We start from the raw sequence: 144179 nt of genomic DNA on the forward strand, positions 1-144179 counted from the left end.
ATTATTTACACAATAGGCCCCACCTGATTGGCTAATTCCGGGATTCACCTGTAGGCCAATCTGGTTGCGGATTCACTTCCACCTGGAGCTGGATTGAGTGGCTCCTGAGGACCAATCAGACTGCTGCATTCTGAATCCTATTGTTCTAGGACCAATCAGACCGCTGCCTTTTGGATCCTATTCAACTCAGTACTGTACATAACACCTAAGGTCGTTTTCTATGCTAGCCTATGTACATTTACCAGGGAGGGGAGGCCCTACCACCCTACAGCCTTCCCCACCAGCTCCGCTCTGCGATTCCCCCCTGTTGCCCAATGTGCCCTGTCCCCCCTCCCGTTACTGAGAATAGGACTGGGGGGGGGGGGAGAACCAGTGTGATTGGTCAGACAGTATACCCCTCCTTTCCCTCCTTTTCTTTTAGTGTAAGTGGGATGGAACTTTGCTATGCTCACTTTCCTTAGGCTTGGGAGCTTTGGAGATATTTTTTAGAACTACGGTATTTATTTATATGTGCTTAGTGATCATTTGCTACCTGCATACAGTATTTGTCACCTTAGCTACCCAAAGCAGCACCCCTATACTCTGCCTCTTTCATTTCTGTGTAACAAACCCATACAGTGGTACCTCTGGTTACGTACTTAATTCGTTCCAGGGGTCCATTCGTAACCTAAAACTGTTCTTAACCTGAAGACCACTTTAGCTAACGGGGCCTCCTGCTGCTGCTGCGCCGCCGCCGTGCGATTTCTGTTCTCGTCCTGAAGCAAAGTTCTTAACCCGATTTACTATTTCTGGGTTAGCAGAGTCTGTAACCTGAAGCATATGTAACCCGAGGTACCACTGTATTTTTTTTTACTTCCCAGTGTGCAACATTCTTTGTTAAGCATAAAAGTTAAATGTATCCATGCATTGTTATCAGAAGCACATCCTGATTTCATGCAGTCGGTTCCATTCCCCTCAGTAGTGTACATTAGGTACATTGGTGGACATGGGCAGGGGGGAGCGTTCAGTGAACCTTTACACAATATATGTACAAAACAGGTCTTGTGTTTGGAGAATTCAGAACTAACCAGAAAATCAGTGTGACCCTGTTTCATGAACACTACACAGCAAACCAACCAACAGTGGTGTTTATTTAAAGAGCAATGCATTGGAAATGAGAAAGAAAATGTGGAATGCTGTGCTGGAAAAACTCTTACCATCTGAAAGAGCTACCTGCCTGCCATTTATAACTTGGCTTTGGCTGCGTGCTAGCAGTAGAATCACAAATGTGCCAGTAGCATAATTTTCACATTGATTTGAAGAGCGTTTACAAAAGGCAGCACATTCTACTAATTTTCATTCTTTATAAGATACGGATGTCTTATAAAATGTTCAATATTTACAAGGCATGTTTCTTCAGATCTACACATGTCAAAAACTAGATTTTATTTTTAAAAATTCATAGCAGACACTTCAATGAGTTTAAGTACATCAGCTCCATTCTGGGCCGGTCCTGTAAATAGTGTCTGTTGATGAACCAAATTTGGATTTTATTGGCTGAATTGTATATAATTCTTTTAACATCCTAGAAACAGTTCATGCATTAGTTATTGTACTCAGACAGGGGCAGCCAAATACAATGCAGAAATGTGCATTTTAAGTTTCTAGCCCCTTTACTATGCCAGATTTCTGTCCGCAGCAACAGCTTACTATTTCACCTTTTTGTACTCTGAAAGTTCATTTTTCCTAATGGAAGAATTCTGTGGATGAATCTGCGCCAACCGTCACTTGATGCATTGGGCTTCCAGTTTCCCACAAAAGTTGGTGGTTTCATTCACAGAATACATATTTTTTTAAAGTGATGGGGACAGTCTCCCACTGAGCAAACAAACATTTCAAAAGCATCACAGCTATTCCCTTGTTACCAGGCAACACACTATGCAACAATTTCTATTGCTTTTCTTTCTTGTCCGCTGCAGTTTATTAGAATTGCCCTTGTTCCAGAATTCTGGCCCACTGGTGCCAATACATTTTCTACAATTTTTAGCAGATTGCCATTGGCTTGAATAGCCTCTTTTGTCTTTTACACAACACCTTTCAAGGTCAGTTTCCAATGTAATGCATGCATGGAATTGCTTTTGGATTAATCCGTGTGTGTACACTGCACACATGTTTAAAAAAGCATTTAGTTGGCTGTGTTATTCGGGCAACTTATTCATTGACGAGCCTGTGAACTCAATTATTTTAGAAACCTAACCTTGAACTACCATGATAATCTTTGCACGAATTGCATGAATGATGCATTCTAATGATATGTTTGTGAATGTAACCATGCAAATAACACCAAACGTCATGGATAGGGAAAAATGTAACCTAGGAACTGTGCTATCTTTTATGATACCTAAAGACATTCAGATGTAGAATGACAGTTATTTGGGATATCTTTAAAAACCACATGTTCTTATTTCTTGCACTGTTTCAGCCAGAATTGAAAGCGCATAATTTCATAATTTAATTCCCGCTCCCTTATATATGACATTTCTGTGCCACCCCATAACATAAAGACTGGATTAAAGTAAATGACAAAAACCCCAAACATGGGAGATTTCAAGGGGTCAAAAAATAAATAAATGGATGTACCATGCTATATTAGAAGCAAAAAAACATTTTTTGATGAATTGGAAGAGCTGAAAAGATTCCATTGAGCATATGGATTGATAATATGGACAGATTAACTATATACGAATTAAATGCATGCCGACACAACAATGGATAAATATGAAGAAATCTGGAACGAATATTTAACCAATAAGGTGGATAGTGGTGAGAAGTAGGGGGAGGAGAGAGAGAAGTGGGAAAATATTGTTAAAAAAGGTGTAGTTGTAGGTATATCAGTGTATTCAAATCTGAATTGTAAAATTGTGTTGTTATTGTTATTATGGTTTTTGTTGTATGTGTCTTTTGCGGTTGATGTTTGTATTGAAAAAATGATTAAACAATTTTAAAAAACACACACATAAAAACACTATTAATAAAATCTAAATCTCACCAACATCTCCCTGTTGGTGACCCACTTCATGTGTCAGAGGCACCCAGTATAGGGCCTCTGTAGCAGATGCTGAGGTATGGGGAAGGTCCCTATGGGTTACTTAAAATTGGTGGTTGATGCCGCTTCTGTATTTTCACCACCAATTCTGTAAATTGGTGGTGAAAAGCCGCTTCTGTATTTCTACCTAAACTGCACCATTTTCTGTTCACCCATTTCCTCCTATAAACTTTTTGGTGTGGAATTAAGGACATGACAAACTGCAGCTATACTTTATCACTGCTAAGAGCTGTTTTATTCTCGCCGTTTCAGTTTGAAATGCCAGGCATTAAAGAACACAGACACTAATTAGCAGCGTTAACTAGAAGAGTCAATAAGTTGAGAATCTGACTTTAGTCATCCAGGCCATAAGTTCTGAATCTTTACTTCCTCTGCCAGGTGACACCAGCCTAATGTGACATATGCAAATGCCCCTTTGCGATAATTAACGATCAAGAAGATGCATATTCCCAAAGTATGGCTATATGCGTTAAATGGCAGGCTAAAATAACAAAAGTAATGGCTCAAATTAGTTTAAAAAAGGAAGAAGTTTTATGATAATGTAAAACAGATTTATAGCCCCCTTCTTTTAGCCATGTATATGCAGAACGGGAAATAATCCCCACTGACTCTAATGGAATTTATTTCCAAATTCGGGGGTGGGGATTGTGAAGCCCAAAATTCATGAAACTTGTTACATGCTTTGAGACATTCTGTAACACTGGCTTTGGAAAATCTCCAGAGTGAATTCCATAGTTTGTGAGGCAGGTGCTGAGAATGCTTCTGTATGCGTGCCCTGTCTGCTTGAACCTGGAACGCAGATGGTCTAATTGCCAGGAGACTCTTGGTTGAAGATTCAGATGGGACCAAGAGTTCCCAGTGGTTCAGTGCGGCATGTGGGCAGCTGACAAGCTGAAGCTCTCGTGGTGCAGCTGTGAAGTCATCTAAGTAGCAAAAGCATTACATGGACAGACCCTAGGGGTGGCTTAGAGCTAGGGCAGGTTAAGAGCTATTAAAAAAATAGGGGAGGGGATTACTCTGCGAAAAGGATCTTATACGAGGAAACTCCAACTTTGAAGAAGATGGTAATGGGCTTTCAGGTCTCTGAACCTTTTGCTGAACCTCTGCCAAGTGAAGAGCTGGAACTAGGCATGAGTTCTGGGTGGACCCTGGGATATTTTTTCAGTATTGAATCAAGGGCATTAAAAAAAGGGGGGGTGTTATAATTTCCAGAGATTTTGGTTGGCAGTCATCTGCCTCAGGAGACAATTGGAGGAGTGTGCCTTCAGGAGTGATGTCAAAACACCAGGGAGTTGCAGCACCTGTTGTGGCTGTAGAGACTGATATGCGAGAGACATGTTTTGCAGCAGCTTGGGCAGATGATGACATACATTTGTGCTGATACAGGTGTACCATGACATTTCTTCTTTCTGCACTCTTCTCAGCGGTCACTCCTCCGGCCACTGCTGTGGATACACAACCTGATTGTCCCCAATCAGAGGTACATGTGTAAAGAAGGATAGATTTGCATAGGGTGGAGTGATCTCAGGCCTGGGGACAAATGTAGCTCTGGGGGCCGCTCTGTCTGGCTCTTGGAATTATGCCCAGACCACCCTCTCTTCCATTGTTTTTAAAAGTAAATTTTATTAAGAGTTTTCAACATAAAATACACTAAAAGCCAAACTAATCTAAAGAGGATAAATAGGAAAGAAGCAAGAATAAGCAAGAGAAAAAAATAGAGAAGAGAAGAAGAAAAATAAATAAATACCAGGCCCACTATCACAATTATATTTTGTTATTCCACATGCAGAAGAGTGAACCTTCCCAAGTCTCATTTGGGAGCTTCCCCCTCTTCCTCCAGCCTTCCGCTCTGGGAGATCCTCTCTACCCTGCCCCTCACACAGGGCCTTTCTTTTTTCTGTCTATCATCTTCCTGAGTGTATCTCCATCAATCCAAGATAGGAAACTTCAAAAATCAAAGCATAGATATAGTTAGCCTTAACAGAGAGAGAATCAAAGATAATAGAAAAACAAGCTAAGAAGAGACATAAAGTCAAAGAAAAAGAGGGTCTTCTGATTCTCTGTCAGCTGATTATGTATGTGGCAATTATTAAAATATTCAAAGCATGCATTCCGGGATAGCATCTCGCTGTCTTAATATCCAGCCTTTTCTCAGTCTGCTAGGTGTTGTTTTCCCAGTCTTCAATCCCAGGCATCCCACCCCCTCTTCCAAGGCCACACCCATCACTGGCTCTTATTTTCACCCAAGTATTTTTGCCAGGTTGGAGCATGTCTTTGAACTTTGGTTTTTAAGTGTAGGGCAGTTGTGAATGCAAGGTGAAAGTTGATAGTTTGCTAAGTGAAGAGTTTTCATCCCTTGGCTGAGCTGGGCTTTCTTTTTATAGCAATCAGCAGCACTGTAGTTTCAGACTTATCTACTATAGCTTGGGATAAAAACTTGCTTTATGATTTTGTAAGGAAGGTTAAACTACCTTCAATCCATTAGACTCCATATCCTGTGGCATTCTCTGGCACAACTGACCTTGTTGTATCTGAAAAAGTATTTTCAGCTTCCAGGTTTAGTGGTGATTGAAAAGTTCAGTGAACATAAAAGAAATAAGGGTCTACAGACAATGAAATAATGTGTGCTTTACCGAGTTTAGGGCTACCTGCACTACCAGGCAGTCTGACGTTCTGGGATATCAATATATAGCAAGCCTATTATGAGCTAGAAGAAAACTGTGAGTCAGTTCCCATGGCAGCACCCACAGCTGTAAAGTTGCTATAGACAGTGACACTGTTATGAGCCTAATGTTCGCAACAGCTGGATTTCCTCCTCCTCCTATTCATGAATAAGAAACAAATGACAACAACGGGAGGCCAGCTGTCTCCCACTACTTACCCCTGATTAATGAATAGGATGGTAGAGACAAAAATAGACCACGATGTAAGATGCATGCTTCCTGGAGGCTAAACTAAGCCCTTGTTCTTCCAAACAGCAGCCAAAATGGTAAACCTGTTTCCAGCCAGTGCCACTTTAGACTGCAGGTGAGAATTCACCTGGCTGAATTTTCCTTGACACACAAAAATAACATATATATAAATACCTGTGTATAGAAAACTAGATGTCAAGAAAAAAGGAAGGCCCTTAGCTCAGCGCTGGTGTATGTGCTTAAACCAGGACACTTGAAAGCACAATCCTATATATTCATAAGTAAACCCAACTAAGTACAATGGGGTTTAATCTTGGGGAAGTGTATCTAGGTTGGATTTCAGCCTTGGTGGTTTCTAGAAGTAGAAAGAGCCAGTTTTCAACATTCCCATATGACACAGGTAGGAAACTTGTGGCCCTTGAGAAGCTGCTGGACTACACCTCCCATCAGCTCCAGTAAGGGGGCAATGACAAACCTAGACAGCATCTTAAAAAGCAGAGACATCACCTTGCCAACAAAGGTCTGTATAGTTAAAGCTATGGTTTTCGCAGTAGTGATGTATGGAAGTGAGAGCTGGACCATAAAGAAGGCTGATCGCCAAAGAATTGATGCTTTTGAATTATGGTGCTGGAGGAGACTCTTGAGAGTCCCATGGACTGCAAGAAGGTCAAACCGATCCATTCTTAAGGAAACCAGCCCTGAGTGCTCACTGGAAGGACATATCCTGAAGCTGAGGCTCCAATACTTTGGCCACCTCATGAGAAAAGAAGACTCCCTGGAAAAGACCCTGATGTTGGGAAAGATGGAGGGCACAAGGAGAAGGGGACGACAGAGGACGAGATGGTTGGACAGTGTTCTCGAAGCTACAAACATGAGTCTGATCAAACTGTGCGAGGCAGTGGAAGACAGGAGTGCCTGCCGTGCTCTGGTCCATGGGGTCACGAAAAGCCGGACACGACTAAACGACTAAACAACAATACTCTGTTAGGGATTAGTTGCATTTATTCATTTTATTTATTTACTGCCCTTCATCAAAAGATCTCAGGACGGTTCATAGAATAAATGAGGCTGGTCAGACTTTATACCAGAGTCAGGGAAGTTGTGGCCCTGTAGGAAATTGTTGGACCACAAATCCTGTCATCCTGACTAGGGCTAATGGGAGGAACAACTGAATAGCTTGAGGTTCCCCACTTTTACTTTAATCCAACAGGCTTCAACTGTGGTAACGTATTCCACTGTTGTGCCTGCTATGCAATGAAACAATTTCAGCACACTTGTGAAAGCAACCAGAGCACACATCTACCGGCTAAAGCACTTGCCTTGATGACAGCAAACATCTTCTGCTGTTTTAGATGGGTGTGCTTGTGTGTCAAGGAAAATGCCCTATAATTCCCATAGCTGTATTTGTGGCGATGAGGAAGAAGAAGAAGTAACAGGGAGTTTGGCTCTTTTAAAAATGCCATTGCCCTGCAACTGAAGAGTCTCTTGGTAAATGTTTCCATCTTCTCAATAGTCATGAAACATTGAATGGATTTGCAGGAAACAGATTCCCTTTTTGCTAATGCTGGTAACTGGATGATACACCAAAAGCTATAGGAAAACAGCACCAATTGTATTTTAAAAGTGATGTGATGGATGGTTCCACTATGACAAGAGAAGCCATCAAAGTTGAAGGCTGTATTTTGAGCAATGGACAGACTTCTAGTTCAATGGTTAACTCTAACATTTAGTAGTAAATGTTACATTTTGCTATTTTGTTATAGCTTCTGGTCAAGCAAATAAATCATATATCTACACACTTGTATGATATTAGGAGCAGGAACTGAAGCGACAATTGCAACGTGATACTTCTTAATGATGTTTATATTGACACAAATGTCAAGCTTAATCATAGGTTATTATTTCAATTCTACTGAGCGCAAAGCAGTTATATGGGAGGCTGAAAATGGCTTCAGAGCTCTAATTGTTCACATAGAGTTTTGAAGAAGTTGAGTAATGCAATATTCTCCCATCAGAATATAATTTGTAAGGACTGATTTTTCTAGAGAAAATGTTCAGTATTTCATGAAAGTCAGTTCCTTCTCAAGACTTTATCAATTAAACAACTACAGGAAGGAAGCATCCAACTTTAGTCACCATTCCTAAATGGTTTCACAAGGCAAAATGATAGAAAATTATCCACATCATGGTCTAGTTTAGCCATCTTATATCATTTTTAAAAATCTGTCTATAACTGGAGTACAGTAGTATTAAAGCAAACCAATTTCTGTACTTCTGTTTACATGCTGTACATTCAGGAATCTGGTGCCAAATTTGATTCAGAGTCTTTTATCTTTAAAGAAATGCAATTTCTGTTTCTAACCCCAAATTTCTATCCATTATGATGGGGGAGGGACCACATGCAGGTAGCACCTTCTGCAAGTTCAAGATCCAACTGGGTTTTGCGAGCAATTCCAATGGAAAGCATGCATGATAAAACCCCAATATGCTGCACATGCCTTGTTCATAGCAGCTAATTCCTATTACCCTGCTCCTGGTTGCATCCTGACTCACAAACCTCCTTTTTTGCTATCCTCTGCCATCTCAGTTCCTAGAAAAAAATATGTTACTTTATGCACATCTCCATCACTTAATTATAATATCCACCCTACAGAGATCTGTTCTAGGCAGTTGGATCATGGTGAGGTAGATCAGGTTATGAAATAATATGAAAGATCATGTCTCTATTAAAATTCGCCTGTAAATTGTGTTATGCTACACCTTCCCCAGCGGTATGCATTGGGAATCTATAGAATGCCTTGAAACACCAGCTGTTGTTCATGGCTGCAACACACACCCCAGAGCCTGACAGCCGATTTAGTTTGCAGTGACAGCCTCACCATGAGTGACAAAGTGCTGCATCCCCTTGTTCATACCACAGAAGCAATTGCTTTCTCATTATGTTCTCACTCAGAAAGTTAAACTTATTAAGATGGCAAATACCATTGGTGCTGCTTTTGTCATAGGTGCCAGTTTTTATATTTGGGGGGGCAGCTTAATATACTTAGGGCTATGTTTTCTCTCTCCTGCCTGGTGGCAAAAGAGAAACACACAAATCTAGCTAACTAGCTTTCCAATTTTCTGTATATGAAAGTTGTGAAGAAACCAATGCCAGGATACATTTGCTATGTGCCTGGAAATGTAAAAATGCAAGTTGGCTCCTGATGTCTATCCTATTATCCATCCATCCATCCATCCATCCATCCATCCATCCATCCATCCAATGTATCAGTTGCCCAACAATAATTGTTCTCAGGGTGATTCACAAAGAAGAATACAGTTTAAAACCACAAAAATTCACACCCATCAAATTCTATATAGCAACACTAACACTAAAAAGAATAATTTTAAATCCAAGAAGTCTAAAGAGCATGACTAGTAGAAATTAATACAAAGCCTAACAAAGGGATAGGGAATCCATGGAACTCCAGATATTGTTGGATTTCCATCATCTCCGACTGCGGATGATGCAGTCCAAAAACATCTGAAGGACCACAGGTTCCTCACCCCTGGTATAGCATGTTCCACAGGGTTGAAACACAGCATAATAGCAGAAAATAGAAGCAATGGCCCATGAAAGTAAAATACAGTGGTATCTCTGGTTACGTACTTAATTCGTTCTGGAGGTCTGTTCTTAACCTGAAGCACCACTTTAGCTAATGGGGCCTCCTGCTGCTGCCGCGCCGCTGGAGCACAATTTCTGTTCTCATCCTGAAGCAAAGTTCTTAACCCGAGGTACTATTTCTGGGTTAGTGGAGTCTGTAACCTGAAGTGTATGTAACTCGAGGTACCACTGTAAACTCTTTGCCTGGTGCCAAAAGGACATTAATGTGGGTTCCTGTTGAGCTGCTCTGAGGAGGACATTCCATAACTGAGGAACCACTGCTCAGAAAGTCCTTTCTCTGTGTCCAGCTACTGCATCTCAACTTGCAAAGGCATTAGGAGAAGGACCTCCATTGATGGTCTCTGGGCTCTAGTAGGTATATATGGGAAGAGATAATCCTTCTGATGGATTTTAAATGCTACTTTTATTATTATACTAATAGACATTCTGCATGGGGTCTGGTCATGCAAAACCTTGCAGTCCAACATTCAACCCATATTAATGCTTGAGGTGGAATGCAAAACTGCACCTTCTGCTTGTGGTAAACAGGTCTCTTTTTTTGGGGTGTGGGGGGGAGACATTTTGCCACTCAGTGAAACCCAATAGGCAAAAGAACAATGCTAAGTGCAGCTATCCTTCTGCGTACTTCTTTTCACATTGCATAATTACTCCATGGAATTCATTTCCACCAGATGTGGTGATGGCCACTAGAGCACATATTTTTTTAAAGGAAATTAGACAAATCCAGTGATTATTTGCCATGATGGATATGTGGGTTCAGAGTAAGTATCCAATTAAATACCAGCTGCTGGGAGGAAGCCATGAGGAAAGAATATTATCTTCAAGTTCTACTTGTGTACTATCCAGAGGAACCTGGTTGGCCACCGATGGGAGGCAGGATCCTAGACTAGATAGACTTTTAATTTTATCCATAAAGGTTCTTCTCAGTCAAGTGGCAAGATGCACCAGCCTTTCAAGCTTTGCATTTCCCCAAAGATCATGAAAATGCATTGTGTAATTGTGTGATACACACACCTTGCATACTCTAAGGGCTTGTTCCACACAAATGCAAGTTAATCAATGCCAATACTGACAATGCCATATGTGCACAAATATGAATCTCTCTCTGTCCCATTGTGTCACATCAGGCCAAGCTTTTTAATGCAGTGAATTCAGACATTCAGCTGTCAATCCATGTGTACATTAATCAAGTCTAATTTGTGTATCTTTGAATCATCCACGTTTCTGAAATCTGATACTAGTTGCTAAAAGAAGCAAGTTCTGGCATCTACATATTTTCACTGGTTGTTCAGACATGAGATTCATTCTTGAGTCCATTCACCTGACTAGTAAATTTGACATCTCAATGTAATTTCAGAGGCTGTCACCAGTGTGGTTATTATAGGCAAGATTCTGAACATTATTACTGATGCCATTATATTATTACTGGTATTAATATGAAATTGCTTATTCATATTAACAATTATTTTGGATACAGGGATCGCCACAATGGAGAATTATGCAAACAGCTGTCCAAGGTCCTGAAATACATCTCACTATATTGCTTGTCAATTTGATTTACCTATATTGGATTTCTTTCATAATGCTCATGGAATTAATGAACTGGAAGGAGAAGCTGAAACACTGAGTTAGTAGCTACCTCCTCCATTTACTAAGCTGCTCTGAAATTTGTAGGCGGTCTGGATGAACTTTTTAAGGAAAGAACGTGAAGGGATTCACAGGCCAAGGAACAAGTTTTGCACTTCCGAAAAACGTTATCTCTTGATTCTCCAGGGACAGCTAACATCTGTAGAACATCTACAGATCAGGTTCTTGTGTTTAGATCATTACTGGAGCAATTTCACGGTAAATAACTGAAACGTTACACCAGCGTAGGGCATACACCTTAGCGCGCATGCGCGCGCACGCGCGCGCGCACACACACACACACACAGTATCATATAATACTACTGTAAATAATATTTATTAGTAATAATGCAATATGATGACCTTCAAAGTTGAATATTGCAAAGAATGTGTCTTTTAGGCTGCCAGTTTGATTTAGTTCTTGCCACTGTGGTTAGGATGACCATTAGGCCTCAGTCTTGGGATGCTCAGTTAGAAGCAGAGGACAGCACTGCAGGCCCAAGACACTCTGCTGCCCAAGGCAAAGGATAACACATTCAATGTACAGGTCAACTGGACTGGCACCTGGATTTTAATACCTACAATAGCATAGTGTCCTCCATGACACCTGGGGGTCGTAGGGTACTTATGTGTATGCAAGGCAGGCATAAGAACATGAGAAAAGCCTGCTGGATCAAGACAATGGTTTATCTAGTCCAGCATGATGTTCTCATAGGCCACACATTTAAAGCACATGACTTCCTCCAAAGAATCCTGGGAACTGTTGTGGTTGGCACCCATCACAGAGCCTGCTGTGGCTGCAGAGACTGGTAACTGGTAACTGCTGTCTCCCACATTGTTCTTGCTGTGTTAGTGACCTCTCCAGGGTGCAAGCTTGGTTAGTATGTATGGAGGTCCTAGGCCTCCCAGACAAAAATATACCCACTTGGCCTCACTGATGTGGTCTAAAGCAGAGCAATATATTTTGGCGCCAGCTTGGTTGCAGGAGTTGCCAGAAGGCTCTGTACCCTGTTGCTTACCCCTTACAAAGCTACCATTCCTGACACCCTTAATGAATTACAGTTCTACCTTATCCCCAAGTAGTTCTGAAGGTACCATGTGGAGAGGGGATGCTACGCCAACCTGTTAAAGTCCTTAATGTAGCTCTGCCCTTTAAGTATTCACAGTAAAGTCAGCAGTCTGACAACCATAAGAAAAAACCCACATTGAAACCTACCATCAATTAATCAACACAACACCAATTGGTGCTTTCAGTCTAATTTGAGCCTCCTCCATCAAACACAGCAATGACAGGTACAAAGCGGAACATGAATTATTGCTTGGTGGAATATTTTTATATTTCAGAAGTAACACCACCACACAATTAAAGCGGGTGGTAATTATAGTTTAAAGGTGTAGAAATAATTCAGCAAGATTTGCCGATAGCATTTATCAGCTGCATTGCACTTTTCTGACCCTGGGTAGCTTCAAGATGCAAAGGGAATACTACTGGCTTGTCATGAGCTGCTTAAGCCATTGGGAGGATGTCAAGACAACTTTTTTTGGCACTCATGACATAATGCTCTGTTCATAAATAATGAATTGTGAGTAGTCCCATTAATATGGGAGACGAAACTCTTGGCACTTAGAAAATTAGCCTTGAAAACACTGTAGACACCACTGCAGCCACGGCAGCACTGAAGTATTTTTTTAATTCCAGTATAAAACAAAGGTCTGGACAACTCATAAGATTAGCAATGACCTAATGTGATGATATGAATAACAATATTCATGACATTTATTTTATTTATTTATAAGACTTCTTACCTTCCCATCAGTATAAGGTCCCAGGGATATACAATTATAAAAATGGATAAAACCATTCCAAATGGAACAGAAGAGTGACAACCATTACAGTTTAGAGTGTGAGATCTGGTCATTCACATCAGGTTAAATTTAAATATGTAACAAATAATGTGTTTTTTCTTATATTTGCAGCTTTAAAAAAGAAAGGGATCAGATTTAATTGATTACAATGCCAAAAATTACCTATCACTGCAACCTTATACTAGAATAATGTGTTGATTCTATAGTGTTATTGATTTATAATTTATTACATGAGACTAGTTTTGGCAGACAGAGGTGGAACTGAAAGGGACACTGGTAAACCTGAAAGGAGCTCCCAGGAGTAGAACCAAAAGAGACCAAGGATGGCCACACTCAATTCTAGGAAGAACACAAGATTACATTTTCTTTTAAGGATGTAATCAAAGCGTCACTGGGGTGATATCCATTGCTAGGCATACTCAGAGCAGAACCACTGAATTAACCATGATTTTAAAGAACTATAGTAATACTGCTGGCATTCATCTGTCTCGGGAGACAATGGAGGAGTGCGCCTTTGGAGCTGACGTCAAGCTGTTGCAGCACCTGCTGTGGCTGTAGAGACCAATGTGGGAGAGACATGTTTTGTTGCAACTGTGGGCAGATGAAGGCATTCAGATGTGCTGATGCAGATGCACCATGGTGTTTCTTCTCTCTGCGCTCCTGCAGGCGGTCATTTCTCCTCTGGTCACTGCTATAGGATACACAACTTGACCATCTGTCTCCAAACACTGTGATCATCTGCAAGGGATTCCTACATAGCAGGGTTGATGTTGCCAGCCTTTGTGTCACATTTGCAGAAATCTTTGTAATGCAGAGTTGGTCTGCCAATTTGGCCTGGTGCTGGAAGTCTGCTCCCCATAGAGAACGTCCTTGAGGATCCTGCCATCTTCCATTCTGTGCACATGACCAAGCCAGAATAGATGTCACTGAGACAGGAGTGCAAGCATGCTGGGAATGTGGGCTTGGGATAGCGTGTATAACTTTTAACTACATGAAATACGTCACCACGGATTACAAATTTACAATGCAGCAATAAAAACATCAATGTTAATTACCGGCAATGTGTGATTTCATTAGGTGTCTTTGTAGCACTTCTTGTAATCTTATCCAAATCTGCATCTGAATGATGTTTTCTTCTGCTGAGGTCAGTGGCTGGATCTGAAAGTCTGAGAAACGGGAGCTGGAATTGGCAGGAATATAGAGAGCTGCTTCACACCAAGTTAAATTATTTGTCCATCTAGCCTATCAAAGTCTACCTTGACTGCCAGACTCCTGTCTCAAAACATGACAGCAGTGACTTTTACTGGAAGGTAAGGGAAAGGTCTTTATTCAGGCTGATAGCAGTACAGTGGTACCTCAGGTTAAGAACTTAATTCGTTCCAGAGGTCCGTTCTTAACCTGAAACTGTTCTTAACCTGAGGTACCACTTTAGCTAATGGGGCCTCCTGCCGCTGCTGCCCCACCGCAGTGCGATTTCTGTTCACATCCTGAAGCAAAGTTCTTAACCCGAGGTACTATTTCTGGGTTAGAGGAGTCTGTAACCTGAAGCATCTGTAACCTGAAGCGACTGTAACCTGAAGCGTCTGTAACCCGAGGTACCACTGTACAGGCTCAGCAGCAGGCAAGAAGTCCAGAGGTCCAGATTCCAAAGCAAGGCAAGAAGTTCATAACTGAACGGATGCTACAAAGATGTCCCAACAGCTGACATGTCCCTCCTGCCAAGCCTTTAAAGATGAGCCAAGGGGAGCACACTCATGGGACTCTCTCGCCCTATGAGTCTGCTGTGCACATGTCCATGTGCTCCATCTGGATGGTGCATCTAATCCCACCTATGAAGGCGCCATCTAGTTCTTGGCAACAAGACTATGTCCTGCCCCTTTGTCTCCAGCTCCTCTGCCATCTGTTCCACCTGTTCAGCTGGTCAAAGTCCTCCTGCCTCCCTGATGAGGCTCAGTGCTCTGCCAGAGGGGCAGAGGAGGAAGCTGACAGCTTTGTTTCTCCCTGACATCTAGAATCACAAGGGGAGGACCTCTCTCCTCCATCCCCGGGGGCCAGTCTTCCAGCCCCACATCTGCCCCTTTTTCTTTCTCCTCTTCCTGATCTACCCGAGGCTGCCAAACCTGACAGAGCTGAGAGGCCCACAACACTGACTGGAAGAGGCTGTCTAGGGAACTGGGTAGAGTGTATTTCACCCACACCTCCTACTCAGTAATTTTAGATGGTATTGCCAGGGACTGGACATTGGACCTTTGCCATGCAAAGCATATACTCTCTACCATTGAGTTAATCTGTCTGCAGGAAAAAGGCATTGCTCTGTTGACCAGGCAGCAACATAAAGTCAGGGTTCCAGGGCTTGTCAATCCAGAAGTTTTATACTGTCCAATTGCAGTGGCTGGTGTCGCACCTCCCCTGTCCCATTCCACCAATAAATAGAAGTCTGAGAACACACCATCCAGGCCAGTGCATTAGGCTAGGGCCTCTCCATCTGGCCTGCATTACACCTCCCTTTGGGTTTTCAGGTTGTAAAAAACCTCCTGTTGCAACCAATAGGTGGTTTTATTCAAGAGTTAACTGTGGCATGGGCTGTCACAGCTGGAGAGAGGTTCATCCCACCGCCCTTATGTGCTGTGACCCTCCCCCATGCCACACAATTTGGTTTGAAAACAGCCTTCTGTTGGTGCAGTGCAACAGTGCATTGTAACTATAGTGCAAGGGGGTGGCATTTTCAGGGGGAATCACAGCTGGGGGAGGAAGCATTAATCCCCCCTTCTCTGTGCACTATGACCCCAAAGTGGAAAACATCCATGTGTTGCAATTAAATCCTTCTGTTGAAGGCTGTTTTCAAGCCTAATGGACAAAAGTGGGAGAAATCTTTGCTAAGAGTGAAGCTGGCCAGTGGGGGAGGGAGAAAACGGTGGCCCCGCCTACTCTTCTTTTGGTCCCGCCCACCACTGATATGCAACACCCCCCCCCCCCAAGATGGTAGGCCAAGAAAGAATGCAATCCTCAGGCTGGAAGAAGCTTCCACAATTCCCAGGTGTAAACAGTACTGAGCGAGATTGGCCACTAGTCTGGCTTCATATATAAGGCAGCTCGCTATGATTCTCTTTGGTCCCCCCAAGGTCTATAGGTCTGATGTACTTTGTTGTTAGTGCTGCAACTAAAGCAATGTGCTTAAAGCTGCTGGGACTTGTTTTCAGTGAAACCAAGGCTGTGTACACATGATTGGCTTAAAATGCAGTGAGGCCATTGTTATTTCTCAATTCGTTTCATAGCTGGTTTGGTGGGAAACACCAAAACATCAGGATATATTCCCGTGATTGTATTTTGTTTTAACTGTTTTTACTTCTGAATTTAAAATTGCTGTAACTGGGACCTGCTGGTGGTGGGTGGCTAATACAGTGGTACCTCAGGTTAAGTACTTAATTCGTTCCGGAGGCCTGTACTTAACCTGAAACTGTTCTTAACCTGAAGCACCACTTTAGCTAATGGGGCCTCCTGCTGCCGCCGCGCCGCCAGAGCACGATTTCTGTTCTTATCCTGAAGCAAAGTTCTTAACCTGAAGCACTATTTCTGGGTTAGCAGTCTGTAACCTGAAGCGTATGTAACCTGAAGCGTATGTAACCCGAGGTACCACTGCAATAATAATAATAATAATAGTAATAATAATAATAATAATAATAATAATAATAATAATAATAATAATAATAATAATAATAGAATATTCAGGCCAAGACAGCTCTACTTCTTAAGCAGCCATGTTGTCAGGAAGGAGAGGGTTTTCTTTTCCAGAAAGACCAGTAAGGCACTTTCTACAAGCATTGGGTGGGTGGGGGTGTCAAAGGTGATTTTACAAGAACTCTTTCTAGGCCTCACTGATATCTGGAGAAGGTCCGGGTTTGGAATGTACCTCCCTCAATGTGGGTTTAGGAAAAGATAACCTTGAACAATCTAAGCTCCCCCCCGATTACAATCAGTGTTATTGTTAACATGACTGTAAGGCACAGCCTAATCTCATTCTGTTTTCCATTCAGGGTTGCTGAACTTGTGTCACTTGGAATCCCAAAGCCTCTTCAGACTTCAATGGGATTTTCTTCCATTCAGAGGAAATCAAGTCTTTGTCCTGGTCCCATAGCAGCAACAATCACGTTAAATCCAAGTCTGACAGAACAAGCTCATTATCATTCCTGCCATGTCTGTGTGCCGCCTGGCAACTCCTTTCCCTACTATATCGACAGCAACTGAGCTCCACGGGGGTGTCAAAATTAGGGAGAAAGATGGAATGCAAACTGACAAAACTTCATGCAAACTTGTTATATGCTTCTTGCCACAACTTAACTGTCATTCATGGAAACGCTCTTCCTTGCACATACCAAAATGATGCCAAATTAAATGGCACCACCATTATTTCCCCCTCTTCCTCTTCCAATAGCAATGTACAAACTTTGGGATGATTCCAAAGGCTCCTGGACAAGATGTACTGGCAGTTTTTTTAAGGAACACTTTGGAGAAAACGTAATGGAATGTTTCCAACGATGTTCTGCTCATGCAAGAGACTTTTGCTTGTACAGTGGGACTCTCTCCCTCCTGCACTCTGATGTCCTATTGCAGATGTAGAATTCTGTGCAGTGCATAACTCAGTGATTCCCCCAATATTATACATTTTCTGGACTGCTCATAGGCCAAAGTCTTCTGAGTGGCTTATAGCATCAAATCAAATCCAAAACAAGTCAATAAAACAAACTGAAAGCTTTTGCAGATGACTTGGTATTAACATTACAGGAGCCAGCCTCTAGTACTAAAAGAGCGTTAGAATTAATTTCTGACTTTGGTCGGGTGGCGGGATTCAAGCTGAATAAACAAAAAACTAAAGTTTTAGCAAAAAACTTGACAACTACTGAAATAGAGGAGTTCAGAAAAGAAACAGAACTAAATGTGGTCAAAAAAGTAAAGTACCTAGGGGTCCATTTGACCTCCAAAAATTTGAATTTATTTAAGGACAACTATGAGAAATGTTGGTCAGAGATCAAAAGAGATCTGGAAATATGGTCAAGATTAAAACTTTCCTTGCTGGGCAGAATAGCTGCTATAAAGATGAATGTATTGCCGAAAATGCTATTTTTGTTTCAGGCCCTCCAGATCGTGGATAAGGTGGAATGTTTTGGAAAATGGCAGAGGGATTTATCTAAATTTGTCTGGCAGGGCAAAAAGCCCCGAATAAAGTTTAAAATACTAACAGATGCGAAAGAAAGAGGGGGGTTTGCCCTGCCGGACTTGAGGTTATATTATGAAGCTGCAGCCCTCTGCTGGTTGAAGGATTGGATTTTATTGGAGAACACCGATGTCCTTGACCTGGAGGGATTTGATAATGCTTTTGGGTGGCATGCATATTTGTGGTATGACAAGGTTAAAGTTCATAAATTGTTCAAAAACCATATTGTCAGAAGGGCAATTTTCATGGTCTGGTCAAAATATAAAGACTTATTGGAGAGTAAAACTCCGAGGTGGCTCTCACCGATGGAGGCCAAAGCACGTAAAAGACTCAATATGGAGGCCCACTGGCCTAAATATTGGGAAATAATTGAAAAAATTGGAGATAAATGGAGGTTACAGAGTATGGAAAAGTTAAAAAACAAGGTGCGAGATTGGTTGCATTATGCTCAAATCCAGGAAGTTTTTAAAGCAGACAAAAAAGTGGGTTTTCAGGAGGAAAAATCGAAACTAGAAACAGAGTTGCTTGAGCCAAAATCTAAGCTAATTTCGAGAATGTATAACTTGCTGCTTAAATGGAACACACAGGATGAGATTGTCAAATCCTCTATGATAAAGTGGGCACAGGACTTGGGGCATAACATTATGTTTGAAGACTGGGAAAGGTTATGGAACACCGGAATGAAATTCACGGCATGTACTGCCTTGAAGGAAAACATTATGAAAATGATATACCGGTGGTACATGACCCCAGTCAAGCTTGCAAAGATATATCACCTGTCCGATAATAAATGTTGGAAATGTAAGGAAGAGGAAGGGACATTTTTACACCTCTGGTGGACCTGCCCGAAAGTGAAGGCCTTCTGGGAAATGATACATAATGAACTAAAAAAGGTGCTGAGATTCACCTTACCTAAGAAACCGGAGGCCTTCCTTCTGGGCATGGTAGACCAGAGGATGGTCAAGAAAGATAGAACTTTCTTTATGTACGCTACTACAGCAGCGAGGATTGTTGGCAAAGCACTGGAAGACACAAAATCTACCCACATTGGAAGAATGGCAGACGCAGCTGATGGACTATATGGAGTTGGCTGAAATGACTGGCAGAATTCGAGACTCGGGAGAAGAAGAAACGGAGGAAGTTTGGGAAAATTTTAAGGACTATTTGAAAAAGCATTATAAGTTGTATGAATGTTAAAAAGTGCTCCTTTCTAGGAAGGTATAGCTTCAGTATCGGCAAATTTCTGAATTGATAAATAAGACACTATAAGACAGAAGTGAGATAATGAAATATTTTTATTGTGTGGAAATTAAAAATTAATGCAATTGTACTGAAATGTTTACATCAGATAACACGATAAAATGGAAGATATATTGTTATGTATAAAATAAGTTAACAAATTGCTGAGGTTTTGGTTACACAGGGAATGCAGTGCTTGGGAGATGGGGGGAGTCCATTGGATCTATGGAAGTATGTATTTGAAAGTGGAAATTTGTTTATTAAAAACCTAATAAGGAACACTTTGGAGAAAACGTAATGGAATGTTTCCAACGATGTTCTGCTCATGCAAGAGACTTTTGCTTGTACAGTGGGACTCTCTCCCTCCTGCACTCTGATGTCCTATTGCAGATGTAGAATTCTGTGCAGTGCATAACTCAGTGATTCCCCCAATATTATACATTTTCTGGACTGCTCATAGGCCAAAGTCTTCTGAGTGGCTTATAGCATCAAATCAAATCCAAAACAAGTCAATAAAACAATCTTGACAGAAATGTCATGAAAAACACAGCATAAAACATTGTCAGAACAGCACAAAAAGAGACCAGTATGAAATGCTGTTGCTCAACTATTAAAACACCAACAATAATGTGAGCGACAGTTCATGGCAAACATAGTAAATCATGGTTTATATGGACTGAGCAGTGGCATGCTTGAAAGCGATTTGGGCTCATGATGAACAATTCAATCAATTTGCCACTGACATGGTACAACCTGAGCATCAAAAGCACTGCTGTCCTGCATAGCTCCTTATGCAGTGTGTTTTGAGAAGGAGCCCATTTTAATGACCACCTTCTGGACTTATTTCAGTGTGTGTAATCATCTTTTTCATCATCTACTGCATAAATTGAATGGACTGGGTGTGGTGATCTGGCCCTTAAGGCAGGTATGTGGCAAAACAGCATTCCAGATACTTTGATCGCTCAAGTGACTTGGGCCTATGGGTGGTTCAAACCCCCACCCCCCATGAACCAACCTTGACCCAGTGTTCATCATCTGAGAAGAGGCGCCTGCTTGCAAGGGCTGACGTCCTGACTTCACATGCGAGACATAAGGACACAAGGAGGAGCCAGGGGTGGAACCAAACGTGGGGGCCATACAGTTCAAAGGCTGGTGACGCCTCCTCTGCCTCCTCTTGTGCTGCCACAAGTGGAAGGCTGCTCCAACCCTCCTTCTCCTCCATGGCAGAAGGAGGAGGAGGAGCCAGCCAATGGAAGGATGGCACACTCAGCTCTGCACTTAGGCTCTTTGGTTTTGGGACATTGGGGAAGCAGCCCCTACCCCCAAAATATAGGGGCCACCAAAAGGGCTCAACCCTCAGGAGCTGGCATCCCTGCATCTGAGACTCTACTCTGTGTGTTTCCACCAAGGGTGGTGACAGGAGACCTGACCTTCTCAGTGGTGGCTCCCCGTTTGTGGAATGGTCCCTGCAGGGAGGCACATCTGGCGCCATCACTATCTGTTTTTAGGCACCTGGCAAAAACCCCCATTTTTATTCACCCACGCTTTTGGACCTTAATTTTCTGCTTGTTTTTTTGGGCTGTATCTGCTCTTTTATATAAAATATTAGTGGGTATTTGTACACTTGTTCTGTAAGTTGCTTAGAACAAAAGCATCTAAACAATGACAATGTGCATATTCACTATGCGAAAGGAAAAAATAAACCTCATATACAAAGTCTAAAAGCAACACCCAAATCACTAACTGGGCAAAGCAGCCACATTGCTAATTCCAAGTCTCAACAGAGTTGAAGATTGTCTCGTTTTTCTGTCTGGGTGAGTGTAATCAAGTGTGCAAGGCTGCTGTGATTCCGCCGTCTCCAGAACCAGCCGATCCTCCCTGGGGGGGTCCTCTGGTGCCAACCTGTCTTTGACCAGAAGTCAACCCCAGAATGGGAGGAACAGGGCAGAACTAGCAAACAACAGCTGTAGCAATGCAAGCTGTGTGCGTGTGTATGAACAGCAAAGAATCCAGTGCTCCGAAGTGGAGGGAAATTTCCTTTCAGCATAAAGAAAAATCTGATGAAGAAATTTCCCCCTTAAAAATATTTATAATAGAAGGACATTTATCAGAAAAAAGGTGAACTGGTACCTGCCTACTTTCAAAGGAGCTTTTTTAATTATCCATTCATATGTTACAAAATTTCCATACTTCTTTTCAGTTGCAGAAAGGAATACCAAATTGTCATTCTTTGTCTTCCTCCATGAACACAGTCGCTTCAAAACATAGTAAAAGCTACCATCTTCTAGTCCAGGAATGGAAAAACTTTGGCCCTTCAGATGGTGTTGAACCCCAACTCCCGTCAGCCCCAGTCAGCTGATGCCAAAGGTCAAGGGTCAAGGGAGTTGTAGTCCAACAAAATCCGGAAGGCCGCAAATTCCCCATTTCCAGATCTAGTCACAATGAATGCCTTGCTTGGATAGTATTTACCTCACATTGGACTTGTGCTAGCAAACCATGGGCAAGTGTGTTGGCTAATTTTCTGTTTATCTTCGATGAGTCTTGCACCGGCCATTTCGTGGTTTTGAATGCAGAAAACATGTTCGAATGGCCTTAATATAACTGTGCATGGCTTTTGCTTCAGAAAGGAACGTTCTTCTTATGCCATGTGGAGGGGAAATAATCAAACACAGAAGGTCTGTAACCACAGAGGTTGCAATTCTATGCACATTTCCCATTAAATATAGAGGCGGTGGCTGCCCATTGGCACTGACAGGATGGAAGGAAGGGTGGAACTACCAGCAGTGCAGAGCTGGATTTAGGGCAGTGTGGGCAATTCCCCCACAGAGAGCATTGAGCCGAGGGGGCGCAAAATTGATAAGGTCTATAACTGAGAAGATTCATTTGAGAACGCCAGATTTTGGCCTGACACAGGGTGCCATATTACAAAAGATGACCAAATTCGGTCCTGGTAGGTGGAGCCTGAGCCAATGACAGACAGAGCCACCACTGACTTATTGTAAGAAAGAAGGCAGGTGAGCAGGGGCTGGTTGAGGGGCAGTGCTCCTCCTCAGTGGCGGAACTAGCCGCTCAGGCACCTGGAAAGGCCACATGCAATGCACCCAGGGTGTTTGAGATCAGCGTAGCATTGATCTGACCGCGGTGCGCGCGATCGGTGCAGCCTCGATCCACCCAGGGGGTGCACGATTGGCGCAGTGTCAATCTGCCCGGAAGGTGCGCAATTGGCGCGGCCTCAGTCCACCCAGGGGGTGCTTGATCGGTGCAGTGTAGATCCACCCAGGGTGTGTGCAACATCAATCTGCTGGGGGAGGGTGCATGGCGCCACAGCGTCAATTTGCCCGGGGGGGGGATTTTGTCACCCCCTCCCTCAGGGATGACACCCGGGGGGGGGCCGCACTCACCACGCTCCACCTCTGCTCCTCCTTTCACCCTAATGGACCCTAATGCACCCCTGTCAGTGACAAACAAGTTGCACCTCCTAAGAAGGAAGCTGCCTGATTGTCGGGAGCCAGAGTCAGGGACGGGTCAGAAATAAAACACCCGGGGTCAGTGCAGTTAACTCTTTATTAAAAGGAACCGAACAGCACAGGCCTAGTGATCACAGCAACTCTTCCCAGTAGGTCTTACCCCAATGCAGCAGTGGCAAGGACTAAAGTTCCTCAATTTCCCACCTGCAGCAGCCTAAAGCTCCATCCTCTTGTCTCTGTTGCTCCATTTTCTTCATTTCTCTGTGTGTCTGGGACACCAGGAAAAAGGGTAGTTGGTCGCAGCAGCAGGTGGACTCTGTCTCCTGGCCCCCCTCCTCTCCTGCCTCCGAGTCTGGACTGCCCTCTGCCACAGCCTCTTCCCGCTCACTAAACCCTGTTGCCTCTTCAGCTTCCCAATCTTCCTCCCCCAACTTTGCTTCCTCTGAACTCTCACTGTAGCCCCACCACCAACCCCCTAGCTCTGAGCCTTCTTCCCCTGGGGGTTCCCTTGGGGGGTTCCCCAATTGGCACCTCCAACCACTCCTCTGCACCCAGCCAGACCATGACATTGATGATGCTCAAACTGCTCCATCTAACTCAGTATTGTCTCTACCCCAACGGCTCCCCAACGTTTCCCTCCACGGACCGCTAGAAAATTGCTGTGGGTTTTGGCTGACCGCTTAATGATATTTCTGCCTGCTGTAGCAATGGTAATGCACTGTGCTAGATGTTGTAGGCTTTTTAATGGAACTCTATGGGATTCAAGTTGTAACGCGATAAAATGCCATCAGAGAAATAAAAAAGCAATAAAAAGACAATTAAAAACAATATGCATATTTATAACGTTGGCATCCACGGAGCTGAAACTCCTGGGTCCCTCGACTCCAATCCAGGAACCTAAGCTTCACAGACCCTTCAAGTTTCCTTATTTTCCAGGGACAACCCGGGATTTACAGAAACCGTCCTGGTTTCTGATTTGATCCTGAAATCTCCCGCCTTCCCTTAGGACGTCTTTATTGTCATCAGAGAATTGTTGGAGGGTATGTGACCACGGCTCTACAGAGTTTCAGGGTGGGAGTCCTTCCAAGGCCTGCTTGGAGACTGAACCCGGCGACGTTTCGCACGCACAGCTGCTTCGCCAGCGCTCAGCGTTGGACTCGCCTTTTTGCGCCAACGGGGGAAGTCCTTGGCGCGATCCAAAAGCACCCGCCTCGCCGGCTCCCTCGTGGTGCCTGGCAAAACTTCTCCCGCCAGTTCGCTCTCCCTCCCCCCGCCCCAATGTTGCCTCTTTTCCTTTTGCAGGGGCTCCCTCTGCAGCTCTTGTTGGCTCGCCCCCACCCCAGCCATGTGCTCCTGCCGCCTCCGCCGCTCCTACTACCCAGCCAAGCGCGCATCCGCTGCAAAACTCCACCTAACAACACTGCATTGCAATCTCCTCCTCCAGGCGAGGAAGGGAGCCAGTAAGTAGCCAGCCCCCACCCGCGCCCCCACCCCACCCGGAGCTCCACCCCCGCCCCCTTTCCCTACCACGTATAGCCGATTCCCCCCTCTCTCCCCCACCCCTCCCTCGGAGCACACACACCCCTCTTCCAAGGCAAGGAGCCCCCACTGAAGTTTGAGATCAGCTGTTCGAGGAGAGTCTGCGCTTCCTTCTCCGTCTAGCTTGCGCCTCCTGCCGCCGCCGCCGCCGCTTGCGGTTGCTGCATTCAGATGGGATGATCTCCCCCACCCTCCCACCAGCCATGCGGCTGCAGCTCCCACCAGCCAGCAGTGGGTGACTTTCCCCCCCTCCTCTCTCCATCGTCTGCTCTCTCCTGGTGTCTTCTCTCTCTCCCCCCCCCCCCGCTGCCACGCGCACATCTCGAGCTGGGCTCGCCCCTCGGTGGCTGCTGAGTTTGGTGGCGGTGCAAAAACGGTGATGGGTCGCTTGAACGCCTTCTCCAAACGCATTCGCAGGGCGGAAGCAGCGGCAGTGGCTGTCTGGCTCTCAGGCGAGGCTTGACTGGCTGGCGAGATTCCCTGGCAGCCTGAGATCTGCATCTGGCTGGACGATGCATTCACGTGTGCGCCGGCCCAGCGTGTAATGCTGCAGTGGGCACGCTCAGCAGCGCCCAAAGGAGCATCTGCAAAAAAAAAAGAGGGACGGGTGAGAAGACCAGCCAACTGCTGCTGGAGCGCGTATAAAACCAGCCAGCGCCTTGGATCTGACTTCCTCCTTTCTCCAGCAGGCGATTTCGACTCCCTCTCAAATTGTACCAAAGCTCATTCCACGGCTGCTCCCTTTGCCACTTGCTCTCCAGTGCAAAGCCCACTCTGCCTTGTTTTCACGTGTAGCTTATCTTTGCCTGGCAACCACTAGTTCTCTCTCCCTCCTTACACACACACTCCCAGCGGCGCAGACTCCCCCTGATCTGAAATTAATTTGTTTGTTTGGTTGCAGCACCGAGCCAGCTAAAGGTTAGGATTTCATTTAGCTTTTTCCCCATCCTGGTGCAAAGGAAGCGATGAAATTTCCAATTGAGACTCCAAGGAAACAGGTGAACTGGGATCCACAAGGTTGGTGTTGCTTTCTCACTCGTTTTTTGTTTGTGTTTTAAATTATCTTCGTTGCCCGTCTTCCTAACTGGGATTGTTATTCCTCCTACCTAATGAATGGGAGAAAGGAGACGGCTTTGGCTGTGATTTGGACCGGAGGCTTTGTTATTGACCCTCCTCTCCCTGCTGACTCCCGTCTTGGAAGATGGTCAACATTGCTATGATCTTTCTGGAGTGCAGAGTGGGAGGGAGAGAAACTTGTCCAACTGAAAAACAAAACAAAACCCAAGAGCCAGAAAAGCAAACGTGATGTTGCCTCTTGCTCCCCCACTCTCCAATTATCACCCTCCCCCCTGTACACTATTTTAGTCTTCTGGATGAAAACTTGTCTTGGTTGGATAAGGTCCTGGAGATCCTTATATTTTGTTTGCGAGATTCCTTTGTTGCTTCTGGGGATCATTGTCTCCCGTAAAAGGGGCGGTGGAGGCTGAGAGTGAGCATCCGCTGTCCACTTTGGTGCCCTCAATGTCAAATGTCTCTTAGCAGCTTGGTGGGTGGGATAAAAAGTGAATGCGGTAAGACTCCTATTGGGATTGCAGTCATAAAGGCATGGTAAATAACAAAGCTTGACAAGACCTTCAGCTGTTGGGTCGTCACCCTGTTAACAACTGAGTTAGCACTTCTGCCTTGGTGGGTGGGTGGATTAACTCTGTGTTTAAGTGGAGGCTGTGTTGTGAGAAGACTGTTTGGGTGGGTGATGGTATAGCACACAAGGCTCGCGTACGTGTCACTGCTGTGGCTTTCTGTACAACAGTCGGAGTTGTTTAGAGCACAGGGGTACACACAAATGCTTGTCTCCAGCAATCTGTAGCATGTATTGATTGTGAAATAAATGCCCAGTAGCATCCTTTTGGTTTATTTTTCTTCTTGGGAGTGTGGTACATATTTATCTGGGTGTAAGGATCCGTTTAGGTTTTGGAACCAGTTGAAAATGCATGTCCATAAACTTGAATAGAAATATTCTAACAGTTCAGTGTTGGTGATGCATGTCAGATTTATATGTTTTCCAAAGGACTTGGTTCAGCTCCTTCCTTTCCCTGCTCACCTCATTCTTTGTGCTCTAAAATGTGCATGTACTGGGGAGAAATATCCAATTCAGTGCTGACTTCATGCATGGCTATGTCTTTAATAGCATGACAACTGAATTATGGAAATATCCCAGACACTTGGATTTCACCAAGGATACGTGCAGAAGAAGTGTGCTTGCCTCTACCTTTCAGAGAATGATTTATTGCCATCATGAAAATGATGACGATTCTGAAATCTTTATTGTGTGACAGCTGGGAGAATGGCTGTCATGCGATTAAATTTTTTTTTATTAAAAAGTTTGATGTTTCTCCAGTCTAAAAATAAATAAATTGGGCATTGCATGATTACTGTGGTGAGAATGGGCAGTGGTGCTTATGCATGTGGCCAGAGCCAGATATTTAATCAGCTGTGAAGGGCGTGATTCTTCGTTCCCAACAGGTGGCTGGCTCCAGTTCACCAATTGTCCTGAGATGTTCAAATCTTCAAGTGACAGCCAGCCAGTTAGTTCAAATGCTGGGATTTGTTTCTCCTGGGTGATGTGCTACTGTGCTGACATCACATATTAGTCATAAAGTAACCCCAAGTAGAAGGATAGATTAAACTTCAGCTATGTTGCAGACACTAGGGCTAGAACAACTTTGGCTGTACTTTTAATATCATGGGATCCACTTTTCTATATGTTTGCCCAAGAGTGCTGTTGTGAGATTGAAAGGTCTGCTGCCACCTGAGCCAGTCCTGTGCCTTGGGTCCTTACCACCTGTTTGTCACCCTCAGTCTCACCCATGGTGACCACAATGTGCCTGAAGTGAATTTGTAGGGCATTAGAGCGGTGGTTCTGTGACCTGGAACCGTGCATGGTGTGAAAGGAGATGATGGTGTCATTTTGCTGATGCTAAGCAGGTCTGAGTATGGTCAGTAGCTGGATGGGAGACTGCCTGGGAGACATGTTTGCCACCTCAGATTACACAATGGGAGAAAAGGTGGGCTATAAATATTAAGGTTGTTATTTTCATTATTAGCAAATGAATAATAATAGTAACAACAACAACAACAACAACTTATGGTCATATAGTAATAATATGGTATTGTATTCATATATCTCAGTACTCTTGAGAGTCAGCATGGTATAGAGCTTAGAGTGCTGAATTAAGACTGGGGAGACACAGATTCAAATTTCCACTTGAATATGAATGGGTGATTGGGGGCCAGGCACCTACCTCACAGTGTTATTGTGAGGATAAAATGGGGGGCACCATTTAGATTTCTTTAAGCTCAATGAAGGAAAGGCAGAATATAATTGTAATTAGTAAATAAATATAATAACTACATTATCTTGAATTATACCCTCTGTTTTCTCCACTAGGAATCCCTCTAGTTGGAAACATGGGCCAATTCAGACTGAAAGTTCCAAGCTGCCACTGGTAACCTATCCTTCAGCAGGGAGCACCCCTTCTCCCCAGATTGTGAGCATAGCAGGATCTGGGAATATGAGATCTATTGAGCACATGGTCCTTTCTAGATGTCATTATTGGACGATTTGCTGTCAGAAGGTTATGGTGGCTTGATTTCAATGTGCAGTTTCCCTCTCATAGCAAACACATTCTTTGCAAATGCTCCTGGCTTGCATTAAAACAGTGCAGATGACCTGTCTCTCCATTACACATTTGCCTTGGGTGCATCAAAGATAATTCAATGTACAAATGGTTGGATCCAGAGTTCCCATGAGAAGAACTCTGCTCATGAGATGCTCTCAAAGGAGGAAGGGTGTGAGTGAGGAGGCAGTTTTTGGCAGTTCCTTCTTCCATTTATAGCCATCTCTGCCCACTAAAAAAACTGCTGGAGTGAGGCAGTGAGTGACCTTCTGGAACAGAGTGTGACAGGCAAAGGTGAATTGGAGAAAATTGTTGCTGTCCACTTCAGTGCTGGCCTCTCTTGAGGCAAGGTGAGGCGACCTCAGGCAGCAGATTCCACTAGGGCAGTAGATCTCAATGTTGATCTCCCCTTGTTTCTGATGAAGAGCTTCCCTGATCCCTTCTTTGGTGCAGACAGGAGCACCATTTTGGGGTCAGCCTCAGGTGCCAAAATGTCTTCAGCCAGCCCTGCTCTCCTTCCTCCAGAAGTGGAAGGCTGCTAGATATCAGTCCCTTCTGTGAACAGAAGGAAAATCCTGGATTTCACTCAAAGAATTAATAAAATAAACAAATGAAACCAATAGGAAACTTTCAACACACAACTACATTGGTTTATCCTTTTTTTTTTAAGGTGGGGGGAATGCCTGAATTACTGAATGACTTATTCACAATGTATTTTAATGCCTTATATTGAGGTAGGGGTCATATAATATAGTTTCCTTAATACCATTGAAAGGAACTGGTATTCTGGACCTGTGATGGGCAGTATCATCCACCTATCAGTCTGTTGTTTTTTTAAAAAAATGTGAACTGCTTTGAGAACCATTATTATTATTATTATTATTATTATTATTATTATTATTATTAATTTAATTTATATACTGCCCGATACCTGGAAATCTCAGGACTGTTCACAGAACATTATGGCTGAAAAGCGGTATAGAAATATGGTAAATGAGTACATTATATGACAAAATGTAGGGGATGGTGTCACTTGGTACCGTAACCTTGCACAATTACTAAGATAGACACTTAGAATTTCAAACTTCATGATCACTTATATGTGAGAGATTGGATGAGTATTTGGAAGAATAGAATACTGTAACCCTGACCCTGAATCCAATCTAAGAGGTCTGGCAGATTGCTTATTTGTTTGTTTATGTGCATTTTAGTGTTCATGGCTATAAACTGTGGAGTAATAATCATTATCTGAAGAATGGGGGGTGGGCAATGATAAACATAATAGCCAACTGTTAAGTGATTTCACGTCTGACATGGATTGCATGCATTGCAAGGTAACTACAGTGCTAAAAACAACTTCAAAAGTCTGCCAGTTCTCTGGATTTCTACCTACATTACTTTTCTGAGTGTATGTGTTGTGAAATGTCTCTTAAGATGTGTGCGTTGTGATTGGCAAGTGACTAAATGTGTGCCTGACTCCCGGGGTGAGTTCCGATCACCCTAGCTTTTAATGTGATGAATGATGTTTGCTTGAAGTTTTTAATCCACAAATATATCCAATATTTCAAACTCTTACACTTGGTAGCTGTCATTGAGACAATAACTCCTATTTGTTCGAATTATCACTCTGCAAAGTAGTTGTTGACAGATTGAATCTATACCTGGGGGGGAACTCAACCATTCTCATGGAAGGACCTAGGACTGTTCCAAACACAGCTTTGTTTCCCGCTTTCTTCGCACAAGTGTGAACAATGTACAGTGGTACCTCGGGTTACATATGCTTCAGGTTACATACGCTTCAAGTTACACACTCCACTAAGCCAGAAATAATGCTTCAGGTTAAGAACTTTGCTTCAGGATAAGAACAGAAATCGTGCTCTGGCGGCGCGGCGACAGCAGGAGGCCCCATTAGCTAAAGTGGTGCTTCAGGTTAAGAACTGTTTCAGGTTAAGTACGGACCTCCGGAACGAATTAAGTACTTAACCCAAGGTACCACTGTACTATGTAGGTTTGGAACTTGTGAAACTTAGAAATGGCAAGTTCTGTTGTGCTCCCTGTTGAACACACATGCTCTGAGTGATAAGTGAAATGGCCCCGAGAGCACCATGTATAAGACAAGCGTTGATAGTAATTGCAGAGCTGCTCAATTCACTTGAATGGAATCAGCAGGAGCGTAAGACGATGAAGTGTTGTTGTTGTTTAGTCGTTTAGTCGTGTCCGACTCTTCGTGACCCCATGGACCAGAGAACGCCAGGCACCTCTGTCCTCCACTGCCTCCCGCAGTTTGGTCAAAGACGATGAAGTAATGAGGAAAAACTAGATAGATTGGCAGAGATGCTGGAGAATCATTAGCAAACTTTGTGGGACTAATTTTACGGTGCTTATCCGTGGCTCAGTGTTTTGAACTTCTGTAGTGTTATAGTTGTGTAGCCTGAGAGAGAGCGCAAGCTCTCCACAGTTGCCACGGTAACACTAGTCATTTGGGCCTGTCTTTGTTGGGGAGAATGTGCGCAAGCTCTTCAGCCTTAAAAGAGAACTTTGTGAGATCTGAACACCTCTAGAGTTTCTCACCAACTGAGCTTGGATCTTTATGATGTATTGCCTTTTCCTTTTGACAGGCTTTTTGAGATACAAGATATAGACAGCCTTAAATGGAACCTGACACATCTCCACAGAGGACTATAGCTTATGAGAAACTACACACCCACCCACCGACCCTTAAATTTCTTTAGCTGGGGCAGAAATTCTCAGATTCTCAAAAAAAACCCCCAACCCCTCCAAAAACACAAAACCACCCATTGAAACTACTGTGTGAAGAATTTGAGGAGAATTTTTGGCCTAAGAAAGAAGAGAGGGCAGTGAGGCAGCAGAGATACCATAAATGACCAAGCATACAAAAACAAAACAGGATTCCAGTGAATTGTGGAGACCTGCCATATTCACCCAAAACACTTTCCCCGTTATGTGTAATTGTGTGTAGGAAATCTGACCCTGCCTGCCACCAGCATGTGGCCCCTGGAAAGTTGCCCAGAAGGAAATGTGGCCCTTAGCCTGGACAAGATTTATCACTTCTGAACCACATCAGTGCCAAGTGCTGTATGTAGAAGATGGAACAACTCCGCCCCCCCCCCCCCCAGCTTGCCTACCTAGGTTTGTAATTTTAGGAGGCATGTAATTTTAGCATACAATTTTAACGTGATTTCAGTAAGTATAATAACTTTTAAATGACTGGTTTTGTTCTATATTTTAACTATTTTAATGTAATTTGTTTTTAATATTCGCTTTTATTGGTGCTTTGGTGCTTTTAAGGAAAATCTTAGATTGTCTTTTGTCAACTGTTTAGAGGTCTTTCATTTGAGAAAGTGGTATATTCTGGCAGGTGTTAAAAACTGATTTTATAGTTATAACTCTTTTTCAGTCTTATCGTATTAATTCTCCTGTACGCTGCTTAGAGCTGACTGTGATTAAGTGGAATGCAAATTGTTGACCTAAGATAAATAAATAATATATACATTTTGTTAAATAAAAGAATACATAAATAAATAAGCCTTGGCGGGGGTTTACAATCAAGCATAGTTTGGTTTTTTTAATTAAAAAATTTGTAAATGTCAGTTAAAACAAAGAAAAAATAGCCAGAGCTTGATTATAAGAAGTGTGGGTGAGAGAGAGAGAGAGAGAAAGAGAGAGAGAGAGAGAGAGAGAGAGAGAGAGAGAGAGAGAGAGAGACTGACTCACGGGTGATATTGAGGCTAGTTGACAGGGAAGGACTCTTGGGAACTGTTGGTGGTTAAACTGTGTTAATCCTGGGCTGCAGTTTAAATGATAAATATCACACTTTATACTGTTGCCACATATGGATGAGAGAGGTCTACTCATTGATTTATGGATAGTCCCTGAATAGTCTCATTTCCATGCATTGCCACCAATAAGCACTTTTGTGTCTCTTCTACAGAAGGAGGGGAGAGTGAGAAATCACATGCCATTGGACACGCCTTGATTTACTATGAATTAGAAGATACTCTCAAATATACTTATTTCCCTGTAGAGATGTACAAGATGTGCTAAGGCAACACTGCTTCATGATGCTCGCAGTCATAATTTAGCCTAATATTGTTGTTGATTTATTTTTACAGCAGCTACATATAACTAAGCCTTGTCCAAGCCTTTATTCAAACCACATTGGTCTCATTGCGATCAATAGCCAGTCAGCCGGTAGTTCCTCTGTATTGCAACCACCAATTCAGGTTGTCACAATTGAGCCACTAAATTGGCAGTTTGTTACAGGCAATGTTGGGGTCCACACATTCACCTGGAAGCCCGAAAAGATGCTCAGGTCACTGGCATTATCAGAGGGACTAATGAAAAAATCATGGTTAGCTGCTTCCACTTTAACTTCCTCCAAGATTCATGGTGACCACTCTATAGTTTGGGGAGCTCATAATACAACGACACCTTCCTTGCCATGAGATGTCCTTTCTTGTCAGAGATATCTACCCTTCAGCAAATCAGTCCTTGAGAAATAGTGTCATCTACAAATTGGATGAGCACCCCCCTTAATCCCTTCATCCAAGTCTTTTATGAAGACATTGAGCAATAATGGGTCCAGGACAGAACCCTGTGGCACCCCACATACCACTTTTTTTCCAGGATAATACTTCACAGGAAGTCATTCATTAATGAAATAAATGATAAAAGAGTAATGATAGTAGCAGAAAGCTGGGACTTTGGTGGAGCCCTTTGACAAAGTCCATGTATTGCTCACTGTCCTTTAGTAGAGCAGCAACAGAGTGATTGAAATCTATATTAGTGGAAAAGGATCGGGAACTGATTCCATGATTTTCCGTACTTCACAGTCATAGGGCTAGACGTGACCCCTCACCTTCTTTTTCTACATTTCCTGCTGAAAGCATGGAGCTGTCCCTCAAAAATGGGTTGGGTGAATCTTATAAAGATGCTTTGTTGTGGTGAAGCAACAATTAGCACTACTATAGCAACACAACCCCACAGGACCTGCTTGCTGTTTCACGCAACAGGTATAAAACAATGAGATTTGCTGCAGCCGCAGAGTTCATATCCCCGAAGAACTGACTCAGCCCTTCTCTTTCCTAGGAAGACAAATAGGAAGCTATGCAGTTTGCTATAAGGAGATCGCTGGAACAAGACCTTAAAAAAAGTGGGTATGCTTTATTTTCCTGTGTGCTCCTTGAAGAGTAATGTGAGGAAGGAAATTTAATTATATTCCCCATTGGGAGGGGGTTTAAATCTGTGCCTTAAAGAGAGCATACAAGACGGATTCAGTTGCACCATAAATGCGCGGAACATGAAAACGTTTTTTTTTAAAAAGAAAGCTTTAGAGGTCATGTAATTGATGTTTGGGTCAGCAGGAAGCTGCAGGTGTTACACTTTGGAGTTATTTGACAAGCTTTCACCATCCTTTTCACGGTGGATGTAAGAATGGCTGCCATCAATTGTCTTTATATCGAAGGCACCTTCTGAAATGCCCTTGGGGTGAAAAAACAAATTAACCTTGTGAATGATTTTATTCTGATTGCAGTGACTGGACCCCCCCCCCAATAATAATAATATGCGGAGTGGGGCGCAGCATAAACAAGAAGCTGCTCAAAGGGCACTGCCCATGAAATCCAAGCCACATATAAACTGCTCTGTGTGGGTTGATGTGTACTCATGATATGGCAGATTCATTGTGTTGCTGCAAAACATGTTCTCTGTAGGTGAGATCAGTATGTGCCTCCTTTGTTTAGAAGTCAAGATGCTGTGGCTTGTTGTGTCTGATGGGGTTCTGAATGGGCAAAAACCAAGAGGGCAGGACTGATATTTGGGGGGGGGGGGAGTGGCGGGGGAGGGCAGGGTGTGGTGATAGGTTTGCACAAAAAGGTAGAATGAAAAATCTTAACCATTACTCCACTGTATCCAGTTTATGATAAATAAAATTGGCATTAGGTTAGTTTTATGGATCCAATATGTTTGAAGGGAGAACCACTTGCCTAAGTGGAAAGGCACAAAAGAGGAGTCTTGAGAGATGCTGGACTCTACTTGTTTGTAACTCAATAACTTCTTGACCATTGGGCTATCGCAATGAAATGTGGTGCTTAAGTTCAGGATTCAATCCTTCGTTTCAAGCTAGAACACCGGCTAGAACACCTGTTTTCAGAGGGTTGGAAATATGCAACACAACATAATGTAGTATGTCTCTTGAGCGCTGAGATATTTTAGTATGTTTATGGCATGATTCTCAGTTTTAAAGTTCAAATTTACAGGAAGCACTAGCTACTTCAAGTGATTTGTAAATAGGTCTTTTTGCCCAGACTTTCCCTGGCCCATAAAATTGAACCCTGTTATTACTTAATTTCAGCTATTGTATGTTTTTATAATTCTTAACTGTGTTTCATAATGTATCTCGGTTTTTATGATACAGCTTTAATGTTTTTAGGTTGTCTTTTGTATAGCGCTTGGTGATTTTTAAAAAATATTTAGAAATACTTTTAAACAAACATACATCTCGGGATGCAAAGTACATTGAAGCGTGTTATTTAAACAAAGCTGCTTGAATATTGTGCTTACCTAAAACAGTAGAGGAACACATGGAATTGGACTCAAGAAATGTGTTTTGATTATTCCCTGTAATGGATGTGCAGAAGTCCTGGTAAGACATTCATTCTGTATGTTTCTGCACCTATTGCTAAAGCCTCTTCTTTTTTTTTTTTTTGCTGATCCTTTTTTTTTTGGCCACTTATCTATGACCAAACATTTCAAAATATGGTTACTATGTAGAGTATGATGTGTGGAGCACTTGCATGAGGAAGAAACGAAGGAGAATTCTAAGCCCACAATTCAATAAGTTTCATCAAGTTTCAGAAGGCTTGAAGCATTCATAAGGCAATGTGTGTAATCATGGTTTTTAGAGGACAGGAATGTGACCTTTTTGTGACAAACGGGGACCCTGAGACCCCCATTATTGATTTAAGATAGCAGAGTCTGATATCTGAATGATTTCAAAGTTATTACTATTCACAGCTGCTGGCAGAAACAGGGAAGGGAAACTTTCACAGGTGGCAAACATTACTGACTGTACTTAACTAAATTGGAAAAAGGCACATCAGGGTTGCAGGGTCTTGTGGAAATGTACTGATACACTGGTGTATTAAGCTGGAACAAGAAAGTGGGGGAAAGGAACTAGTGGACAGTGAAACTAGCAGAGCAAGTGTTTGAGGCACTCTGCGCATGCTTGCGATCTAAATAGACACTGGACACAGGCAGAAAGGTAAGGTAAATGTCATGGGTTTTAGATGGAACATCTGGTGACTATTTCAACAATCAGAAAAGGGAAATGTCATCATTTTGAAGCTCTTCATGAACATGTAACCAGGGTGAGCTCATGGCAGTAAGGACTCTGGGGTGTTTCTTCTAAACTAGAGTGGCGCTAGGGAAGGAGTTGTCGTCGCGGCACTCCTTGGTGTGTGGAGTACCGCAGGGCGCGGTCCTTTCCCCGATGCTTTTCAATATCTTTATGTGCCTCCTTGCCCAGATTGTCTGGAGTTTGGGGCTGGGTTGTCATCAATATGCTGATGACACCCAGCTTTATCTGTTGGTGGATGGCCGGCCTGACTCGGCCCTGAACACACTGACCAGATGCTTGGAAGCTGTAGCTGGATGGCTGTGTGGGAGCTGGTTGAAGTTAAAATCTTTGAAGACAGAGGTCCTCTGGCTGGGTCGGGACGACATGGGGTTGGGGGGCCAACTCCCATCTCTTGCGGGGGCTCAATTAGTGCCAGCGCCTTCTGTCAAGAGTTTGGGTATAACCTTTGATGCCTCCCTTTCTATGGAGGTGCAGGTTGCAGCCACAGCAAAGGTACCATTTTTCCATCTCCGCTGTATTAAGCAGTTGGTCCCTTACCTTTCTCGCCCTGATCTGGCCACAGTGATCCATGTGATGGTCACTTCCAGGCTTGATTATCGTAACTCGCTCTACGTGGGACTGCCCTTGAAGCTGACCCAGAAACTCCAGCAGGTGCAGAATGCCACGGCGAGGCTCCTTACAGGGCCCTTGCTGCGGGATCACATTCATTCAGTGCTTTACCAGCTGCACTGGCTCCCAGTGGAGTACAGGGTCAGGCTTAAGGTGCTGGTTTTGACCTTTAAAGCCCTATGCCGCCTAGGACCCTCATACCTATGGGACCGCCTCTCCTGGTATGCCCCGCGGAGGACCTTAAGGTCCATAAATAACAACACTTTGGAGGTCCCAAGCCTCAAAGAGGTTAGATTGGTTTCAACTAGGACCAGGGCCTTTTCAGCACTGGCCCCAATGTGATGGAACACTCTGTCACAAGATACCAGGGCCCTGTGGGATTTGACATCTTTCCACAGGGCCTGCAAGATGAAGCTGTTCTGCCTGGCCTTCGGATTAGACTCACTGTGACCCCTTATATGGGATTTGGTATATAAATTTTCCCTTGGCTTTTTTGCTGGCCCAGCAATGTAGGACCAGCATGGATAGCTGACTCAGGTGAATATCTGATATTTCCTCCCTTTATGGTCTTGATTTATGGGCTACTACTAATATGAGGCTGCATTTTAAGCTGTATTTTGAGCCATATTTTAATTAACTGTTGTTTTTTTCTATTACATTTTATTGTAATTTATATTTTGTGTTAGCCGCCCTGAGCCCGCCCCTGGCTGGGGAGGGCAGGATATAAATAAATTATTACTATTATTATTATTATTATTATTATTATTATTAAATAGTTGCGTGACTTTATCCTGTTAAGTGCACATAGATATGCTTGAATAATATAACTATTTTTTTAAAAAAACCCATAGCCTCATTTGCTGTGTTTGTACTATAAGTTCAGTCATATGAACTGGCATTACTTCATTCAGACAGTCATGGACCAGTTGGTGTTTTCACTTATTTCCAACCAGTGTCAGATGTTGCCAAAGCTAGTTCATTGCCTGTTGCCTTAGATGGCTCACATGATGATTATTCACACTGAACGTGAATCTGCAAATAGTAGAGGCTGTTTGAACTGCATAGTCTCCAAATATTCACCCAGAGGCTTTAAAACTTTAGATGGTGTAATATATATATATATATATATATATATATATATATATATATATATATGTGTGTGTGTGTGTGTGTGTGTATATATATATATATATATATATATATATATATATATATATATGTAAAGGGACCCCTGACCATTAGGTCCAGTCGTGACCGACTCTGGGATTGCGGCACTCATCTCGCTTTATTGGCCGAGGGAGCCTGTATACAGCTGGTCATATGGCCAGCATGAAGAAGCCGCTTCTGGCGAACCAGAGCAGTGCATGGAAACGCCGTTTACCTTCCCGCTGGAGAAGTACCTATTTATCTACTTGCACTTTGGCGTGCTTTCAAACTCCTAGGTTGGCAGGAGCAGGGACCAAGCAATGGGAACTCACCCTGTTGCGGGGATTTGAACCGCCAACCTTCTGATTGGCAAGTCCTAGGCTCTGTGGTTTAGCCCACAGCGCCACCCGCGTCCCATGAAGAGCTCTTCAAGGCAGTTAGACAAATTCACAGAAGATAAGATATGATGGCAGCATGACAGTGAAGGCTAGTTGCCTGAGACCAACAATAGGAGAGGGCAACTGTATTCGTGTCCTATACTTGGGTTTCCCATACTAGGCATGTGATTGGCTTGAAACTGGTTGCTGGGTTTGATAGACTGTTGATTTGATCCAGTGAGGCTGCCCTCATGGTCTTAAGAAAGATATAATGAAGGAAGGCAACAAATGAGAAGATTTGGAAGGAGCTAAGTATAAAGACAAGCAGACAGAAATCTATATTGCTCATCAGCCTTGTCTAAACACTGTTTGGCAGCTTGCAGGTGTTGATTGGACCACAGACAGGATTAGGTTCCAAACTACAGGTTGAGTTAAAGGAACTGATTGCAGACATTTAATGTGTGTGTGATTTTTCTTGGAATCAGGGCAGAGTTGGGAGTCTTGTTCAGGATCCAGAGTCCTGATTCATGATCAGCCTCCGTCCCAACCAGGCAGCAATTGCTATTTATTTATTTATTTATTGAATTTATTTTCCATCCCTTTCTCTCAAGGTGGTTCTCCTGTCACTCCTCATTTAATCCCTACAACAAACCTGTTGTTAGGTTAGGCTGGGAGCTGCTGGCCCACTGAGCTTCATCCAACACCCTTTTAAATGTGTTTGTGGGAGCAGGTGGAGGAGAGTGGGGTTATTGGTTTTTTTCTGTTATTGTTTTTATTATGTATTTTGCGTTCTTTATCTTGTGTTTTTTTATGCTGTAAATTGCCCTGAGATCAATGGATGAAGGGTGGTATACAAATTAATTAATTAAATATAATGATGAAGATGGTGATGGCCTCCCAGGTCCTAGTCTAAAACTCTAATCACTACTGCACACAGGATCTAACTTAAAACTATAGTTAAATGTGACAGTGCACTTAACATGATGTGCCATTTGGCCCTTAGCTATGCATGGAATGAGGTGTGGTGCAAGAGAAATCAGAGGCACAATAACTTCATGTAATGACAGCAGATATCATTTCCTGAAGGTTAAAAGGAAATCTCCCCCAATTCCCTCTAAAATGTTTTAGGTCTTCACAGAGTGCTCTCCAGGGTGTCGTAGTTCTTTTCAAGACTTGCAGAACTTGTCCAATCAGGAAAGAGGTGCAGCGTAAGGGAAGGGAGAAAGGACAGCTGCTCATGCCTGTGATGTTTATCTCAGCCCTGAGATTTTGCGTGGGAATTTGTTCAGTGCTGAAAAGCTTGCCTTGGCACTCCTTCCTGTAGTTTCAGTGCTCTCATTACTGCAGAGCACTTGTGAAACTCCCACCCCTGAGCAATCTGACCTTGGTTGCAGTAGGGGCAAGTGAAAGTTCGTACTGTCTTTCATAGCTCAGTGTTGCATTTTTGCCTGTGTCGGATTCATGGAAGATGCTTGATGTGACAGGTAGGCTGCTGTAGCATCCAAGCTGGTCCTTATCAACTGGGTCAGCCTTCCCTAAACTGATGCCCTTCAGATTTTGTTGGACTGCAACTCTATTCAGCACCAGCCAGACTAGCCTGTATTAATGATAATCAATTGAAAGGACTATTAACAATTTGATGGCATTTAAACATACAATTGGCTCTTACCCCATCGTATCAAACATGCTTTTTAATGCCCAATTTCCCACTTGTGAACCAGTCATACAATTGGCTGTGAAGAGTGGTCTCCCTGCTTTATTTCATTGTCTGGACGACTGTTTTCTACAAAAGCAGCGAACACAACATCTACCAAATTAGAGGCTTTTAAAATTTACTCTTTATACTAAATTCCAAACTAATTAGGAGTTGCTTCGGCCTAAGAGCTATTAATTACTTGGATTCCAATTATAGGTTGATGGAATAGAACAATGTTGATTTTTCAAAGACTATCAGGAATGATATTATTAGACTCTAGCTGGTAATATCTGACAATTGCCACTTCAGAATTGCTTTAATGTGACAGTTTCAGGGTGGTTAGGGTTTTTGGTTGTTTTGGGGGGGGGAAAAGATCTTCTAGGATGACAACCAAGCTTCATTCCTCATGGTATGTGGCATCATAAGATCTCCTGAGCACCATATATAACAAGAATGAAGCATCAAGGTTATAATAAAAGCTCTGTGGGATCTGACTAAAGCCCAGCATCCAGACTACACCTCTCCCTAGGCCACAGCCCTGTCCCCAAGCCTCACCCCTCACTGATCCTTCTCTGTATCCTCCTCAAGTGCTTTTGCATGACTGGAATGTATCCCCATATTCTGATAATGCTTCCTTGCATGCTTGGACAGAGGTTAGAGAGAGTCGGGTGGCTGTGAGCTGTGTAGAAACCCTGGACTTCCTGTGGCTCAGATGTATCCTACTGGCCAAATGCAGTGTGTTAGCCCCGTCCAAGAGCTGTTGCAGAGCAAGCAGGAGTCTCCAAGGAAGTCTCGCCTGAGAGCAGAACTCGCATACAAAGTCAGACAGTCCAGAGGCCAGGGAATCCAGATGATCACAGAGCCAATGGTCTGGATGGAGAGCAGGAAGCAGCAAGGTTGGGCCAGGGACCACAGGCGTTGTTTCTAGCATCTGACTGCTGCTGAGAGCTCTGTTGAAGAAGGCCAGAGCCAGCTGGTTCTCACCAGTGCCTTCTCCTCTGCGCAGGCTGATCAGTTGCAGGTGGAGTCACCCCACTTCCCCCTTCAGGCTGCTGTTAAGCAGGTGAAGCTTGGCCCATGGCATGCAGTACAGTGGTACCTCGGGTTACATACGCTTCAGGTTACATACGCTTCAGGTTACAGACTCCGCTAACCCAGAAATAGTGCTTCAGGTTAAGAACTTTGCTTCAGGTTGAGAACAGAAATCGTGTTCCGGCAGCACGGCAACAGCGGGAGACCCCATTAGCTAAAGTGGTGCTTCAGGTTAAGAACAGTTTCAGGTTAAGTATGGACCTCCAGTACGAATTAAGTACTTAACCTGAGGTACCACTGTACTCCATCTACTTTTGCCTTGGACTCCACGCACCACTGAGATGCAGCCTTCGGAAGGCTGCTTACAAGGGAACATGGCCCTTGGGCTGAAAAAGGTTTCCCAGACCTTAAAGGTCAACACCAGGACTTTGAGTTGTGGTACTCTGAGCAGAGCAGGCACCCAACAAGCTGAAGGCAGGGGCTGCTTTTGAAGTTGCATCAAAGTGAAAAGCAATTCCAGTGTCGCCTCAAAGAAGCAAAATTTCTCCCTGTTGCTGGTCAACAGCATTTGATGTCAACCATAGTTTATGCCTTTATTCTGGCCTGCTTGCCTCTGCTTCCGCTCCACCCCCCCTCCCCAAATTCATCGACACCACCAGCAGCGTTTGCCGCAGCTTGCTGAAATGTTGCTGAAGTCAGCAACTCTGTGCACTGCATTAGAGAATCCACTTTAGGGAAACGGATGCAGCTGTTCCCTTAGCAGTTTCTCTTACAACCTCTCTTCAGTGTTCTGCAACTGCTATAATGGCAATTCTGCCATGGTGGAAGATAAAGGCCCCCCTCCCCACCCCATAGCTCAGTCTGCAATGCAGTTACGCCAAAGGCAGGAAATTGTTCCCGGGATTTGTTCTGTCATCAGCTGTCAAGGTTCAGTCTGATAAGTATGAAATAATGATTAAAAAAGAGGAAAGCGCACCTTTGATTCTGTATCAAGCACCTTTATCTCACCGATAAATAACCACAAGGAACTTCCAGAAATCTGGAACGTGGGGGAATGGCTTCTAGGTAAGAGAGCATGACTAGAACATTAGCATCTATCTTGTAAAGAGCTGGCTGTTAAGCCCTTGCCAAAACACTTAAGGGCTGTGTTGATTTAGTGATGAAGACTGCAATCCTAACCCCACTTACCTTGGGGTAAGCCTGATGGAAATCAGTAGCACTTCTGAGTAGCCATAGTCAGTAAGTAACAGTAAGAGCTGTTCAACAGTGGAACAATCTCCCTTGGAAGGTTGTGGATTCTCCTTCCTAGGGTGTTTTGAAGCAGAGGTTGGCTGGATGGCCATCTGTCATGGATACTTTAGTTTAGATTCCTGCATTACAGGGGGTTGGGCTAGAGGATCCTTGGGCTCACTATGGATCAGGGTTGTGCAGGAAGGCAATACGGTAGCAGTCTTTTTGTTTTCTGTTGGAGTGTGCCATTGCTCACTTTCTTAATCTCCACAGTTCATTTGAATAAATTTCTATTCCTGGACCTTTGGCGGACGCCTCTTCTGGTTTGGCAAGCCATTCTTTCTTTTCTTCTTAGAACAGCAAGGTCCTATTCAGATGCTCTAAAATACTCTACTTGCTTCTTGGGTTCACCATGCTAGCAGGCACTGTTGCCCCAGTGTCAATTTACAGGAAAACAGTGAGCAATAAATATGCCACTGGGCTCGTATGAATTTCCCCTGGGAGGTAGCATCTGTTGGCATGGATGGGCATTACTGTTCTGGCATTGGCTTCCTCTTTATGACTGAGTCTGTCAGGGAGGCCCTGCATAGAATAGCCTCCACCAACCTGGTGCTCTCCAGGGATTTTGGACTACAACTCCCATCAGCCCCAGTTTTTGTGGTCCAAAAACAAAACAAAACTGGAGGGCACCAGGTTAGCAAAGGCTGGCACAGAGCACAACTTGGGCCAGAAGACAGCAAACCATAGGCTATGGTCAAGCCTGTAGTTTCTTCAATGGGTATTCACAAAAGTCATACTGCTTTGTTCCAGTGTGCATAAGATACATCAGGCACCCAAACTCGGCCCTCCAGATGTTTTGGGACTACAACTCCCACCATCCCTAGCTAACAGGACGAGTGGTCAGGGATGATGGGAATTGTAGTCCCAAAACATCTGGAGGGCCAAGTTTGGGGATGCCTGAGATACATTGATCACAACCCCTAAATTTAGGCTCCTTGTGAGAAATTCTTGACTCTGGAGAAGTCAATTCGTGACTCTGGAGAAATTCTTGACTCTGGAGCGTCTCCACCCCATCATTCTGCCCGGACACTGAGGTCCAGTGCCAAGGGACTTCTGGTGGTTCCCTCACCGCAAGAAGCCAAGTTACAGGGAACCAGGCAGAGGGCCTTCTCGGTAGTAGCACCCACTCTGTGGAACGCCCTCCCACCAGTTGTCAAAGAGAAAAACAACTACCATACTTTTAGGAGACATCTTTAGGCAGCCCTGTTTAGGGAAGCTTTTAATGTTTAATAGACTATTGTATTTTAATATTCTGTTGGAAGCCGCCCAGAGTGGCTGGGGTAACCCAGCCAGATGGGCGGGGTATAAATTATTATTATTACCACTATTATTACTATTATTATTATTAAAGTTGAAAGGTGTGTGTGTGTGTGTGTGATGGGGGGAACAGAGGGGAACCCACTCTTTTGAGTAATTAATTGCCTTTTTTAAAAACTGTCAGATCTGAGCCATAGGCAGCTGTGAGGTTAGAGCCAGGAGTTGAGAGCATGGAGTTCAGTGGGGCAGAGCCTGAAAACAAGCTAAGAGCTACCCCTCATCAACAATGATGCTCCAACTTGATCCCTTTATATTCACCACACATGGCAGCTATGCACAGAGGCAGGAGCTCCTGTTTTTTTTACCCTGGCAGTCCCAGCTGTTGACTAAGGGCAAGGGTAGCCAACTCCTATCCGCCCTGACCACTGACCATGGTGGCCGGGACTCCTGGCACTTGTGGTCCTACAATATCTGGAAAGCATTGTGTTGGCTACTGCTGACTAAGCAGGGGAGCAATTCACATGGCTATTCTGCTCCTATTCTTTCTTTCCCCCGGAGAGATTATGCTAGGTTAATGAGGAACAATTCTGCTGAATCCTGTTTCACAACTGCAGATCACGCCTATGGAAGCCGCTGTTGAAGTGGCGTACGGCAGGTTCAATTTGTCAACATAAAGCAAATTGAGCAAGAAAAGAAAAGAAATGTGCATTGCCCTGCATGTTGTCATTCCATGCCCTGTGAATTGAAGAGCAAGTAGCTAGCCCTAACTGACTGACAGTAAAGATTTCTATAGATTAGTACCTTTCGGTGTTTATTAATGTAGCCAACCACCTTTTTCTTCTCTATCAACAACTGAGCATTTCAAAGAAAAGAATTCCTGGATATATTTTGCATGCCTCATCTGGTGAGTAGGATGAAAGCAGCAGGCAGAGTGTGGGTTACCACAGCTCTGCACTGATGCATAATTGTAGACTCATAACAAAGGAAATTTGGAAGAGGTTAGGTCTTGTTAGGAGCTGCTCCTATGGAAGGTTAAAACTGGAGTTCACGTCACCTTCAGATTAAATTAGGTACCTAAAAGGATGGCAGAAATTGAATTAGAGCTGGACTGACATTTGGGCCATCTGGTCCTCTTCCAATTGTATGACACCTCTCACCCGTTCCCCTCAGATAATACGTAACGGATACATTTTTAGTGCCCAATTTTCATAATATAGCTGTTAACTTGTCAGAGGTATATCATCTTAATATGTAAACATTTATATTCCTATGAAATCACCACAGCCCACAGATAATGGAAAGATAGCTTGCAAGGTTGCTGATGTCTGCTGCTCAGAAGTCCCACTGTATTTAGTGGGGCATACTACAAGTGTGCAAAGCCTTCCAACGCTATAATTCTATTATTGTATGACTATCTTTGAACTTATTTTGCTGCTGAAGATATTAAATGCAGCTTTTATTATTCAACATTACAGTAAATGATCTCCCCCTTCCTTGGATGAAGTAGTAAGGTGTTATTCAGCTTACATGCACCCCCTACTTATTTGAATGATAGAATGAAGTGAAGACTTATTCTTTTGGTACAGCCCTAGAGCCCCTTTCTACAAATGTTGCTGCTTGTAACTCTTGAAGAGGACTGTGGTGTAAACCAGGGATGGGGAACCTTTGACTCTCCAGATGTTGCTGGAATACAGCTCTCCTCTTTCAGGACCATTAGCCAATCTGCCTGGGGCTGATGGGAGCTGGAGTCCCGCAATGTCTGGAGGATGACAAGTTCTCGATTCCTGGTGTAAAGTGATTTCTGCATGTGGGCATGGAAGTTGCAGTTGTGCCACTAGCTTATACTACTAGAATTCGGGATTTTGAAATAATATTTATTATGTATCCAGCCAACACATACCACCAGTGAAAGGAATTATGCTAGCACAGCTTAACTTTCCTTCACTCTCCTCCCCCTGCGCCTTCCCCAAATCTGCTCTGGCATGTTGGGAGAACCTCTTGTACAGATTTAGGGGGCATGTGCAGGGAGGAGAGGAGGAGAAACTTCCTTTGCAAATGTTTAAATGCGTGTGCTGACAGGACACATTAGTTGGTCACTACCCAACATAAGGACGCGGGTGGCGCTGTGGGTTAAACCACAGAGCCTAGGACTTGCCAATTGGAAGGTTGGCGGTTCGAATCCCCATGACGGGGTGAGCTCCCGTTGCTTGGTCCCTGCTCCTGCCAACCTAGCAGTTTGAAAGCACGTCAAAGTGCAAGTAGATAAATAGGTACCGCTCCGGCGGGAAGGTAAATGGCATTTCCGTGTGCTGCTCTGGTTCGCCAGAAGCGGCTTAGTCAGCATGGCCACATGATCCAGAAGCTGTACACCAGCTCCCTTGGCCAATAAAGCGAGATGAGCGCTGCAGCCCCAGAGTCGGCCACGACTGGACCTAATGGTCAGGGGTCCCTTTACCTTTACCTTTACCCAACATCTTATCCTTATATGAAGTTTCCAAATGTTGCTAATCCACAGATCCAGAACTGCTTATCTTCCATAATGGTGTAGCTTTCAGATGCTCTCTGACCATTCACTGACTCCAGCATTTAGTGGTCTTTAATTGATGCAGACATTGCAGTTTCTGTGGTAGTGTCTTTAGTACCATCTTGTATGCGTGTGTGAAGTACATTTTTAAATGTGATTGCTTTTATGACTGCATTATTTTACCTTCTTTATTATTCATCGCCTTGGGTGACTTTGTGCTGAGAATCCATTCGTAAATATTAAAACTAGAATGAGCTAGACGTATAAAGAAGCAAATGCTGACATTTAAGGCTGCTTGTTAATGGTTCCTTAATGTTTCTATACCGTGCCCTCTCCAAACAAACAGGAACATACCTTTCCCAAATGGCACCATCTCGCGGGGGAAAGGGCTGTGTCACAACACTGGCAAGTCCCCTCTGAGGCACAAGGATCTGCCAATTTAATGTGCATGTTGCATAAACTGAGATTTGTCATTGCTTTTAATGAGAGAGATTAAAACCTCTTTCGTGACAAGTTAACAAACAGGCACAAGAAAACGTGTCGTGCTAGGGAAAGCAGACTCTGAAGATGCCTCTTGAAGAAGTCAGGCTCTAGACAGAATGGAGTATCAGTGTGTGAAACCAGTCCAGATCCAATGATCCAATGATCCCCAGGCACGCACCTCTGGATGGTGGAAATGTCACATGCCAGCCTGGCGCCCAGGCATCTTCACCTGGTCGCAAGTGGTTGAAAGCCAGGTTTATTTCAGAGTTTGAATGTAAGGTTGGAAGCAGGCATACTATTTGTGGTAGCCCTTTTCAGATGTTTTGATGCAGGGATGAGGAATTGGCTTCGGCTGGTGGATGTAGGAAGGGCCATTGTAGCCCATCCGCTTGGCATGCATGCAGGTTCAATCTCTAGTATCTCTAGCAGTGTTTGAAATTAGCCAGGTGCATTTTGCACCTGGCTTTCAACCACTTGCGACCAGGTGAAGATGCCTGGGCGCCAGGCTGGCACGTGACATCGCCACCATCCAGAGGTGTGAGCCTGGGGATCATTGGATCTGGACTGGTTTCACACACTGATACTCCATTCTGTAGAATTCTATCAGTTATATTTTATCTGTACAATCAGAATGCAGTCACCGTTAAGAAAAAGAGGTCAGAATAGGCCAATATATATATATGTGGACTGTCCCTGGATCAAGTGACTCTTCTTCTTTAAGTTCTCAAAGCTCTTAACCTAGCTCAGGGTTGTCATCTGAACTAGCCAGATGTTTAACTAAGAATCAATCACAGTCAGTCCATCGTTTGAAAAATAAGGCATTAGAGCCGTCTTGCCCCAAATTGACAACTAGACATTCCATTTTGGCGACTGTAACCTTCGTTTAAGGAGCCAGTTGGCACCTAACTTATATAACTGAGTTTCTGACACTGATCTAGTTGGGGCTGAGAGAGAACCCAACCTGAAACCCTGGAAAGCCACTTTTGCTCAGTGTAGACCAGGCATAGCCAAACTTGGCGCTCTAGATGCTTTGGGACTACAATTCCCATCATCCCTGACCACTGGTCCTGTTAGCCAGGGATGATGGGATTTGTAGTCCCCAAACAGCTGGAGGGCCAAGTTTGGCCATGCCTGGTGTAGACAGTTCTGTGCTAGAGGGTCCAACTTGGTCAGCTTCCTAACTTTCCTGGTGGCAGCCATGTTTTTTTTCTGTTCAGTTCCTCCCCAAAGCTATGGAATGTCATCATCACTCCTGGGTCCAAGTTGCTGTATGTGCAGCCAAAGCAAAGCACGGCAGCCAGTAGCCCCATGCAGCTGAGGCTCTAGGGTAAGGATTCAAAAGAAAGTTCAAAAGAAAGAATTATATTTTAAGGGAAAAGAGGCGTTGCTGCAGCCTCACAAGCCCCAGGACAATCCCTCCTCCAATTTGTTCAGCTATTCTATTCACTATTTAGGCCCACACTTTGACTAGAGCCGACTAAAAATGGTGTGTGCATATTTAAAACTCTCGCTAGCGTCAGTGTAGGTGTAGTGCTCAAAATGTCATTTTTTGCTGATGCTGGTAGCTAGATTGTACCCAAAATTATCAAATGCCAGTGAAGTAGATTGCTATTAGGATCAGGTTATGGGAATAGCTTAGTAAATTTATTGACGCTTTTAATCATTTTTCAGAGTTTAACAGCCTTTGTGAATGGACTGCATTTTGCATTATTTATTGTACATTGAAAAGTTTTCAGGATCTTTCCACCTATAAACCTGGTGATTGATATCTTTAAGTACTGCATTTATACCCCACTTTTTCTTGTAGGAGCACGAAGTGTTGCACACAGTCCTCCCCCCCTTCATTTTATCCTCAAAACAACCTTGTGAGGTAGGTTGAGCTGTGAGACTGTGACTGGCTCAAGGTCACCCTGTGAGCTTCATGGCTAAGTGAGGATTTGAACTCTGGTCTCCTGGATTTTCTACAGCACTCTAACCACTACACCCACCCCACACATCCTAGAGTTTTGACAATAAAATGTGCTTGGTTAGAAGGCGCATAGGGCAATGAGGAGCTGACATGATGATGTCCTCCAAAAGTTTTAGACTATAACCCCTATAATCTCTGACCAATCTGGCTGGGGCTGATGAAACGTGTAGTCCAAAAACACTACCCTGGGTACTGTTGGGCTAGGGCACATAACATACAATATTTGTTGTGATAGTTCACCCAAACTTGAGGTGAATGGGAATTTATTTTTAAAGGAGACAGAACTGTATAAATAGAATACCTGACCACACTGCTTCTTTTATAAGATGCAAAGGAAAAAGGCAAAAATAACCCCTTTGCTTTCCTGGGAGGCATTAAGGCAGGTTCTTTGAAAGATGATGTCACACTTCAGGGAATTCTAATACACCATTTATCGGAAACATTGTCTAACATGTGCAGATTAACCTTTGACTTCTGACACCATTTCTCTCAAAGTCTTGAAATAATATGATCCTTCTGGAGACTGCGCAATTTATAAATGATCAAACACAGTTACTAATGACTTCAGGTTGGCGCCTCGATCCTGACATACTGATGTGAATGAGAAACACCTGTGAGTGTTCTTGATGCAACCCATCTCCCATTGAAGTGAATGGCACCACTCCTGTTCACCAAGAGATTGATTCTGTATCCTTCATTCCTGTTGCATGATCCTATGTGTACAGGGTGTTCAAAAAGTCACTCTACACTATACTGTACGTAAATGTCCATAGGTGTAGAGTTACCTTTTGAACACCCTATACATCTTTATGAATTGTTTTGAAAATCAGAAAAATAGGCAGAGGTAACATTTGCAGGATGCTAGGCTTTATATATCTAAACTGAGTAATTATTTAGCTCTCTCACTTACCGATTGAGAAATAATAATAACAGGTGTAATTCAACTATGTCTTCTTCATAGTAGCCTCATTGAAATGAATGAACCTGACTAAGTTAGAGCCATTAAGTTCAATGGCTCTACTCTGACGAAAACTTTGTTAAAATATTAATACAAATACAGAAAGCCTTTTGCATGTGTTATCACAGCAATTCTTATAACACTTCTGCAAGGTAGGTAAGTATTTTAGCTTTGAGGGTTGAGAGAATAGCTGCTTGCCTGAGGCCACTTAGTGCATTTATGACAGATACTTGAACTAATTCACTGCTCCCTCACTTCCCGCCATTAAACTACAAGGGTGGAATAAGAGTTGCTTAGGAAGTTTTGGCCCCAGATCACAGACTCGTGTTCCAAGCCTCTGATAGTAACCTTATTATGGCCCTCCTGGCCCTCTGCATCATTATTCTGCTAAATGTTAATGAGTTAATAATCTCATAATCTGTGTGAAAGACAATGTGACTCATGGTATCTATATCCCTACCACCTTCCAAGCAGGGCTGATTTCCTTGGTGTATGTGGTGGGATTTTAAAGAGGAAACAGTTCAGCGTGCCACTTTTCCAGTCCAGTTTCCCCCTTTATAAAAGTTACTTGCAGTCTGACCCTTATTTTAACCATCTACCTGTATAATTGAGCTTGCTAATGCTAGGATGTTTGTGTTATTGTTAACCATGGGTAGGCAAACTAAGGCCCGGGGGCCGGATCCGGCCCAATCACCTTTTCAATCCGGCCTGCGGACGGTCCGGGAATCAGTGTGTTTTTACATGAGTAGAATGTGTCCTTTTATTTAAAATGCATCTCTGGGTTATTTGTGGGGCCTGCCTGGTGTTTATACATGACTTGAATGTGTGCTTTTATTTGAAATGCATCTCTGGGTTATTTGTGGGGCATAGGAATTCATTCATTCCCCCCCAAAAAATATAGTCCGGCCCCCTGAGGGGTCTGAGGGACAGTGGACTGGCCCCCTGCTGAAAAAGTTTGCTGACCCCTGTTAACACTTGTGAACAGTCACTGTAATAGCACACTGCATTCTCATACTTGTCTACTCAGAAGTAAGTCTCATTTAGTTCAATTGGGCTTACTCTTAGGTACGTGTGTACAGGATTGCAGCCTTAAACCTGATCATATTAGTCACAGGGCATTTTTTTTGTTTGTTTCTTAGCATTTCATTTCCCTCTGACTTTGTTTCTTGTGACCCCCAACCCCTTGCCATGTGCATGTATTTGCCTGCTAACTTGGAACAACGCTTTGTACATCTGATGAAATGAACCTTGAAAAACTTATGCTGCTATGTTCTGATTTGAGGGACGGCCTCATCAGTAGCGGAGTCGTGATCTAAGATCAGAGTCCCAGTTTAGGCAATCACAGCAAGGGAAGGGCAAGGTCTAGATTGCAGTTCAGCACTTTGGATAGCTCCATGTGTGTCAAGTGGACAGAAAGGGATGGGAATGCTTGATAACAAGATCTGGTGTTGTAGGAATATAGAACAGCAAGTCGTCTTAAGCTCATAAAAAGCATAAAAAGCATAATAAAAATTCATGCCAATTTCCACTTTTAAAAACAGCAGTTACTAGGCAAAAGTCTAGGATCATTGTTATAGGGTTTTCATCCATACACTTAACGAACAAGTATGGGCTGGCCCTATAATTAGGCAGAGTGAGGCAGTCACCTCAGGCAGCTGATTTTGGTTGTCATGAAAAGACAGCAAGTTATTATTTATGGACTTCAGTTAGTAGGCAGGGTATAAATGCTCCCAAATACACACACATAAACAAATAAACTACCATATTTTCCCTCTAGATTAAGACTAGGTTTTTTAACAAAAAAATTAGGTTTAAAATTGGGGCTCGTCTTATACATGGGTAGTGCTGAGGGGTGATTTCTTAATTTGGAATCCCCAAAATAGGGGGCATCTTATACTTGGGGGCGTCTTATACATGAAAAAATCATTAGTGTATTCTTTGTGCCAGGGAGCAGGAGATATGCTCGTGGGATTTTCTGCTTCAGGTACCAGAATGGCTTGACCAGTTTGAGGTATTATAGATTGTAAGCAACCCATTCAAACTAATGGAGCCAAATTAGTAATGTTCATTAATTTTAATGGGTCTGCTTTGAATAGGACTAATATTGGATAAGTGCTTGGTGCCTTGATTTTGTTGTGGGGGACAGTGGTGTCATTTGCTTCTTTGTTTCAGGCTGCACGATATCCTGGTTATAATAATTTTATTTATTTGCTTGTTTAAGAAACGTATATAGCACTTTTCATTTATGAATCCCCAAAATGGTTCACTGTAGGCATAAAAGCCATTAAAATAAATATCAACAATGAAAACATCCAGGCCAGAACACAAAATTCCAGCAACTGCAGCAGATTTATCATTATCAACAGCAAGGAAATTCCAAGGTAAACAGAAAGATCTTTAAATCTGTGAAAATATCCCATTGTTGGTGCTTGCCTGATCTCCATAGGGAGCTGAATCCATAGAGTGGGGGCTGCAACAGAATAGGGTCCCCTCTGAATCCGAGCCAGCTGAATTTTTGATAGGTCTCAATGCAGTCAGGAGGGCCTCAGAACTGTAAATCTAAAAGAAAACCAAAACTCTTGTTATTAAGCAGAGATTTTAACCTCATTTGCTTTTTTTTGTTTTGTTTTAGTGACTGTTCCAGCAGCTGTTCCCTTGGCGTGTGAACCTGAGAGCAATAAAACCAAGGCACACAATCCGGGGCCACGACTCTCTATTTCCTCCCCCCGGACAACTGTGATCGCCAGCATGGAAGCCCCATCACAGGGTTTGCAGACGGTCATGAAGTGGAAAACGGTGGTGGCCATCTTCTTTGTGGTTGTGGCCTACCTGGTCACCGGGGGGCTTGTGTTTCGTGCCCTGGAGCAGCCGGAAGAAAGCAGGCAGAAGGACAGAACAGCCAACGACAAGGCAGATTTCCTTCTGGAGAACAAATGCGTATCTCAACAGGAGTTGGAGGAATTGATTAAGGTGAGAAAACTAGAAGGGACATACTAATGAAACTCAGTGACACTGCGGTCTAGAGTTGAAGCTGTGGGAAATGATGGTTTGCTGCTATGTAAGCATCAGGCTTGGTTGCTCCTCCTCATTTTCTTCAGTTTTAAGACCATGGGAATGAAATCAAAAGCACCTGCCTTTGGTTTTAAGTGAAGTGCGGCTTTCTGTCATGCCTGAAGCTGAAAACTGTGGCTTGTTAAAATTATCGTTAATGAGAATGCGCCATGCTCAGAGTGTGGTTTTACTTGAGGCGTGATCCGAAAGCATCTTTTTGCACAAGTTCTGGAGTGGTTTTCCTGGTGACCTGAAAGGGCTGCTGTGGATACCTTGGATCCCAGCCACTGTTTCCTAAAATGTTTCCTAAAATGTATCTGAAGAAGTGTGCATGCACACGAAAGCTTATACCAAAAACAAACTTAGTTGGTTTCTAAGGTGCTACTGGACAACACACACACACACACACACACACACACACAGTGGACACGATCTGTGCGGGAGGCACGTTCACAACCCGCAGTGCTGCTTCTGCACATGCGTGGGTTGCGATTCGGCGCTTCTGTGCATGCGCAAATGCTGTAGCCTGGAAGTAACCCATTCCGGTACTTCTGGGTTTTGGTGGTCCGCAACCTGAAAAAACGCAACCTGAAGCATCTGTAACCCGAGGTATGACTCTCTCTGTGTGTATAGATATATATGTGTGCAGGTTTTGGTGTCCTCGGGTGTCTTCCCGTGTAAAAGTTGGGGTGTCTAGGCGACGTTTCGACGAGGTCTCACTCGTCATCTTCAGGCTGGTGCTTTCGGCTTCTTGTTACTGGAACAGAGCAGGATCTCAGTGTTTGAGTTCCTATAAATACTGTTGAGGGGGTGTGGTGTATAGCCTCCAATGTTCTGGGCAGAGAGGAAGTTCCCAGGCTAGTGTGCCTTTTCTTCTTTTGTTCCTTAATTACTTGAGGGATATCTTGAGTGATTTCTTGAGTGATATCCTGAGTACCACTTACTAATGACCCACCTAAGTGGTACTCAGGATATCACTCAAGAAATCACTCAAGATATCCCTCAAGTAATTAAGGAACAAAAGAAGAAAAGGCACACTAGCCTGGGAACTTCCTCTCTGCCCAGAACATTGGAGGCTATACACCACACCCCCTCAACAGTATTTATAGGAACTCAAACACTGAGATCCTGCTCTGTTCCAGTAACAAGAAGCCGAAAGCACCAGCCTGAAGATGACGAGTGAGACCTCGTCGAAACGTCGCCTAGACACCCCAACTTTTACACGGGAAGACACCCGAGGACACCAAAACCTGCATTCCTGTACCCGTGAAAATCTACGAAAGCATATATATGTGTGTATATATATGTGTGTGTGTGTGTACTTCAGGTTACATACGCTTCAGGTTACAGACTCCGCTAACCCAGAAATAGTACCTCGGGTTAAGAACTTTGCTTCAGGATGAGCGGCAGGAGCAGCGGCAGCGGGAGGTCCCATTAGCAGGTTAAGAACAGTTTCAGGTTAAGTACGGACCTACGGAACGAATTAAGTACTTAACCCGAGGTACCACTGTATGTGTGTGTGTGTGTGTGTTTGTGTGTGTGTGTGTATAGACTGCATCAGACCAACACAGCTACCTACCTGAATCTAAAAGGCAACAGTAAGACCAAGGAGAAGGAAGCTTACAGGCTGTGGTACCTTCTGGACTGGTTGTAAGTAAGAAGGGAGCCAGGGGCTGGCTGGGAGCAGGATGAGGTTGGTGATGCCCTAAGGAACCAGCTTCCACTGCCTTTCCCTCCCCAGCTTCAGCCCTCCCCTTCTATTCATGTCAAGTGAATATTCATGCCAAGTGACGTGTGGGGGGAAGAGGTAAGGAGAGGAGTCCTCCATGGGTTTCATCTGGCCCCAGACTGATGACCCACAGGCCCATCCTTGCTTTAGGGAACACATGGGATTAGAAAGAAGAAATACAAAAGACATGGCCTCCAGTGCTGGGGCAGCTACACTTTGGAATTCCTTAGACAGGAACTAGTCTCTGCTGTCTTTTTTGTCTACTGAAGACCTTCCTCTTCCAATAAGCCTTTTATGCAGAGATCTTGCCTAGTTTGCATCTGTATTGACATTGCTTTTAGCCGTTTTGTTGTTTGCGTGTTTGGGAGGAAGGCCAGCATATGAACATGGACAACAATGACATCCAGTTTTGACTCTGTTTTTATTAGTAGGAGGAATTTAGCACCGCCTCCGTGGTCTCTGACTACTCACGGTTAAGGAAGAATGTTAATGGGTTAGGAAGGAAAGGGACCCCTCAGCCAGATGTTTTGCAAGCCAGCAAAGGTGGGGCAGGTTGTTGGAGACAGCAGCTGAACAGCTGATCGGCTGAGCATCCATAGCCAGATCCACTTGGCTGAGGAAGAGCATGCTAGAACTGGCAAGCGGACAGATTAAAGCGCAACACCAATAAAGTGTGAAGTTGTACTTAAACCAATAAACCTCTTGGCAGTACATGTTGGCTGTCTTGCAAGCTGGCAGGTTTGAAGCCAAAGAGAGCAGGAAATGGGTTGACAGGATGGCCAGCTATTAATAAAATCCCAAGCAAAAAAACACACTTCTGCCATATATGAGCTTTGGAGCAGCTGTCCTATCAACTTTGTATGTGACTTCATTTGCAAGGATCCAGAAACAGCATACATTCTTGCATCAGAAGTCAGCCTTTAAGGTGACTTCAAATAGGGATTTAAAAACCCCACACAGAGACCAACCAATGATAATAGGTGGAGGCTTCCAGCCTAATCCCTCCATCTGAATTCAATGCATGGGGTAGCGATCACAAACTGTTATCACCCGACAGCTGTGTGTTGGTCTGTATGAAATAGATTTCATCTTGCTGCGGGTCTCAGTTGAAAGGTGACTTTATTTCCAGAGCCTTTCTTTGTCAAACTAAGCAGGGGTCCAGAGTATATGAGTGGCCTTGGAGACCTGATTCTTGTCTGTGCAGTTTAATGGGTTTTCTTTCCCGTCAGTAAACGTGGGGCAGGTGGGGGGTGGGAGGAGGCTCTGTTGCTGCTCATGCTGTTTGTGTTATGTGGGGGGAAAACCAAAGGACTTGGTATTGTTGCTTTTAATGTGGCGCTTTCATTCATAGCGATATTTCTTTTTACAAACATCAAGGAACTGGCTGCAGGACTGCTCATTAGTCCTGTATAGTTGTATGAAAGAAGTATTCTTGATAGTGTGCTTGATCAAAACAAGGACTTGTTAATTAGAAATTAGAGGGGTTTTTAGTTGAATTTCAAAGAAAATGAAGATTTTGGAAATTCACGGACCTCTTTCACATGTTGCAGGATGCATGCTTTATCCTGCATAAGCAGATTATGTTCGTTTTACTTCTCCCTACTAGCATGTGGACTATGATCTCTGGCTCAGGCTACATTCACACCATACATTTAAAGCACTATGGTTTCCCCCCTCACAAAAAATTATGGGAGCTGTAGTTGCGTGTTGAGACCTCAAAACCACCCCCTCATTGAAGAATAACACACACGAGGACACAGATATTACGTTAACGTTATTGGGCAAAATTTGGCCACAACTTTATTGATTGATTACAGAATGTGAGCAGTATTGGCTTAGGCATTGAATGGACCCGACTATATCTGACTCCTGCCCGTTGCTCACGGAGTCCGGTAAGGATAAACCACCAGTAGGGGGAACCCCGCCAATACATACCAATACCAAGTTATTCCCCAATTCCCCTCACAGGACTACAATTCCCAAAAAACCCCGTGAAGGGGGATTGTTACAACACTCTGGGAACTTTAGCTCTTTTAATTGTAAGACACCTTTGTACAAATAAAATAAACTTTGAGGTAAGGTAGGCCCCACTATGCACTTATTTATTAATTTTTTTATCCCACCTTTCCTCCAAGGAGCTCAAGGTAGCACACAGGGCTCTCTTCTTCCCCATTTTATCCTTACAACAACCCTAGGAGAGAGGTTAGGCTGAGAGACCAGGACTGGTCCAGTGAGAATCGTGAATGGGGAAGTTTCAAGAGACATGAGGGGACGCATTTTTTATAAAAAAGAGATTGGGATTTTGGCCCCCAGCGTAGAAGACCGTCTACTAATATTCTGCACCTTCAGGAGTTTGGCCAAAATGTGATTGCACTGGCTCTGCTTTTCCATTTTAACTAGATACTTTGTGGTGCTGTTGGTTAGGGTAATCTGCTGTGCTCTGTTGCTGCTGCGGGATGGGACTTGACGTCATTATTGCTCTTGTTATTCCTGTGGCTTTTGAAAAGCACAGTATAGCTTATTAAATAGATACATGTGGCATAGGGATGTAGGCAGGCCAAAATGTAGGCAGGGGCCAGGTGGGTCAATTGGCATGGGCCTACAATTTTGAGGGGGCTACTCTGAGTCCTCCTGGTTGAAGCAAAAGGGGTTCCTTTTGGTAAATATTATTGAAATGGGGCCTACATTTCCCAACTGGCCTGGGCCTACTAACTAGCTTTGCACAGCCCTGAACATAGGAACAAAGGGTGCTACCTTACAACAAGTCAGAACATTGGTCCATCAATCTCAGCATTGTGTACACTGACTGGCAGAGGCTCTCCCGTATGTCAGGCAGGAGTCTGTCCCATCTCTGCCTGGAGATGCCAGTTGGGATTGAAACTGGGACCTTCTGCTTGCAAGGCAGAAGGTTCACCACTGAGCTATGGAACATAAAATTGGGTTTTGGTCCTGTATATCTGAAGGAGAGTCTTCACCCCCATCGTTCAACCCAGACACTGAGGTCTAGTGCCGAGGTCCTCCTGGCGGTTCCCTCACTGCGAGAAGCGAAGTTACAGGGAACCAGGCAGAGGGCCTTCTCAGTGGTGGCGCCCGCCCTGTGGAACGCCCTCCCATCAGATGTCAAAGAAATAAGCAACTTTATGACATTTAGAAGACATATGAAGGCAGCCCTGTTTAGGGAAGTTTTTAATGACTGATGTAATGTACTTTTAATCTTCTGTTGGAAGCCGCCCAGCGTGGCTGGGGAAACCCAGCCAGATGGGTGGGGTAGAAATAAATTATTATTATTATTATTATTATTATTATTTCTCAAGCCTACCAAAACAGAGTACATTTCTGTTCCACAAATGTAAGTGAGAGAGAACCCAAAGAAATATGCAAAGAGACTGGAAATTTTCCATACAGAAAACCCCCCATTTAATAGAGCCCTTGGGGAAAATTCCGTTGCTTGAGAAAATAGGCATGAGTTGTCATAGGCAGCATGCCTATGATAACAAATAAACATAGCACTACAAGACTTGGTTGATTTAGTTCCAACAAGCCAATGTATCTCCCCAGTTTTATTTGTCTAATGAAGATAAAAACAACAGTGTGTCATAGTAGTGGATGGAGGCTTGCACTTGGACCAGAGGGACCTGGGTCTCTGCTCAACTATGAAGCTCACTGGATGACCTTGCGCTAATCATTGCCTCTCAACCTAACCTAACCTGACTGAAGTGAAAGGAATGATTTAGTTTCATCATCATCATCATCATCATTTTTAATTTGTATACTGTCTTTCTATCTTACAATACTCAAGGCGGTTTACAAAAAATGTACATCTTATAACAATTGAATGCAATACAAAAATGCGATAATAAAACCTAACTTTAAAATAAGCAACCTACATCGAAAAAGTAACATTCAATAATCATTAGAATCGTATAAAAGAATAATATCAGCATATAAAAGTTAAACAGAAATTCACCCTTAACAGTTACGATAAATAATTTCTAAACTATAATCAATAAAACAACGGCAAACCACAGTACATAAAATAATACAATAGAAATTGAGAAGCAGAGACTAGAGGTTGGAGTAAGGCAGGTGGAAAAGAGTATCTCTCCCCTCACAGTTCTTCCTCCAGGCAAAGCTTCCTTATGAGGAAGTTTGAGGCGCCATGCCTGACAACTCAGTGAGCACGTGCACACACACACACACGTCTCTAATGCAATGGTGTTTTTATTACCTTCCCGTTGCTGGATCAGGGCCATTCCAAGAAACCAAGACAGAGAAAGAGAGAAGAGGTGGGAGGGTAGCAATTGAGGAAGAGAAAGGCATAAGACACAGGCTGCATTCACATGTTACTTCCTTCCCATTTCATTATGTTTCTCTAGCTGTTTCCACATTAAAAGGTAAAGGGACCCCTGACCATTAGGTCCAGTCGTGACTGACTCTGGGGTTGCAGCGCTCATCTTGCTTTATTGGCCGAGGAAGCCAGCATATAGCTTCCGGGTCATGTGGCTGTGGAGAACCAGAGCAGTGCACGGAAACGCCGTTTACCTTCCCGCTGGAGCAGTACCTATTTACTTGCACTTTGACGTGATTTCGAACTGCTAGGTTGGCAGGAGCTGGGACCGAGCGACGGGAGCTCACCCCCTCGCGGGGATTCGAACCGCCGACCTTCTGATCGGCAAGTCCTAGGCTCTGTGGTTTAACCCACAGCGCCACTACGTTATGGATTATTTCTGGAAATGAGTACTAAGCTTGCACTGTATCCCACTATAGTTCCAGAAGTGGCTTTTATGCCGTCTGAAAGCTCATCTATAACGTGGAACTTAACAGTTAGGGAGATGTCATGAAAATGTGCATGCAGGGAGACACACACACACACTCACTCTCACACACAAACAATGAAGGTTAAGTGAAAGGTAAGTTCTGGGCTTGCAAAGGCTAGAGACTCTTGCCTCAACCCTTCCTTTTTTCTCCTGAGAAGCAGCTGGGTTTTCTCTCTCCCTTTTGTCATGCATTGTTGCCTCCTGTGCTGTGGTCGGTCCGCTTTTGCCCAGCCGTGGAGCATTTTTGTTCCTTTTCTCTCCTCTCCTTTAACCTCAGTTGAGGTAATGAATGATCGCGGAGCTAATGAGCAGGCCGGCTTTGTCAGCGTACGAGCCAGGTATTCTAAGCAAGCTTCTCCTCAGGGGAATTCACTTTTGTCCTTAGGCGTTTTGTTGGCTCGAACGGGAATCGTTTCTGAAAAGTAAATTAAATAGGTTTAGCTGCTTATCGTATCAAATGGCTTACGGCCAGCAAGTGCACAGTATTGGAATGGATTTTTGCCGGTAAAGGAAATCTTCTTTTAGATTTTTTTGCTTAGGTGCTGGGAAATGGGTAAACATATCTCACAGAAGCAAATGTTTTAAACATAAACTGCCCCCAAAGCGTTGGTTCTAAGTAAAGAGGTCAGAAGGTCAGAAGGTGAAGGGTGGCTTTTTTAAAGAGCACTGTTGCTAAAGGGTTAAAGCACTATCCTCTCATACCTCCATGTGGATTTTTAAAAATGATGCTTCTCTACAGCTGGCACAGGATCTTACTGCATTGCAGCAAGTGTTGACCTGACTGTAAAAAAAAAGAAATTGTGTGCAGAATGATGGAGAGCCAGTGGAGCATCTTCCTTGGACACGGCTGCCTTAGATGCCTTCAGAGCTGCACATAGGCAAGAACAATGCAAATTAAAGTGAGACTTACTTGCAATGTAATAATAATAATAATAATAAAAATAATAAAAATAAAAATTTATACCCCACCCATCTGGCTGGGTTACCCCAGCCACTCTGGATGGCATAATAATAATGATGATAATGATAAGAAGAAGAAGAAGTGACAAAACATCAAACATTAAAATTTTTCCTAAACAGGACTGCCTTCAGATGTCTTCTAAAAGTTGTGTAGTTCTTTATCTCCTTGACATCTGGAGGGAGGGTGTTCCACAGGGGAGGTGCCACTACCGAGAAGGCCTTCTGTCTGGTTCCCTGTAGCTTCACTTCTCGCAGTGAGGGAACCACCAGAAGGTCCTAGGAGCAGGACCTGTTCTGTTGGATACCTGGTTCGTGACTCTCCCAATGGCAGTGCCTGATTCCTTTTATTCTGCAAATGAATGCCTCCCAGATTCAGTGTGTGGCAGGAATGATTTCAGTCAGTGGATGCTGCCCCATTAGGGAGAATGGGGCACCCCTCAGCCAGTCCCCACTTGCTTGCCTCCTTACTTACAACCAGAGTACTACTCCCTTCAGCCCCAGCCACGGCAGATTACAACAATTCCAACCTCATTATAAGTCCCAGGGTACAGTCTGAAGGCACACAAGGCCATTATCTTGCTGAAGCTAAGTATGTCCAGGTTTGGTCAGTGACTGAGGCTGGGCAGATGACTGCTTGGGAACTACATCTTGGGTTCCAGGATGGAAGCGTGATGGGATATAAACATAATAAAATAATTTGCGGTTTAAAAAACAGGACATACCAAGAAGCCAGAATAACAGCATAATAGATCCATGCACGCAGGGTTAAAATTCACTAAGAAACCTGGCCCCCCAAAAAGTCTAAACTGCCTACTGAAGACATCAGAGAAGGGCCCATACTAAGAACTGACTGCGAATTTGGAAGGTTCATATTAAAAAGCAAACCAAATGAATTTCATCTCTATGCATAAATTCTAGCAGTTCTGTAAGCTGAGGGAACACCGGACCAGTGAGATCAGCTATGCTATAGTGGCAGTACTTTCACACATTAATTCGAATGGATTGGCCAGTTTATATATACTGTAGATCTCTAGTATAAACCAACCGGGAGATGTGGACTTTGGGGGAGTAAGTGGACTGCTTTGTTCAGGGCAAAGCTTCTTATAAATCCTTTGCCTTTATTTGCTTCTCACAGTAACTCTTGCTTTTCAGATTGAGCTGTCTAATGCTAATGTGTTCTGCCAGGAGTGTTTGTGCTTTGGTGGGGCCATTTTGGTCCTAGCCTCCCTAATGAAATCACCAGTGTCTCTTTTCTAAAGTAATTACCTGAGGCTCTGTGCTATGCGAGGCAGGGAGCATGGTGCTGTCATTTGGTCCCTGCGTGGCACAGTAATCACTGCATGGACACATTGCTGATTTCATTGTTGGAAAGTAATTTGTGAAATGAAGGAAATGCAAAAAAAAGTAACAATAGTAACTGAAAAATCAGAGTGTCGACTGACAGCTGTTGGCTCCTACTATGAGTTTGTGTGGATCATCTGGGCAAAACAGAAAAACCCGTGAAAGAAATTATATTTCAGACTTAGGAATGTAAAAGTGAAAGAACACATTTCAGGGGCACAGTTCATTATGTTTAAACTATTTCTATATTGCTTTCCATGTAAACACCAAAAGGAGGTGTACAAAAAGGCATTAATATTTACCATATGTTTAACTCTATAGGACACACCGGACCATAGGACGCACCTTGTTTTAGAGGGGGAGAACAAGAAAAAAAAATCTCCCCCTCTCTGCTCAGTGCCCCTTCAGCGAAGCGGCAGGAGAAATGGAGCCCCTTCCATTTCTCCTCTCGCTTGGCTGAAGGGGCGCTGCGCAGCTCTCCCTCTCTGCTGAAGCCGGGAGAGTCTTGCTCTCCCGGCTTCAGCAAAAGGAACCCTAAGCCTGCGGAGTGTAGCGGGAACTTGCGCTGCACTCTGAAGGCTTCGGGCGGCTATCCCTGAAGCCTGGAGAATGAGAGGGGTCGGTGCGCACTGACCCCTCTCGCTCCCCAGGCTTCAGCAAAAGCAACGCAAAGCCTCCGGAGCGTGGAGGGAGCGCTCCCTCTGCACTTCGGAGGCTTTGCGTTGCTATCGCTGAAGCCAGGGAGCCTGCATTCGCTACATAAGACACACACACATTTCCCCTTAATTTTTAGAGGGGAAAAAGTGCGTCCTATAAAGCGAAAAATACGGTATATGCAGAATAAATGAAGTAACAGTCAACTTTATGCCAAAATGGGCACATCAGGCTCTTGTGAACAACTGGTATCCATGTCTAGCAAGGGCTGGAGAGAATAAATAAATAGCAGTTGTCAGAATGCCAGTCAGTGTCTGCTTTAATTCAGAGGAGAGGTGATCTGAAAGAGAAGGTACCGCTACCAAAAGGGCTGCCTTGCATTCATAAGAGGTTGGGTAGAGAAAGACCATAGCTTAACAGTGGATGGCATAGTGAAGTTTGCGTGGTGTAAACTGACTGGTGGAGCCAATCTGGCTTTCCTGATGGCGCATTTGCACTTTGCAAACCTCCTCAGTGTGTTGCAGTGACTCAGCCGGATGGAGGTCAGGTGGGCAAAGCAGCCCCATCACCATCTGCTGCTGGCACAGCCTTTGAACATATTCTACAAATTTGAGTGTGATCAGCACTAGAGCCTGTTACACATTTACTAAATGTTTGGAAATTATAATCAACGGCACATTTACTATAACAGGATTTCTTGCTAGTTTGCTAGAATTTGGGTAGGGCAATTGGTGGCAGGGAGAGAAAACTGTTCTATTATAATTCATAAGACACATTTTTTTCACATTTCTTATATGAAAAGTGGGACCCCTCCCCCTATTATTTCCACAAATATTTTGCCTCACTTAAAAGTGGCATCTTACAGGTAAGGTAAAGGTAAAGGACCCGTGGATGGTTAAGTCCAGTCAAAGGCAGCTATGGGGTTGCGGCACTCATTTTGCTTTCAGGCCGAGGGAGCTGGCGTTTGTTCACAGACAGCTTTCCAGGTCATGTGGCCAGGATGACTAAACCACTTCTGACGCAACAGAACACTGTGACGGAAGCCAGAGCGCACAGAAACACCCTTTACCATCCCGCTGCACAGTATCTATTTATCTACTTGCATTGGTGGGCTTTTGAACTGCCAGGTTGGCAGGAGTTGGGTCAGAGCAACGAGAGCTCACTGCATTGCAGGGATTTGAACTGCTGATCTTCCAATTGACAAGCTCAAGAGGCTCAGTGGTTTAGACCACAGTGCCCCCCGCTCTTACATCTTGCATCTTACAGTTGGGATACTCGCTCACCAAAGCAGGATAGGGTTTTTCAAGAGGCTAGATTGTTCTCAGAAGCTATTTTGGATCCAAGAATTATTGAATTATAAGTAAGTAAGTAAGTGAATCAAAATAGGATGAATTAATTCCCGATTCAGAAATTTAAATAACCTATTATTGTACGTGCTGTGAAATGGACAATATCACACTAATCTTGTGCAGTTTAATCATCTAAGCCTTTGTACCTTCCAGGTAGACTATGGTAATATATTTTTCTGGGGCTGCCTTTTAGGATTCCTCATAAATTTGCGTAATAATAGAATGTAGAATTCTGCCATCATATTGTACTAGTGATCAAGAATCAACACTGGCTTCTTGTTACTTTCTGATGATAGCAATTGAAGCCATGGGCTTTAACTTGTCAAGCCCCAAATTCCTTGGATGAAATATATTTCTCCACCCTGCTTAAGATCACCTCACCAAGAGGACTGCATCTTTGCATTCATGTAGAGTCTTTCCCTCAGTTACGAAAGTCCCACAAGTCCAAGCTCCTTGCAGAAGTAATATAAAACTTCTAACATGTCATTTTGGGGTAGAACATTCCTGTGAGGTGCTGTCACTCTCTTAGTTTTGTTTCTGTTCGGTTTTATCCTGTCTGTGCTTTTCTTGGTTACTGTTGGCTATTTGGAAGCTTCTCAATTGAAGGCAATTTACAGATAAAATAACTTTTGTTGTTCACCACACATCATACAGACTCATGCTTTCGTTATTTCATTTTATTGAATGTGTTTTTATACTGCCCTCCTATTGAAATTTTCCAGGTTAGTTTACAGTAGGCCATAAAACACAATAAACAAGAGCAATTGGGAAAACAGTAAGTTATATCACTACAAGTTTGTACTAAAAGCAACCACAAAAGAAATAAAAAGACAAACACCGCAGTTTAACAGAGTTATGATGTCCAGTGAAATTAGCTGGCAAAATTATGCAGGATTGAGATGGGTCATGACCTATTCCTCCCCCCCCTCACCAATGGCAGTAACTCAGGCAATTAATTGGCCATCAGGGAATATCACTTTGTGCGATGAATATGCCACCTGACAGCCATTGACCAAACCTTCTGCAGGCCCGTAGTGCTGTTTACACTTCATTCACTCTTTTAAAGATGTTCTTACAGAGTGTGGCTAGGAGCTAATTTATTTTTCATGAAGACAATGATTCCAGAGAACAAGATAGGAACTTAAATCATGTCTGTTGCAATGCAGTCTCCCAAAAGCGGGGAAAAGTGGTGATCTACCAAATAATTCAAAAGGGTAGAATGGATTTTGGAATCCATTCATTTGAGCTCTCGGTCTGTGGCCTGTTTTTGGCAGGGGTTGTACATTAAGAGAGCTTGTCTTTTTCATCTTCCATGTATGCCTACAACTCCCATGATCCCTAGCTAGCAGGACAAGTGGTCAAGGATTATGGGAACTGTAGTCTCAAAACATCTGGAGGGCCAAGGCTGAGGAAGCCTGCTCCAGAGCAAGGGTCACCAATGGATGCACATGCACTTAAAGAGATCTATAGTATAGATCTATAGTATAGTGTATTTAAAATGGGGTTTCAGAGTTTTTAGGGGTTTTGGAATGTTTTATGTAGTTTTTATGTAGTTTTATGTAGTTTTTATGAAGTTTTTATGTAGTTTTATGTAGTTTTTATGTAGTTTTATGTAGTTTTTCAATTTCATTGTTCTGCATGGGACAATGACAATAAAAATACTGTATATCGTATATCTCATCTGGTACCCACAGGGTCCCTTCCCCCTGCCTTTCCTCCTGGTTTGCAAATGCAGCCATGTACCCAAAAAGATTGGCAACCCTTCCCCCAGCATGTTCTGGACTTGGGTGGGGTGGAATCCATTAAAAGGGAGCAAATTTTAATGAATGGAATGCAAATTTCAAAGGTACGTTTCATGTTTTGTTCTGGTTAGTTCTTTGATTCCCCCCCCCCCCGCCCCTGAGGAAGAACTAGTGGGCCTAAGGTCATTGATGGAATGGAAGTTCGTGCAGGTAGATGGGAATTGTGGACCCATGCCTAGAGTCATAGTTCAGTGGTAGCGTACTTGCTTTGCCTATGCCCCCACTGTGGAAGGATGTGTGGATCCAGAATTGGCCTCCACAGTCACTTATGGACTCAACTGTTAAAATTGTGTTTGTGGAAGACAATCTTACTCGGCTATGAGTGATTGCCAAAGAAGAAGATGAAGAAGACATGCTTTGCACACAAAAGGTTCAATTCCTAGCATCTCTGGGTAGGGCTGGAAAGGACTCCTTTCTGAAATCGTTGAGAACATGTACTAGTCAGTGTAGAAAATGCTGAGCTAAATGGATCACTGATCTTATTCTGTACATGTTTTCAGTCTCAGTGTCTAGGACTATAACTTTATTAGAAACCTTCTTGATTATCGTAATTCTGCAGCCCCTTTCCATCTTCCCTTAGACCTTCAAGCTGGTGACCTGCTCTTTGTTTGACAGAATATTTATGGATTAGCCAGGAGTCTATTAGCAAGAAAAATGGGCAATTTGGGGTCTCATTTAGACTTACAAATCAGTCACTGTCTGTAATCATAGCCAATTAGGCTCCTTTTGTCATCCTCCTCCATTTAAGCCCCCCCCCACTTTTCCTACACAAAATTAGAGAAAATTCAAAGAAAGTATCTTGCAATCCTGTACACACTTCCTTGGGAGTAAGGGGTGCTTCTAAATGGGGGTTTAATATTGTAAATGGGTTACTGAGATACCAGAAAAAGGTTGGTCTTCTTGGAGAGGGGATATGAGCTGGTATTTTGATGATAACAATGTTGTGTGGACACTACAAAAAAACTTGCATGCATGATACTCATTCAACAATAAACATCCATACAGGGCCGTCTTACCCATAGGTGCTAGGGGTATGGGGCACCTGGGCATCGGACTCTCAGGGGCTCCAGGCCAAGAGTCCAGGGCCTGAGTCTTGAGTCAGGGAAGAGCCCGCCCGTTGGTCAGAGAGCCATGGCAGACTCTTCTGCTGCCGGCAGCTCTGTGCCACAAGTTTGGGGGCAATCGAGCCAGCGAGATGCTGAGGTGGCCGGTCGGCTCCACCCTCCGCACCTGGGATTGGGCAACCTGGCGGGGGGGGGAGGGGGTGCCGGGCGGATCTTTGCGCCCCGGTGCCACATATGCTTAAGACAGCTCTGCATCCATATGAAATCACCTAAGTCACATTTATCTCAGTGGAACTTTTTGCTGTATAGGAGTTAGTTCTCCTTAAAGATAAAGAACACAACCCTCTATTGTCCTGTGGAAAGTTTTTGAAGAGAAATGTGTTAGGGTTCTCTTTTATTCTTCAAGAACCAACTTTCTGGTGTAGTATCAGTTTGAGATTTGCCTCCCTTCCTGCATGTGTTAATATGTTTTCGCTTAAAAAGATTTGTATACCTCCTCCTTGTAATAAAACCTCTAAGTGGCTTACAAGAAACATTTAATTATCAACAAAAACCAGTTGATTTTTCTGGTGTAGCACCCCCTTTTTTTGTACCACTAGGTTTGTAGCTATTCAGATGCCTTTGTGAGCTTGTTTCTCACATCATGTTTTCTTCACAGAGCCATTTGCTCAGTGAGTAATACACACAAAGTCTGTTTCAGAAGAATAATTAAAAACAACAACAACAGCCCCACATTACTTTTGTAGAAAAGATCAAATCAGACAACAGATGGGAGCCTCAGGCTGGAAACCCTTCAAACCACTCTGTCTATCCCTCGGGACTCCCCCCAGGCCACCCCCGGTATTCAGGGTAGGATTCTTCTCAGGAGCCCCATATGTGGAAGCCCTGCACAAGGTCTTCTACATGTACAATGGGGCTGCCCCCCTCTGCTCCCCCTGCACACTTTCTGAACCCCCCAATTGACTCTGGTTGCAATGTGACTTTGAACTGTGATAATGACTCTTGCTTGGGAGATGGAAAGATGGGGGTAGGCTTGCAGAAACCTCTGATGCCTGGAATGTAGCCTTTCATGCAAAAGCAAAGGCCACATCCATGGCTCCACGTGGGACACGGTGGCACTGTGGGTTAAACCACAGAGCCTAGGACTTGCCGATCAGAAGGTTGGCGGTTCGAATCCCCGCGACAGGGTGAGCTCCCATTGCTCGGTCCCTGCTCCTGCCAACCTAGCAGTTTTAAAGGACGTCAAAGTGCAAGTAGATAATTAGGTACCACTCCGGCGGGAAGGTAAATGGCATTTCCGTGTGCTGCTCTGGTTTGCCAGAAGCAGCTTAGTCATACTGGCCACATGACCCGGAAGCTGTACGCCGGCTCCCTTGGCCAATAAAGCGAGATGAGCGCTGCAACCCCAGAGTCGGCCACGACTGGACCTAATGGTCAGGGGTCCCTTTCCTTTACCTTTTATGGCTCCACGCACTGTTGTCTTTGGCTCCACCCACCCCTGGAAGGTTCTGCATGAGAAAATGCAGTCCGTGGGCTGAAAAAGGTTCCCTGTTCAACAAGCGCACACTTGTCCGTTTGCTTGTAAAGCTTTCCCCCCTCTGCATTCTTATTTGAGGAAGACAGAAACACCCCACATACTTTGATGGAGTTCGTCCTTAGAGATTGAACTAAAGCTGCCCTAAATTTATGAAGTGAAAAACGCTGTCACGTTGCAAGCAGAATGCCAAAGCAGCCTTTGTCTGGGGTGCACTGCTGTCAGGCAACTCGTTCCTGGAGGTGCACTACACACCTTTGGCCGAGCAAATGCGTTAGGCTGGGCGAACCACAGATGTGGTTCTCGTACTCTGGGTCATGCCGCGTACGGTGCTCCCTCTGGAATGGAGAAGGCGATGCATCCTCTGGCACAAGTAACACCAGTTGAGGTGACAGCGTGCCGTGGCCTGCCTGTCACGTCGAGGTGTCAATTAAGCTGATTTATGCTCTTCTGGGTAAATAAACAGAATGCTCTCTGCACTCTGAGATTCTGCTATGTAGCAAACAATTTTTTCTCTGACACCACTGGGAACTTAATAGATAGACATCCTAGTCCCCTTCCTCTATATTTTAGCTATGCTGGTAACATTTCCCATCTTCTCTTTTCCCTGTTTAAGTATCTAGATTTTAGGGTAATTAAACATTCAAAGATAATTAAATAACGAGAGGTAATTAAATCATTTGAGGCTTTGGATACTTTTGACCAACATGAGCCATGCTGCACACAGAGATCTCCCCCCTCCCCCTGGCTCTCCACCATTGTTTCAGCACCAGAGTTGTACAGTGGTACCTCAGGTTACAGATGGTTCAGGTTACAGACACTTCTGTTTACAGACTCCGATAACCCAGAAATAGTACCTCAAGTTCAGAACTTTGCTTCAGGATGAGAACAGAAATCGTGCTCCAGCGGTGCAGCGGTGGTGGGAGGCCCCATTAGCTAAAGTGGTACCTCAGGTTAAGAACAGTTTCAGGTTAAGAACAGACCTCTGGAACGAATTAAGTTCTTAACTCGAGGTACCACTGTACTTGGTTAGAATGGAGGGGAGACCCTCCTTTGTCTCTGTGCCATGGCTTTGGAAGCCCCTACCAATGGAGGCTCACCTTGCCTCTTTTCTCTGATGGTCTTTCAACACGGGGCAGAGACATTTCTTTGCTGAGCTGCTCATCTTAATCTTCCTGAAGCTTGCCCTGAGACGCGAACGATATGCTGCCTCTTTCTTTCTTTTGCTGTTGCTTTCTTTTTGCCCTTTATTGTTTGTCGGGTTTCGTGGGTTGCTTAAGCTGCAAGGCAACATGGGCATTAATTTCATTTCTGCTTTTAATAAATAAATAAATAAATAATGGGGTTAGCAGGGTCAGGTCAGTGTCCCTCATTTGCATCCCACACCACTCACAGGAAGCCATTGTTCCCTCATCCTAAGGGCCAAACCTAAGAGGCTGTGAAACATTAGAGACAGGTGAAAAAGGCTTTCCCATGTAAACAATCCACTGCCAATCGCTCCCACCCAAATGCACTTGCCGTGGGGAAATAGCCATTTCTTTTGTGAGCCAGAGAATCATAGTTTCTTAATGCCAACGTGATACCTTCCAGATGTTGTGGATTACAACTTCCATTTGACATAGCTAGCATGGTTTTAATGCACCATCACAATTCAGTTTTTTTTAAAAAAACACAAGTCTGAAGATTTTGTGAATTTGCTCATGTAATATTACTATTTCATATGAATGAAGATGGATGTACGCCTATGCAGCATTACCAAAGAGGAATGGTTGCTAATTTCTACCTTAAATAAGCAGGTCTTAAAATATGAGAGTAGCACCCCCAAAGAGCAGGATGAAGCCTCCTTCATACATCCACCTGTTTTACTAGACTGGCCATCTAGTTAGACATAGCAACTGCCTTTGGTAACTCTATCCCTACGCAGCTTGTGTCTCAGAGAGCTCTTGAATAAATGAATTTAATAGATTTCGACAACTGGTACCAATGCCATGGTGTCTGTGCTTTCCCTCTCTGATCCCAGGTTGCATTCATAACATGGTCAATGGTCAGGGATGATGGGAGTTGTATTCCACAATATTTGGAGGGTTGCCACATTGGCTACCACTGCTCTATGCAACTAGGAAGATGAACACGATAAATGCATTTAAATATGGCAGGATACACATTGAATGCTTAGGCAGGTAAGCACTTTACCTGTCGTCTTCAGCATGTCTGGTTCAACCCTCTCTTCCCCATCTGCAGTAGTAATGCTGGCTTGTTTTACTGAGCTGTTGAGATGATGGGCATCAAGTGCTTGGAATGCTGTACAAATGTTTTGTGGTGATTTAAATGGTTAGTGGTGATGGTGGTGATTAGATATGAATGAGATGAAGGCAATACTGTGCTTTCTGAGTGTGTCCGTTCAGATCTCCATGCTGCACATTTCCTCAGTGAGCTATGGATAACAGGTGAGAGGGGCATAGCTCAGTGGCAGTACACATGCACTGCGTTGAGAAGGTCCTGGGTGTTGGGAAATATCTCTAATGAAGAGCCACTGTCAGTTAAAGCAGAGGTAGAATGGACAATAGGTCTGACCTGATAGAAGCAGTTTCCTAGTTCCTAAGCTTCCATTGAAGTCCAGTTCCAGCTGTGCTATGTTTCACAATAAAGTATTCTGCAGGTTAATTTTACTGTTGATATTTTTTTCAGAGGCTCATTAATGCTACCAGCGCCGGAGTCAATCCTGTCGGAGATCCCGTTAACAGCAGCAGTCACTGGGACCTCGGAAGTGCCTTTTTCTTTGCTGGAACTGTCATTACAACTATAGGTATGCATTTATATAGTATTTAAGCTGGAGGCAGAGATGGAAAAGAGTGGGGTTTTTGTAGGGTTGTTCATGTAGGCAAAGGGATGCAGGTGGCGCTGTGGGTTAAACCACAGTGCCTAGGACTTGCCGATCAGAAGGTCAGCGGTTCGAATCCCCGTGACGGGGTGAGCTCCCATTGCTCGGTCCCTGCTCCTGCCCACCTAGCAGTTCAAAAGCACCACAAAGTGCAAGTAGATAAATAGGTACCGCTCTGGTGGGAAGGTAAACAGCGTTTTCGTGCGCTGCTCTGGTTCGCCAGAAGCGGTTTAGTCATGCTGGCCACATGACCCGGAAGCTGTACGCCGGCTCCCTCGGCCAATAAAGTGAGATGAGTGCAGCAACCCCAGAGTCGGCCACGACTGGACCTAATGGTCAGGGTCCCTTTACCTTTTTTTATCATGTAGGCAAACAATCCTGATCAGTTTCTGCATGGAAAATAGGGGCAGGCAGCACAACCTCACCACAAGCTGTCTTTCTGTCTTGATTCTGCTCACAGACCACACACACACACACACACAGAGAGAGAGAGAGAGAGAGAGAGAGAGAGAGAGAGAGAGAGAGAGAGAGAGAGATCAACAATCCAGTGCCCCTGGGCACCATGGCACCCACAAAGGTCTTCATTGGTACCCCCTAGGCAGGCACCCCGATACTTAGGTTTCTTTCTTTTTTAAAGCAGCAGTCTGGTCCTCCTAGAAAGAAAGTTATGAAGCAATATGTGGAAGTAGCTTTCTAAGCAATTTATGTAACATGAGCTTGCTGGCTACTCTTGGCTGTCAGTATTTTAGCTAATGAGTGAAGGCAAAGCTGTGATTGATAAGGGAGTTGTTTGGACACATGGCAATAGGAACCCCTTGGGGTCCTAAAGAGCTGCTCTTCCTCCCTCCGGTCTTATTATTGGAATCTCCCTAACCATGTCCTGGTTTGCACATCCAAGAGAATGTACCAGCTCCTTGAGAGCCAGTATGGTGTAGTGGTTAAGAGCGGTGGACTCGTACGCTGGTGAACTGGTGAGCGTCTCCGCTCCTCCACATGCAGCTCCTGGGTGACCCTGGGCCAGTCACACTTCTTTGAAGTCTCTCAGCCTCACTCACCTCACAGTGCATTTGTTTTGGGGGAGGAAGGGAAAGGAGATTGTTAGCTGCTTTGAGACTCCTTAGGGTAGTGATAAAGCGGGATATCAAATCCAAACTCTTCTTCTTCTTCCTGGCAAGGAGCTTGCACCTGCTTTTCTCCTGTCCTGGGCTTCCTAGGTCAGCACGGGATGACAGCTAAGCCAAGGTTTGAGTTAACAATTCACACATCTGTAGGTATAAGTTTATTGAATTGTAGGTAGCTGCAGAGATTGAAAACCAGAGTGCCAAATGCAGGTTCTTGGCTCTTGGAAGGATGAGCAGAGTGCATTTCTCCAGGGGCTGAAACTTCAACCTACATTCTGAACTTAACAATGACATCAACACAAGAATGAGAGAAAACAAACAGAAAATAATAGCATAGATCGTAATCCAAACTCTTGTCATCTTACAATTGTGCTACTGATGTTAACGCAGATGGCGCTCTCTGTTTTGGCTCTGGGTTATGAGGTAGTCTTTAACGGGGGTAAAATAAAAATGTAATATTGAAATGATAAGAGATCAAGTTCATAGGAATCTCAGCTTCTGGATCAATATGCAAATGTACTGCAGCATTATATGTGAGGATAGGGTCCACCTATTAACTGGGCGAAGAGCTGCATGGCTGATCTTGCTGTGTATAGTCATGCAATATTCCTAACAAGGGGAAGCCTATGCAAGTAGATCTCTATGCATACAGACCTTCTGAGGAGCTGGGATGCTACATGATCAGGTTTCTACTCTGATAAGGACATAAGAGGAGCCTTGATGGATCAGGCCCTGTTCTAGTCATATTCTTTCTCCTAGCTGCTGATATTCTGCCAGAGTCCACCCCTCCACCCCTTGTTAGGGCTGCTTTCTCTTTCCTGTTTTACTCACATGGGTGATCCAGTTCAATCCAATCAGAGAGAATCTAGGGAATTTGATGTTGTTGTGATGGTTACTGACATCACTGAGGGCAGCACCTGTTCAGAGTTAGGGCTGTGCTTCCTGAATAGAGCACTTCTGAAGACATCAAAGCAATCATTGGCTCATTTTGCCCCACAGTGCCTCTCTGCTACTACCACGCCATGATGTAGTATCCTTTCAGATGTAGTGTTGAAGGGAAATGCTGGCGCTAATCCATTTAAGAAGTGTGTGTGTGAGAGAGGAGAGAGTGATGGAGGGACAGAGGGATCCTACAGTCTTTTGCAGGGTGCATGACAGATCTAATCTAAAAAGCTTATCCTTTGTTTTGCTTGTTTCTGGGTCTGAATAATTCATTCTTGGTCTGATCTCTGTACATGGCTGCATGTTTCCAATGTGAAAGTGCATTTTTATTGCCAGGCTGCAAACCGCTGAAATGAAATGGATTTTAATGGAGTAGGCAGTAAAATGGTCTGAACTTTGGTGCTGTAACTATACTTTTCATTTCTGCCTCTTGTTTCAATGAAAAGGGGTGAGTTGAGGAAGCCCAGCACAACAGATAATGAAGCAATGAAAGTCTGTCTAAGTGGCAGTACATTGATATCAATGAATGTTTGTTGGATTAGATTGTATGCATCTATGGGTAGCTAATATATATATATATATATATATATATATATATATTGTCAGGGTTTCTGGGAGAGAGGAGGAGATGACAGAGGAGACGGAGAGCGAGTGGGAGGAGGGGCAGAAGGATGAGGAAGAAGATGACGGAATTCTGAGGGAATCCACGAGTCTGAGCAGCGAGTCAGAGGATTCTCAAAAGGGGGTTACCTTAATCAAGCAAAGGGGAGGAGAAGGGAGAAGCGGAGAGGAGCCCAGTGGAAGACAGAGGAAGCAAGAGACGTCTCAGCCGGAACGGAGTAAAGGGGGTGGAGTCGTCAGCCTCTCGGAGGGAGCAGGATTAGGAGAGAACAGAGAGAGGGGGTTGGAGCAGGGTGTTCAGCCGGAAAGGGTGGAGAGCAGAGCAGGGGGTGGTGTAGCGGTCGAAAGAAAGGTCAGCAGCAACGTACGCGCGCCAAGTTCAAACGTAGAGGCGCGCGGAAGTGGAGAGAGCTCAGGGGAGGAGCCCGGCCCTAAAGCCAGAAAGAGGGGGGAAGAGGCAGCAGAGGATTCAGCCTCAGGCGAGTCACGGAGAGAGGGAACCCAGGGGGGCAGGAAGACCCTGCGGAAAAGAAAGGAGAGGAAGAGGTGGTCTAGAGCCAGGCTATTAAGTTGGTGCGGAAGAGGGGAGGAGTCAGAGGGGACTTCAGCGGTCTAACGTGGCAGACGTACGGCCACAATGCTGAACTGTATGAGAAGGAGAAATCTTCAATAAACTTTTCCTGTAAATAAGCTGCAACGGAGTGAGGTCTCTTGTGAGCTGGGACCAGACCTGGGTGGCCGTGACAGTAAGTCCCCTCTCTCAAAGCAAAAATTTTTTTTTGCGAAGCTCACGAACGGGAGCAGCCATGAGCGCTGAGGAGCAGCTGGTTGCATTGCGGAATCAGGTTACCGCTCTCACATCGGCAGTCATTGCTTCGCAGAAGAAGAATGACGACTTGGAGAAGACGTGCCAGGATTTGCAGGCAAGGTGGGAGCGCGCGGACAAGGCGGGGGCCCCAGGATCCAGAGCGGAGGGCATTGCGCTTGGACGGAGGGGGGGTGCCCTAGTTCCGCATTTTAATGGCAACTTGCAAGACTATCCCAATTTCAGAGCGGACGTTGTATATGCACTACACTTACTCCGTCACGATTTTAAAGATGAGGAGGAGAGAGTGGGGTTCATTGTTTCGCACCTGCATGGGGAGGCCAGGGCTTGGCTACGCAATTTGTGGCGCGAAGATGGACCGGCCCGTCGCGATTCAACTGCGTTCATCAAAGCGATGGATTCTTGTTTTCAATCCTCTGTGGATGTGGACATTGCGCGCCGTCAAATGCACGGGCTGAGGCAGGGGAAAGCGACTGTGCGCCAATACCACTCTAAATTTTTTGCATTGCTCACCGCCTTAGATTGGCCAAAGGACAGTAAACCGGTCAGAGATCTTTTTTGGGAGGGATTGAGCCCCCCCATCAAGGATGAGATCGCTAGGGGGGACAGACCCCAGACCCTAGAAGACGTGGTGCAACGGGCTTTAGCTCTTGGAATTCGACATGAGGGGCGTCCGTGGCATGAGGAGGACGGGCCCCAAGCGCGTGCGCAAGCAAGGACTCTCCCTTTTGGGCACAGGGACTTCAGCCGTGCGCACCCCTCGCCAATGGGGAAGGACAGAGAGGAGCCAATGGAGATTGGTGGTGCTAGGGCTCAGAAGCCATCCCAGAGCCCTGTCCCTGGTGCAGCCAAAGCGAAGCCTCCTAGAGGAACCAGGAAGTGTTACATCTGTGACAGTGCGCACCATATGGCGAAAGAGTGCCCCCAGAGGCTCCAGAAGCACACTGCAGCGCTGGCAACTGTAACAGCAGAGGTGCAACCAGGGGAGCAGCTTCAGGGAAACGACAGTGCCTGGCTGGAAGCAGAGCTACTGGGGCTCAGCCAGGCGGATCTGTAGACAAGCCCCCAGCATCACTGCAGAGCGTGGACCCTTTGCCTCCCAAACCGGCAGTTCTGCTCACAGCAACACTCCAGTTGCCTGATGGGAGACTCCTCGAGGTTCCAATAACGATCGATTCGGGAAGCAACGCCGACTTCATGGGACTGCAGTTCGTTAAGCAGCACAACATGGCGCTCCTGCCTGCAACGACGCCTCTGAACGTGGTCACGGTGGACGGCAGGAAGTTGCTGGGGGGGCAAGTGGTGCAGCAAACCCCTCCCATGATGATGCAGATTGGCAACCATCGAGAGCTTATTAGTTTCAATGTCACCCACTTATCGGACACACCCATCGTGTTAGGCATGAGTTGGCTGGAGAGGCACAGTCCCGCGGTTGCGTGGTACCAGAGGCAGATCAACTTTTGTTCATCGTATTGTGCTCAGCATTGCTTTCAGACCGATCAGGGAGGAGAAGCTGAGCAGCCATTGCATCTGGGTATGGTGCAAACAGTGCCTCACAAGTACCAGGAATTCTTGGAGGTTTTCTGTGAGAAGGAAGCTGACAAGTTGCCGCCTCATAGACCTTACGACTGCGCGATTGATTTAGTGCCAGGGGCGCAATTGCCTGCTGCCAAGCTGTACTCCATGTCGGAAAACGAAATGCAAGAGCTTCGGGAGTTCATAGACCATAACCTCAAGCGCGGTTTCATCCAGGAATCTAAAGCAGCGGGAGGCAGCCCTGTTTTCTTTGTGAAGAAGAAGGACACGCCCCAAAAAAGGCTTATAGTGGATTACAGGTTCATCAACAGCTTGACTAAGCCCAAAGCTTTCCCCATGCCCAAGATTGACGACCTTTTAGCGACCGTCAGGAGGGGCAAGATTTTCACCAAGCTGGACCTACGTGGAGCTTACAATCTCATCCGCATCCGGAAAGGAGATGAGTGGAAGACCGCCATGTTCACCCCTCTGGGCACATACGAATACAGAGTCATGCCTTTCGGCCTCCAAAATGGCAGCCACGTTTTTCAAGCATTTATGCACCACGTGCTAGCAGGTCTCCTCTACAAGAAGTGTGTCTGCTTTCTCGACGATATCCTGATTTTCTCGGAATCGCCGGAGGATCACGATAAGGACGTGAGGGAGGTCCTGCAGAGGCTGAAGGAACACAGGCTGTACGCCAAGTTGGAAAAGTGCCAGTTTGATGTCAGAGAGGTTGATTTCCTTGGCTACAAGTTGTCCGACGAGGGACTGGCCATGGACAGGGCTAAGGTTCAAGCGCTGTTGGACTGGAAAAGCCCTCGAAATCGGAAAGAGGTCCAGAGGTTCATCGGCTTTGCCAATTTTTACCGCAAGTTTATTAAAGGTTTTGCGAACGCGACGGCGGCGATCACTGACACCCTCAGTTCCAAGAAGAAGAAGTTCGTCTGGACCGAACAAGCGGAGCGGTCCTTCCGGACGCTTAAGGGTCTTTTCGCCTCCGAAGAGCAGCTGCTCCACGTGAATCCCGGCAGACCCATGCGGGTAGAGACCGATGCGTCGGATAGAGCGGTTGGGGCCGTTCTTTTGCAAGAGGATTCACAAGGCAACTGGCGACCGGGTGCGTTCTACTCCCGGAAGCTCAGCAAGACGGAGCGCAATTATACCATATGGGACAGGGAGTTGTTGGCCATTCATGCAGCTTTCAAAGCGTGGCGACACTTCTTAATAGGAGCCAAGCACACGGTGCAGGTCCGCACGGATCACAAGAACTTAGAGTATTGGCGGACGGCTAAGTTGCAGACCCAGCGACACATGCGCTGGGCGGAGTTCTTTGCGGACTTCGACTTCAAAATAGAATACATCCCAGGAGACTCCAATGTTATTGCAGACGCGCTGTCCCGAAAGCCGCAATACTTGGAGGAAGCAGCTCCAATCGCAGCAAAGCACATTTTCGCACCGCAGGCGTGGACGTGCGCTACCATCGCAGTCGACCTGGACGCGGTGCGACGCGCGTTGCAAAGGGATCAGTTTGCACAGTCTAAGATGGAGGAGCTACGCGGAGGGTCGCGACACAACGATGAGTTTCAATTACAAGATGGACTTTTGACTCGTAAGGGTGCCCTTTACGTGCCCACCGACGATCTTCGAGCCAAGGTTCTGCAACAGTTGCATGACGCCCCTAGTGCAGGCCATTTCGGCAAAGAAAAGACGATGGAGTTGGTGGCTAGAGACTTTTGGTGGCCCCAGATGAGAGGAGAGGTGGCGGACTACGTCGCCAGGTGTGATATCTGCCAGAGGTCCAAACCAGTGCACCAGAAGCAGGCGGGATTGCTAGAACCGCTGGAGACACCGCAGCAACCATGGGAGAGGGTAGCGTTGGACTTTGTTACAGACCTGCCCAGCTCCAGAGGTAAGACGGCGGTGTTAGTGGTGGTGGACTTGTTCACCAAGATGGCGCACTTCATCCCTTGTGCCAAGGTGGCGACGGCAGAACAGACCGCAAAGCTCTTCATCGATCACGTCTTCAGAGTGCATGGACTTCCGCAGTCCGTCTTGTCCGACAGGGGGCGCCAGTTTGTTTCCACTTTCTGGCGAAAGCTTCTGGGCATCTTGCACGTCAAAATCAACCTGACATCGGCGAGGCATCCACAAACCAACGGTCAAGCGGAGAGGGTCAACGCGATCATGCAGCAGTACCTGCGGTGCTACGCCAACCAGCGACCTGCGGCGTGGGTGGACTATCTGCCGATGGCTGAATTCGCCTACAACAACACGAAACACGCTTCCACCGGGGTGACGCCTTTCTTCGCGAACAATGGCCGTCATCCCAGAACCTTCCCGAGATTTGCGGCACCAGGAGGGGGGGGGCCTCAAGATGCCGACCAGTTTGCAGCGGAGTTGCAAGAGGTGCACGAGGAGCTGCGGAGACATTTGGAGCTGGCAAAACAGGCGTATAAGGTGCAGGCCGATAAGCACAGGAGGGCGGGAGAGGACATCCAGGTTGGGGACTGGGTGTGGTTAGCAGCCCACGCGATGCCGGCCAGGTCATTGGCCAAGAAGAAGTTAGGACACAGGCAGCTAGGGCCATATCAAGTTGAGGCTAAGATCAATCCGGTGGCTTTTCGTATAGCCCTTCCGGAAGGTTCCAGGGTGCACCCGGTCTTTCATAGGTCGGTGCTCACTCCCTACAAAGCCCCACACAGGTTTCAAGAGTCAGGAGCACCCCCAGAGCCACGTAGGAGGGCGCCTGAGAGGGGGGAATCGCCAAGACCAGAACCTCTTAACGAGGTCACAGAGATACTGGACTCGAGATGGGGGGAGGAGGGAGTTGAATATTTTCTCGCCAGGGAGGGCACACCAGCCGCTGCTAATAGTTGGGTGCCAGGCTACGAGTTAGACGAACCCCTTTTGAAAGAAGAGTTCCATGCACTTTTCCCACATAGGCCCATGCCAGCTGAGTACTTTGATGACTGGCTTTTCACACCCACATTGTCAGATAGCACGTTCAGGGGTTTCTCTTCCCCCGAGGAAAGAACACCAGAATCAAGCCCGCCCAGGGGATCGTGCTCGGGGGTGGACACGGAAACCCCTTATTGGTGGGAGGAGCAGCCAGAGGAGGAATGGCGTAAGAGGTGGCTGATAGGTCCTTGGCGGGCAGCACCGGAGGAAGTAGCGATGGAAGCAGAGACTGAGAAGCATTTGGGGGAAGAACCCGACTTCGAATACACTTACACAGAACTGCCAGCAGAGAACATTGACGTAGACGACCTGTATCCTGAGCCTACCCCCGAAGAGCCGCAGTTTCCACAACCGGTCCCCGGCGAGCGGGAGGGGGGAAGGGGGGGCTTCGAGGGGGGGATGGATGTCAGGGTTTCTGGGAGAGAGGAGGAGATGACAGAGGAGACGGAGAGCGAGTGGGAGGAGGGGCAGAAGGATGAGGAAGAAGATGACGGAATTCTGAGGGAATCCACGAGTCTGAGCAGCGAGTCAGAGGATTCTCAAAAGGGGGTTACCTTAATCAAGCAAAGGGGAGGAGAAGGGAGAAGCGGAGAGGAGCCCAGTGGAAGACAGAGGAAGCAAGAGACGTCTCAGCCGGAACGGAGTAAAGGGGGTGGAGTCGTCAGCCTCTCGGAGGGAGCAGGATTAGGAGAGAACAGAGAGAGGGGGTTGGAGCAGGGTGTTCAGCCGGAAAGGGTGGAGAGCAGAGCAGGGGGTGGTGTAGCGGTCGAAAGAAAGGTCAGCAGCAACGTACGCGCGCCAAGTTCAAACGTAGAGGCGCGCGGAAGTGGAGAGAGCTCAGGGGAGGAGCCCGGCCCTAAAGCCAGAAAGAGGGGGGAAGAGGCAGCAGAGGATTCAGCCTCAGGCGAGTCACGGAGAGAGGGAACCCAGGGGGGCAGGAAGACCCTGCGGAAAAGAAAGGAGAGGAAGAGGTGGTCTAGAGCCAGGCTATTAAGTTGGTGCGGAAGAGGGGAGGAGTCAGAGGGGACTTCAGCGGTCTAACGTGGCAGACGTACGGCCACAATGCTGAACTGTATGAGAAGGAGAAATCTTCAATAAACTTTTCCTGTAAATAAGCTGCAACGGAGTGAGGTCTCTTGTGAGCTGGGACCAGACCTGGGTGGCCGTGACATATATATATATATATATATATATATATATATATATATATATATATATATTATATATATATATTATATTATATATTATACTAATATATATATATATATATATATGCAGGTTTTGGTGTCCTCGGGTGTCTTCCCGTGTAAAAGTTGGGGTGTCTAGGCGACGTTTCGACGAGGTCTCACTCGTCATCTTCAGGCTGGTGCTTTCGGCTTCTTGTTACTGGAACAGAGCAGGATCTCAGTGTTTGAGTTCCTATAAATACTGTTGAGGGGGTGTGGTGTATAGCCTCCAATGTTCTGGGCAGAGAGGAAGTTCCCAGGCTAGTGTGCCTTTTCTTCTTTTGTTCCTTAATTACTTGAGGGATATCTTGAGTGATTTCTTGAGTGATATCCTGAGTACCACTTAGGTGGGTCATTAGGTGTGGATTAGTTGCTAAAGTCTTTGTGTCTTGACCTCTTGAACTTTGTGAAGAGTTTTTCTGAGAAGATGGCTGTACTGCACTTAGTTGTGCTCTGGCTTGGCTTCGTGTATAGGGGCGAGCTGTGGTTTTGTGGCCTGTGTCAGCCAGATCTGTGTAGGGATTGCAGGGGGGTGCAGCATCCGGAGGTGCCACCATGGTTTGGCTACTGGATGGTGTCTGTAATTTATCTGTGGAGAGGGTCTGGGTTTGGGTCTGGTGTGGTTGATTGGTGATGGCGTTCTGTGTGCCTCTGGATCTGGTGTCAGTTTTTGTGGGGAGGGCTAATTTCCAGATGTCTGGCAAGCGGGATGTGTCGTCACGCTTGTTCATGTTGTGAGGGTGTTTCTCTATCTCGATGGCTTCCATGATTATTCTCTTGTGGTGATGTTCCATGTTAAAGAGCAATTTGGAATCTGCAAAATTAATTTCGTGTCCTGTTTCTTTCATGTGTTGGAAAAGAGAGGAAGTTTTTTCTTCTTTTTTGACGGCATTCTTGTGTTCTGCGATACGTGCATTTATTCGTCTGTTTGTTTGTCCAATGTACGTGGCTGGGCAGACTTTGCAGGGTATTTCATAGACCCCTTGGTTTTCCAACTGGATTTTATCCTTGGGGTTTCTGAGGATATTGGCTATTTTTTGGTTGGTGCAAAAGGCTGTTTTGATATTGTGTTTATGGAGGATTTTGCTAATTTTATCTGTAGTGCCCTTGATATAAGGAAGGAGGGCCATGCCATTGTTTTCTTCTGTGTCTTGGTTTTTGGGGGGTGTTTCTTTTTGGATTAGCTTCGTAACTCTGTTTTGCTGGTATCCATTGGCAATTAACACATTTGAGAGATTCTGTAACTCAGTTGTCAAGTGGTCTTTGTCAGCCAGGCGTTTGGTTCTGGAGATGAGAGTCTTGGCTACGGAGTTTATTTGTGCAGGGTGGTGGTGTGATTGTGCATGTAAGTAGCGGTTGGTGTGTGTTTTTTTTCCGGTAGATAGTGTGTCCTAGGGAGCCATCAGGTTTTTTGTAGATTAGGACGTCAAGGAAGGGAAGTTGGTTGTTGGCTTCTATTTCCATAGTGAATTGTATTTTGGGGTGTAGGCTGTTGAGATGTGTGAGGAAGCTATCCAGTTTTTCCTTCCCGTGTGGCCAAATTACAAAGGTGTCGTCAACATATCTGAGCCAAAGTTTGGGTTTGTGTTCTGACTTGTCTAAAGCATTGGTTTCAAAGTGTTCCATGTACAGGTTTGCGATGACCGGTGAGAGGGGTGATCCCATAGGTGCTCCTTCTATCTGTTTGTATCTTTGTCCATTGTGGATGAAGTACGTGTTGGTTAGGCAGTGGTTGGTCAGGTCCATCCAGTAGCCAAACCATGGTGGCACCTCCGGATGCTGCACCCCCCTGCAATCCCTACACAGATCTGGCTGACACAGGCCACAAAACCACAGCTCGCCCCTATACACGAAGCCAAGCCAGAGCACAACTAAGTGCAGTACAGCCATCTTCTCAGAAAAACTCTTCACAAAGTTCAAGAGGTCAAGACACAAAGACTTTAGCAACTAATCCACACCTAATGACCCACCTAAGTGGTACTCAGGATATCACTCAAGAAATCACTCAAGATATCCCTCAAGTAATTAAGGAACAAAAGAAGAAAAGGCACACTAGCCTGGGAACTTCCTCTCTGCCCAGAACATTGGAGGCTATACACCACACCCCCTCAACAGTATTTATAGGAACTCAAACACTGAGATCCTGCTCTGTTCCAGTAACAAGAAGCCGAAAGCACCAGCCTGAAGATGACGAGTGAGACCTCGTCGAAACGTCGCCTAGACACCCCAACTTTTACACGGGAAGACACCCGAGGACACCAAAACCTGCATTCCTGTACCCGTGAAAATCTACGAAAGCAAATATCTCACCTCTATGGGGAGGAAACCTTCCAGCTGACAAGAACCTACGAGAAACTAGAAGTCCGAAGAGCCACCATCTTATGTGATCTCTTGTTCCTACGCAACTGCCGAGACAACAACTTAATTCCCACATGCTTCCAACTTAAATTCCATTCTAAAACCCCAGCTACCGAAAGGATCCTGAAACGAACTGAACTATCCCTAATCAGAAACGAACTACACAAGAAAAGATACCTACTAAACCAAACCAACAAAGATCTGCTCACTCTTCACCTCAAACTCTGTAACAAAATCCACCCTGCACTCTGGGACAAATGCAAACAACTAGCCGTCTGGAGAGCTGAAACGGAGACCTCACATAAGACAGACACACACACCAACAAACTCCACAAACTAGAGAAACGCCAGAAGCCCAGCCACCCTCCACAACAACCCATGAAACAAACAGTACATAACATATCAGACAGGATCCTCACCACAACTGAAACCAAAGTACTCTCCAAAGGTTTCAACTTTGCAGTCGCCCCGAGACGCATCCCCACGGAAAACATCATATGCGGAGTCGAAGCTAGCCTAACCAAAATCAACCCAGATGAAGCCAATAAAATCAGACTTGAAGTCACCAACATCCTCTGCTCCAGCAAACCACCCAGAAGCAATTTACACAAAGAAGAACAGAAAGCACTCACCAACCTGAGGAAAGACAACAACATAATCATTCTCCCAGCAGACAAAGGTAATGCCACTGTTGTGATGAACACATCGGACTACCAAGCAAAACTATCAAATCTACTCCAAGATCCTACCTACCAACCTATAAAAACAGATCCCACCACCTATCTGGAAAAAACCACCAAATCCAAAATAAAAGCCTCTCCTATCAGTGAAGAAATCCAGCTAAGAATCATCCCCAGAGAAAAATCATCCAGATGCCCCAAACTCTACGGCCTCCCCAAGATACACAAAGAAGGAACACCACTCAGACCAATAGTCAGCTCCATAGGCTCACCTCTACAAAATCTCGCTAAATTTCTCGCCAAGCAACTTCAGCCCTATGCAGAATCCATCTCTTCACACGTTCCAAACTCCTTCCAGTTCATAGAAACAATAAAGAAGCAAAACCTACATCCTAATGACCTACTTGTGAGCTTCGATGTTGTATCTCTCTTCACACAAGTGCCCATTAATGAAGCCTTGACAGCCATTCAAAACAAATACAATCCCCCCGAATACATCTTGGACCTGACCAACCACTGCCTAACCAACACGTACTTCATCCACAATGGACAAAGATACAAACAGATAGAAGGAGCACCTATGGGATCACCCCTCTCACCGGTCATCGCAAACCTGTACATGGAACACTTTGAAACCAATGCTTTAGACAAGTCAGAACACAAACCCAAACTTTGGCTCAGATATGTTGACGACACCTTTGTAATTTGGCCACACGGGAAGGAAAAACTGGATAGCTTCCTCACACATCTCAACAGCCTACACCCCAAAATACAATTCACTATGGAAATAGAAGCCAACAACCAACTTCCCTTCCTTGACGTCCTAATCTACAAAAAACCTGATGGCTCCCTAGGACACACTATCTACCGGAAAAAAACACACACCAACCGCTACTTACATGCACAATCACACCACCACCCTGCACAAATAAACTCCGTAGCCAAGACTCTCATCTCCAGAACCAAACGCCTGGCTGACAAAGACCACTTGACAACTGAGTTGCAGAATCTCTCAAATGTGTTAATTGCCAATGGATACCAGCAAAACAGAGTTACGAAGCTAATCCAAAAAGAAACACCCCCCAAAAACCAAGACACAGAAGAAAACAATGGCATGGCCCTCCTTCCTTATATCAAGGGCACTACAGATAAAATTAGCAAAATCCTCCATAAACACAATATCAAAACAGCCTTTTGCACCAACCAAAAAATAGCCAATATCCTCAGAAACCCCAAGGATAAAATCCAGTTGGAAAACCAAGGGGTCTATGAAATACCCTGCAAAGTCTGCCCAGCCACGTACATTGGACAAACAAACAGACGAATAAATGCACGTATCGCAGAACACAAGAATGCCGTCAAAAAAGAAGAAAAAACTTCCTCTCTTTTCCAACACATGAAAGAAACAGGACACGAAATTAACTTTGCAGATTCCAAATTGCTCTTTAACATGGAACATCACCACAAGAGAATAATCATGGAAGCCATCGAGATAGAGAAACACCCTCACAACATGAACAAGCGTGACGACACATCCCGCTTGCCAGACATCTGGAAATTAGCCCTCCCCACAAAAACTGACACCAGATCCAGAGGCACACAGAACGCCATCACCAATCAACCACACCAGACCCAAACCCAGACCCTCTCCACAGATAAATTACAGACACCATCCAGTAGCCAAACCATGGTGGCACCTCCGGATGCTGCACCCCCCTGCAATCCCTACACAGATCTGGCTGACACAGGCCACAAAACCACAGCTCGCCCCTATACACGAAGCCAAGCCAGAGCACAACTAAGTGCAGTACAGCCATCTTCTCAGAAAAACTCTTCACAAAGTTCAAGAGGTCAAGACACAAAGACTTTAGCAACTAATCCACACCTAATGACCCACCTAAGTGGTACTCAGGATATCACTCAAGAAATCACTCAAGATATCCCTCAAGTAATTAAGGAACAAAAGAAGAAAAGGCACACTAGCCTGGGAACTTCCTCTCTGCCCAGAACATTGGAGGCTATACACCACACCCCCTCAACAGTATTTATAGGAACTCAAACACTGAGATCCTGCTCTGTTCCAGTAACAAGAAGCCGAAAGCACCAGCCTGAAGATGACGAGTGAGACCTCGTCGAAACGTCGCCTAGACACCCCAACTTTTACACGGGAAGACACCCGAGGACACCAAAACCTGCATTCCTGTACCCGTGAAAATCTACGAAAGCAATATATATATATATATATATATATATATATATATATATATATGGATATGGTTTTGGTGTCCTCGGGTGTCTTCCCGTGTAAAAGTTGGGGTGTCTAGGCGACGTTTCGACGAGGTCTCACTCGTCATCTTCAGGCTGGTGCTTTCGGCTTCTTGTTACTGGAACAGAGCAGGATCTCAGTGTTTGAGTTCCTATAAATACTGTTGAGGGGGTGTGGTGTATAGCCTCCAATGTTCTGGGCAGAGAGGAAGTTCCCAGGCTAGTGTGCCTTTTCTTCTTTTGTTCCTTAATTACTTGAGGGATATCTTGAGTGATTTCTTGAGTGATATCCTGAGTACCAACACGTACTTCATCCACAATGGACAAAGATACAAACAGATAGAAGGAGCACCTATGGGATCACCCCTCTCACCGGTCATCGCAAACCTGTACATGGAACACTTTGAAACCAATGCTTTAGACAAGTCAGAACACAAACCCAAACTTTGGCTCAGATATGTTGACGACACCTTTGTAATTTGGCCACACGGGAAGGAAAAACTGGATAGCTTCCTCACACATCTCAACAGCCTACACCCCAAAATACAATTCACTATGGAAATAGAAGCCAACAACCAACTTCCCTTCCTTGACGTCCTAATCTACAAAAAACCTGATGGCTCCCTAGGACACACTATCTACCGGAAAAAAACACACACCAACCGCTACTTACATGCACAATCACACCACCACCCTGCACAAATAAACTCCGTAGCCAAGACTCTCATCTCCAGAACCAAACGCCTGGCTGACAAAGACCACTTGACAACTGAGTTACAGAATCTCTCAAATGTGTTAATTGCCAATGGATACCAGCAAAACAGGGTTACGAAGCTAATCCAAAAAGAAACACCCCCCAAAAACCAAGACACAGAAGAAAACAATGGCATGGCCCTCCTTCCTTATATCAAGGGCACTACAGATAAAATTAGCAAAATCCTCCATAAACACAATATCAAAACAGCCTTTTGCACCAACCAAAAAATAGCCAATATCCTCAGAAACCCCAAGGATAAAATCCAGTTGGAAAACCAAGGGGTCTATGAAATACCCTGCAAAGTCTGCCCAGCCACGTACATTGGACAAACAAACAGACGAATAAATGCACGTATCGCAGAACACAAGAATGCCGTCAAAAAAGAAGAAAAAACTTCCTCTCTTTTCCAACACATGAAAGAAACAGGACACGAAATTAACTTTGCAGATTCCAAATTGCTCTTTAACATGGAACATCACCACAAGAGAATAATCATGGAAGCCATCGAGATAGAGAAACACCCTCACAACATGAACAAGCGTGACGACACATCCCGCTTGCCAGACATCTGGAAATTAGCCCTCCCCACAAAAACTGACACCAGATCCAGAGGCACACAGAACGCCATCACCAATCAACCACACCAGACCCAAACCCAGACCCTCTCCACAGATAAATTACAGACACCATCCAGTAGCCAAACCATGGTGGCACCTCCGGATGCTGCACCCCCCTGCAATCCCTACACAGATCTGGCTGACACAGGCCACAAAACCACAGCTCGCCCCTATACACGAAGCCAAGCCAGAGCACAACTAAGTGCAGTACAGCCATCTTCTCAGAAAAACTCTTCACAAAGTTCAAGAGGTCAAGACACAAAGACTTTAGCAACTAATCCACACCTAATGACCCACCTAAGTGGTACTCAGGATATCACTCAAGAAATCACTCAAGATATCCCTCAAGTAATTAAGGAACAAAAGAAGAAAAGGCACACTAGCCTGGGAACTTCCTCTCTGCCCAGAACATTGGAGGCTATACACCACACCCCCTCAACAGTATTTATAGGAACTCAAACACTGAGATCCTGCTCTGTTCCAGTAACAAGAAGCCGAAAGCACCAGCCTGAAGATGACGAGTGAGACCTCGTCGAAACGTCGCCTAGACACCCCAACTTTTACACGGGAAGACACCCGAGGACACCAAAACCTGCATTCCTGTACCCGTGAAAATCTACGAAAGCAAATATATATATATATATATATATATATATGAGAGAATGGGAAACCCATTTGGCTAACTGACACCCACCTGTCATCGTATATGATGTCACATGTGGGGCAAGTGAAGAGATCTGACATATCCAAAAGGGGGTTTACAGACACAGCCAGTCAGCTGATCGGCAGCACCAGTAAAGCCTTTGCAAGCCCCAACAGTCAGCTGAGTGCCAAGTCTTGTGAAGCCCCTTGCAAAGTGCTATGTGATATGGTGCTTTGCAAAACCCAACAGTCAACTGATTTTCAGAGCTCAGGAAGCCCTTGGCAAAAGCACTCTGAAAGAGAGGCCCTGTGAAGCCCCTTGCATAGCACTATCAAGTCAATGTTGTTCCAAATCCTTATTGCAAGAAATTAAAATGTCTGGATGAATAAATTTGTCTGAATTGCAGTGTAGTCACCAGGTGAACCTCTTTAAAGAAGAACCACTGCTACGAAAGCTCCTTTTTGTTGTTGTTAAATGTACCTCTGTTAATGAAAGCACTGGATAAGGCCCTAGGCTTTTAAAAAGTAAATTGCAAATATTGGAAGCTATTTGCATTGGGAAGTAGTGTGTATGTGTGTGTGTGTGTGGTGATCCTGATGAGGGCTGGATCTAGACGCATCAAAAAATTGATTCAGTTAAATGCGTTGTAAACTTCATACAGGGAAATCCCATTGGTAAAAAACGGGACTCCACAGCGCCATCTGGTGTCGCAGTATTATAACGCATATAAAGCGCTTTAGCTTTACGAATGTAGGTGAGTCCAAGGACTGCAGTGGGATGCAGATGACAAATGATTAAAGTCCCCTCCCCACATTCCAGGTTCCTGATGCAGATCAGAATGCCCATACCTTCAGTTTACTTAAAACTTGCCCACCATTTGTGTAGTATTGATTGTGTAAATCGCATCACATCTTCCTTGGCCTTCGTTGTAAACAAGAGCCTGGAAATTAAATACACCCTTGTGCAAATTAATGGAAACAAAGCATGTTTTGTGTATTATTCATAATCCTGTACTCAAAACAAACATGAAAAGTCAGTTGATCATTATGGTGTCAGAAGCCTGCAGCCAATAGAAGGAATGATGCGCCTGCCACAATATATTGAAGTTCTACGAAAGAGAGTTATTCCAGAGCTGGAAAAGAGGTATCCTGACAGTACTGGGATATTGCAGCAGGACCTAGCCCTCAGTCACACATCAAAAGTGTTGAAGAAATTCATGACAGAGCAGCAAATACAGTCACTTGATTGGCCAGGGAATTCCCCAGACATAAATCACATTGAGAATTTGTGGGCTGCACGCAAAAGTTGCCTCCGTGCTGTAGACTGAACGACTATGGAGAAGCTCATTCAGCCACTGATTCAAGTGTGGTCCAGGGATCCGAAAAACAACAGTGACTGTTCGAAACTAGTAGACTCCATGCCAAACCGTGTTCAAATGCTGCTTAAAGATAGCGGAGGACATATCCGTTACTAATGTACATATATGTGACTTTTGTACATGTATATGTGAGTTTTGTACTACTAAATTCATTGTTTCAATTACTTTGCACAAGGGTGTACTTAATCCAAGAAAAAACTCCACGAGTTATCTGTGAGTCAATCGGCAAGTTTAAAACCTGCAGTTGTTTCTATCATGGCAGGACTGATGTTGCTTTAATCTAAAAGTTAGGGGACATATCTTGAAAGTCAAAGTCCTTGGAGAATGCATGAAAATAAGTGCTTTAAAAAGGGTGCGTGTGTGTGTAAGAATGTCAGATAATCTCTTGAAGATTCATATAAACTGGGAAATGTGGGGAGGGTGTGTGTGTAAGAACTGGACATTTCACTAGGTATAATATGAGATAAAGACCAGACGTAATTCAGAACTCCAGCCTGAAAATGTGATTATCCTTTTGAGTCACACTCCCATCAGGAGTCAATTTGCAAAGGCTGCATGCAGTAGCATGACAAAGCATGGCTTTCCTTTGGCTTTCCTTTAGCAAAAGTCTTGTATCCTGCCGTGCTGACAAAAACACGTTTCAGATTAATCAAATGATAGGTTTCATTAGGAACTCAGTTCCATGAAGAAATGGTGGAAATGGCGGGTTCTGCAGGTTTTCGGGGCAATTAACTCCCGAGCTGCTGTGAATCTCATTTAAATGGAGGACCAGGCAGTGGCCTGCTATCCCAAAGTACGTCTTATAGAGATGAGCACAATGTATAGATGGGTTCACACAATCTCGCTCCTGTGGCTAAATCCTGGCAATAGCTCCCTCTGATTGCACCAGTTCCTCGTGGGCATTATCAATCAGAACTGTATTTTGGCTTGGTTGAGGAAATGTTTGTCCTGTGTGTTTTGTGTGATGTCTGAATAGACATTGTAGTTCACATCTCAGATTAGATCTGCTGGCTGGGAGGGCTCCAGGCTCTTGCCTGAAATGGATCCCCCATTCATTGGCACATAGATGCTATCCTTACATGTTTCCTCAGTCGGGGTAGCTGTGCTTGAACCAGCAGAAAGGGACGTTGTCTCTTAGAAATGAGCTCCCCCACTCACCCTAATCAGGCAGATTTCCAAGTACCCCAGTGAATCCGCCAGTGCCAGTGAATGAGGACTGTGATTCAATTGAGAGGCTGGAGTCATTTCAGCCAGCAATTGGGGAAGGACCACAGTTGAGTGGTAGAGCATGCAGTAAATCCCATGTTCAGTCCCTGGCATCTTTACATAGGGCTGAGAAAGGAAGTGGCTTGATGGTAGGAAGGAACTGCTGTGCTGGTTTCCTGGCACAGGTAGCTGTTGCTTACAGGAAGGGAGAGGGTAGGGAAGTCAGGAGGTTGGCATGGTGCATCTACATCTGCAGGAATGCTGGATTGCACTTTGCTGGATTGCACCCCACTGGTGCATTTGTGCTACCTACCAGGAAGCTACCACATTGGCTCAGCTCCAGCTGGAAGCTGCTTCTAGCTGGGGTTGTATCCTCTATGAAGCCCAAGAGAGCCATTGCCAGTCAGTGTAGCTGGCACTGAGCTAGGTGGACCAGTGCTCTAACTCAATATGTAAAGGTAATAGGGACGTGGGTGGTGCTGTGGTCTAAACCACTGAGCCTCTTGGGCTTGCTGATCAGAAGGTCAGCGGTTTGAATCCAAACGATGGGGTGAGCTCCTGGTGTTCTTTCCCAACTCCTGCCAACCTAGCAGTCAGAAAGCACACCAGTTCAATAAATAGGTACCGCTGCTGCGGGAAGGTAAACAGCATTTCCATCTGCTCTGGCTTCTGTCATGGTGTCCTGTTGCAGCAAAAGTGGCTTAGTCATGCTGGCCACATGACCTGGAAAAATGTCTGTGGACAAACACCGGCTCCCTTGGCCTGAAAGCGAGATGAACGCCGCAACCCCATAGTCACCTTTGACTGGACTTAACCGTCCAGGGTTCCTTTACCTTCTTTTACCTTCTAACTCAATAGAAGGTAGATTCCTCTGTTCCTAATTCCTGGCCTCCTCGATTTCCCCCCTCTGTGAATATATTTAATTGCTTTAAAAAATCTTCATCTTTTGTTGTTTGCTTTCCTGGTTGCCTTTGGGGAAAAGGGCTGGATTAAATCTAGTAAATAAATACCTGTGAATAAGCACCTCATGTTTGGAACAGGGCTCTTGCTTTTGGGTATTGTGCAGCTCCTATTGGTGGGCACAAACCCAATGTAACCTCAGATGAGATCAGAGAGGTTTGCAAGTCAACATACCCAATACCTGCAGTATGTCCAAGGCCTGTGAGTGAACCATGCTGCTTCTCCCATTCATTTAACCAGAGATTTCTTTACATGTGGGTTAAGTAAAGGGATGTTTCAGCATGTTGACAGTTCAAACAATCACAAAATGCTGCACTACCACACACTTCAGTGTCATTCAGGTGAAGATAATGCACTCTGAGCAAAGTGCTAATAGCTGCTAAAAGGCCTTCAACGGATGTGCAGTTCAGTGAGGAAGAGAAAGGAACAACGGTAAGGTTCCTTTTATTTGCGTCAACGGTCCGCTTCTATCTCTGTGCAGAAATCAGTTGGGAGCCCTTCGTATTCATTTCCATTACCCTTATTTAAAAAGAATTTGCTACAATTTCTTCTTACCCAGGGAATGGTTAAAGGTTCAGTTGGTAATGGCTGCAAAATTATTTCTGGGTTGGTTTTACTATATTATTATTATTAAAAAGAGTACAACTAAAAATGGGAAGTTTGAACCTGACAAACTTGTGTTTGAAAATGTGTATTGTAGAAAGGAAATAAGAGAATTGGGACTAGCTGCGGCTCCCTGCTGAATACACTTGGTGACTAGTGGGGTTTTTGTGTGCAGTGTGTGAAAAGGCAGTCAGATTATCAGTAATCAGGTATCACTTCACTTTTATTTTATGGCAAGACAGCACTGTGTCATCCTGCTTCTTAGCATGATGGCTACGTCCTGACTCCATAGTTGGAGGCACTAATACTTCTGAATTCCAGTTGCTGGAAACCACACAAGGGGAGAGTGCTCTTTTGCTCGAATCCTGCTTGTGGGTCTTCCACAAGCACCTGGGGGGAATCTACACACATATAAAAACCGTTCTGAAAAGCATTTTTTAAAATACATCGAATTTTCCATAAGGCTCACCATTGCCATCTAGTGTCACATTGTATATTGCACTTAAGACACACCTAAAACCAGGCATAGGCAAACTCGCCCCCCACGGATGTTTTGGGACTACAGCTCCCATCTTCCCTAGCTAACAGGACTAGTGGTCTGGGATGATGGGAATTGTAGTCTCAAAACATCTGGAGGGCTGACTATGCCTATGCCTGTCTAAAATGTTTCATTTGCAGCTGTATAACTGAGTCCCTGGTTAGCCACTGTCAGAACAGGATGCTGGATTTGATGGGCCATTGACATGATCCATCAGGCTCTTCTTGTGATGTTCCAGTGGCATTATTCCTTTTGAGGAGTTACTAACATAAGCTGGCATTTATTGAAGTAGAATCCATTGTAATTAATTAACATGACTAAGCTAGATCCAATAATTTCAATTTCTGCTGCGAGTAAAACTTTGTTGAATACCACCCAGACATCTTTAAAATACCCTGGAACAATCTCCACATGATCATCAACATCAGATGCCAGTATCTGACTGCCAAGAACTCTTATCCGTATCTCAGTTTTACTTTGTCAGTGAGGACTCAACCACTCCTTTTGTTTTGGTTCAGTATTTTGATATGTGGTACACATTGAATAGGTTAGAAAAATAAAGTTAACAATGGAAACAAAAGAAATAGAGTGCTAACAAGTTTGTTTTGTTTATGGGATTCACATCAAGTTGAACACTTGTGCAGATGTACATAATGCTGGAAGTTCAGCCCCACAGGGTGTATAAATTAAGGCAAGGTGTATGCAATGCTCTCCACACCCCATTTTTATTCTCTTTCTGACAACACAAAGCAAGTGAGATACTAAAAACTCCAAGTAAATCATTGCATGTGCAGAATAATTTTTGTGAATACAAGAGAGGTTCTTCCGCCTTTGCAGCTCTTGTGCCACCCACAAATGTGTTCCAGAGGCTTGGAGGAATTCCTAGAGCAGATTTGGCGGTGCATGGTTCGAAGAGAGGGAGGGGAGGTTCTGTTGCATTTGAGGAACTCGTTCCACATGTGCAATGTAACTGGTTATAACCTCATGAGGAAATGTGGGGCAATGGAAATGGGAAAGTCCTCTTTCTTTGTATACCTTCATTGTTATGTAGCATCTCTCCCTTTTTCATTTCCTCAATGACTCTTCAGATACTGATCTGAGAGATGATGGTGATTCTCTCTCTCTCTCTCTCTCTCTCTCTCTCTCTCTCTCTCTCTCTCTCTCTCTCTCTCTCTCTCTCAACAGGGTATGGAAACATTGCCCCAAGCACAGAAGGTGGAAAAATTTTCTGTATTTTGTATGCCATCTTTGGGATTCCACTCTTTGGCTTTCTGCTAGCCGGCATTGGTGACCAGCTTGGGACCATCTTTGGAAAGAGCATCGCACGAGTGGAGAAGGTTTTTCGAGTAAGATTGAAATGGTTTTGTCTCTTTTTAGTCTTGAACCCTAATGACAGGTCATACATATGGCTAGAAGATTTTGGGTGGTATGACACAGTGAGAATTAGGTATTAAAAACACTTCTTGCGTTATAAATATGCCTTGAAATTTTGGGGAAATGGGTTTTTTATACCTCTCCAAATTCAGTCATCTTCATAATTGCTGATATATATATATATATATATATATATATATCAGGAGATGAATGAATTTGGAGTGCTTGTAGACTAGAAGAGAAAATAGATACAGTGGTCATATCAGAACTGGTGGCCCTGTGAAAATATCTGGCTAGAAAACCTATATTGAAAAATCCCTGGATATAAAACTTGTAAGAAATAGATCCCTGGGTATAAAACGTGTAGAAAGATCCAATACTGGTGTTATATTAATTTTATTTTATTTATTTAACAAATGTGATATACTGCTTGGTTGTTAAAAAAAGAAGCCCAACTTACACGTAAAAACACCTAATGAAAGCAAACAAGTACATGCTTTAAAGAGTGACTTACATAACATACATAAAGAGCTACCCTTGCATTGACCTGGTTTGCACGTAATGCTAAGCCATGGTTTATTCAAATACAGTGTATTGAACTATGGCTTGTTTGGTACTTCAGACCCTGTCCAGTGACTTGTATGCTACCAAGAAACCAAGCTCTGAAGACATGGTTTGTTTTTGGCTTATAAGCCTTGGTTTGTTTTAACTATGGCTTGGTGTGTACGTGCAAACTTGCACTCTTCTTTAATCATGGGTTGTGTGACTGTCCCACCCCAGATGCTCACCAAGCTACAAAGGCATGAGGCAAGAACAATTGGAAAAGAAACAAAACTTTGGAGAAACAAGCCATGATGTGGTTGCCTGTAGAAAAATGCATGGTTCAGTTCTCATTAACTTGTGGTTTGTTAAACAAACCATAGCTTTGCATCACATGCAAACCAGGCCATTGACTGTTAAAAATAACCATACAGACAACAAAATGTGACTTCTAACAGCTCATCCCCATAATGTCAACTTGGAAATAAACTCCAATGAGTTCAGTGGGACTTACTCCCAGTTAGGCATGTATAGGATTGTGGCCTCAAAATATACAAAACAACATATGACAAAATGTCTGGATGCAGCAAATGATTGTTTCTTAATAGTCACGTGAACAAAAAATAGAGAGACAACGCTTGCTTTAATCCTGAGTGGCACCTGGGATCTGGTGCCAGATTATTGCTATGCAGCACATGAGTCTCCGAGTAGTGAGAGACTCCAGGGTTCCTGTACTTACCCAATTTTGGTTTCCTTGGAATGAAGGTCATTGGTGACTGTGGTGTCTTTAAGATACAGTTGTACCTTGGAAATCAAACGGAATCTGTTCCGGAAGTCTGTTTGGCTTCCAACATGTTTGGAAACCAAAGCATGGCTTCTGATTGGTTGCAGGAAGCCCCGTAAACCCCGTTGGACGTTCAGCTTCCAAAGAATGTTCACAAACTGGAACACTCACTTCTGGGTTTGCGGTGTTCGGGAGCAAAAATGTCTGAGTACCAAGGCGTTCGGGATTCAAGGTACGACTGTATATGGTTTTATTGACACACATATACAATCTCAGCATTAAATGGAGGGACTTGTAGCATCAACAACCCAATGGATTTTGCTTCCCCATTTGGTTTCCAGGGAAGCCCTGAAATCCAGCAGAGAGCAAGACATATATCTGCACACACACACACCAAAAACAAAACAACAAAAAACACTCTTGTTCTGTGTAGAAGCTAAGTGAGGGAAGGCCCACCCATTTGTTTCTATAGCACAGGGCAGCTTCTTCGGATAGGCTAAATCAAGGCACTTAACTGTAAGTAGCCAGCCAAAGCCATTGCCTTGACAAAGGAACTGGTTGTGTGAGCTTCCCCTTTTACATTCTATCCTCAGAGATACAGGATTGTGGGTTTGGAAGGGGACTCATGGTGGAGGGCATCCAAACTATGTTCCCCCATGCTCATCTCATTATAAAGGATGTTGAACCACTAAGAAACATGGTCTCTCAAGGCTCTTTTCTTCTTAGGAGTGAGGAGTTAAAACTGCTTTTCTTTGAGTGATTTTTCTTATGCAACCCAAGTTGGACTTTTCGGATTGAAAGGGTATCTGTGACAACAGGGTATCAGTGCCATGTTTTGCCAGGATCTACCCCTTCCACTTATCTCTGCTGGACTCCAAGGCAGTCCGCTTTTCAGTCTGCCAGGCTATCACTATAGATAATTTATAAATGCTTTTAAAACCTACAATACTTTGAGCTCTGCGGATGAATACACTTCCTCTTTCCTCCTTTTGGCACAGCTCTCAGATCCCATGGGACTGTCTCCAGAACCATATGCAAATTAATATTAATCATATCCTCTATTAGGATATTTTTCTAAGTCTGCAGAAGGAATTTGCCTGCAGGTTGGGGTGGTTGGGAGGAAGTGACTCTCCAGATCAGGTACTGGGATGAACTGCAGCATCCCCTGACTTAAGCTAGAGGACCCATGAAAAGAGCAAAACTCTAGTTTCTGTGAAGTTAATCTTGACTGGGACTTGAAGAATCTCCCCTACTGAGCTCCAACTAAATCAACCGTGTTTCTGTAAAGCTCTAAGTATGTAGAAATTGCTTTTGTGCTAGCTGTAGCTTATAGTCTTCTCCTTTTGATGTTTCCTGTTTGACCCTAAGGGAAATCAGTGTACTAAAGGATTTTTTCTTCCTTTCTTCCTTTCTATTTTTTTTAAATAAAAAAATATTTAGTTTTTCAGTTTAAAATTTTACAATCAATTATCCAACAACCAACATAAAAACAAGATTCCAAAGAATCTCCTGAACTTCCCTCCTCCCCTCTGTGCTACCTTTTGTTAACAATTTCCTCCCACACCTTTTATAATAATCCAAATCTTTTTCATCTCGATTATATCCAAAATTCAACATGAAACTACAAGTGTTATTCCAATCCTACTAATGATTTTACAATGGTTTTTAAAGATAATTTACCGGTATGCATTTTCCCCATTCCTTATTAAAATTTTGGTCTTCCTGATTTCTGATTCTTCCGGCCATTTTTGCCATTTCGGCATAGTACATCAACTTAATCTGCCATTCTTCTCTGGTAAGGACTTTGTCCTCTTTCAATCTCTGGGCCATTAACATTCAGGCAACCTTCCACTCATTCTAGTGGCCTGCACAAAGTCTCTCTCTCACACTCAAACAACATAAAACTGCATTCCTGCTTGCGTGTCCTCTAACTTGTTCCACCGCTATGCAGTGGAACTGACTTGGACACAAACCTTGCTCTAACTCTGCTGGCTGATGATGTGTGCGTGTGAGAAGGCTTGTTCTTTCTGTGCCGATGGGATATGCTCCACAACTTGGAACTCTTCCCAACCAATTTCTTCTGTGAGCAATTTGGTTGCTTGCTGCAGCAACAGTACTTTTAGCAGTTCTCCTGGAGCATAACTGGGAAAAGGAGAAGGGTAATTTCTCCCACAGGAATAAAACTATAGTTCAGCTTTAGCTGAACTGAATTTGAAAGGACTAAATTTGGTAACACCACATTTTGCAAACACCTTGGATGTTCTAATTGCACACAGGCTTCAGAACTGCTGAGATAATAATTTAACCTCTTCAAGGTGATGTCCAGAGGTATTCTGCTCTTGTTCTGCGAACATTTTGATATATGAAGTTTAAATTATGTTTGAGTCCCTCTCGTACCATTTATGACAGGCATGGCCAAACTTGGCCCTCCAGCTGTTTTGGGACTACAACTCCCATCATCCCTAGCTAACAGGACCAGTGATCAGGGATGATGCGAACTGTAGTCCCAAAACAGCTGGAGGGCCAAGTCTGGCCATGCCTGATTTATGGGAATGTTAAAATGGAATGGAAAATCAAAGGGAGGTGTTTGTCTTCAGATGAGAATTCTGACCAACCTGGGCTTTACATTCTTATTAGAAACTCAACTGAATCAAAAACAGCTTTAAGCCTCAGGGCCTTTGTGGGGGAGGGGGGGATATAAACCGTGGCTGCAGGTTAAAATCAAACTGAATCCAATTTCAACAGTATTATGCTGTGTGTATAAATAGCCCTCAAAGCAGTGCTTTAATTGACTGCCTTGTATGAATGTGTTAATTCCCCTCTTAACTTCCTTAGTTTACCAAAATGATCAGTTCAGGTTTCAAAGGATGGGAACAAGTTGGAGGCAGAGGGGTAGTTCTGGTTATCATATTTCAGTTTAATCTGATATTATTATTATTATTATTATTATTATTATTATTATTATTATTATTCTGTTTACCCTAAGTTCCCAGAGCAGGTTGCAATAATAAAAAATAAAACATTAAAATAATTTAGAAAACTTACAGTTACAAAAAATGTGCACAAACCTTTTGTACAAACAAACATGGACACCCTTCATTCCTTTCCTGTGAGCTACCTACTTAACCATGGTTTCCCGTTTCATCAAAACAGGAATGAATTGCGCTTCTTAAGCTGTGATATCCATGAACTGTTTGCCCGTACACAGAACCCCTTTGTTTGAACTACAGTGAAACTATATAATTAACCATGGTTTCCTCTTTCGTTAAAACCAGGAAAACTATGGTTGCCAGCTTCAGAACAAAACAGATCACTGAACCAATTTCAAACTGTGGATTACTGTCCTGGCTTTTTCCATGGCTGGTGACCATAGCTCTGAGGGCCTTCTGGCGGTTCCCTCCCTGCGAGAAGTGAGGTTACAGGGAACCAAGCAGAGGGCCTTCTCGGTAGTGGCGCCCATCCTATGGAGCGCCCTCCCAGCAGATGTCAAGGAAATAATGAACTATCTGACTTTTAGAAGATATCTGAAGGCAGCCCTGTTTAGGGAAGTTTTTAATGTTTGATCTTATATTGTGCTTTTAATATTCTGTTGGGAGCAGCCCAGTGTGGCTGGGGAAACCCAGCCAGATTGGTGGGGTATAAATGAATTACTACTACTACTACTACTACTACTACTACAGCTTCGTGTTTTTGATGAAAGAGGAAACTATGGTTAATGAGCTGCTTCATGGCTGAAGTGTAAAAGGGCTCCATGCCTGGGCAAAAGGCTCAGGCATATGACAGTGTAAGAAGCTGAATGTTATGTACTGAGGTTCTCACCCTGGGCCAGCAGGGGGATACTGTAGATAGTTCAGGTCCACATATGCAAATAAGGGATAGAAAGTGACGTTCAGTGATTGGATAGTTATAGAAAATGGTTACTGTTGCTTTATAGTGGAGCTCTATATAAGCAGGCTGGCTGAACCCTTCAGTTCAGTTCTGTTCTGGCCTATGAATAAACAAGAGCTGTTTGAAGAATCACTGTGTCGTCTGATATGTTCACCCACAACTTAACACCGAACACTGTATGTTGATAGAGTTCTTATTTATTTTAGTCATTAGATTGCACTGGGTGGAGTCAGGAATTCCGGTGTCTTGTTCTGTTCCTGTGGGGAGCTGACGATTGAATATGTAAGCTTCAGAAGATGCTCCAAAAGTGCAGCTCCCTAGACACAATTACTAGTAAAATACAACTTCATATACTATCATGATTAGTACCACTTGTGCATAGCAATTTCATGCTTATATGAGTGGTGAGACCCCCACATCATTTTGGCTGCATTCAGATAACATTCCATTCTGCATTCCTGGTGATTTCCTTACCTGATATTTTTTAGCAGTGTGAACTGCATTATACTGTGCAGGCTCCTCTAGACTATTAGCTATGGAGATGTTGCAAACTGTTGTGACTTCAACTCTTAAGCATCTGCTGTCGTTGCTTTAGAAAGGTAGGGTGCTGCTGTTTCCAAGACACGTGGGTTTTGTTTTGTTTTTAAAGTCAGTGTAATATGGGGATTTAGCTGCATGTGGTGTTTAAACACTCCACTTTAAATCTCACTGCAATGGTTTTATGAGTCCAAACCAATTATTCCCATCACATGGAGCTGGGAAACAAGCAAGTATTGAATGCGCGATTAAGAGTTTAATGCACTGCTTGCGTTATCTGGGCCGCTCTGCGCGAAAAGGACAGTTTGATATTGAGGCTACCTCTCAGATCAAGGGTAAAGATTTATTCAAATTTTCCAAACACCAGAGCTATGTGCTAGCTAAATCACAGCCTAACTGGGCCAATGATCATTACCCCCCTTTCCATTGCTTGCATTTTGCACAAAATCACCATGGTGAGTAGAAACAAAAGAATGCTGAAAAACCAGCACTTTATAAATGCCTAACATTAGTAAAGGTGAAATGAATAAAGACTTCATTCATTTTTCCAGCATGGTTATTTCTAATCAAGATCAATGCACACATTTCCCTGTTAGCTTTCAGCCCCTTCCCATCATTTGCTTTCCCTTAAATGAAGCGGCCACCCGGAGATTAAAATGTATATATGTTGGGTCCTGAATGATTTTTACCTGGGCTGGATCAACACATTTAACAGAATCATAAAAGGGAAATCCCAGGGGCGAAAGACGGGACTCCACGGTGCTATCTGGTGTCATTGTGTTATAACACATAGCTGTCAACTTTTCCCTTTTCTTGCAAGGAATCCTATTCGGAATAAGGGAATTTCCCTTAAAAAAAGGGAAACATTGACAGCTATGCATGTAAAGTGCTTTATTTTTCTGAAGGTAGCTAAGCCCCTGAAGTAAATGAAAGGGTAGAAAACACAAGACAGATAGTCTTTGAGTTAAACATAGTTCTTTTCAGTTAGACCCTTCTCTAAACATTGAACTACAGGAGACTGTCCATTATTAGCATGCATGTTTGTGTGCAATAATTGAGAATGGCGTGGTTGTTTAGTTGAGTCTATGACTCACCTGATGTTGTTCATGCCAGCAACTAAAATGAAAAGCTGCAGTCCATTACCTCAGAAGATTTGTACACCCCATACGGCGTTGGCGTCTCTAGGAGAAAAACAAAAGGGGGCTGAGATGTTGCTTTTGTAAAGAATGCAAACCATCAATAATACATATTTGGATTTAGCAACTGCAGTCTTTTGGAAGCATGGTCGATTTTATAGGATTGCAGTTGCTTCATATTTTAGTGCTTATACTGCATTATGTGTTTCTTTGGATGAGCAGAAACCAGAGTTGGACACAGCAGGGAGTAAAATAAATCATGAGCACTTCTCTACCTGTCAGCAGTAAGATCCCTGTCAAACTAAGGCTCCCTCTTGCATGCTTTGGTATTCATGTTTTTAGCAGGTTAGGTGCACTGTGCAGACAGTGACCAGTGACTACCTCCAAAATGAGGGTCTGCTTTGGAGGGGAGCTTAGAAGAAGGGTAGGCAGAAGGTAGATTGGGATCTACTGGTAGATTTCCAGATGATTTGCAATAGATCAGTCTGGGTTTCCAACTACCAAGGTTTCAAAAACAGCAACACTCGGGGGTGGCTTTGGAGATATCCTGCTCTGGCTTGGAAGAGCCCCAGATCTGTCCAAAGATCTTGATTTGGGATTTGTTTGAATTCAAGGCACAACCCTACAGGGAACCGCAGTGGGTACAAAAAGCTGCCCACTGCAGTCTCCTTTCGTGACAGAGGGGTTTGTGGAATTATTGCATTTGCCCCCATTGCCTCCCCTATGTGTTAATTAATATTTTAAAGGAAAGCCTGGAGAGAACTATAGATACAGATATATCGCACGTCGTGGATTTGATGGGCTGTTTTTTTATTGGGTTATGTTTCCCTTGTTCATTTGATTTCTTCCAAGATAGACACGGAGCAGACATATAACCAGGAAAATTACAGGAGGGAATAATAACTTGCTGTCTTAGAAGCAAAATTGTGTTGCTGAGACCTGTGGGATTATTATTCCGCCCCCTTCCAAGCTGCTACCTGGCGATTGACTGCAACATTTCACATTCAGGTGACCTTTTCAGAGCTGAGGAAATGCAGTTTCAGCTTCTTCAGTCCAGAGCAATGGAGATGCTCGTTGGCAGGTGGGATTGGTAACTGCCAGTTTTGCAGCTGGCATTTCCATAGGGAATGAGGTAGAGAGAGTTTTCTGAAACCCTATTTCCTTTCTAGGTGATCTAATCTGAAATGAGATCACAGCTCTGCATAAAAGCACATTCCTGGTTTGAAAAAAACCAGTTGGGGTGGTATGTTTTTGTTTTGAATTTCATTTGTAACCTACCTTTCTTTTGTGGAACTCAAGGCAGTTCATGGAGTTACCATCCAGGCATTGACTGGACCCAGACCTGCTTAGATTCAGCAAGATGGTGGCCTCATGTGCCTTCAGAATATGTGGTAAATCACTGCCAAATGGGCTCAATATAACTGAATGTTCTTCCATCCCCGCTCTTGCCTGGAACTCTACCTCACATTCTAGTTGTCTATGTGTAGAATATTTCTCTTATTTCTGGACAACTGCATCTCGCGATCCATCACCCTGGAGACAAGTGGTACAGCCAAGGCACTATTTCATCACCTCAGTGGGAACTAGGCCATGAGCCAGACAATGTGAGGCACTTTGATATCTCCTTGATTTCAATGAGAAAATGGACAATATGTGTTAAATCTCTCCCATTAAGGTAGCTATACTGTCATCTTTCATCCCACTCCTTTATACCTCACCATGGCACCGGCATACGTGTGGAGGAAAACCTTCAACATGTAGCAGAGTTCCCAAAAGTAGACCAGAGGCAATTGTGTTTCATCCAGCAGAGCTTTACTTGTGCTGAAGGCAAATGAGCTTAATGGTCACAAATCCAAATACATTCATGATTGGCACAGTCCATAAAAAATCCAGTTGCAACACTTACAAAAATGTGTAACAAGACTAAAACTTAACACTAAGCATACTATGTATAGAACACCACACCAAAAGGAAGAGATATAAAGAGAAAGTAAGGCCCAGGCTCCTTCTGGCCTATATTTATAGTCAGCATGACCTTAATTGGAAGATATAAGGGAACTAGTTCAAACCAGCTTCCCAGAAGGTATAACCCAAACAACCATGAAGCTTCTGCCTGCTTCTCTCACTCAGAGAACCTCCCAGTAGCTTCTAGAATCCTCTTGTATTAATCAGAATATGAAAGATCTCTACACATCAGCCAATACTTTATGCACTAAGAAATGCAGACTGACATAGCAGTAGTGGAATTCCTTGCATGGGCTTCCGCTAGCAGGACCAGTTAGGAGTATCTGGGCCACAGGCCTGTGTTGCATTTTGTACATTCGGCATTAAATTGCAATGCCATAAAATTTACCGGTACTTGATTTTTATTGCCTTATCTTTCTGTAGACTTCTTTGAAGTGCTCCCAGGCAAATGATTCATTTTCTCTTGGTTTCAGGAAGCAGTGCATTAACAATCGCAAATAAAGTTTTGATTCTATTTCATTTTCTTTTGCAGAAGAAACAAGTGAGTCAGACCAAGATCCGGGTGATTTCAACCATCCTCTTCATCCTGGCTGGTTGCATCGTCTTCGTCACTATTCCTGCAGTCAGTTTCAAATATATTGAAGACTGGTCAGTTCTGGACTCCTTTTACTTTGTGGTTGTCACTCTGACCACAGTTGGCTTTGGTGATTTTGTGGCAGGTGAGGCATGTAATTTGGCCTGGTGGTACATTCTGGGGGAAGAAGTTCTACTCTGCCACTGGTGTTTGGAAATAGACAGTACTTTGCAGAATTTGTTTTGATTCCTTCCCCTTAAATTTAACTGTAATGCAATCCAGTTGAGGGTAATCAGGTTGGAGGGCAGACACTGGATCAGGCAAAGAGTTTGATCAACAAGAGTCAAGGGCCAGAGGGAAGTGATATGATCATGGATGGGCTAGTGGACAGATCCCAAGGTTGAGCAAAAAAGGCTCAACAACTTTTGTGTCTGGATTTTCACTTTTTGAAACATGGCAATCCTAGCCTTCATTGGTTCCTCAGGTTACCAGTAACCTTTCTGGCCATTATAATGCTGCTTTTCAGAACAGAAAACACCAGGACAAACTCCTTCAGCCCACAAACTGCCTATTTGGCACGAGGAGTACAATGCCTGGGCCCTTCAGTCTGAGCCCCAGATGCAAATCTCCCAAGCACTTAACAGTAGCTCTGTTTCCTGATTCAGTAGTTAGGGCTGCACAAACAGAACCCGTTTCAAAAGAAAAGTCTAAACTTAAATCCCACCAAGAGGAGAGGGAGAGGGAGAGGGAGAGGGAATAGATTAAGTCTCCCCATGTTTGGTAGGATTTTAGCATTTTAAAAGGATGGTGCATGTATAGCCCAACCCATCCATTCATCTTCAGTTTGACTGGAACCTGGAGGGGAAAGGGAATTGTTTCTTTGTTTCTTTGTTTTGTCTTGGGGTAGAGAAAAGAGGTGCAGTGGTTAGTAGGGGAAGAAAGGAAATTATCTGGAAAAGGGAACTTTTCAGAATGCAGATGTCCTGCTGAAGAAATGAGTGAACAGCTGCAAGTCATTTGACAAAATAGTGGTGTGTGTGGTATCCCCTGCTGGGAATCGGCAGCGTCCAAACCATGCATAAAAGTGAATGCAGTTTTTCTATTTCACACATATTTCTTCCTAATAAAAACAGCCTTCCTGAGGACAACATCAATGTTTTAGAAACACTTAAATTCAAATGTGGAAGTAAGATCAGAAGTATAAATGATAGCTGTCCAAAAAGCTGTTTTACAGTCTTTGATAAAAGGGATACACACACACATATCAAAGCAAATAGACAACAGCTTCTTAAGCGCTAGCTTGCAGAATTATGTTCTCTATCTTTGATAGAATTCTTGGCGCTGGATCCATCCCATTATAGAAACCTGACATTGGAAGTGAAAGACTAATGAGGTGTGTAGTGCAGATGTTATGTACTTGCTGGGATGAGAACACTACAATTCGGAGCCATAAATATCTGTTCCTGTCAATTACCAAAAAGCAAATGTACCATTTTGGACTGGAGGTCAAAGAGAAGAGGAAGTGTCCCCCCCCACTCCCCCATTGCCGTGATGAAGAGAAGATGCTTTGACTCCATGTTTTTCTGTAGAATCTCTTAGCATAACGTGCTTCATATCAGTTGGCAGGAGGAGGCAACAGTAGGGGGTGGTCTTACCTTCGTGCCTTAATTGTGGGTTTCTTGCAGGCATCTGGCTGGCTATTACTTGATTCCAAATGAGGGACAAGGTGGCATTTGATCTCATCCAGACAAGCTCTTCTTATAATATTACTATCTTTGGTTGCAATCCACCAGTCATTGCTGCCACAGATTCCATTCATTTCAGTGTTCTTTCTCAAGAAGGTCATGAATGAAGGATATACAGCGCGGAATCATTGTGAAATGGCTCTTTTTATCTCTTCTTCTTCCAGCATTGCTGGTTTCAGTTGTATCAATATTATCAGTGTTTAACAAGTGCTTTGAAATGAAGATGAAGCCCTGTGTTAAAACGAAAGGATGTAGGCAATTGATCATTTTGCTTTCTATGAAATGCACTAAATTCTGGGTAGATAAGGCTGCAATCCTATATTCCAGGGGTTGGCAACATGGTGACCATGGGGACAGTGATGCCCTGTAGGTCTGCTCCAGTATCCACAGATCCTCTGGGCCCACACCCCTTGCTGCTCCCTTGGTGATGAGGTGATAAAATTGGTTAGCTTTCTCATATCCGAAAAGCACATAGAGTTGTATTCAACCAAGCCCCACTCACAGTAGACCAATTAAAATGAATGAACCTAAGTTAGCCCTGCTCATTTACTTCACTGGGCCTGCTCTGAGTACAGCTAGTGTTGAATACCACATACCACACCCATAGAACTAAGTGAGGATGATACTTTGGCCACTTCCTCATTCAACGCTATTTACTCAGATCCCTCGGAGAAGCGAAATGTGTGTGCATGCAGTCTCTCTCTCTCTCTCTCTCTCTCTCTCTCTCTCTCTCTCTCTCTCTGGGGTGGGGAGCTGATTGAGGGAGAGGTGATAAGAGCAGAGATCTAGTTATTGGCTCCTGGAATGTTTACCCCAAAAACTTGAATAGAACTGAGTTTATCCATGTTTCCCTATATTATCAGGGTAGCCAGTCTCGATGGTTTCTTCTGAGATTTATGAATGGAATAGAATGCGGAATTTGTAAGGATGGAGCCGGTAGTGAATCTTAGGCCACTGGGCAGATCCAGATCATCCAGTAACAATCCAATAACATGTTGAATGCTATCAGCTAGGAGATTTCTTCCTGTTGGCAGCTTTTTTTTCCAGGAGACTAACTGTTGAGAAGAATTGCCATGTGACAAGTTCCTTCAATGCACCACTGTGTGCTAATAGCAATTGCCATCCAATAACGCGTCAGTTGCCTGCACCTTCCCATTGCTCTGTATTGACAGCCTGTCAGGCTATCTCCCCTTTGATCTTGAAAGAGCTGCTTGTAAAATATAAACGACACATTACCACAGAGAGACAGATTAGTGGACGTTGGTTGATTTACACTAAAATGGCTCTCTCTGTGCTTATTAACGTATTTGTCGCTTTATAGGACGCACCAGACCATAGGATGCACCTTGTTTTAGAGGGGGAGAACAAGAAAAAAAAAACATCCCCCTCTCTGCTCAGTGCCCCTTCAGTGAAGTGGCAGGAGAAAAGGAGCCCCTTCCATTTCTCCGCCCGCTTGGCTGAAGGGGTGCTGCGCAGCTCTCCCTCTCTGCTGAAGCCAGGAGAGTCTTGCTCTCCTGGCTTCAGTAAAAGGAACCTGAAGCCTGCGGAGCGCAGTGGGAACTTGCACTGTGCTCCAAAGGCTTCAGCGAACTTGCGCTGTGCTCCAAAGGCTTCCCTCCGCGCTTCGGAGGCTTCGCTTTGCTATCGCTGAAGCCAAGGAGCCTGCATTCGCTCTATAGAACGCACACACATTGTGAGGAGAACCTGAGCTTACAGGGTTAAACACCTGTAAAGTGTTTAACCCTGTAAGCTCAGGTTCTCCTCACACCCCCTCTCCCTTCTGCCTGCTCCCCTTAATTTTTGGAGGGGATAAAGTGCGTCCTATAGAGCAAAAAATACGGTCATTTGTGTGTGTTTGGAACTGTACCTGTTGATAGACTGAGATGGCACCGGTTGATGGACAAAGAAAATAGCACAGGATGAAGCGCCAGCTCTGCCACGCTCCCTCCTTAACTCTGTGCTTAGATGGCCGTTATCTTGCTTTATGGCAAATTCCCACTGGGGCACATGTGATCAGAATAACCTCGCCGCCGCGTAGCAACAAAGAGCACAACCGCTTGCCCTTTGTTATACTGGGAAAGGCATAAAGCGATGGCAGCACGTATAGTGTACGTTGAGAGAAAACAATATTTGGATCCCTGCCAGCAATGGTATGCTTTGGTTTTTATATGAGTCTTCAATCATTGCAAGCCCGCTCCTAGACAGGCTGGGCAGAATGCACTTTAAGGCTTCATTGAAATGGATCAGATTGCTAACAGCCTGCAAGAGTGGAAATGCTCAGGGGGAGTGAGAGAGAGGTATGGACTGAACCATATTACAGGGAAGGGGGACTCATCTACATACATAAATGTTATTGGGCAGTGGTGCTGCCAGAGCAGAAGCCAAGGGCCTTGAATGAACAGGAGGGCCCCAGGAAATTGCTTCGTTCTGAAGTAAGGTAATACAAATATATTGTATGCTGTATATTGTGGTGTGAATACTGAGCTCCATAGGGCTATTTAAGTCCAGGCTTAGGAACATAGGAATCTGCCTTATACTGAGTCAGATCATTGGCTCATTGAGCTCTACACTGTCTACACTGACTGGCAGTAGCTCTCCAGGGTTTCAGGTAGGAGTCTGAAGAATCTCACTCAGATCTACCTGGAGATGCCAGGGATAGAATTGGGGACCTTCTGCATGCAGAGAAGATGCTCTACCATTGAGCTGTGGTCCCTTAAAATTACCTAACTGCACCATTGATCCCAAGTGGGCCTTTGCCAATCTGTCAATATTTAGCTACATGGAAAAGGGGGAAATTTAGGGTGCAATCTAATAAACATTCACTATAATGTTAGTTGGGCTTCTGAAGAGGCATGGGAAGTTGCACTTCAGCACTGCAAGTTGATTATGTTTGAAATCTGCCTTGGAATACAGCAAAAACATTTCAAACTCTAAACTTGGATTCAACATTTGCATTCCTGAACTTTAAACTTTGAAGGAGAAAAACCCCCATGCATAAATGACCTGGCATATGGTTGCCAGTTGCCACCCCAATTAGTTTGAAACAGAGCTTGCTGTAATATGATCGTTATTGTTTTAAAAAGTTATGAACAAGAAAAGAGGAAATAAACAAATGAAAGTTCTGATTTTAGTTACGGATTTGCAACAATTTAATTTGATATTCCAATCCCTTCAGAGTGCTGGCTGCTGGGACAGAAGTTATTACAGCCTGATTTTAAAGGACAGATTCGTGCTGCTGTTTTAAAGCCATTGGCATGGAGGAAATGGTTTCAGGAAATGTGTGGTTGAAGGTCCAGTTTCAGTAACACTATTGACTCAAAAAAGGAGCCACTAGCATACCAATTGAAGGCTTCGTTCCTAAAGCAAAGGTTTCAGAACTGAACTGGGTGTATTTCTGAATAAGACTACTTTGGATATTGTAAGTCTGCCATCCTGCATCAGGTATAGTTAAGAACTCATTGAACCTTCACAGGACAATGTAAATTTATCAAACAGCAGTTTGCACACTGTGACAAGCTATCACTTTGTAAATAGTCATTTGCAATGCTTATACTGTAGAATATTAGTTAGAAGGAACCCAAAGGGCATCTACTCCAGCCCCCTGCAATGCAGGAATCTCACTGCAAAAAGTATATAAAAGGTGGGCTGATAACTTAACAGTGACAAAACATGGTTTCACCCTTTGATATTTCTGCATTTAAATTCCTGGGTGAAACCAAACACTTTGCTTTTGTCTGTTTTTCCCCCCCACCTCAGGAGGAAATGCCGAAATTCCTTACCGGGAGTGGTATAAGCCCTTAGTATGGTTCTGGATCCTCGTGGGCCTTGCGTACTTTGCTGCTGTCCTCAGTATGATTGGAGATTGGTTGCGAGTTATTTCGAAGAAGACTAAAGAGGAGGTAACTACAGGCAAATGATTGACCCTGGTGGGTTTTCCTTTGCCAGTTAAGTGCTGGCTTTAATTTGCCCTTATTAGTTCATTAAGTCTGTTTTAGAAGACTTGTTTTAGAAGACGCGGGTGGCGCTGTGGGTAAAAGCCTCAGCGCCTAGGGCTTGCCGATCGAAAGGTCGGCGGTTCGAATCCCCGCAGCGGGGTGCGCTCCCGTTGCTCGGTCCCAGCGCCTGCCAACCTAGCAGTTCGAAAGCACCCCCAGGTGCAAGTAGATAAATAGGGACCGCTTACCAGCGGGAAGGTAAACGGTGTTTCCGTGTGCAGCTCTGGCTCACCAGAGCAGCAATGTCACGCTGGCCACGTGACCTGGAAGTGTCTCCAGACAGCGCTGGCCCCTGGCCTCTTAAGTGAGATGGGCGCACAACCCCAGAGTCTGTCAAGACTGGCCCGTACGGGCAGGGGTACCTTTACCTTTACCCCACCTTCCACTGTTAAAAAAAAGTGTTCAAAATGGTTTGTATAAAATATTAAAGAAAACATTTTTTTTGTTTTTACCCTTATCACGGAGAAGAAAAGGCTGAAGCGTAAGTCCTACCCAAATCTGGAGTGGAGTCCCTAAGATGGTTGGATAGCATCTTGTTTTCAATTTTCAATTTTTATTGGAAATTTCATTTACAACATAACATACAATAAGCATAACATACAACAATACAAACAACCAAGTAAAAGACTTCCTTGTGGTATTTAAGTTATAATTAGAAAAATCTTAATAATTATTCATAAAGAAAACAGCTTATAAGAAGTAAATAAGGAGGTCAGATACAGGATAAAGGGGGGGGAGGTTGGATGGCATCTTGTATGCCTCCTTCTGGGAACTCCTGCAGCCAGGCTGGTGCCAAACATATCACTCTGCTTCCCTTTGGCCTGCATTAGCAAGACTGAGAGGAAGGTCTTGTTGTTTGGGGCAGCCCAGGACCTCCATCCACTCTACTGAGGCTCATGCTCCTGGAAGGTCACTTTGGTGCTGCAAACGCAGCGGTTTGAATTCACCTCTAGAGGCACACTCCATTGCCTCTCGAGACAGATGGATGCCATCATCAATACTCTTATCACCATCACAATTTTATTTGTATGCTGCCTTTCCACAAAAAGAATCAGGCTCAAAGTGGCTTACATCAAAGAAAATGGGAAGGCATCTCAAAATCTACCATCGTTAGAACCATTTCATAATAACATAATAAAACACCGGCATAATGGCAAATATAACCACATACACAAAACCATAGCTGTCATGTTTCCCTTATTTGAAGGGACAATCCCTTATTCCAGCGCCATGTCCCGCTGCTGTCCCTTATTGATGGATGTCCCTTAAATGTCCCTTAAATTTCAAAGGAAGCAGCTCCTCTCCTTCCCTCCCTGCCGGCCAGGGAGGAGGGAGGCTCCAACTGTGTTGCTTGGCTGTGTTGTTCACCCAATAAGAAGTCTAAGAACGACTGGGGGGTGGAGCTTGCATGCCTTGTGTGTGGCTAGTTAATGCAAGCTGAGAGGGTTTTTGAATGCTGGACGCCATTTTGTTGCACGTGCTGCTGCAAACTTTGCAGTGCAAAGCCAGGTCGGGGAGCCATCTTAAGTTGAGGCTGCATAGGCCTTGTGGTGCATGTGATTCAGATTCTATTCAGTTGAACCTCTGGTTACAAAGTTGGTTGGACGGTGTTCTCGAAGCTACCCAGCATGAGTTTGACCAGACTGCAGGAGGACAGGAAGACTGGGGTGCCTGGAACAGCTGAGGCTGCAGGTCCCTTATTTTGGCTGCTGGTCCCTTATTTTCAAGGCCGCTAGTCCCTTATTTTCAAATCTGTAAGTTGACAGCTATGCACAAAACCCACCACAATTTCAGTGCTATAAATATAGCAAGATTGCATTAGCGGCAGTACACCTCCTGGCAATAGCAAAAATAACAAGGGAGCTTGACAGTTTCAGCTTGGTCAAAGAAACACCTCTTCCATGATGTTGCTCTTATATCCTGCATTTCTTCAATCATAGAATCCAGGTCGGCATACATGTGATGGACGCCCATTCAAGCACCAACCAGATCCAGGCCCCCTTAGTTTCAGCAAAGTGGTAGCCTTGCGTGCTTTCAGATCATGCCCTGTGATGATAGATATAATATCTTAACAAAAGCATCGATAAAACAAAGACACTCACAGCACAGATGGAATCCATTAAAGAAAACCAGATCATGTGTTAGAAATTGCTAAGCAGGCAAATTCTAAGCCTATCTGAGACAAAACAAGGGAGGGCAAATAGAGAGGGAGCCTGCCAGGCCTTCCTTGGAAGAGAATCCCAAAGTTTAGGTGTGATCTCATAGAAGGCTCTCGCCCACTCTAGCCTCAGTCATAGTTGGGACCACTGGCGGACGAAGGTAGGGGCGAGGTGGTGGTGTTCCCCCCGGGTGCCATCCGGGGGGTGACATTGTGGCTGCCCCCACTCAAGGGACACTCGGTGCTCGCTGCGCACCCCCGGGACGCTTGCTGCGCCCCTGGCGCCCCCGCCCCCTGAGACGCACGCCACGCCCCCTGAGACATGGGCCACACCCCCTGAGATGTGTGCCATGCCCCCTGAGACATGCACCATGCCCCCTGGGATGTGCGCCAGCTACGCCCCAGATGTACGCCACTCCCGGTGCCGGAGCAGGGAGCTCCGCCACTGGCTGGGACACAGAAAAGAAGCACCTATTTAAATTCCTTTTAACATTCTTTCTGGTGGCACTTTATAGAGCTGTGGTATTGATCCTATAGGGTGAAAGAAACGGGACCAGGGATTGATTGAATCTGAAAGCACTTTGATGATCAAAGCTAATGACATGGGGGAAACAGAAGGGTGGGTGCATACTTATTAGCACAATGCAGAGACCTTCTGGTTTCCTGGAAATCCACCTCATGGTGTGTGTGTATGGGCGGGGGGAACCACACACAAAAGCCTGGCCCCTTGTGAAGAATCTCAGTTTCTTATTTAAGCTTGGTGTTGTATGTCAAAATGGTGTATTTTGTATGAAGCTGAATGTCACAGCTTTGCCACAACTGGTCTCAAAGGGAGCTCTTATGCCTTGAATAGCTTGTTTGAAAGAAGACATTTGGCCAGCATCGCCTCCCGTGTGGCTTTACATGGCATGAATGCAATATAGTAGGGAGTAGACAAGAGCCATTTGGAAACCAAGTGAATAATTCTAACTAGCGTCGCTTCCCCTCCCTGCACCACTTGATCTATACTTGCAGGAGTTTCTAAGTACCAAACAACAACAACAACAACCCACCCTTAAAAAAACAATACTGTGATTTTTTCAGCTCTTTGTTCTTGACTTTTTTCACAGGTTGGTGAAATAAAAGCCCACGCGGCTGAATGGAAAGCCAACGTGACTGCGGAGTTCAGGGAAACGCGGCGGCGTCTGAGCGTGGAAATCCATGACAAGCTCCAGAGAGCAGCGACGATTCGGAGCATGGAGCGCAGGCGGCTGGGGCTGGACCAGAGAGCCCACTCGCTGGATATGCTCTCTCCGGAGAAACGCTGCGTCTTTGCTGCCTTGGACAGTGGCCACTTCAAGGCTTCATCTCAGGAAAGCATCAACAACAGGCCTAACAACCTGCGCCTTAAAGGGACGGAACAGTTGAGCAAGCATGGGCAGGGGGCCTCCGAGGACAACATCATCAACAAGTTCGGCTCTTCCTCCAAGCTGACCAAGAGGAAAAACAAAGACCTGAAGAAGAGCATCCCGGAAGACGTGCGCAAAATCTACGAGACCTTCCGGAACTACTCCTTGGATGAGGAGAAGAAGGAGGAAGATTCCGAGAAAGGGTGTCACTCGGAACATTCCAGCACTGCCGTTCTCACCGACTGCATTGAACAGCACATGGGCCTCGAGAACGGGATGATCCCCAGCGAAACCAAAGAAAGGGAACACGAAAACAAAGCATTACTTGAAGACAGGAATTAAATGTGAAAACCAACAAAAACAATGACCCTTGACTCTCACGAACCAATGTTAGTCTTTTATATACGTACAAGATATATATACAGATGGATATATGTATCAAGAAGACATGTGCCTTATACAGACTCCTAATTCAGTCTGGTTCCATAACATCCTGGGATATTTCACTGTGCCATAACAACCGAAGTTTGCTCTGCCAAAAGAAATCACACTGGAAAATGGCGTCTGCAGCTGGAATATTGACAATGACAGCCTACGTGTTCTTGCCATGGAGGAACATCCAAATACAGCTGGAAAGGCAAATAACACAGCGGGAATGTTTGGGAGCAAAGACAGACCTCTTAGAAGAGCATTTTGGGAAGTGAGGAAAGAAGGCTTCTACTTTTTCAATGGATGACAAGTTCCTTGCTTCTGTCACTGCTGAATCCTTTTTTTTTTTTTATGGAAAGGCAAAATAACTTTAAAATAAGGCAGTGTTTATGATTTGGCATAGGATCCAAATATGATTGTTCTCCCATTTTGTATTTCAAATATATATATATATACACACACACACATTCAAAAATGGATGAATTAGCTTCAGTAATCCAAAAATAAATAAATAAATAAATGCCCATGCACAAGGAAGTTGCCTGGACACTGATGAAGATAACAGCAGGATATCCCCCCCCCCCAGAAAAAAGAAAAGAAAACACACAAAAACAGCACATAACAAATGGAAATTTTAAAAGGGGGAAATTGGGGTGTGGGTGGGTATGGGTGTTTTCCCCTGCCGTTGGAAGAAATTCCTGTGATAAACTGATAATCATACATTGGAGATTATCTCATTACCTTCAAAATTTCAGCATCTGCATTGCTTAAGCGAGGAATAACCTTGCGCTTGGTTCAGTTAAACAGTGAGCCCCTTGTTTTAAAATGTTCGCAGCCACACTTTGTATTACTGACGGAGCTCCAGTTGAAATGCTGTAATACAATGAAGACGGAGAGCGAAGCCTTTGCATGATGTCAAACATTTTGCTCTTCTCTGTAGCAGAAGTTGATTTTTTAAAAACAGCAGGCATATACAATGTAAAGTCATGGGGCAGGGCAACTTTCAAAGCTCAGGGCTCTGTGTTCCTATTGGTCGTTAGGGTTTAGGTATGAGAGACAGACAACTTCCCAAAATTCCACGTGGATGATGAAGGCGATGATAAAAAACATGATCAAAATTTTTAAGTGCTTATAGCTTTAAGTGCCATTAATAACATCATATTGTGCAACTGTTAAATCACATGCTTTGTCGACTATCTTCCTGTAAGTGTTACTTTTCTTTCTCATTCATTTTGGTTTCTCTTCCTCCCTTCCTCAGAACCTAAGCAAAACCTCTTTTGGTTTCAAAGCCAACAACACACAACAAGATAATTATTACTACACATTTTATACCCATTGCCATGTCTTTGATGATTGCATATGGAGAGCACAAATAGCTTCAAACCTAAAAACAAAGGAAGAGGATGTGAGAAAATTAATTAATGCAATCTTGGGTGTGTTTGCTTGCGTAAGAAATGGAGTGAGGGGAAAGGTGTTGAAATGAAAGGTGGGTTGGAATACATGTGCAAACTTGCATATCATCTATGTATTTTTCATAGCCTTCAAAGACTGTCACCAACAGCTGTGGTTCTTCAAATTCCACCAAACCTAGTGCAACACACTACACCTCCCTCCTTCCACACAATTCACCCAAACTTAGTTTATGAAGATAATATAACCAGGAATAGTTTCTGTAATCATGCCTTGACATTCTAGGGAAAACATGGGATGGGCCCCATCTACAATATGGTTACCAGATGTCCCCATTTTCCAGGGACAGTCCCCGGATTTACAAATTGGTCTCCAGACAAAATCGGTCTCCAAAATGTCCCCAGATTTCATTTAATGTCCCCGAATTTATATTTTAAGTGTTGTAGATTTATTAGTAGGGAAAGAATGTTGTGTGATTGGTTCAACGGCACAAGACACATCATATGGGGACTTCCGGTGAGGCAAAATGGTGGGTACCATGGCAGCGAGCAGCTCCTGAAGCCAGCCAGAGCCAACTGTGCTACCAGGCTGGCTCTGGGCTGTTGAGACTGCTGCCACCACTGCAAAGGGAGAACCGGGGATGCCTGGCACGTCAACTGGGGGAACCCCCCCCTCGCGACCCAAATTGAGCTGGGAGCGAGAGCGCCCGGCCCACTGCCCAGCAGCGCTCCGGGACCAGGAAAACCCTGGAGCTGATGCAGGGAGAAGGAGGAGAGGAGAAGGAGAAGGAGAAGGAAGAGAGAGAAAGAGGAAGGAGGGAAAAAAGAGGAACCCAGACCTTGCCGCACCACTGCTGCCATCGCTAAGTAGGAGAGGTAGGGGAGCACCAGGAGTGCAAGGACACGTGGCTGAGTCCAGGCCCAGCCCAAGCCTAATCCACGGCAGCTAGCACTCCAAGAGAGCAGCCCGGGGCCCTAGAGGAAGGCCGTGCGACAGAGTAGACCACAGAAGAGATTACTTCTTAATTTAATAATAATAATAATAACTATTATTTTTCTCTTTTCAAAAAAAAAAGTGTTCCCAGATTCTTTGAAAAAAATCTGGAAACCTTAATCTACAATGCACTGGGCTTTTGAACACCGCCCCCCCTCACCAATGAAGAGTTGTCACCGGGAATTTGCTCCTGTAACAAATGTGGGGAGGTGGTGGTCATTGAGACAAATGGGGAGCTTTGTACACCCACAATACCAAACCTGACTCCCCTTGTGAGATTTTTTTTTAAGAGGCACATTGAATGCTGTGTAGCTTGATCATAAGGATGTGATTAAAGTGCATAAGGAAAGGAGGTGCTGGGGAATTGGGACCAGATGCAAAACTTGGGGTGGGAGTGTCCAGAGCAAGAGCAGAGGCTGTGAGAAACTTACCTGTGGCTGACATTTTTCTCAAAGGCTGCCCTGGAGTCAGCTGGTCTAGGAGGCCATTGAAGCAGTGACAAAGATCAATGCTGGATAAATTTATAGATTAAAAGCCTTGCGTGACCTTTATCATGAAAGATGTTGCTTCAGAAACCGAAAAAAGGCTAGAAAAACAACTCTTCCCACCCTTGCAGTCTATGGATTTGTTGAACCAAGACAGCCATGAAAGCTTGCTCAGTTGGTTGCCCTTCACTTTACAATCAGATACTGGGAATTACATTCTCTTAAGACATGCAGTTTCTGTGATAACCTTGAGAGGGAAATAGTGGCTAGACTTAAGAGCTCTAATCGCACGGATCTGATGTTTTAAAGACCTGATCCTTCAGACTTTCATTCTTTGAACATCAGATATGCAAAAAAATGTTTAACAAAAACACCCTCTTTAAAATGTCAGCTGTTAAATGTTACTTCGCTACTAGCTTTCTCTTACAAGGAGAGTGTGCACTGGGGGATGCTAGTGCTGCTAGGTGAGAATTAATTAAATATCAAAGTGCTTTAGTGAGCCCAAAATGTCCATCATCAAGGATGCCCCAAGTGTCTGCTGTTCTGGCCTTGCCATCTTTCAGCCAGCCTCTGCTTGGAGGCAGGTATTTCTTCTTTGCATTGAATATAATTGGAGAATCCATTCATTCCAGGAGCAGAGGGACAACAAAATAGCCTACTCCCTCAGAAACCTGCCACTTCTTTCTGAGTGGGGAATGCCCAGCCATTGCCTATTTACATGCATTAACTAGTGGATAAGAATGCAAATTGAAATTGCCCACTGTTTATTGATTGATTGCATTTCCACTAGTGCTGCTAATATAACTTTTGGCTCAGTTCTTTTTGTGTGTGGTGGTGGCAAATTTATTGACAGCATGACAAAATTAGGGTGTTCCTTATGGTGGCTGTGAGTTGGTGACCATTTTTTTAAAATAAAAAAGTATCTTCAAAGACAGGGAGTGACACTGCATAATTATGTAGCGTCACTCCTGAGGGATTTGGGGAGAAAATATGGCTGCTACTAAAGGAGTGCCAGAGGCAGGCGATGCGTTTCTAACTCACCCTGAATTTTGGGCCTCCTGAAAATGGACCAAAATGCTCTCTTGTATCAGTTCTCAAAAACTGGACAATTTCAGATCACCCCTATACGTCTGCTTAGCTGCATGAGTCTTCAGACCCAATCCTCCTGGTGCAGGGCCTGACATGAAAAGTAAAAACAAACCCAGGGCTGTCTGATATATAAACAACTGTTGAACTCAGTATTGGTATCATGAAGCCTGATTCTACAACACACTTAGTCATCCTACTTTTCTAAATTCAAATGGCAAGTGAAGTCCCTAGGATTTCAGCCTTCTAGATCTGCTTAGGTTAAACTACACTGAAAGCAGCATTTGTCAAGGCAGGTGAGCAAGCTGACTTGTCTTCATGACAGTTTTCAGGTTACAGTTGGCCCCTTTCTACAATAATGAGAGCAATCAACTTGAGAATCTGGAAGAGGCTCCTTGGAACTTCTCTGAGACCCATCAGTGAAGCTGCTGGTGCAGACTGATGTCTTACATGAATAATGGGAGTGGCTGAAAGTCACATCTAACTAAAGGGACTATCTGTGGTTTTTTTTATTAAGGTAGTTTACTGTTTCAACTGCAGGGGAACAATGGATGATGATGAGGTCGGATGCATACACCTCTAAATTAGCAATTGGCTCAGACCCTGGGGGATTAAGAGCAGCCCTCTCTGTGTGGTTTCAATGAGCTACATAGTGTGTGTGTGTGTGTGTGTGTGTGTGTGTGTGTGTGTGTGTGTATATATATATATGCTTTCGTAGATTTTCACGGGTACAGGAATGCAGGTTTTGGTGTCCTCGGGTGTCTTCCCGTGTAAAAGTTGGGGTGTCTAGGCGACGTTTCGACGAGGTCTCACTCGTCATCTTCAGGCTGGTGCTTTCGGCTTCTTGTTACTGGAACAGAGCTCTGTTCCAGTAACAAGAAGCCGAAAGCACCAGCCTGAAGATGACGAGTGAGACCTCGTCGAAACGTCGCCTAGACACCCCAACTTTTACACGGGAAGACACCCGAGGACACCAAAACCTGCATATATATATATATATATATATATATAGTTCACAGGCATCCTTCCTAAAATAGCTGAGCTGTTTATGTTTATGAGCTGTCCTATAGCAATACCAAATGTGTTGGAGAAGCTGGCTCTCTAGATGTTGTTGTGTTACAACTCCCACCATTCTTGGCCATTAGCTATGCTGATAGAGGCTGATGAGAGTTGAAATCCAACACTATCTGGAGGACCACAGGTTCCCTCACCCCCCTTTTTAAGGGTCGGATGGCCTCATAGGTTTAAACAACCACAATCTCTAAGGAATGACTATGGGTGCCTATGTTTGGAAGAAATTAATTACTTTTGAATTAATGGGGTTATAAATGTTTGTTTCATGCTTTCCCATCATTTCTCTTTTTTATTGCCAGGCTTTGATAAGGTGTTAGTATTTCTCTTTCTCTAGTTCAAATAACATCTGGTTTCTTCCCTGCGCATCTGAGAAAATTGTTAATTGATATATGTAGATATGCCACTGTGTAAATGACAAAAAATAATTGTAGTCTTTTAGATGGATTCTGAGGCTTAAGCTACTCACATTAGATGAGATAATCCCAAATGCAAATTAAGGTGGAAAATAATCAAATGTTAACTATAGAAAACCGTTTTGAAGTCTAATTGTAGTGGCTGGGGGTAGGGTGAGGCAGGAACCTGCAGACCAGATGTGGAGGTCCCAAGGCCACATCTGGCCTGGGGCCACTGTTTACCCACCTCTGCCTTAACAGATTCCAAGGCCAGGTTCACAGCTTCCAAGATCATGCAGAAAATATCCCTGCCCCACTCCACCAAAGGAGATCCAGACATGAAAACTGCCTTTGACATAATGCCCACCCAAACTCTAGAAGAAGAAGAAGAAGAGTTTGGATTTGATATCCCGCCTTTCACTCCCTTTAAGGAGTCTCAAAGTGGCTAACAATCTCCTTTCCCTTCCTCCCCCACAACAAGCACTCTGTGAGGTGAGTGGGGCTGAGAGACTTCACAGAAGTGTGACTGGCCCAAGGTCACCCAGCAGCTGCATGTGGAGGAGCGGAGACTCGAACCCGGTTCTCCAGATTACGAAACTACCGCTCTTAACCACTACACCACACTGGCTCTACTGAGATGGCTAAATGTACCTTCTGAGCGGAATAAGAATGTGCACCCATATTTGGAAGCCGCCATGTATTATACATGACTAGTCCATTATTCCAGTTGGATCTGGAATAACATTAATTTTCAAACATTAATTTCAGTTTGAAAGGTGGGCAAGAACAGCTTAAGGGCTGAATTTTTTGAATAACTCATTTGGACTCATTGGAGATAAAGGTTCTCACTGCTGTGAAGTTTGTGACTTGGGTAAATGTTGAGATTTCTTAAAACCCAAACCCATGAACTGGAAGTCTGTTTTGACTGAATGAAATTGAGGATTTGGAGTGAGGGCTGGGATTGTACTTTCTTAGTAGCAATATGGGGGCCAATATTTTCAGTGTGGCTCCCTCTCTAAATTGATAACAACAACAACAACTTGGTCCTCTTGCGGAAAAATTCCATATAATTCCATATAATTTCACAGTGCTCTAGAAAGCTATTTTTAGAACATGAGGATTCTCTAATCAATATCATTAGCTGGGTAAGAAGCCAAATACACCTCTTGCCATCTCAATACGTTCTGCTGCAACTGTGTGTTTTGTTTTGTTTTGAATAATGCAATGTCTTCCAAAGATGAGTAAAACTGCAACAAAGACCTTCTGGAGGATTACATCCATTCTTCCTGTTGTTTATTCTTCTTCTAAATCTTTTGTAGCTGGATATTCCATTCATCTTTTGCATGAGTTGTGCAGTCAACACTGTTAGCATGTTGTGGCTAATATTTCATTAAGAGTGATCAATGGCTACCAGCCATGATGGATATGCTCTATGGCAGGGGTGGCCAACTCCCAAAGACTGTGATCTACTCTCAGGGTTAAAAACTGGCAGTGATCTACCCCATTTTGGGGGGTTCAGGTCAAAGTTGCTGAGCTTTTTTTGAGGGGAGCCAAAGTTGTTGAGCTTCTTTGGGGAGAGCCAGTGATCTACCAGTGATCTACCACAGATGTCCAGTGATCTACTGGTAGATCACGATCTACCTGTTGGACGTGCCTGCTCTATGGCCACAATTGGAGGCAGCAATACTACCAAATACCAGTTGCTGGAAACCATAGGAGGGCCGAGTGCTCTTGTGCTCATTCTTCTCCCTGATTTCCCCCACACACCTGGCTGGTCACTGTGAGAACAGGGTGCTGAACTAGATGGGACATTAGCCTGATCCAGTGGGCTCTTCTTATCTACTTATTTCTTTATTCCGTGTCACCTTGTGTTTTGAGATCTAGTGTTGTAGAGGGAATGCTGGACCAGAAGGATTCAAGTACATGTCTCTGGTCAGCCACTATCTTCCATTGCCAAAGGCCTCCCATTGTACTTGCATGACTCTTAAATTCAGTAGTTTGCAGCACCAGGGACCCATTATCAGGACTGGACCTGTGTCATGTGGGGAGGGAGGATTTAACCCCTTTCCTCCTGGGCGTCAGTCTCAATGAAAATTACTTCCCACCACCAGGAGTTCTGTTCCAGGAATGGCCACAGCAGCGTGAGCCTTTGGACCGAAGCAGAGGGAGGTTGTTCTGGCAAGAATTCAGGGTTAAGCAATGCAGAGTCAAGAGAAGCTAAGCGGAGCAAAGGCCACACTTTAGCAAACTCAGGATTCAGGTAGCACCATGGACAGCTCTGCAAGACACTCAAGCTGGGGGTTCATTGGAACAAGATTCGGATGTTGAGCAACGGGCAATTTCTTGACTGAGCCTTAAAACAAAACAAATAAAAGCAGCACTTCTGTCTGAAAGCCTTGCTCCACTTCTGGTGAGAGATGCTTCCTCAGTTAAAGTGGCGTACTTGCTTTAGTGGCTACTGAGTGTAAGGGAAACATGGTTTGATGGGGGCTCCATGGGATTGGAGTCCAGGGAACCAGAGGAGGGCCACACAATCTGTGCCATCTGCCAAAGAGTGGGGCATCTGCAGCTGACTCTGCAGGAAATTCTCTCTCATGGGAATATATGAAGCTGCCTCATACAGGACCAGACTATTAGTCCATCTAGTTTGATATTGTCTGCATTGACTGGTAGCAACTCTGCAGCCTCATCCTTTGAAGACAGGGAATGAGATCCTGAGATCTTACACCAAGGTTCTAGTTGGCATAGGAAAAAGTTTTATATTTGTTAATCTTTGTCAGGATTGTAGCATCAGAGGAAAGGCTCATCCCCACTCTGTGTGCCATGGCCCATCCTATGTAGCTTGACCCTTGGCCTAACCTACATCACAGGCTAATGGGGCAAACTATGGCACCTAGAACTCGTAGGAAGGGTGGGATTAGACAAATACATGGACAATAAGGTTATCAGTCATTATGGCTACGCTCTGCCTCCATGGTTAACAGCAGTATCCTGCTAAATACCAGTTGCTAGAAATGGCAGGAGGGGAGAGTGCTCTTGTGCCTTGGTCCTGCTTGTGGGTTTCCTATAGGTATCTGGGTAGTGATGGTGAGAATAGGATGCTGGACTAGATGGGCGATGGGCCTGATTCAACTGGCTCTTCTTAGGTTCTTATGGGTGTCAATGCAGCCATAGGAATAATAACAATAAAAGAGGCGTATTCATCACTGAATGACACAAGTTACATAAAATTTCTCCAAAGGGTGGTGTGGGAGTTCTCTTTGAAGTCAGAATCCTCTGATACAAGTTGGAGCTGCTTGTGGTTATTCAGTGGTGACTCATATTCTTTCACATTGTATGGCACCATATGTTTATGCTGCAGGCAGCCTCCAGGCAGTGCCTTATGTTTTGCCACCAGGGCTGTGTTTCCAGCAGGTCCAGCAGGAGGGGTTGGTATTGTTGGGCAGCTGCTGAGACCTACGCTTAGTAGAGGGCCTGGAGACTCCTGGCTCTGTAGGGCTCACCCTTCTTTCTGTTCCTTCTTGCTCACCTGCCTTCTCTAAGCAAAGGAGCAATGTGAGCAGAAAGTAGGAGAAACAGTAGGAACCTCTGCTACATCATGCGCTCTCTCTCTCTCTCTCCTCTCTCCTCTCTCTCTCTCTCCTCTTTCTCTGTCCTGTCTCTGCAACACTTTGGAAGGAAGGGTAGAATATAATTTTTGTGAATACAATAGCAACTCTTGCACCAAAGTCCCCAAAGGATTGGTTTCCTGGCGAGAGTGATGGAACTTTTTGGATGACTGTAACATCCCTCCCTGTCATGCCAACCTGCTGAGATGGGCAAAGTTGAATAAAGTCAAGGCCCCTTGGCTTGCCCACCCAAGTTTTAGGAATGTGCATGGATGAGGTGGTTGACCTTGTGTGCATTACCCAAACTTGGGTGGACAAGCTGTGGGGCCCTGTCCCTGTTGGGAAATCTATGATCAAATCATGGAAGGGATTTGCTTTATTGCGGATTGAGCTGGCATTATTTAACCACCAGCATGGTTACCCAAATCTCCATTTAGGGATGACTGTGCAGGGGTGACAGACATCAAGTATCTTCCCTTCTCCTATGCTGATTATTACTTTCCACCCCACTCCATATTTCTCCCTCCCCAAACCCTCTAAACTTCCTCTACCTGTCCCCTCTGACCCAGGCACATGATGCCTTTGTTATTGTTTCCAAATGCCACTGCTCTGTCCCACCACAGTTTGAGATCTCTCCTGCCCCTTTCAATGTGAGAGATAAAATGGTAGTTATTCCACTTAGCAGAGTTATTCCCTTGCATCCAGGTCCTCTCTTTCACTCAGAACCCAGACTCTTGTTCTGGTCCACTTCTGCCTTCTCTTGTTAAGGGTGGCTACCACAAACACATGCCAGGGGTTCACACTCATGCCCCTGTATTGGCTCCCCAAGGGGGCAATCCGCATTTCCCCCCTTTTCATCTGTCTCAACCCGCTGTCAGACAGTCACTGAGAACTGGGCTGAGGGATGGGAGGAGAAATTTGATCCTGTTTGCATTTAAAGTATACCCTATTTGCACTTTCTGAAACTAAATGTGAATTGAAACTTCTCTGAAGTCCGCAACACACTTCTCCAGCCTGTTTCCTGTTGCATCTACAAGGTCTTGATCAACATAATTTGTCTTTCTTAGGGAGAGGCAGACAGAAAGCAGGAGCCATTAGCAATGCCGCAGATTTCATGCATTGCTTTTAACCAGATCTGATTTGCTACTCTAAGCACACATCAATATTCCTCCTCTCTGTAGCTGAGACTGCTGAAGGAAATTTTATTCTGGAAAATTAATGACCCTCCTTCTACCACCACACTTTCATGCTGCCAATTTAACTACTTGAATTAGATGATTTAATTGGACCAGAATACACTAAGAATAGCTTACTGGTTATTTCCAGTCTTTTCAGCATTATTGGGCATATATTTTAAACTGATTCTATTAGAAAATCGTATCAGGTGTCCATAGTGTGTCAGGACAATGCACCATGCAGCTCAGCATTGCCTATTTTGAATTCCTGTATCTCTTCTGGGTGTCAAGCAGAAGTCTTTCCTGGAATTTCTAACAAAGATGGTTTTGATAGGGCAGAGTGGATGTTCAGGTATGTATGTGGAACTTTTAAAAAGACATACTTGCAACCCTCTGTCTGCAGTCACATGTTGAGGTGAAAAACTGGGATGCACTTGTCATGTGACCCTTGTGAAATCATGGCTTTTTTCGGGACAGGGCATGATCTCACATGGTGTGCAAAAATGTGTGTTTGGGGGTGCTGTGTGAGATCACGGCCCCAAAAGAGACCATGGCACCCCAAGACACATTTTTGGGTGCTGTGCTCTCATAGGAAAAAATGGGGTGTCCCTATTCGGAAGGAATTATTTAGCAGGACTCTCCAATCCTTGTGATTTTGGGGAGGGATGTTGAAGTAAATTGGCATATCAGCTAGGGCATCTATTATGCTATTGCACTCAAAATTCATGAACAAATGTTTGCAAGGAGGAAAGTAAATCCCTTTTATGAATGCCTGCCCCCACATCAATCAACTTTAAATACTCCAAATATGCTCTTTTTGCCTGAATGCATAGTTTCTGGTAGTCACAAGCATCTGAACCATGGAGCACCACTAACAGAGACTCCTCTGAATCTCTGTGACTTGGCTGGGCTATAAGGGATCAGGTGGTCCTTATGGTATCCATGTTGTAAATTAACACAAGAACCTTGAACCAGGCCCATTAACATATGGGCAACCTGTGAAAGTTTTTAAGTACTGGTGGTAGGGTGCTGGTGGTAGCCCAACCAGGAGCAAGGGTAGCTCCACACAGAGTGCATCTTTTGACTCAGTTGTAATGGAAAAACAGAGCTACCTATCATCAGTGTACTGGTGACATTTTGCCCTCAAACTCTGAATGGCCACTTCCAATGGCTCCCATTCAGGCCTTTTCCAAACAAATTTCCTCTTGGATTTTAGCCATCACAGACTTTCCTTTCCTTTGAAAGTTTGAGCACAACTGAATCAGCTTTGAGAGATGCCCATTTGAGAGAAGTTTCTGTGCATTTCCCCTGACAGATTTATAGCCCCTTTGATGGATCTTCCCAGCACTGAGCATGTTCCATTATTAGCCTCTGTGAAACAACAAATAAAAGGGGACTTTGAAAGCAGGCACCTTCCTTCTATTCCTTCAGAATTTATGGTGGCACTAAATCAGGAGCGTTCTTGCTGGAAGTGAAGGGGTGAAATCTTCACATCACCACTTTCACATGCTTCTCCAACCGTCATTCTACAAATACATGCTGTTAAAAAGCAAAATCATTGGGGGTTTTACCAACACATTCCCTCCCGGTTTGCCTTTAATACGATTGCTGTGCCCTCAGATTACATTAAACTGTGTTTATTTCCTGAGTTTGAAATTGAGCTGAACATTGACTATGTGAAACTGAGCAGCAGGGCCATAAATCAGACACTTTCCATTGGCCCTTCTGCATCATGATTAATCACTCTGCAGATGTAGGAGCGAAAGTCTTCTCATGACAGTCCTTTCTTTTGGGCTACTTAACACCATTCTTCCCCCTCCCTTTTTTGAATTAAACAATACCAGTTGCCACTATAGATCCATGGATGGGAATCCATTTGAAAACGATGCCATCTTGACAGTTTGGGTGCAAATATAATGTTGTTCTACCCCCCATAAATGAAACTTCTTTTTTTCCATTCATAGGACAGATCGACTTCATGCTTTGCATGCATGATGCCAGCAGTAGTGAATGTCAATTGTTCACATGAAAGAAAACAGGATCTGGCCAAATATTGAGTTCAATGTTCATTATATCATCTGTGTCCAGATTGGTTTTCAGTCCATAGTGACAATTTAGAGTTGCGGAAACTTCAAATAAAGCGATCTTGGGATAAAGCATGATCCAATCTTCATCATCATCATCATCATCATTAAAATCTGTATGCTGCCCTTCATCACTGATGCAGGGCAATGCACAACATAAAAAATACAATACATGATGAATAAAATAACAAAACATAACCTAACACCTAACCCTGTCCCCCACAATCCAAAAAACATGTTTACAAGAGGTAAAAGATATTAATCAGTCAAAGGCCTGGTTGAAGATGAACGTTTTCATCTGGCACCTGGTTGAAGATGAACGTTTTCATCTGGCACCTAAAGCAGACCCTCCAAGTGTCCTTACTTCCCAGGGACGTCCCTGATTTATAGAAGCTATCCCAGTTTCTGACTTGATCCTGGAATGTCCCACTTTTCCTTAGGATGTCCCTATTTTCACTGGAGAAATGTTGGAGGATATGGAGTTATCTGACCCCCAAGCCGACTGAAAGCAATTCTGTATAGGGAAGTTGTTGTTTGTTTGTTTTTTTGATTTTTAATGTTCTATTACATTTTTATATATATTGTAAGCTGCCCAGAGTGGCTGGGGCAACCCAGTAAGATGTTTGGGGTATAAATAGTAAAATTATCATTATGGAATGGGACATCCCTATTTTCATTGGAGAAATGTTGGAGGGTATGCTAAAGGTGTACAGTGGTACCTCGGGTTAAGAACTTAATTTGTTCTGGAGGTCGGTTCTTAAGCTGAAACTATTCTTAACCTGAGGTACCACTTTAGCTAATGGGGCCTCCTGCTGCCGCCACGCTGCCACTGCACGATTTCTGTTCTCATCCTGAAGCAAAGTTCTTAACCCGAGGTACTATTTCTGGGTTAGCGGAGTCTGTAACCTTAAGCATCTGTAACCTGAAGCATTTGTAACCCAAGGTACCACTGTATAATGAAAGTGCCAGCCGAACCTCCCTGCTGGATCTTCATTCCTCACACTGGCCACTTGTGTATAAGATAAATAAATTAACCACTTGCTTTAGATATATTTTAAAAATCATAAAAGAAAACAAAAGTACACAAGAAGCTTCTCCCCTTTTAGTATGTGAAGCAAGAAAACTTCCTCACAAAAACCTCATTAGCAATTACATTAGTTCCCCTCAGCTTTTCTCCTTCCAGCTGTCTGGAATATCCAGGGGCTGTCTGCTCCCCCTGGGTGAAAAAGAAGAGACAAAGATTTCCACAGGGAAAGGAGATGGAACAGCAGAAGGCTTCCTGTCTGCCAGGCAGTCACAAATGGCTTCCTGCTTCCTGTTCCTTGCTGCTGCTATATGGAAATGCCTAGGAGCAGGAACCAGAGTAACTACATTTGGGAAATCTTAAATGGATTCCCTACCCCCCTTTGTCTGAAGAGGAACGTTAGCACAATTACATTTGTAATAATGTGTGAGGTCTTCCAATGGGGGGTGGGGGAAACACTTAAGAAGGAAGAACAGAATCCTTTTATTGTTCTTGGTAGCCATTAATAAACTGCTGCATTGGTGCATTTTAACCATTTACCCTTTCAGTAGCACTTAACACACACACACACACACACACACACACACACACACAGTCTTGTTAGACTAGGGACATGGAAGCCACTTAAACATGTAACTGTGTGGGCACCATTCTATGTGGGAAGCTTTTTGTGCAAATTTGCTTCTCACATGGTTATGACAGTTTCAACCACACCATCACGAATCTTCTTTCTCTAGGGGAACTGAAAGTGTAAGGAGAAGAGATTACCCAGGTTGAATTCCCAGCTGCATTGGTTGCGGTCAACACTACTGCTCTTAGAATCATAGAATCATAGAGTTGGAAAAGACCACAAGGGCCATCGAGTCCAACCCCCTGCCAAGCAGGAAACACCATCAGAGCACTCCTGACATATGGTTGTCAAGCCTCTGCTTAAAGACCTCCAAAGAAGGAGACTCCACCACACTCAAATTCCACTGTCGAACAGCTCTTACTATCTTATGTGCAGCCACTGAAAAGCTCTGCCCCTTCATGCATGAGGATTGCAGCAGCATTTTGGGAAAGTCAAAGTTTCCTAAACTTAGGTCTTCAGCCGATTTTAGACTACAACTCCCATCATCCCTAGCTAGCAGGACCAGTGGTCAGGGATGGTAGTCCAAAAACAGCTGGAGACCCAAGTTTGGGAAACCCTGGTTTACGTGGTCCCCAAGCTGTGACTAGGCCCAAAGGCCTGCGATACCTGTGCACCAGACAAGGGACCTGCCATGGCCCCAGAATCCATCAGCAATCAAGAAAAATAAATAACATTGATTTAAAAAGGAAAGGAAAGGAGGAGATTCCACAAGGCTTGGCTAGGACCCAAAGGTCTGCGGAAGAACAAAACCAATAGGGAGTGAGGGAGACAACTTCAAAAACAGTTCAATGAAGACTGAAGGTGCTCAATAGACTGGTGAATGGTTGTTTGCAGAAGGGTGATTAAAAACTCTAGGGTGGGTGAGAAGGGGGATGGAATGGAAAATGACAGCAGAACTCCAGACTGCAGCATTTTGTTCTCAGGCCCATTTTTTCCCTGTTTAGGGAAGTTTTTAATGCCTGATGTTTTCTTGTATTTTTAATATTTTGCTAGAAGCCGCCCAGAGTGGCTGGGGAAACCCAGCCAGATGGGTGGGGTATAAATAAATTTTTATTATTATTATTATTATTATTATTATTATTATTATTATTATTATTATTATCCTTAACACAGAAAGCTTCAAAAGAGGAAAGTGTTTAACAACCAAGCCCCATTCCTAGGGAACTCTGGGAATTGTAGCTGTGAGGTGAATAAATGGTCTCTTAATAGTGCTCGGCACCCTTAACAAACTATAGTTCCCAGGATACTCGGGGGCAAACCACAACTGGAAAGTGATTAAAGAGAGAGCAGCTGCCTGGACAATAATATGTATATTATAATCACCGTGCTTCCTGAGGCAAACAACCCCACACAACATATATCTTCTCAGTACTGCATTCATGGCACGTACAAATTGAAAAATAGCAAGGTCCTGCTGTTTGCTATACATGGCAATTACCTCAGGCAGTGAAAGAGCATAGTATTTAGGATTGCAGCCATAATTCGAGACCACAAACATATCCATCACTGCAATGTGTTCGAGGGTAGAGTTTGGATTATTTTTTTAAAAAATTCTTTTTGCCTGAAGAGCTTCTAACCAAAATTACAGTGACGTATCTTAGTCACCGGAAAACATTAAAAAATAAAAATAAATAAAAAGATATTATGTGTATAGAATAAGCTGAGATTCAATGTACAATATTTGCATAGAGAAAATGAGGAGACTGTCAAGGCCAGATATTTATTACTTGTGTTTCTTGGTTGCTGGTTGTTTCTGGACTAAAAGACCGGCCAGAAATTTCTCAGGTCCTTAGAACGGCAGAAAGGGCCTCTTGATTATTTGGCTGCCCTCAGAAGCTCAGGGAAGTTGAGTGGTGCTGGTAGTCTGAGAGAGGGCATTCTCTGTGGCAGCCCCTAAATTGTGGATCAGTGCATAATTGGTGCATTAATGGATTTGTATAATGCTTTCCCCAAAAGTGCCTAAACCGTTTGGCTTCAGTCATCCTTCTCTGTTCTGCAGAATGTCCCATGGCAACATTTACTTGCAATTCTTTTAGAAATACTTCTTGAATGAAGAAGAAAGAAACAGCCTAGTGATCTGCCACCATCCAGCTCCCTGGAGTGGCCTTCCCCCTCACCCCACGGTCCCCATAGGGCCTTCTGCACGATCATTTTCCCCTGAGTGGAACAAAAGAACAAGCAGCCACAGCTAGGGAATGGATGGATCTGTCAATTTAAGTTACCTCACGTTTTCATTCTTCTCACTTTAAATTCAGTTCTCCACAGCTTGATATCTCTATCTTCACATCTATATTTATGTATCTCCTCATGAAAATTTCATTGGAGGGTGAATTTCTCCTAATAAACACAATTTTATATGCTGCTTTGGCTGATAATGAACATATTTTGCAAGAGGTTTCCCCTAATGCAATGCATTTTATTGCTATTTCCACCAATGTATGCAATTTTTTATATAATATATTTTCACTGAAATATCCTTATCTGATTTTAATGCTTATCACTTTCCCCTCAATCGTTTACTTTTAGAGCACATGAGAGATAGGCAACTGTTTTGTTATGGGTGTTCTTTATTTGTACTGCAATTTGCAAAATAAAATTATTTTAAAAAACTAAGTTTATGCACACTTTCCCATGCTATATGCATCATTGCACGCCTTGCTTGGTTGGAGAACAGCATCACGAAATCCAAATTTTCCAATATAATTTTTTATTTTTTGTAAATCAGCTTTTACATTGTAAAAATAGTTACATTGTTTCTTCCACCCCACCTCCACAGTGCTTTTATTCAAACCCTTTTCTACTGCATTATACAACAAATTATCATCTATTACCAATATCCCTCTAGAGAAAATTCTAATTTTCCAATTTATTTACTACTGTAATAATCTTAAATTCACCACTTGTGATGTTTACCTGAAGATAAGCTATATACTTTAAATGAAACAAAATAATAAATAGCTATTTGGTGGTCTGCTTTTATTAGGAACATTGTCTTTCTGCAAGCAAAACAGGCAAACACCTCTCCTATTGTTGGGCTAAGCCATGACTCTTGAGATTAAGAGTTTCATGCTCTTACCATGCTCTTACCAGTTCTGTAACGCTTTTGCATACATCAATCTAGAGTCTCATTGTGAATAAAATATCATCCATGGCCCAATGCGGTTAAATGAAGCCATCTCTAACCAAATACCTGGTTTCAAGAGGAGAAATCTTTTAAAGAAATCAAGGCATGTCAGTAGGACAATTGGCCTTAATACTTAATCTCTGTTTAGTACGTTAATAATAACCAAGGAGTAGGATATTTACTAGGGATTAATGTTCCTTTGGGTCATCAAGGAGTCTGAGCTGATCATTAATCTCCCGGAAATGCACTGTGTCTGGGTCATTAGTTAGACAACAAACTGTATATTAAATATAATTAGATTGGGCACTCTACTTCCCTTGCAAATATCACAGGCGGTCTTCTTGTTGTCAGATCTAGGAGTCATGGGCAGCTGACTTGTATAATACTAAAATGTTTGACCGATCTAGTCCAGCACACTGGCTGGTGTTAGTGCTCCAGGGCCACAGACAGTGTCCTGCCCCCCATCCGCTACCAATGCCAGGGATTTAATCTCAGACCTTCAGCACGCATCCTAAGCTAAGGATGCTTTTCTGTCCTGCCCATTTTGCTTGCTATGAACAAACAATGTGAATGAAAATATCCTTTCCAGGGCAAAGCTCCATGCAGATGTGCTCTTGAAGTAAAATCAAAGGCATCTTTTATTTCCTTAATCTTTTTTTTTTAATGTCACCATATTTCTTGAAGGATAGTGCCAGAAAGCCAAGGTTTTGCCAGGTTACATTTGATTAAAACCTATCCATGCACAGCTCTTTCTTACTAAGGTTTTCTTAATTTTGACCTGCAGATCAGTAACATGTATGTGTGTGAGGTCTTCAATGAAATCCAGTTTTCTGTGCGATCAAACTTGTACTTTTTTTAAAAAAAAGTTTTTTCTAGTAGAACACTGGAGTTCATTGGAAATCATTATGCAAAAAGTGTTCTAGGTGGAAATTTTCTGGGAGAGAAAAATTGAATTTCCAGAGGCTGTCAGATTAGTTCAAATACTAGAATTCTCAGACGCTCATGTTTAATCATTTACTTATGATGCAAACTAATTTTTTTGTCGCCTGAGTTGAAGGACAAAATGGTGACCCTCCCATTTCATGTACAAAAGCTGACTGAGTACCAGCTGAATCTTACTTTAGGCAACAGGGCAGCAGCCTCCACTGCACTAGGGGGCAGCAGCCTATCATCCGAGGTCCAGGGTGCACAGCCCTGCCTGTTTATACAAATGTTCCCAGCAGAGGTGGCAGCTAGCAATGGCAAATGGCGGGGCCAATGTTGTTCGTGTGATGTCAGGATATCGGGAGGAGTTAGGGTTGGAGCCAAATGTGGAGGCTATGTGGCTTCAATGGCCAGAGACTCCTCCTCTGCCTCCTCTGGGTGCCACCACTGGTGAGAGGCTGCTTCAACCTTCCTTCCCCTCTGCAGCAGTAGGAGAAGCAGAAGGGGCTGGCAACTGGAGGCATGCCGTGGTCGGCTCTGCGCTTTGCTTCTGCGCTTTTTGAACAATGGGAGGGCCTTGCCCCAAAATATTGGGGGGCAGCGCAAAGGGGCTTGTCCCCCAGAAACTGGCATCCCTGGTTCTCAGGTACCATGGGTATACATGAAATCACGTATTGTGGGGAACACCATCTATCACCAGACTGGCATAAATGGATGCAATGGGGGCTCTCACTCTTCCTCATCACTGGAGGATGATGTGGAAACAATGGCAAGGAGGGTAGACTGGTACCCTGAAGTGCTTGGCTGTGGGTCAGATTCATTTGCGGCTGCAGCTGGCTTTTCCTGCTCTTTTTGGGACGTTTTTGCCCTTTTCGTGCCTTTCTTGTGGTTTAAATTGATTTATTTTATTATTTCCTGGCACTGGCAGTATGCGTGGTTGTGCATGAGTTGAACATGCACCTAAGTGGGGGAAACACTTGTGCCTCATTCCGTTTCGTTCTGATGACTTTCAGATTGGATTACTACGAGGGGCTGCCCTTGGAAATGACTTGGAAACTTCCATTGGTCCAAATTGTAGCAGCCGGATTACTGGCTGGGGTTCCTGGCTCACTGTGCCTGTACAACATCAACCTCCCTGCTGCTTAGTCCCTTCCACTCTCTCTGCTGGTCAAGGCAGCAGTGGCTTCACTGCCAGAGGTCAGGTAGGTCCTACTGCCCCAACCCACCATCTGCTACTTAGGGGGATTTGCAAGGCAGTGGATCGCTGACCTGGACTTTGCTCTTGTTTCTCTTCCTTCAGACCTCCTCTCCATCATTCATGGAGTATACAGAAGTGTCTGTGTTGCACCATATACTTTATGATGCCTTTTCCATACCTTGCAGCACTTTTCCAACCCTGCCTAATATTTTCATCCAGTTCAATTTAACACATTACTCTCCATCACCATGCTTCAAAAGTTTCCATTCATTTCCTCCATGTCTTTCATGGCTCCCATTTATACCGAATTGTACTCAGAGTCACTGTTTTCACAAAAAGGGTCTTTTTTCAGCTGTAAACTATTTCCTCCTGCCTGCAGGCATTTAATCTAATAGAACGCCATTTTTGCCATGCCAATTTCACTTCTAATTTCTGTTGTGGATCTTCCATCTTCTCATTATTTTACTTCTGAGACTTTTTATTTTAATGAGTCAGTCTTGCAACCATAAACATTGGAAAGGATTTCTCAACAATCTTCCAGCATCCACTGACTTTTGAACAACCATTTACATCAGAGGTGGTCAAAAGAAGTAGCTGGCATCCATATATTTTTGGAAGATGCAATACCTGAGCCATCATTGCTATTGATCTTTAGGTATTGCTATGATATGTTTCCTAAGCTATTTTGCTCCAAAGCCTTAATCAGAAAGAGAATACCCAAAGCAAACCAGGTTGCGACTGTGCAGATGTCTGGTTTTTTTTAAAGAACCCTTCTTGCTCAAGACAACCACCCGTCCACCCCCGTTTCCTTGCACAATAATTCTGAAGACTACTCAGTATAGTGATCAATTGTCTATGATTGATAGTTGGTGGTCCTGCAGTTTCTCAGCCTCCATGTCCGTCCTAAATTCCTGCTATTCTTCAGGCACTATTATTCCTTCAATAATGATGTCGTTTCTCTGCAGTGCTTTAATGGAGTGTCATGCTGGTATAGACAGGCTATCAGATAATGAATAGCCCGATGGGGGCACAGGGGAACAGTGAAGCTGAGATATTTTCTGGATTCCATCTTTGAGTTAAAAGACTCACATATGTAATCAATAGATTATACTTTTAAAGTGACAGCAGAGATAATAGTATGCTGCTCCTCTAATACATTGTTGGAACAGATTTTTAAAAGCTATCTTGCGTGTGTGTGTAATGGTCCTTAAATTATTTGTTTCCATTGAGGCTATAAAAAGCAAATTTGGGGTGGATGGGTGGGTTAGTAAATTTAAGCAAAGAAATGACTGATTAGCTATAAATATGTATATCATCAAAATCTCAACCAGTGTCTTTCTGAGGTATCAACTGAGGAGTTAACTTCCAATAAATAATGGCTGCCATTCCTTGTTAGAAAGAAAAGTCATCATGAGTATTATCTTTTTCATGCTGTATCACACACAGTGATACCTTGGGTTACAAACACCTCTGGTTACAAACACTTCAGGTTACAGACTCCGCTAACCTGGAAGTAGTACCTCGGGTTAAGAATTTTGCCCCAGGATGAGAACAGAATTTGCGTGGCGGTGACAGTGGGAGGCCCCCATTAGTTAAAGTGGTACCTCAGGTTAAGAACTGTTTCAGGTTAAGAATGGACCTCTGGAACAAATTAAGTTTGTAACCAGAGGTACCACTGTAGTGCAAAAGAGAAAAAAGTTGCTTCCAAAAATAAATTTGCCCCCATGAATTCATAGCCCTTTTGTCTTCACTGCCTGACAACTCCACCTTGACTTCAGATGTCAAATAATTGGACGGGATCTGAAAAGTCATCTACGTAGTCCAATCTGCTGCAACATCTGTGAAAGGTGGTCATGCAGCCATTCCTTAAAAATCTCTAATTAGTCCACCATCTTCCAGGGCAGCCTACTCCTGGAAGGGCAGCCTACAGCCCAACAGCTCATGTGCTCAGGACATTCTTCCTAAAGATTAGACAGGAAGAACTAAACCATTATTGCTTGGAGGAGACTAGCTTATATCTCTAAACCCAAGGTGGATGAGTGGGCTGCTTCTTTGTTTCACAGTGAGGCATGGAAGGGAATCTTAAGCTTCTCTATATGGCTCACAGGACTCTCCCCAGGCAACACACCACACCAGCCCTGCTCTGCACCCTACTTGATTGAACTTTGATAATGCTTCCCAGATGGAGGATAGAGCTGTGTGTGTAGAGACTACTGTGAAAATATGAAATTAGCATTCATTGCTCTGAGATTTTTGCTTCTGGTCCCACCCACCATGGGCATGTGACCATCAGAAGGTTGTTTAGAAGGGAATGTGGCCCCTTTGGTGAAAAAACGTTCTCAAATGGCTCTCAGCTCCTCCCATGTCAATGGCCAGCCATGCGACATGCTGCCAGGACTCCATCTCTCCAACCTCATTCTTTCTTCTTGAAAGGGCTGAGGCATAGCCACCTCTCTCCCATGATGACTTGGAAGGGGATGGTGCTGTTCCTCTGCCCATTAGAAATACAACCTTTGTTGGAATCTCTGTTCGACCGAGTTGATAAGGCTCATCTTTGGAACTGCCTCCCGACAATTGATAAGGCCTCAGGCACGACGTCCCAGCAGAGCATCAAAACAGCACGCGGAAGGATGAGATAGTATGAGCTACATTGCTATGCTTTATTTTCTAGCTACACAGAGAGCAAAGAAATATACATCCTCTCCCTGTGAGAGCAGAGAGCAACTGAAACAAAGGAACAAAGGAAACAGGATACCACTAACGCCACATCCCGTCTCCCTTTTCCCGTGAGACTGGCAGGTCTCTGGAATGTAAACAGAGTCCTGTGACTCCATGCAGCTGCTCAGTGAGAAACAGAAACTAACAACCTTCACATTGTTCCTATCTAGCACAAGCTGTGTTTTTGTAAGGGTCAGGGGAATGCAAAGGCTGACAGGATGCAGGAGGAACCCATGCTTCCCATCCTTGTGTACTATCACCCGATGTTGCTCTTGGTAAACCAGCATAAAGAGCCTTAAGACTGGACCCATGAGCAGACTACTGGGAAATGGTGACTGAAAGTATTGCAAACTCTCTAAAGGCCACACAATGACTTCAGCAGCTCACAGCAAAGAAACACCACTCTTTGGACTGGAACAAAACCCCTGTGGTTGAACTCGTAGCTAAATATCATTTAGTCTGTCTGGGAATGCTTTGACTATTTTTGTCAAGCATTATTAAATTGCAGTATTATGTCAAGTACACTCAAAAACCAAAAGGAAAAAAAGTTCTCTTGTTGAGGTAAATCACTATTCCACATGGACCACACTGCCGAGCTAATATGCGGCTGTGTGATTGTAAATGCGTGTGTGTTTGTCCTTGCTTTGAATACGCGCATAGTGCTTCACCAATGCTCTCTTCTCAGCTGTTTAAATAGTCTTCACATGTCATCAAATGTGACATCCTTTGCCACTGAAAATGTTAATGGGCGTCACAGGACTGATACATCTGTTAAAACTGTTAGAAATATCATATTATGCAGGAAATGCTTTTGGAGTGGCTGCGTGAACAAAATGCAGCATTATAAGTGGGTGATTAATATGAAATTAAAGCTAATGGCATGGTTAAAATTTCATTATAGATATTTTGTGCTGTTTGTATATGAAGACAATGTGTCTCTGCAATGGGCCAAGCGAGTTGACTCCACTCCCACCACTGATTTGATGCAGCCAGGAAATGCATTTTTTGAATCGGATACACCCGCCACCCCTCCCAGTGGCCAACTGACCGACCAGGCGGAAGACCAGCACGTCTCCCTCTCCTCTGCCTTAAAGGAGCTTCACCAACTTCTTGCTGTCAGTTGCAAAGGGGAGTTAAGTGTTCCTTGGGATGAAGAGACCAGCCCGTCCGCGTCTGCCCCTGAAGAGCAAACGGCAGGTGGGGAGATCTTTAAAGAGGAACACGGATGTGCACGCCTTGAGAGCCAGGATGTGGAACTCCCCATCCCTGAAAGTGCAGGGATACAAGTGTCCATTGACCTCCAGGAGGCCCACAGGTTGGCTGTGACGTCCGAACGGGAGGCTCTGGTCATCCAAGGATCTTCTACTTTGAGCACTTCCCTCTCCCTGAGCCCATCAGCAGCTTCTGCTCAGCTTCCGCACTGTGAATGTTCTGAAAGCCAGCCTCCTCATTTAATTCTGGGTGGTGAAACTTTGGAGCAGGGCCAGCGTCTCAGCATGGGTCAAGATGCATCTCTGAGCTCTCAGAGTTCTTTCCCGGAAGAAACTGGACCACCAGACACCTTAAATGAAGGTGCTTTGGGGCCACTCAATGAGCCAACTGGCCCCTTGCTGCCTCTAGGCTTCCCAGATCTCGTGCCCCCCTGGCCCTCTGTTTTCCCTGCTGCAGACATTGATCAGATTGTGGGGGCCGGCTTTACACCCCAGGAAGCTGGTGAGGCTTTGGAGCATGCCGGCGGAAATGCAGACCTTGCCCTCCTCATTTTGCTAGCCAAGAATATAGTCGTTCCTACGTAATCGTGGCAGGAAGACGGCCTGGCTTGCGGGCCTGTACTCCCCCACCCCCCAAAAAAGAGTCTGTATCTCAACTACATAGAATATTCTGCTTCGATGATTGAGCCACACTTTTGTTTCTTAAAAGAAAAAGGAGAAAAGAGAGAATATCATTTATTTTCAGCCAAAGTATCTTCTGTCTTGTTTTCCCTTGTTGAATTTAGGCATTTTAAAAGGAGCAAAGCATTGGTAATGTATCAGCACAGTAGCTTTTTATGATGATGATGATGATGATGATTATGATGATTAAGGCAATGTATAATGGAATGTGTCTCTGGCTCTCACAGTCCAGAAACTTTTTTATTTTTTTTTTATTTTTGCTACTGTGAGCTAGGAAAACAGCTTGTAGCTGTCCGTGGTACCTTAGCCATACTAGCTTTAAACAACATAATGAAATTCAATTTATGAAGAAGCACACACATTGTGGGTTTTACTTGTCTCTGATTTTCAAAGACCATTTTGCCCGCAGATCAGGGTAATAATCTAAGTGAAACCACTTGAGAATCTGCAGGCAAACGTTTGATACCACTTTCCAACAAATTTCCAATAAGAGATTTCTTGCACTTTACAATTCTCTGAAGCAGACAAGGAAGAATTATTCTGGTAATTAATGACAGCTTTAGAAGCCATGAATAGCACTTCTGTACAAAAACTTCTAAAACCTTAACAGACCAAGCATCTTTAAACACAGTATGCCTAGATCCAGGCAATCATGCACCCACAGTAAAATCAATGAGAATGTATTGATTTTCATGAATTAATCCTAGGCCACATCATCTTGTACACATTAAACATATGCATTCAATGACAGGCACATTCATCCACTTATGTACCTTCCTGTTATTTTGACAGAGGTGCAAGTAGCCACAATGGCAAGATGAAGTGCCCGACGCTAATCTGCACATTGCTAAAGATCAGCAAATGATTATTCAGTGGCAACAACCACTGCTGTATATGAGATCAACCTGAGCATCCATGCTGAGTTCTGAAAACTTCATGCCCTAACTATGCTGCTTGAATTTGAAATGCTGGAGGGCTAGAAACCAAATGTTTGTTTTAGTCAATGACTTTGTTGTAAGAACATCTGCAGAGGCCCTGAAATGTGTGTTGCTACCATCAAAAAATAGAGCCCCTACGGTTGCTGAAGAGAGCGGGACCAGAACTAGTGGTAGCAAGAAGCAGATTTCAGCTGTATACTGGGAGAAATGTCCTAATGGTAAGAGCTGTTTGAAATGGTGCAGACTGCTTCAGAAGATCATGGAGTCTCTTTTGCAGGGTGCCTTTAAGTAGAAGCTAGGTGGCCAGATGCTAGTATGCTGTAGTTGCAATCTGTATTGTTGATCAGAACACTGGACTAGTTGATGTTCAAGCTTCCTTCTAATGGGCCCATTGGTGAGCATGGCTTGGTGTAAAGAGACATTGATACTCTGGTTGTGGAAGTCCATTCCTTTGGAGACTCAACTGTCTCCTCACTAATTATCTTCAAAAGACAACTAAAAAACCTCTCTTCATGCAGGCATTTGGGCAAGGACTATGTCCTGGTTTTGGTTTTAATTCAGACCTGCATTGTTGTTTGATTTTGTGTATATCTTATTCTGTCTTATGCACAAGACAGATATTTTTTGTGGAAGGGCAGTATAGGAAAACAAATGTTGTTGTTGTTGTTTAGTCATTTAGTCGTGTACGACTCTTCATGACCCCATGGACCAGAGCACGCCAGGCACTCCTGTCTTCCACTGCCTCCTGCAGTTTGGTCAAATGCATGCTGGTAGCTTCGAGAGCACTGTCCAGCCATCTCATCCTCTGTCGTCCCCTTCGCCTTGTACCCTCAATCTTTCCCAACATCAGGGTCTTTTCCAGGGAGTCTTCTTTTCTCATGAGGTGGTCAAAGTACTAGAGCCTCAGCTTCAGGATCTGTCCTTCCAGTGAGCACTCAGGGCTGATTTCCTTCAGCATGGATAGGTTTGATCTTCTTGCAGTCCATGGGACTCTCAAGAGTCTCCTCCAACACCATAATTCAAAGGCATCAATTCTTCGGCGATCAGCCTTCTTTATGGTCTAGCTCTCACTTCCATACATCACTACTGGGAAAACCATAGCTTTAACTATACAGACCTTTGTCAGCAAGGTGATGTCTCTGCTTTTTAAGATGCTGTCTAGGTTTGTCATTGCTTTTGTATAGCTTTGGAACACCGCTGAGAGACAGTCCTTGGCCACAAAGAATCCCAGGTTTTTTTGTAATTATTGGGGAAAGAAAGGGCCACAGAAAGACTGAGAGGTGTGGAGAATCAATGGTATGAGGTGGGAAAGCTGGGTCGCTTCAGATGTTGTTGAGCTCTGTTTACTGAGGCTAATGGTTGTTGGAGCATAGAAGCATCTGGAGGACCACCGGACCACCCTCTATGCTTTATAACAGGGCAGGGGAACCTTTTTCATCTCATGGACCACATCTATGTCCTGAGATAGCATGAGACTGTGTGGGGCACTGGTACTCCATCACCTTCTTGGCGTTCTTGGTATTGCTGCTCAGTGGGGTTGGAGCAGGGCAGGGTGGCAGCACTGAGTTGGCAGTGGCAACTGCTTAGTTGTAGGCTTAGGCAGAGCATTGCATGGATCTATGGGTTGTGGCAAAGGAGAGATTAATGGAAAAGGAAGGATTTAAGGAAGGATTTGAAGGAAGTAAGGGAGGTGGCATCATAGACGTGTTCTGGGAGATAGGTCTGAGCATACAAGCTAGCTCAAGGAAAGGTGCAGTGCCTTTGGAGAGAGCAGGAGGCCTTCAGGTGGTGGAGGCTGGAGGAGCTGGAGTAACAAATACCAGGGGCAGGGATGTATTAGGGCAGAGAGGTAAGGGGGACCTGTCATGGAGGGCTTTGGAGTGAAGTAAGTGACACTGTAAAAATCAAACTTGTCCAATTGAAAATCAAGCAAGCACATGCAACAGGTTTGGATATTGTGCAAGGACCCTCTGTCAGCAAAATACATGCTTTGGGTGGTATAGCTGATAATGAAAACAACTTCGAGCATCTCCTGTGTACAAATATGGCAAAACCAAGAAGTGGCAATGAACAGGTTGCTTGTTGTATGTTTTTTAGCAATTGTTCTTTATGAGTTATTTGGGAAAGACTGCCATACTCTTAATTTCATTATACTTTTTGGCTTTCTCAAGGGGATAATTTTTGATCTCCCAAATCAGTCTAATTATGAAGATTAGAGTAAATATGTGACTCCTTCTGTTCTAGTCTACTCACATTAAAGGCAGTTTTGGATTGGATGCAGTATGTAACAAACTAGCACTCAGTGATTTGCAGCTAATTCATTTGAATTAAGCATTTATTGGCCTAGCTTGTAAAATGCTATCCTTGCACACATCAGAACTTTTCAGCAGGGAATGCAATTTAATACAGTGGTACCTTGGGTTAAGTACTTAATTCGTTCTGGAGGTCCGTTCTTAACCTGAAACTGTTCTTAACCTGAAGCACCACTTTAGCTAAGGGGGCCTCCTGCTGCCGCTGCACCGCCGGGGCACAATTTCTGTTCTCATCCTGACGCAAAGTTCTTAACCTGAAGCACTATTTCTGGGTTAGTGGAGTCTGTAACCTGAAGTGTATGTAACCTGAAGCGTATGTAACCCGAGGTACCACTGTATCTGCAGCAAATCATATCCTAGCTTGCCCTCCCTTCTCTGCACACAACAATTTGCAACGGCAAAGTGTCCACTCTTAAACACTAGGCCATGAAGTACAAACTCATTTTTTCATTTGCATTCCTAAACCCACCTAACAGGTAGCTAGACCCACTGGGCACTGCAAACTTACAACTGAATAAATTGCTTTCTCTTCCAACAAGCCTTTAAAGTACAGATTTTCTTTTTTAAAAAACAAATCTCCACCTTCATCTCCATTGGATCAGAAATGGTATTTATGTGGGTGTTTTTCTTGTTGGTATTTTCTTCCCTGTTAATCAGTTTACATTCACAAATGCAATAAAATAAATAATAAGCTTTATTGTGGGAAGCTGCCTTACCCTGAGCCAGACCACTGCTCCATCTAGCACAATAGTGTCTACACTGACTGGCAGCTGCTTTCCATCCTGGAGATTCCAGGGATGGAACCTGGGACCTTGCATGCAAGGTGGATGCTCTATAGCCCCTCTCTTTTATGAGGTAATGGCTGAAAGAAAGTCACCAGTCAATGCATTACTGAGCCAAGATTTGAACCCCCTTCCCCCAGGCCTATTTTTACAAGGACTCTAAGGAGCAAGCAAATGGTTAATATTTTTCCTCCTTTACTGTGAAGAACTCAAGTTATACTAGAAATACATCTAATCTAAAGAATCTGATACTATACTCAGGATCAAATTACTTCCTGAAAGGAAAGATGAGCTTTCTTTGTCCATTGCTAAAAATTAAAAGCATTCAAAGAAGTAAAGGTAGTTGCCATAGCAACTAGCTGTTCATTCCCAACTACCGTTTGACTTTTTTTAAAAAAAGTCTCTAAAATGAGAAACTGGGTTTGTATCAAAGCAACTGGGAAACAGACGGATATTCTCAAAAGTATTCAAATGATTGCCATTTTTTTTGCAAATTCTTCCTGAGATATGCATCTCTGCCCTCATCGACTTCCTTTTATAACTTTTCTTTAAAACTAAATGATATTATTCCAGAGACAAAGGTATGGGCGGGGGAAACCCTCTTGACTCCTGAAATCAAGGGCAGAAGTAGCACTGATTCACCCATTTTTTTGAAGTGTACATCAAACATGTATTAAGTCTGCACTTGATAATGTAAATTATTACTCCAGAACCATTATGGGGGTGGCAGAAACTCTTTGGTGCAACATTCAGGCAGAATAATAAAGATTAATGGCACATATATCAGTCACAATGTGCTCATGAGTAGTGCTGTTCACATTAAGTATGGTATCATTTTGAATCTGTGCAAAAGATGAGACTTCATTCCAACTGAAGGCCAGAGAATTGGGTGTATTGTAGAAGCTCTGGTTGAACCAAAATTCCCTTAGCCAAAGCCATTTTGTTTTACACTACAGAATCAAATTCATAGCTGTCAACTTTTCCCTTTTCTTGCGAGGAATCCTATTTGGAATAAGGGAATTTCCCTTTAAAAAAGGGAAACGTTGACAGCTGTGATCTAATTCCATCCACCCGCATCTCCTGTGGGGATGTTAGTAGGGAAGTCCAGGCCAGCTGCTGATAACTCATCTCCCTTCCTCCAAATAAAGGGAGTCACAAATAAAGGGGGTCTCCAAATAAAGGGGGTCACAAACCACAACCGTGAACCAGCACTATCACTCATGCACAGCCAAGGAACCCTGTGGAACAGGCCCCAAATGCCTTAGTGACACTCAGGGATGTAGTGTGGGGAGGGCCAGGGGGCTGTGGCCCCGGGTGCAGACTTTTGAAAAGGCATGAGGGGGCGCAACCAGGCACCCACACAACAGGTTCTTTCACTCACCAAACCGCTCCCAGGCTAGGCCTTCAGGCCTGGGACAGTGACGGCGCCTCCTTCCCCTCGTGATTGGTGAAGGGTACAGGATGGAACTCGTAGACAGCTGCCCTGGACACAGAATTGACCTGTGCCTCCATGGACAGCTGTGAGTCCAAGATGACACTGAGGCTGCACACATGGTCTTTTAGGGACGCAGTTACCTCATTCAGGAGTCCCCCACAACTGCCCACCCCCTGCACCCTGTCTTGTTGGGATTCAACCCCGATCCATTGACTGCCATCCATCGTCCAACCACCTCCAGATGCCCACACAGGATGTTCATTGGTTCTGATTATGGGAATGACCGCTATTGCACTCTTGTGAATGCAATGTTAGAATTGGCCATTCCTGCCAGGCACTTGGGTACATCTGTGTTGGCTTCCTGAACAAGCATTTAACAGTTACGAGTGACCTTTTAATGAGAAGCTCTGACAATACGCTGCTGTTTTTATTTCATACCTTTGTAATCCAGCAAAGTAAAAGCCATCTGCCCTGTTCAGGTTTTGCTGAGTGCTTGCTTGTCCAGGAAAACTGACAGCCTGCCAAAAACAATAAAAGACCTGAATGTTGGACAAGGGGGTTTATATTACTATGGTATTGGCCACTTGCTGCATATAATACGAGGAAGACACAGAGACTGGCTACTGACAAGACATTCTTTTCTATGGTAGCATTACAGTGATGGAACTGCCTCCACATTCCTATTTATTGGGCATTCATTCTTCTAGCTTTCAGCTGCCACATAAAAACCTGCTTGTTTTATCTATATGCTTAACGGCACTTGATATTAATTTGTGTGTGATCATGTTTGCTCCAGTCCTGCTCCCTCAGAGCAGTTTAACAATCAACCCTCTTCCCAGGGACCTTTGGGAACTGTAGTTCTGCAAGAGTAATTGGAGTCGACTAACAACTCTCAGTGCCCTTAACAAACTACGGTTCCCAAGATTCATGACAAAGTGGCACGACACGATTTTAAATACAGATGTGGGCCTAAGTTTTACTCAGAGGAGACCCACTGAAATTAACATACATGTCTATCCTTTAACTTCAATAGGTAGTTGTATATCACCCTTTGTATTCAAGTTGTTTTTATACTTATTTATTGTAAGCCACCCTAGTGCACTTTATGTTATGGGGTGGCATGCAAATACCCTAAGACAAGCAAGCTCAGATAACGGAAGCCCACGAGCAAGACAGAAAGGCTTATAGACCTCATTTTCTCTTTGCAATAAATCAGCTAGACTGATAGTATCCCATCCAAGGCTGGCCTGGGAGTGTTTAGGATCTTGCAAATGTATGAGTCACTACAACGCAGTGGAAGAATTCCTTTTCTTAAGCTGTTAAGAAGCTTGTGGTGTTATTATACTGTTTTCTTCATATTTGTTAGCTGTATTTTCAACTCTATTTCAAAACAAAATTTGATGTAAAAGAAGAAGAAACCACCTAAATCATACTGTTTTCTCAAAATCACAAGACCCAGTCTATCATCCTTGCAAAACAATTTGTTTAGCGGTAAAAGTTCACAAGGAGAAGGTTGCGTAAGTGCTGAGGGAGATAATGTTCTAACCTTGAAGGTGATGCAGTCTAGAAAGGTACAGACAGCAGAAAGTGAAGAGAAAGTGATACACAAACAAGAAAATTGAAAGCATGCACATGACTTATCAATTGCACCTTTGTTTTAACCTGATCATATTTAATTCCCAGATCTCTGGAAGATTCGCCCAAGGAGAGCCTTACTACCAAAGAACTCAGTCAAGCTTATGTAAAGCAGCATGGCAGAATAGAATGGCGTCTGATTAGTGGCAGAGTGGCAGAGTGACGTGGTTGCCTCAGGTGGCAGATACAGGTGGGCAGGGATGACAGCAGCAAAGTGTTCAAGGATGGAGCTGTGGGATGGAAAAGGGATGGAAGAATGTGCCAATTTCAGTTGTCTCGGTTTCTCATTTTCCCAATCTTAAATTCATATCTCCACATTTCTTCAGCGTTTTGTGAATTTCGTTAAAATAAATCCTCATGAAAATTCTTCAATAGTTTAGTGTGGATTTCTCCTATAAATAATTTTTCCTTGCAGGTTTAAAGATGTGCACATTTTTGCAAATACATTTGTATAATATAATGCATTTTTGTAGTTTATTTCATTAATATATTGATTTTATCCATACTTATCCCAAATATATGATTTTTTGTTGCAGAAGTGCATTACAAAATTCAGATAAGTGCAAATTTTGATGAATGCCCATGCTTCAGTTCTCATACTGTTTCAGAAAGTGCAAATTTGATAGATTTGCCTTTAAATACAAACTGAATCTAATTTCTTCGCCATCTCTATGAACCACATCTGAAGCTGGCTATGCCTTCATTGTAGCTCAATGCCCAGCATCTAGCTTCCTGTCCACTTTAGTCACCTTCTCTTGCTCCTCTCTTGTTTATGGCAGAACCAGAGTGGCAGCAATAGGCACATAGTATTGCATTCTAACTTGTAACTCCAGCTCAATGATGCAAACAAGAAAGCTAGAAGCATAACTGGTCCTCTCTAGATTATCTGTTTTTCGAGCACTCATTCTGATTGGCTTGCATAAGGCTTACGTATCAGTTTTGTGATGTCTTCTATTCAATAAGCAAGTGTTATGATGTCTTTGTGGGGAGGTTATACACCAATGAGCATTCAACCTGAGTTGCTTGCATGGAGGTTGGGGTGGGAGTGTTGGAATTCTCTGCCCGTCTTGAGGTATGTGCCTATCTGTTCAGGCACCGGCTGAATTCCTTAGACCTCCCTCCGGCGACTCCCGGCAGGAAACAACATACTCGAGGTCCGTTCCGGCGATTTTCCTCAGGCTGTGAGGAAAACACACCAACTGCTCCTCTCTCCCCTTTGGTGTCCCCAGGGAGGGGAAAGAAGCAGACAGAAATCTATTTACATCTTTTATTCCTGTCTTTTACTTCAGTACAGAGAAAACATGTCTGCACTCATCAGCAGTTAGAATAAACTCCACACAA

The 144179-nt window shown here is 44.1% G+C and overlaps 2 protein-coding genes and 1 long non-coding RNA gene across 4 annotated transcripts; all 3 read left to right on the plus strand.

Moving 5' to 3' along the window:
* The first annotated feature begins 24439 nt into the window (after positions 1 to 24439).
* KCNK10 (potassium two pore domain channel subfamily K member 10) lies at positions 24440 to 113937 on the plus strand. 2 transcript variants are annotated; one of them, XM_081912306.1, is made up of 8 exons: positions 24440 to 24531; positions 25512 to 25627; positions 51639 to 51976; positions 69996 to 70113; positions 92591 to 92751; positions 102162 to 102348; positions 107705 to 107847; positions 111211 to 113937. In XM_081912306.1, the coding sequence occupies exons 2-8, from the start codon at positions 25576 to 25578 to the stop codon at positions 111829 to 111831; spliced, it is 1620 nt and encodes a 539-aa protein (XP_081768432.1). In that variant the 5' UTR covers positions 24440 to 24531; positions 25512 to 25575; the 3' UTR covers positions 111832 to 113937. The 2 variants fall into 2 exon arrangements, with proteins under 2 accessions (XP_081768432.1, XP_081768431.1); XM_081912305.1 differs by lacking the exon at positions 24440 to 24531 and having other exon boundaries at positions 24633 to 25627.
* Positions 27311 to 28203, plus strand: LOC309372848. Its single transcript, XR_014169709.1, has 2 exons — positions 27311 to 27675; positions 28059 to 28203. It is a non-coding gene; the product is annotated as an uncharacterized lncRNA (long non-coding RNA).
* On the plus strand, positions 53335 to 87605 carry LOC309377321 (uncharacterized protein; the record flags this gene model as incomplete). Its single annotated transcript, XM_081924397.1, has 3 exons — positions 53335 to 53349; positions 81541 to 84245; positions 87540 to 87605. The coding sequence occupies exons 2-3, from the start codon at positions 81588 to 81590 to the stop codon at positions 87603 to 87605; spliced, it is 2724 nt and encodes a 907-aa protein (XP_081780523.1). The 5' UTR covers positions 53335 to 53349; positions 81541 to 81587.
* Positions 113938 to 144179: the final 30242 nt, after the last annotated feature.

This window comes from Podarcis melisellensis (genome assembly GCF_964234715.1).
Source record: "Podarcis melisellensis genome assembly, chromosome: 1".
NCBI lineage: Eukaryota > Metazoa > Chordata > Lepidosauria > Squamata > Lacertidae > Podarcis > Podarcis melisellensis.

What these genes read in the sequence shown, in the direction of transcription:
- KCNK10 (XM_081912306.1), top strand. Translation starts at nt 25,576, where the DNA reads ATGAAATTTCCAATTGAGACTCCAAGGAAACAGGTGAACTGGGATCCA. An exon ending in GGTGAACTGGGATCCACAAG is followed by an intron (nt 25,628 to 51,638) that starts GTTGGTGTTGCT and finishes GTTTTGTTTTAG; the next exon opens with TGACTGTTCCAGCAGCTGTT. An exon ending in CGAAGAAGACTAAAGAGGAG is followed by an intron (nt 107,848 to 111,210) that starts GTAACTACAGGC and finishes CTTTTTTCACAG; the next exon opens with GTTGGTGAAATAAAAGCCCA.